This window comes from Chiloscyllium plagiosum, unplaced genomic scaffold, assembly GCF_037043375.1.
Source record: "Chiloscyllium plagiosum isolate Xiang-an unplaced genomic scaffold, Cpla_swu_hap1 HiC_scaffold_10, whole genome shotgun sequence".
NCBI lineage: Eukaryota > Metazoa > Chordata > Chondrichthyes > Orectolobiformes > Hemiscylliidae > Chiloscyllium > Chiloscyllium plagiosum.
The window spans coordinates 6,304,241-6,427,703 of record NW_028270148.1 but is presented as its reverse complement, the minus strand read 5'-3'; the positions used below and the strand labels follow the sequence as shown (position 1 = coordinate 6,427,703).

General features: G+C 49.9%; 1 pseudogene across 1 annotated transcript; it reads right to left on the bottom strand.

Annotated features, from left to right (window-relative positions):
- Window positions 1-26,556: 26,556 nt before the first annotated feature.
- On the bottom strand, window positions 26,557-118,881 carry LOC122552555 (immunoglobulin superfamily member 3-like; annotated as a pseudogene). Its single transcript, XR_015758332.1, has 13 exons — window positions 118,763-118,881; window positions 113,462-113,815; window positions 107,449-107,802; window positions 93,671-94,018; window positions 91,287-91,630; window positions 65,968-65,973; window positions 53,487-53,831; window positions 40,323-40,667; window positions 34,760-34,879; window positions 33,814-33,878; window positions 30,909-30,950; window positions 30,764-30,806; window positions 26,557-30,186 (listed from the first exon to the last, which is right to left on the bottom strand). The product of XR_015758332.1 is annotated as an immunoglobulin superfamily member 3-like (transcript).
- Window positions 118,882-123,463: the final 4,582 nt, after the last annotated feature.

Below are 123,463 nucleotides of genomic sequence, written 5' to 3'. Positions count from 1 at the left end.
CCCAGACAGTGGGGCAGGCACAGGGAGGCGGGTCCCGGACTGTGGAGCAGGCACAGGGAGGCGGATCCCGGACTGTGGGGAAGGTGCGGGGAGGCGGATCCCGGACTGTGGTGCAGGCGCGGGGAGGCGGGTCCTGGACTGTGGGGCAGGCGCGGGGATGTGGATCCCGGACTGTGGGACGGGCGCGGGGAGGCGGGTCCCGGACTGTGGGGCAGGCCCGGGGATGTGGGTCCCGGACAGTGGGGCAGTTGCGGGGAGGCAGGTCCCGGACTGTGGGGCAGGCGCGGGGATGTGGGTCCCAACTGTGGGGCTGGCGCGTTGAGGCGGGTCCCAACTGTGGGGCTGGCGCGTTGAGGCGGGTCCCGGACTGTGGCATGGGCGTGGGGAGGCGGGTCCCAGACTGTGGGGCAGGCGCAGGGAGGCGGGTCCCGGACAGGGGTGCAGGCGCAGAGAGGCGGGTCCTGGACTAGGGGTCACGTACGGGGAGGCGGGTCTCGGACCGGGGGGCTGGCGCGGGGAGGCGTGTCTCGGACTGTGGTGCGGGTGCGGGGAGGCGGGTTTCCGACTATGGGGCAGGCGCGGGGATGTGGGTCCCGGACAGTGGGGCAGTTGCGGGGAGGCAGGTCCCGGACTGTAGCGCAGGCGCGGGAAGGCGGGTCCTGGACTGTGGGGCAGGCGCGGGGATGTGGGTCCCGGACTGTGGGGCTGGCGCGTTGAGGCGGGTCCCGGACTGTGGCATGGGCGTGGGGAGGCGGGTCCCTGACTGTGGGGCGTGCATTGGGAGGCGGGTCCCGGACTGTGGGGCGTGCATTGGGAGGCGGATCCCAGACTGTGGGGCAGGCATTGGGAGGTGGGTCCCGGACTGTGGGGCGTGTGAGGTGAGGCGGGTCCCAGACTGTGGGGAAGGCATGGGGAGGCGTGTCCCGGACTGTGGGGCAGGCGCGGAGAGGCGGGTCCCAGACTGTGGGGCAGGCATGGGGAGGCGGGTCCCGGACTGTGGGGCGTGCATTGGGAGGCGGATCCCAGACTGTGGGGCAGGCGCGTGGATGCGGGTCCCGGACTGTGGGGCAGACGCGTGGATGCGGGTCCCGGACTGTGGAGCAGGCGTGGGGAGGCGGGTCCCGGACTGTGGGGCAGGCGTGGGGAGGCGGGTCCCGGACTGTGGGGCAGGCGCGGGGAGGCGGGTCCCGGACTGTGGGGCAGGCGCGATGTGGCGGGTCCCAGACTGTGGGCCGGGCGAGGGAAGGCGGGTCCCGGACTGTGGTGCAGGTGCAGGGAGGCGGGTCCCAGAGTTTGTCCAGGGCAGGCGCGGGGATGCGGGTCCCGGACTGTTGGGCAGGCCCAGGGAGGCGGGTACCAGACTGTGGGGCAGGCGCAGGGAGGCGGGCCCCGGACTGTGGGGCAGGCGCGAGGGGAGGCGGTTCCCGGACTGTGGGGCAGGCGCCTGGAGTCGGGTCCCGGACTGTGGGTCTGGCGCTGTGAGTCGTGTCCCGGACTGTGGGTCTGGCGCTGTGAGTCGGGTCCAGGACTGTGGGGCAGGCGCGTGGATGCGGGTCCCAGACTGTGGGGCGGGCCCGGGGATGCAGGTCCCAGACTGTGGGACGGGCGCGGGTTGGCGGGTCCTGGACTGTGGGGCAGGCGTGGGGAGGCGCATCCTGGACTGGGAGGCAAGCGCAGGGAGGTGGGTCCCGGACTGTGGGGCTGGCGCGAGGATGCGGGTACCGGACCGTGGGGCTGGCGCGAGGATGCGGGTACCGGACCGTGGGGCTGGCGCCGGGATGCGGGTCCCGGACCGTGGGGCTGGCACTGGGAGGCAATCCTGGACTGTGGGGCAGGCACAGGGAGGCAATCCTGGACTGTGGGGCAGGCACAGGGAGGCGGATCCCAGACAGTGGGGCAGGCACAGTTAGGCGGGTCCCGGACTGTGGAGCAGGCCCGGGGATGTGGGTCCCGGACAGTGGGGCAGTTGCGGGGAGGCAGGTCCCGGACTGTAGTGCAGGCGCGGGAAGGCGGGTCCTGGACTGTAGTGCAGGCGCGGGGATGTGGGTCCCGGACTGTGGGGCTGGCGCGTTGAGGCAGATCCCGGACTGTGGGGCAGGCCCGGGGATGTGGGTCCCGGACTGTGGGACGGGCGCGGGGAGGCGGGTCCTGGACTGTGGTGCAGGCGCGGGGTGGCGGGTCCTGGACTGCGGGGCAGGCGCGGGGATGTGGGTCCCAACTGTGGGGCTGGCGCGTTGAGGCGGGTCCCGGACTGTGGCATGGGCGTGGGGAGGCGGGTCCCAGACTGTGGGGCAGGCGCAGGGAGGCGGGTCCCGGACTGGGGTGCAGGCGCAGAGAGGCGGGTCCTGGACTAGGGGTCACGTACGGGGAGGCGGGTCTCGGACCTGGGGGCTGGCGCGGGGAGGCGTGTCTCGGACTGTGGTGCGGGTGCGGGGAGGCGGGTCTCCAACTATGGGGCAGGCGCGGGGATGTGGGTCCCGGACAGTGGGGCAGTTGCGGGGAGGCAGGTCCCGGACTGTAGCGCAGGCGCGGGAAGGCGGGTCCTGGACTGTGGGGCAGGCGCGGGGATGTGGGTCCCGGACTGTGGGGCTGGCGCGTTGAGGCAGATCCCGGACTGTGTGGCTGGCGCGTTGAGGCGGGTCCCGGACTGTGGGACGGGCGCGGGGAGGCGGGTCCTGGTCTGTGGTGCAGGCGTGGGGAGGCGGGTCCTGGACTGTGGGGCAGGCGCGGGGATGTGGGTCCCAACTGTGGGGCTGGCGCGTTGAGGCGGGTCCCGGACTGTGGGGCAGGCGCGGGGATGTGGGTCCCAACTGTGGGGCTGGCGCGTTGAGGCGGGTCCCGGACTGTGGCATGGGCGTGGGGAGGCGGGTCCCAGACTGTGGGGCAGGCTCAGGGAGGCGGGTCCCGGACTGGGGTGCAGGCGCAGAGAGGCGGGTCCTGGACTAGGGGTCACGTACGGGGAGGCGGGTCTCGGACCGGGGGGCTGGCGCGGGGAGGCGTGTCTCGGACTGTGGTGCGGGTGCGGGGAGGCGGATCTCCGACTATGGGGCAGGCGCGGAGAGTCGGGACCCGGAATGTGTGACGGGCGCGAGGAGGCGTGTCCCAGACCGAGGTTGGGGAGTGGTGCAGGAAGGCGCGTCCCGGACCAGGGGCGGGCGCGGGGAGGTGTGTCCCGGACTGTCCAGCAGGTGCGGGGAGGCGGGTCCCAGACCATCGGACGGGCATGGGGAGGCGGGTCCCGGGCTGTGGGGCGTGCATTGGGAGGCGGATCCCAGACTATGTGGCAGGCATTGGGAGGTGGGTCCCGGACTGTGGGGCAGGCGCGGAGAGGCGAGTCCCGGACTGTGGGGCAGGCGTGGGGAGGCGGGTCCCGCACTGTGGGGCAGGCGTGGGGAGGCGGGTCCCGGACTGTGGGGCAGGCGCGGGGAGGCGGGTCCCGGACTGTGGGGCAGGCGCGATGTGGCGGGTCCCAGACTGTGGGCCGGGCGAGGGAAGGCGGGTCCCGGACTGTGGTGCAGGTGCAGGGAGGCGGGTCCCAGAGTTTGTCCAGGGCAGGCGCGGGGATGCGGGTCCCGGACTGTGGGGCAGGCGTGGGGAGGCGGGTCCCGGACTGTGGGGCAGGCGTGGGGAGGCGGGTCCCGGACTGTGGGGCAGGCGCGAGGGGAGGCGGTTCCCGGACTGTGGGGCAGGCGCGTGGGGAGGCGGGTCCCGGACTGTGGGGCAGGCGCGGGGATGCGGGTCCCGGACTGTGGGGCAGGCGCGGGGATGCGGGTCCCGGACTGTGGGGCAGGCGCAGGGAGGCGGTTACCAGACCGTGGGGCAGGCGTGGGGAGTCAGATCCCTTACTGTGGGGCAGGTTCGTGGAGGTGGGTCAGACCGTGGGGCTGGCGCAGGGAGGCGGGTCCCGGACTGTGGGTCTGGCGCTGAGAGTCGGGTTCTGGACTGTGGGGCAGGCGCGGGGAGGCAGGTCCCGGATTGTGGGGCAGGTGCGTGGAAGCGGGACCCGGACTGTGGGGCAGGCGCAGGGATGCTGGTCCAGGACTGTGGGGCAGGCGCAGGGATGCGGGTCCCGGACTGTGGGGCAGGCGCAGCGATGCGGGTCCCGGACTGTGGGGCAGGCGCGTGGATGCGGGTCCCAGACTGTTGGGCGGGCGCGGGGAGGCGGGTCCCGGACTGTGGGGAAGGCGCGTGGAGGCAGGTCCCGGACTGTGGGGAAGGCGCGGGGATGCGGGTCCCGGACTGTGGGGCAGGCGCGGGGATGTGGGTCCCGGACTGTGGGGCTGGCGCGTTGAGGCGAGTCCAGGACTGTGGGATGGGCGCGGGGAGGCGGGTCCCGGACTATGGGGAAGGCGCGGGGAGGCGGGTCCTGGACTGTGGTGCAGGCGCGGGGAGGCGGGTCCTGGACTGTGGTGCATGCGCGGGGTGGCTGGTCCTGGACTGTGGGGCAGGCACGGGGATGTGGGTCCTGGACTGTGGGGCTAGCGCGGGGTGGCTGGTCCTGGACTGTGGGGCAGGCACGGGGATGTAGGTCTCGGACTGTGGGGCTAGCGCGTTGAGGCGGGTCCCGGACTGTGGGATGGGCGTGGGGAGGCGGATCCCAGACTGTGGGGCGGGCACTGGGAGGCAGGTCCCGGACTGGGGTGCAGGCGCAGAAAGGCGGGTCCTGGACTAGGGGTCATGTACGGGGAGGCGGGTCTTGGACCGGGGGGCAGGTGCGGGGAGGCGTGTCTCGGACTGTCGGGCAGGCGCGGGGAGGCGGGTCCCAGACTATGGTGCGGGTGCGGGGAGGCGGGTCCCCGACTAGGGAGCAGGCGCGGAGAGTCGGGTCCCAGAATGTGTGACGGGCGCGGGGAGGCGTGTCCCAGACCGGGGTTGGGGAGTGGTGCAGGAAGGCGGGTCGCGGACCAGGGGCGGGCGCGGGGAGGTGCGTCACGGACTGTCCAGCAGGCGCGGGGAGGCGGGTCCCAGACCATGGGACGGGCATGGGGAGGCGGGTCCCGGACTGTGGGGCAGGCGTGGGGAGGCGGGTCCCGGACTGTGGGGCAGGCATGGGGAGGCGGGTCCCGGACTGTGGGTCAGGCGCGGGGAGGCGGGTCCCGGACTGTGGGGCTGGCGCGGGGAGGCGGGTTCCGGACTGTGGGACAGGCGCGGGGAGGCGGGTCCCGGACTGTGGAGCAGGCGCCTGGATGCGGGTCCCAGACTGTTGGGCGGGCGCGGGGACGCGGGTCCCGGACTGTGGGGAAGGCGCGTGGAGGCAGGTCCCGGACTGTGGGGAAGGCGCAGAAAGGCGGGTCCTGGACTAGGGGTCACGTACGGGGAGGCGGGTCTCGGACCGGGGGGGCAGGTGCGGGGAGGCGTGTCCCAGACTGTGGTGCGGGCGCGGGGAGGCGGGTCCCCGACTAGGGGGCAGGCGCGGAGAGTCGGGTCCCAGAATGTGTGACGGGCGCGGGGAGGCGTGTCCCAGACCGGGGTTGGGGAGTGGTGCAGGAAGGCGCGTCCCGACCCAGGGGCGGGCGCGGGGAGGTGCGTCACGGACTGTCCAGCAGGCGCGGGGAGGCGGGTCCCAGACCATGGGACGGGCACGGGGAGGCGGGTCCCGGACTGTGGGGCAGGCGCATGGATGCGGGTCCCGGACTGTGGGGGAGGCGGGTCCCGGACTGTGGGGCAGGCGTGGGGAGGCGGGTCCCGGACTGTGGGGCAGGCGCGGGGAGGCGGGTCCCGGACTGTGGGGCAGGCGCGATGTGGCGGGTCCCAGACTGTGGGCCGGGCGAGGGAAGGCGGGTCCCGGACTGTGGTGCAGGTGCAGGGAGGCGGGTCCCAGAGTTTGTCCAGGGCAGGCGCGGGGATGCGGGTCCCGGACTGTTGGGCAGGCCCAGGGAGGCGGGTACCAGACTGTGGGGCAGGAGCAGGGAGGCGGGCCCCGGACTGTGGGGCAGGCGCGAGGGGAGGCGGTTCCCGGACTGTGGGGCAGGCGCCTGGAGTCGGGTCCCGGACTGTGGGTCTGGCGCTGTGAGTCGTGTCCCGGACTGTGGGTCTGGCGCTGTGAGTCGGGTCCAGGACTGTGGGGCAGGCGCGTGGATGCGGGTCCCAGACTGTGGGGCGGGCCCGGGGATGCAGGTCCCAGACTGTGGGACTGGCGCGGGGAGGCGGGTCCTGGACTGTGGGGCAGGCGTGGGGAGGCGCATCCTGGACTGGGAGGCAAGCGCAGGGAGGTGGGTCCCGGACTGTGGGGCTGGCGCGAGGATGCGGGTACCGGACCGTGGGGCTGGCTCCGGGATGCGGGTCCCGGACCGTGGGGCTGGCACTGGGAGGCGATCCCGGACTGTGGGGCAGGCACAGGGAGGCGGATCCCAGACAGTGGGGCAGGCACAGGGAGGCGGGTCCCGGACTGTGGAGCAGGCACAGGGAGGCGGATCCCGGACTGTGGGGAAGGTGCGGGGAGGCGGATCCCGGACTGTGGTGCAGGCGCGGGGAGGCGGGTCCTGGACTGTGGGGCAGGCGCGGGGATGTGGATCCCGGACTGTGGGACGGGCGCGGGGAGGCGGGTCCCGGACTGTGGGGCAGGCCCGGGGATGTGGGTCCCGGACAGTGGGGCAGTTGCGGGGAGGCAGGTCCCGGACTGTAGCGCAGGCGCGGGAAGGCGGGTCCTGGACTGTGGGGCAGGCGCGGGGATGTGGGTCCCGGACTGTGGGGCTGGCGCGTTGAGGCAGATCCCGGACTGTGTGGCTGGCGCGTTGAGGCGGGTCCCGGACTGAGGGGGCAGGCCCGGGGATGTGGGTCCCGGACTGTGGGACGGGCGCGGGGAGGCGGGTCCTGGACTGTGGTGCAGGCGCGGGGAGGCGGGTCCTGGACTGTGGGGCAGGCGCGGGGATGTGGGTCCCAACTGTGGGGCTGGCGCGTTGAGGCGGGTCCCAACTGTGGGGCTGGCGCGTTGAGGCGGGTCCCGGACTGTGGCATGGGCGTGGGGAGGCGGGTCCCTGACTGTGGGGCAGGCGCAGGGAGGCGGGTCCCGGACTGGGGTGCAGGAGCAGAGAGGCGGGTCCTGGACTAGGGGTCACGTACGGGGAGGCGGGTCTCGGACCGGGGGGCTGGCGCGGGGAGGCGTGTCTCGGACTGTGGTGCGGGTGCGGGGAGGCGGATCTCCGACTATGGGGCAGGCGCGGAGAGGCGTGTCTCGGACTGTGGCGCGGGGAGGCGGGGAGGCGGGTCTCCGACTATGGGGCAGGCGCGGAGAGTCGGGACCCGGAATGTGTGGCGGGCGCGAGGAGGCGTGTCCCAGACCGAGGTTGGGGAGTGGTGCAGGAAGGCGCGTCCCGGACCAGGTGCGGGCGCGGGGAGGTGTGTCCCGGACTGTCCAGCAGGCGCGGGGAGGCGGGTCCCAGACCATCGGACGGGCATGGGGAGGCGGGTTCCGGATTGTGGGGCAGGCGCGGTGTGCCGTGTCCCCGACGGTGGGGCAGGCGCGGAGAGGCGAGTCCCGGACTGTGAGGCAGGCATGGGGAGGCGGATCCCAGACTGTGGGGCAGGCATTGGGAGGTGGGTCCCGGACTGTGGGGCAGGCGCGGAGAGGCGAGTCCCGGACTGTGGGGCAGGCATGGGGAGGCGGGTCCCGGACTGTGGGGCGTGCATTGGGAGGCGGATCCCAGACTGTGGGGCAGGCATTGGGAGGTGGGTCCCGGACTGTGGGGCGTGTGAGGTGAGGCGGGTCCCAGACTGTGGGGAAGGCATGGGGAGGCGTGTCCCGGACTGTGGGGCAGGCGCGGAGAGGCGGGTCCCAGACTGTGGGGCAGGCATGGGGAGGCGGGTCCCGGACTGTGGGGCGTGCATTGGGAGGCGGATCCCAGACTGTGGGGCAGGCGCGTGGATGCGGGTCCCGGACTGTGGGGCAGACGCGTGGATGCGGGTCCCGGACTGTGGAGCAGGCGTGGGGAGGCGGGTCCCGGACTGTGGGGCAGGCGTGGGGAGGCGGGTCCCGGACTGTGGGGCAGGCGCGGGGAGGCGGGTCCCGGACTGTGGGGCAGGCGCGATGTGGCGGGTCCCAGACTGTGGGCCGGGCGAGGGAAGGCGGGTCCCGGACTGTGGTGCAGGTGCAGGGAGGCGGGTCCCAGAGTTTGTCCAGGGCAGGCGCGGGGATGCGGGTCCCGGACTGTTGGGCAGGCCCAGGGAGGCGGGTACCAGACTGTGGGGCAGGCGCAGGGAGGCGGGCCCCGGACTGTGGGGCAGGCGCGAGGGGAGGCGGTTCCCGGACTGTGGGGCAGGCGCCTGGAGTCGGGTCCCGGACTGTGGGTCTGGCGCTGTGAGTCGTGTCCCGGACTGTGGGTCTGGCGCTGTGAGTCGGGTCCAGGACTGTGGGGCAGGCGCGTGGATGCGGGTCCCAGACTGTGGGGCGGGCCCGGGGATGCAGGTCCCAGACTGTGGGACGGGCGCGGGGAGGCGGGTCCTGGACTGTGGTGCAGGCGCGGGGTGGCGGGTCCTGGACTGCGGGGCAGGCGCGGGGATGTGGGTCCCAACTGTGGGGCTGGCGCGTTGAGGCGGGTCCCGGACTGTGGCATGGGCGTGGGGAGGCGGGTCCCAGACTGTGGGGCAGGCGCAGGGAGGCGGGTCCCGGACTGGGGTGCAGGCGCAGAGAGGCGGGTCCTGGACTAGGGGTCACGTACGGGGAGGCGGGTCTCGGACCTGGGGGCTGGCGCGGGGAGGCGTGTCTCGGACTGTGGTGCGGGTGCGGGGAGGCGGGTCTCCAACTATGGGGCAGGCGCGGGGATGTGGGTCCCGGACAGTGGGGCAGTTGCGGGGAGGCAGGTCCCGGACTGTAGCGCAGGCGCGGGAAGGCGGGTCCTGGACTGTGGGGCAGGCGCGGGGATGTGGGTCCCGGACTGTGGGGCTGGCGCGTTGAGGCAGATCCCGGACTGTGTGGCTGGCGCGTTGAGGCGGGTCCCGGACTGTGGGACGGGCGCGGGGAGGCGGGTCCTGGTCTGTGGTGCAGGCGTGGGGAGGCGGGTCCTGGACTGTGGGGCAGGCGCGGGGATGTGGGTCCCAACTGTGGGGCTGGCGCGTTGAGGCGGGTCCCGGACTGTGGGGCAGGCGCGGGGATGTGGGTCCCAACTGTGGGGCTGGCGCGTTGAGGCGGGTCCCGGACTGTGGCATGGGCGTGGGGAGGCGGGTCCCAGACTGTGGGGCAGGCTCAGGGAGGCGGGTCCCGGACTGGGGTGCAGGCGCAGAGAGGCGGGTCCTGGACTAGGGGTCACGTACGGGGAGGCGGGTCTCGGACCGGGGGGCTGGCGCGGGGAGGCGTGTCTCGGACTGTGGTGCGGGTGCGGGGAGGCGGATCTCCGACTATGGGGCAGGCGCGGAGAGTCGGGACCCGGAATGTGTGACGGGCGCGAGGAGGCGTGTCCCAGACCGAGGTTGGGGAGTGGTGCAGGAAGGCGCGTCCCGGACCAGGGGCGGGCGCGGGGAGGTGTGTCCCGGACTGTCCAGCAGGTGCGGGGAGGCGGGTCCCAGACCATCGGACGGGCATGGGGAGGCGGGTCCCGGGCTGTGGGGCGTGCATTGGGAGGCGGATCCCAGACTATGTGGCAGGCATTGGGAGGTGGGTCCCGGACTGTGGGGCAGGCGCAGAGAGGCGAGTCCCGGACTGTGGGGCAGGCGTGGGGAGGCGGGTCCCGCACTGTGGGGCAGGCGTGGGGAGGCGGGTCCCGGACTGTGGGGCAGGCGCGGGGAGGCGGGTCCCGGACTGTGGGGCAGGCGCGATGTGGCGGGTCCCAGACTGTGGTGCAGGTGCAGGGAGGCGGGTCCCAGAGTTTGTCCAGGGCAGGCGCGGGGATGCGGGTCCCGGACTGTGGGGCAGGCGTGGGGAGGCGGGTCCCGGACTGTGGGGCAGGCGTGGGGAGGCGGGTCCCGGACTGTGGGGCAGGCGCGAGGGGAGGCGGTTCCCGGACTGTGGGGCAGGCGCGTGGGGAGGCGGGTCCCGGACTGTGGGGCAGGCGCGGGGATGCGGGTCCCGGACTGTGGGGCAGGCGCGGGGATGCGGGTCCCGGACTGTGGGGCAGGCGCAGGGAGGCGGTTACCAGACCGTGGGGCAGGCGTGGGGAGTCAGATCCCTTACTGTGGGGCAGGTTCGTGGAGGTGGGTCAGACCGTGGGGCTGGCGCAGGGAGGCGGGTCCCGGACTGTGGGTCTGGCGCTGAGGGTCGGGTTCTGGACTGTGGGGCAGGCGCGGGGAGGCAGGTCCCGGATTGTGGGGCAGGTGCGTGGAAGCGGGACCCGGACTGTGGGGCAGGCGCAGGGATGCTGGTCCAGGACTGTGGGGCAGGCGCAGGGATGCGGGTCCCGGACTGTGGGGCAGGCGCAGCGATGCGGGTCCCGGACTGTGGGGCAGGCGCGTGGATGCGGGTCCCAGACTGTTGGGCGGGCGCGGGGAGGCGGGTCCCGGACTGTGGGGAAGGCGCGTGGAGGCAGGTCCCGGACTGTGGGGAAGGCGCGGGGATGCGGGTCCCGGACTGTGGGGCAGGCGCGGGGATGTGGGTCCCGGACTGTGGGGCTGGCGCGTTGAGGCGAGTCCAGGACTGTGGGATGGGCGCGGGGAGGCGGGTCCCGGACTATGGGGAAGGCGCGGGGAGGCGGGTCCTGGACTGTGGTGCAGGCACGGGGAGGCGGGTCCTGGACTGTGGTGCATGCGCGGGGTGGCTGGTCCTGGACTGTGGGGCAGGCACGGGGATGTGGGTCCTGGACTGTGGGGCTAGCGCGGGGTGGCTGGTCCTGGACTGTGGGGCAGGCACGGGGATGTAGGTCTCGGACTGTGGGGCTAGCGCGTTGAGGCGGGTCCCGGACTGTGGGATGGGCGTGGGGAGGCGGATCCCAGACTGTGGGGCGGGCACTGGGAGGCAGGTCCCGGACTGGGGTGCAGGCGCAGAAAGGCGGGTCCTGGACTAGGGGTCATGTACGGGGAGGCGGGTCTTGGACCGGGGGGCAGGTGCGGGGAGGCGTGTCTCGGACTGTCGGGCAGGCGCGGGGAGGCGGGTCCCAGACTATGGTGCGGGTGCGGGGAGGCGGGTCCCCGACTAGGGAGCAGGCGCGGAGAGTCGGGTCCCAGAATGTGTGACGGGCGCGGGGAGGCGTGTCCCAGACCGGGGTTGGGGAGTGGTGCAGGAAGGCGGGTCGCGGACCAGGGGCGGGCGCGGGGAGGTGCGTCACGGACTGTCCAGCAGGCGCGGGGAGGCGGGTCCCAGACCATGGGACGGGCATGGGGAGGTGGGTCCCGGACTGTGGGGCAGGCGTGGGGAGGCGGGTCCCGGACTGTGGGGCAGGCATGGGGAGGCGGGTCCCGGACTGTGGGTCAGGCGCGGGGAGGCGGGTCCCGGACTGTGGGGCTGGCGCGGGGAGGCGGGTTCCGGACTGTGGGACAGGCGCGGGGAGGCGGGTCCCGGACTGTGGAGCAGGCGCCTGGATGCGGGTCCCAGACTGTTGGGCGGGCGCGGGGACGCGGGTCCCGGACTGTGGGGAAGGCGCGTGGAGGCAGGTCCCGGACTGTGGGGAAGGCGCAGAAAGGCGGGTCCTGGACTAGGGGTCACGTACGGGGAGGCGGGTCTCGGACCGGGGGGGCAGGTGCGGGGAGGCGTGTCCCAGACTGTGGTGCGGGCGCGGGGAGGCGGGTCCCCGACTAGGGGGCAGGCGCGGAGAGTCGGGTCCCAGAATGTGTGACGGGCGCGGGGAGGCGTGTCCCAGACCGGGGTTGGGGAGTGGTGCAGGAAGGCGCGTCCCGACCCAGGGGCGGGCGCGGGGAGGTGCGTCACGGACTGTCCAGCAGGCGCGGGGAGGCGGGTCCCAGACCATGGGACGGGCACGGGGAGGCGGGTCCCGGACTGTGGGGCAGGCGCATGGATGCGGGTCCCGGACTGTGGGGGAGGCGGGTCCCGGACTGTGGGGCAGGCGTGGGGAGGCGGGTCCCGGACTGTGGGGCAGGCGCGGGGAGGCGGGTCCCGGACTGTGGGGCAGGCGCGATGTGGCGGGTCCCAGACTGTGGGCCGGGCGAGGGAAGGCGGGTCCCGGACTGTGGTGCAGGTGCAGGGAGGCGGGTCCCAGAGTTTGTCCAGGGCAGGCGCGGGGATGCGGGTCCCGGACTGTTGGGCAGGCCCAGGGAGGCGGGTACCAGACTGTGGGGCAGGAGCAGGGAGGCGGGCCCCGGACTGTGGGGCAGGCGCGAGGGGAGGCGGTTCCCGGACTGTGGGGCAGGCGCCTGGAGTCGGGTCCCGGACTGTGGGTCTGGCGCTGTGAGTCGTGTCCCGGACTGTGGGTCTGGCGCTGTGAGTCGGGTCCAGGACTGTGGGGCAGGCGCGTGGATGCGGGTCCCAGACTGTGGGGCGGGCCCGGGGATGCAGGTCCCAGACTGTGGGACTGGCGCGGGGAGGCGGGTCCTGGACTGTGGGGCAGGCGTGGGGAGGCGCATCCTGGACTGGGAGGCAAGCGCAGGGAGGTGGGTCCCGGACTGTGGGGCTGGCGCGAGGATGCGGGTACCGGACCGTGGGGCTGGCTCCGGGATGCGGGTCCCGGACCGTGGGGCTGGCACTGGGAGGCGATCCCGGACTGTGGGGCAGGCACAGGGAGGCGGATCCCAGACAGTGGGGCAGGCACAGGGAGGCGGGTCCCGGACTGTGGAGCAGGCACAGGGAGGCGGATCCCGGACTGTGGGGAAGGTGCGGGGAGGCGGATCCCGGACTGTGGTGCAGGCGCGGGGAGGCGGGTCCTGGACTGTGGGGCAGGCGCGGGGATGTGGATCCCGGACTGTGGGACGGGCGCGGGGAGGCAGGTCCCGGACTGGGGTGCAGGCGCAGAAAGGCGGGTCCTGGACTAGGGGTCATGTACGGGGAGGCGGGTCTCGGACCGGGGGGCAGGTGCGGGGAGGCGTGTCTCGGACTGTCGGGCAGGCGCGGGGAGGCGGGTCCCAGACTATGGTGCGGGTGCGGGGAGGCGGGTCCCCGACTAGGGAGCAGGCGCGGAGAGTCGGGTCCCAGAATGTGTGACGGGCGCGGGGAGGCGTGTCCCAGACCGGGGTTGGGGAGTGGTGCAGGAAGGCGGGTCGCGGACCAGGGGTGGGCGCGGGGAGGTGCGTCACGGACTGTCCAGCAGGCGCGGGGAGGCGGGTCCCAGACCATGGGACGGGCATGGGGAGGCGGGTCCCGGACTGTGGGGCAGGCGTGGGGAGGCGGGTCCCGGACTGTGGGGCAGGCATGGGGAGGCGGGTCCCGGACTGTGGGTCAGGCGCGGGGAGGCGGGTCCCGGACTGTGGGGCTGGCGCGGGGAGGCGGGTTCCGGACTGTGGGACAGGCGCGGGGAGGCGGGTCCCGGACTGTGGAGCAGGCGCCTGGATGCGGGTCCCAGACTGTGGGGCGGGCCCGGGGATGCAGGTCCCAGACTGTGGGACGGGCGCGGGGTGGCGGGTCCTGGACTGTGGGGCAGGCGTGGGGAGGCGCATCCTGGACTGGGAGGCAAGCGCAGGGAGGTGGGTCCCGGACTGTGGGGCTGGCGCGAGGATGCGGGTACCGGACCGTGGGGCTGGCGCGAGGATGCGGGTACCGGACCGTGGGGCTGGCGCCGGGATGCGGGTCCCGGACCGTGGGGCTGGCACTGGGAGGCAATCCTGGACTGTGGGGCAGGCACAGGGAGGCGGATCCCAGACAGTGGGGCAGGCACAGTGAGGCGGGTCCCGGACTGTGGAGCAGGCCCGGGGATGTGGGTCCCGGACAGTGGGGCAGTTGCGGGGAGGCAGGTCCCGGACTGTAGTGCAGGCGCGGGAAGGCGGGTCCTGGACTGTAGTGCAGGCGCGGGGATGTGGGTCCCGGACTGTGGGGCTGGCGCGTTGAGGCAGATCCCGGACTGTGGGGCAGGCCCGGGGATGTGGGTCCCGGACTGTGGGACGGGCGCGGGGAGGCGGGTCCTGGACTGTGGTGCAGGCGCGGGGTGGCGGGTCCTGGACTGCGGGGCAGGCGCGGGGATGTGGGTCCCAACTGTGGGGCTGGCGCGTTGAGGCGGGTCCCGGACTGTGGCATGGGCGTGGGGAGGCGGGTCCCAGACTGTGGGGCAGGCGCAGGGAGGCGGGTCCCGGACTGGGGTGCAGGCGCAGAGAGGCGGGTCCTGGACTAGGGGTCACGTACGGGGAGGCGGGTCTCGGACCTGGGGGCTGGCGCGGGGAGGCGTGTCTCGGACTGTGGTGCGGGTGCGGGGAGGCGGGTCTCCAACTATGGGGCAGGCGCGGGGATGTGGGTCCCGGACAGTGGGGCAGTTGCGGGGAGGCAGGTCCCGGACTGTAGCGCAGGCGCGGGAAGGCGGGTCCTGGACTGTGGGGCAGGCGCGGGGATGTGGGTCCCGGACTGTGGGGCTGGCGCGTTGAGGCAGATCCCGGACTGTGTGGCTGGCGCGTTGAGGCGGGTCCCGGACTGTGGGACGGGCGCGGGGAGGCGGGTCCTGGTCTGTGGTGCAGGCGTGGGGAGGCGGGTCCTGGACTGTGGGGCAGGCGCGGGGATGTGGGTCCCAACTGTGGGGCTGGCGCGTTGAGGCGGGTCCCGGACTGTGGGGCAGGCGCGGGGATGTGGGTCCCAACTGTGGGGCTGGCGCGTTGAGGCGGGTCCCGGACTGTGGCATGGGCGTGGGGAGGCGGGTCCCAGACTGTGGGGCAGGCTCAGGGAGGCGGGTCCCGGACTGGGGTGCAGGCGCAGAGAGGCGGGTCCTGGACTAGGGGTCACGTACGGGAAGGCGGGTCTCGGACCGGGGGGCTGGCGCGGGGAGGCGTGTCTCGGACTGTGGTGCGGGTGCGGGGAGGCGGATCTCCGACTATGGGGCAGGCGCGGAGAGTCGGGACCCGGAATGTGTGACGGGCGCGAGGAGGCGTGTCCCAGACCGAGGTTGGGGAGTGGTGCAGGAAGGCGCGTCCCGGACCAGGGGCGGGCGCGGGGAGGTGTGTCCCGGACTGTCCAGCAGGTGCGGGGAGGCGGGTCCCAGACCATCGGACGGGCATGGGGAGGCGGGTCCCGGGCTGTGGGGCGTGCATTGGGAGGCGGATCCCAGACTATGTGGCAGGCATTGGGAGGTGGGTCCCGGACTGTGGGGCAGGCGCGGAGAGGCGAGTCCCGGACTGTGGGGCAGGCGTGGGGAGGCGGGTCCCGCACTGTGGGGCAGGCGTGGGGAGGCGGGTCCCGGACTGTGGGGCAGGCGCGGGGAGGCGGGTCCCGGACTGTGGGGCAGGCGCGATGTGGCGGGTCCCAGACTGTGGTGCAGGTGCAGGGAGGCGGGTCCCAGAGTTTGTCCAGGGCAGGCGCGGGGATGCGGGTCCCGGACTGTGGGGCAGGCGTGGGGAGGCGGGTCCCGGACTGTGGGGCAGGCGTGGGGAGGCGGGTCCCGGACTGTGGGGCAGGCGCGAGGGGAGGCGGTTCCCGGACTGTGGGGCAGGCGCGTGGGGAGGCGGGTCCCGGACTGTGGGGCAGGCGCGGGGATGCGGGTCCCGGACTGTGGGGCAGGCGCGGGGATGCGGGTCTCGGACTGTGGGGTAGGCGCAGGGAGGCGGTTACCAGACCGTGGGGCAGGCGTGGGGAGTCAGATCCCTTACTGTGGGGCAGGTTCGTGGAGGTGGGTCAGACCGTGGGGCTGGCGCAGGGAGGCGGGTCCCGGACTGTGGGTCTGGCGCTGAGAGTCGGGTTCTGGACTGTGGGGCAGGCGCGGGGAGGCAGGTCCCGGATTGTGGGGCAGGTGCGTGGAAGCGGGACCCGGACTGTGGGGCAGGCGCAGGGATGCTGGTCCAGGACTGTGGGGCAGGCGCAGGGATGCGGGTCCCGGACTGTGGGGCAGGCGCAGCGATGCGGGTCCCGGACTGTGGGGCAGGCGCGTGGATGCGGGTCCCAGACTGTTGGGCGGGCGCGGGGAGGCGGGTCCCGGACTGTGGGGAAGGCGCGTGGAGGCAGGTCCCGGACTGTGGGGAAGGCGCGGGGATGCGGGTCCCGGACTGTGGGGCAGGCGCGGGGATGTGGGTCCCGGACTGTGGGGCTGGCGCGTTGAGGCGAGTCCAGGACTGTGGGATGGGCGCGGGGAGGCGGGTCCCGGACTATGGGGCAGGCGCGGGGATGTGGGTCCCGGACTGTGGGGCTGGCGCGTTGAGGCAGATCCCGGACTGTGTGGCTGGCGCGTTGAGGCGGGTCCCGGACTGTGGGACGGGCGCGGGGAGGCGGGTCCTGGTCTGTGGTGCAGGCGTGGGGAGGCGGGTCCTGGACTGTGGGGCAGGCGCGGGGATGTGGGTCCCAACTGTGGGGCTGGCGCGTTGAGGCGGGTCCCGGACTGTGGGGCAGGCGCGGGGATGTGGGTCCCAACTGTGGGGCTGGCGCGTTGAGGCGGGTCCCGGACTGTGGCATGGGCGTGGGGAGGCGGGTCCCAGACTGTGGGGCAGGCTCAGGGAGGCGGGTCCCGGACTGGGGTGCAGGCGCAGAGAGGCGGGTCCTGGACTAGGGGTCACGTACGGGGAGGCGGGTCTCGGACCGGGGGGCTGGCGCGGGGAGGCGTGTCTCGGACTGTGGTGCGGGTGCGGGGAGGCGGATCTCCGACTATGGGGCAGGCGCGGAGAGTCGGGACCCGGAATGTGTGACGGGCGCGAGGAGGCGTGTCCCAGACCGAGGTTGGGGAGTGGTGCAGGAAGGCGCGTCCCGGACCAGGGGCGGGCGCGGGGAGGTGTGTCCCGGACTGTCCAGCAGGTGCGGGGAGGCGGGTCCCAGACCATCGGACGGGCATGGGGAGGCGGGTCCCGGGCTGTGGGGCGTGCATTGGGAGGCGGATCCCAGACTATGTGGCAGGCATTGGGAGGTGGGTCCCGGACTGTGGGGCAGGCGCGGAGAGGCGAGTCCCGGACTGTGGGGCAGGCGTGGGGAGGCGGGTCCCGCACTGTGGGGCAGGCGTGGGGAGGCGGGTCCCGGACTGTGGGGCAGGCGCGGGGAGGCGGGTCCCGGACTGTGGGGCAGGCGCGATGTGGCGGGTCCCAGACTGTGGTGCAGGTGCAGGGAGGCGGGTCCCAGAGTTTGTCCAGGGCAGGCGCGGGGATGCGGGTCCCGGACTGTGGGGCAGGCGTGGGGAGGCGGGTCCCGGACTGTGGGGCAGGCGTGGGGAGGCGGGTCCCGGACTGTGGGGCAGGCGCGAGGGGAGGCGGTTCCCGGACTGTGGGGCAGGCGCGTGGGGAGGCGGGTCCCGGACTGTGGGGCAGGCGCGGGGATGCGGGTCCCGGACTGTGGGGCAGGCGCGGGGATGCGGGTCTCGGACTGTGGGGTAGGCGCAGGGAGGCGGTTACCAGACCGTGGGGCAGGCGTGGGGAGTCAGATCCCTTACTGTGGGGCAGGTTCGTGGAGGTGGGTCAGACCGTGGGGCTGGCGCAGGGAGGCGGGTCCCGGACTGTGGGTCTGGCGCTGAGAGTCGGGTTCTGGACTGTGGGGCAGGCGCGGGGAGGCAGGTCCCGGATTGTGGGGCAGGTGCGTGGAAGCGGGACCCGGACTGTGGGGCAGGCGCAGGGATGCTGGTCCAGGACTGTGGGGCAGGCGCAGGGATGCGGGTCCCGGACTGTGGGGCAGGCGCAGCGATGCGGGTCCCGGACTGTAGGGCAGGCGCGTGGATGCGGGTCCCAGACTGTTGGGCGGGCGCGGGGAGGCGGGTCCCGGACTGTGGGGAAGGCGCGTGGAGGCAGGTCCCGGACTGTGGGGAAGGCGCGGGGATGCGGGTCCCGGACTGTGGGGCAGGCGCGGGGATGTGGGTCCCGGACTGTGGGGCTGGCGCGTTGAGGCGAGTCCAGGACTGTGGGATGGGCGTGGGGAGGCGGGTCCCGGACTATGGGGAAGGCGCGGGGAGGCGGGTCCTGGACTGTGGGGCAGGCACGGGGATGTGGGTCCTGGACTGTGGGGCTAGCGCGGGGTGGCTGGTCCTGGACTGTGGGGCAGGCACGGGGATGTAGGTCTCGGACTGTGGGGCTAGCGCGTTGAGGCGGGTCCTGGACTGTGGGATGGGCGTGGGGAGGCGGATCCCAGACTGTGGGGCGGGCACTGGGAGGCAGGTCCCGGACTGGGGTGCAGGCGCAGAAAGGCGGGTCCTGGACTAGGGGTCATGTACGGGGAGGCGGGTCTCGGACCGGGGGGCAGGTGCGGGGAGGCGTGTCTCGGACTGTCGGGCAGGCGCGGGGAGGCGGGTCCCAGACTATGGTGCGGGTGCGGGGAGGCGGGTCCCCGACTAGGGAGCAGGCGCGGAGAGTCGGGTCCCAGAATGTGTGACGGGCGCGGGGAGGCGTGTCCCAGACCGGGGTTGGGGAGTGGTGCAGGAAGGCGGGTCGCGGACCAGGGGCGGGCGCGGGGAGGTGCGTCACGGACTGTCCAGCAGGCGCGGGGAGGCGGGTCCCAGACCATGGGACGGGCATGGGGAGGCGGGTCCCGGACTGTGGGGCAGGCGTGGGGAGGCGGGTCCCGGACTGTGGGGCAAGCATGGGGAGGCGGGTCCCGGACTGTGGGTCAGGCGCGGGGAGGCGGGTCCCGGACTGTGGGGCTGGCGCGGGGAGGCGGGTTCCGGACTGTGGGACAGGCGCGGGGAGGCGGGTCCCGGACTGTGGAGCAGGCGCCTGGATGCGGGACCAGGACTGTGGGGCAGGCGCGATGTGGCGGGTCCCAGACTGTGGGCCGGGTGAGGGAAGGCGGGTCCCGGACTGTGGTGCAGGTGCAGGGAGGCGAGTCCCAGAGTTTGTCCAGGGCAGGCGCGGGGATGCGGGTCCCGGACTGTTGGGCAGGCCCAGGGAGGCGGGTACCCGACTGTGGGGCAGGCGCAGGGAGGCGGGTCCCAGACTGTGGGGCAGGTGCGAGGGGAGGCGGTTCCCGGACTGTGGGGCAGGCGCCTGGAGTCGGGTCCCGGACTGTGGGTCTGGCGCTGTGAGTCGGGTCCCGGACTGTGGGTCTGGCGCTGTGAGTCGGGTCCCGGACTGTGGGTCTGGCGCTGTGAGTCGGGTCCCGGACTGTGGGGCAGGCGCGTGGATGCGGGTCCCAGACTGTGGGGTGGGCCCGGGGATGCAGGTCCTGGACTGTGGGATGGGCGCGGGGAGGCGGGTCCCGGACTGTGGGGCAGGCGTGGGGAGGCGCATCCTGGACTGGGAGGCAAGCGCAGGGAGGCGATCCCGGACTGTGGGGCTGGCGTGAGGATGCGGATACCGGACTGTGGGGCTGGCGCCGGGAGGCGGGTCCCGGACTGTGGAGCAGGCACAGGGAGGCGGATCCCGGACTGTGGGGCGGGCGCGGGGAGACATGTCCCGATCTGTGGGACGGGCGCGGGGAGACGGGTCCCGAACTGTGGGACGGGCGCGGGGAGACGGGTCCCGGACTGTGGGACGTGCGCGGGGAGGCGGGTCCCGGGCTGGGTTGCAGGCGCGGGGAGGCGGGTCCCGGACTGTGGGGCAGGCGCCTGGATCCGGGACCAGCACTGTGGGGCAGGCGCAATGTGGCGGGTCCCAGACTGTGGGCCGGGCGCGGGAAGGCGGGTCCCGGACTGTGGGGCAGGTGCAGGGAGGCGGGTCCCAGAGTTTGTCCAGGGCAGGCGCGGGGATGCGGGTCCCAGACTGTGGGGCAGGCCCAGGGAGGCGGTTACCAGACTGTGGGGCAGGCGCGGGCAGGCGGGTCCCGGACTGTGGGGCAGGCGCGGGGGGAGGCGGTTCCCGGACTGTGGGGCAGGCGACTGGAGTCGGGTCCCGGGCTGTTGGTCTGACGCTGGGAGTCGGGTCCCGGACTGTGGGGCAGGCGCAGGGATGCGGGTCCCGGACTGTGGGGCAGGCACAGGCAGGCGGATCCCGGACTGTGGGACGGGCGCGGGGAGGCGGGTCCTGGACTGTGGGGCAGGCGTGGGGAGGCGCATCCTGGACTGGGAGGCAAGCGCAGGGAGGTGGGTCCCGGACTGTGGGGCTGGCGTGAGGATGCGGATACCGGACTGTGGGGCTGGCGCCGGGATGCGGGTCCCAGACTGTGGGGCTGGCACTGGGAGGCGATCCCGGACTGTGGGGCAGGCACAGGGAGGCGGGTCCCGGACTGTGGAGCAGGCACAGGGAGTCGGATCCCGGACTGTGGGGCGGGCGCGGGGAGGCATGTCCTGGACTGTGGGGCGGGGGCAGGGAGTCGGGTCCCGAACTGTGGGACGGGCGCGGGGAGGCGGATCCCGGACTGTGGTGCAGGCGCGGGGAGGCGGGTCCTGGACTGTGGGGCAGGCGCGGGGATGTGGATCCCGGACTGTGGGACGGGCGCGGGGAGGCGGGTCCCGGACTGTGGGGCAGGTCCGGGGATGTGGGTCCCGGACAGTGGGGCAGTTGCGGGGAGGCAGGTCCCGGACTGTAGCGCAGGCGCGGGAAGGCGGGTCCTGGACTGTGGGGCAGGCCCGGGGATGTGGGTCCCGGACTGTGGGACGGGCGCGGGGAGGCGGGTCCTGGACTGTGGTGCAGGCGCGGGGAGGCGGGTCCTGGACTGTGGGGCAGGCGCGGGGATGTGGGTCCCAACTGTGAGGCTGGCGCGTTGAGGCGGTTCCAGGACTGTGGCATGGGCGCGGGGAGGCGGGTCCCAGACTGTGGGGCAGGCGCAGGGAGGCGGGTCCCGGACTGGGGTGCAGGCGCAGAGAGGCGGGTCCTGGACTCGGGTCACGTACGGGGAGGCGGGTCTCGGACTGGGGGGCAGGCGCGGGGAGGCGTGTCTCGGACTGTGGTGCGGGCGCGGGGAGGCGGGTCTCCGACTATGGGGCAGGCGCGGAGAGGCGAGTCCCGGACTGTGGGGCAGGCATGGGGAGGCGGATCCCGGACTGTGGGGCGTGCATTGGGAGGCGGATCCCAGACTGTGTGGCAGGCATTGGGAGGTGGGTCCCGGACTGTGGGGCAGGTGCGGTGTGCCGTGTCCCGGACTGTGGGGCAGGCGCGGAGAGGCGAGTCCCGGACTGTGGGGCAGGCATGGGGAGGCGGGTCCAGGACTGTGGGGTGTGCATTGGGAGGCGGATCCCAGACTGTGTGGCAGGCATTGGGAGGTGGGTTCCGGACTGTGGGGCAGGGGCGGTGTGCCGTGTCCCGGACTGTGGGGCGGGCGCGGAGAGGCCGGTCCCGTACTGTGGGGGGGTGCATGGGGAGGCGGGTCCCGGACTGGGTTGCAGGCGCGGGGAGGCTGGTCCCGGACTGTGGGGCGCGCGAGGTGAGTCGGGTCCCAGACTGTGGGGAAGGCATGGGGAGACGGGTCCCGGACTGTGGGGCGGGCATGGAGAGGCGGGTCCCGGACTGTGGTGCAGGCATTGGGTGGCGGGTCCCGGACTGGGGTGCAGGCGCGGGGAGGTGGGTCCCGGACTGTGGGGAAGGCACGGGGAGGCGGGTCCCGGACTGGGGTGCAAGCGCAGGGAGGCGGGTCCTGGACTGGGGTGCAGGCGCGGGGAGGCGGGTCCCGGACTGTGGGGAAGACCTGGGGAGGCGGGTCCCGTGCTGGGTTGCAGGCGCGGGGAGGCGGGTCCCGGGCTGGGTTGCAGGCGCGGGGAGGCGGGTCCCGGACTGTGGGGCAGGCGCCTGGATCCGGGACCAGCACTGTGGGGCAGGCGCAATGTGGCGGGTCCCAGACTGTGGGCCGGGCGCGGGAAGGCGGGTCCCGGACTGTGGGGCAGGTGCAGGGAGGCGGGTCCCAGAGTTTGTCCAGGGCAGGCGCGGGGATGCGGGTCCCAGACTGTGGGGCAGGCCCAGGGAGGCGGTTACCAGACTGTGGGGCAGGCGCGGGCAGGCGGGTCCCGGACTGTGGGGCAGGCGCGGGGGGAGGCGGTTCCCGGACTGTGGGGCAGGCGACTGGAGTCGGGTCCCGGGCTGTTGGTCTGACGCTGGGAGTCGGGTCCCGGACTGTGGGGCAGGCGCAGGGATGCGGGTCCCGGACTGTGGGGCAGGCACAGGCAGGCGGATCCCGGACTGTGGGACGGGCGCGGGGAGGCGGGTCCTGGACTGTGGGGCAGGCGTGGGGAGGCGCATCCTGGACTGGGAGGCAAGCGCAGGGAGGTGGGTCCCGGACTGTGGGGCTGGCGTGAGGATGCGGATACCGGACTGTGGGGCTGGCGCCGGGATGCGGGTCCCAGACTGTGGGGCTGGCACTGGGAGGCGATCCCGGACTGTGGGGCAGGCACAGGGAGGCGGGTCCCGGACTGTGGAGCAGGCACAGGGAGTCGGATCCCGGACTGTGGGGCGGGCGCGGGGAGGCATGTCCTGGACTGTGGGGCGGGGGCAGGGAGTCGGGTCCCGAACTGTGGGACGGGCGCGGGGAGGCGGGTCCCGGACTGTGGGACGGGCGTGGGGAGGCGGGTCCCGGACTATGGGGAAGGTGCGGGGAGGCGGATCCCGGACTGTGGGGCAGGCGCGGGGATGTGGATCCCGGACTGTGGGGGTGGCGCATTGAGGCGGGTCCCGGACAGTGGGGCAGGCCCGGGGAGGTGGGTCCCAGACTGTGGGGCGGGCGCAGGGAGGCGGGCCCGGACTGGGGTGCAGGCGCAGAGAGGCGGGTCCTGGACTAGGGGTCACGTACGGGGAGGCAGGTCTTGGACCGGCGGGCAGGCGCGGGGAGGCGTGTCTCGGACAGTGGTGAGGGCGCAGGGAGGCGGGACCCGGAATATGTGGCATGCGCGGGGAGGCGTGTCCCAGACCGGGGTTGGGGAGTGGTGCAGGAAGGCGTGTCCCGGACCAGGGGTGGGCGCGGTGAGGTGTGTCCCGGACTGTCCAGCAGGCACGGGGAGGCGGGTCCCAGACAATGGGACGGGCATGGGGAGGCGGGTCCCGGACTGTGGGGCAGGCGCGGTGTGCCATGTGCCGGGCTGTGGGGCAGGCGCGGAGAGGCGGGTCCCGGACTGTGGGGCAGGCATGGGGAGGCGGGTCCCGGACTGTGGGGCGTGCATTGGGAGGCGAATCCCAGACTGTGGGGCATGCATTGGGAGGTGGGTCCCGGACTGGGGTGCAGGCGTGGGGAGGCGGGTCCCGGACTGTGGGGCGTGCATTGGGAGGCGGATCCCAGACTGTCGGACAGGCATTGGGAGGTGGGTCCCGGACTGGGGTGCAGGCGTGGGTAGGCGGGTCCCGGACTGGGTTGCAGGCGCGGGGAGGCGGGTCCCGGACTGTGTGGCGCGTGAGGTGAGGCGGGTCCCAGACTGTGGGGAAGGCATGGGGAGGCGGGTCCCGGACTGTGGGGCGCGCGAGGTGAGGCGGGTCCCAGACTGCTGGGAAGGCATGGGGAGGCGGGTCCCGGACTGTGGGGCGGGCATGGAGAGGCGGGTCCCGGACTGTGGGGCGGGCATGGAGAGGCGGGGTCCCGGACTGTGGGGCGGGCATGGAGAGGCGGGTCCCGGACTGTGGTGCAGGCATTGGGTGGCGGGTCCCGGACTGGGGTGCAGGCGCGGGGAGGCGGGTCCCAGACTGTGGGGAAGGCACGGGGAGGCGGGTCCCGGACTGGGGTGCAAGCGCGGGGAGGCGGGTCCTGGACTGGGGTGCAGGCGCGGGGAGGTGGGTCCCGGACTGTGGGGAAGGCGCGGGGAGGCGGGTCCCGGGCTGGGTTGCAGGCGCGGAGAGGCGGGTCCCGGGCTGGGTTGCAAGCGCGGGGAGGCGGGTCCCGGACTGGGGCACAGGCGCGGGGAGGCGGGTCCCGGACTGTGGGGAAGGCGCGGAGAGGCGGGTCCTGGAATGGTTTGCAGGCGCTGGGATGTGAGTTCGGATTGGGGGTAGGAATGGGGAAGTGAGTCCTGGACCGGGGGCAGGCATGGGGTGGCGAGTTCTCGGGATTGGAAGTCCGGTGCGGTCTGGAAGCTCGGTGCTGGTGTTGACTGGTCTGAAAGGACTGAGTCTGGTGCCCTCTTCTAATTCCTTTTTATTCTTATGTCCGACCTTTATTTATCATTCTTTTAGTTTTGTATCTACCTCATTCTTAACGAAGGGCTCTTGCCCGAAACGTCGACTCTCCTTGTCCTTGGATGCTGCCTGACCTGCTGTGCTTTCCCAACACCACACTCTTGACTTTGCACGAGATAATAATCTAATTCAATTCAGTTCATTTTATAAGTTTTTTGAGAACCTCTGTGCAGATGCAATACGTTTGCTCTTGTGCTTAAAGCTTAGCCTCTACTAACGTCAATGATAATAAGTCAAATTACTGCAGATGCTGGAAACTTGAAATGCTGGAGAAATTCAGCAGGTCTGGCAGCAGTTGTGCAGAGAGAAACAGTTAAATGTCTCGAGTTCATTTTGATTCTTCTACAGAACAATTCTGAAGAAGACTCGAAGAGTGTGGTGTTGGGAAAGCACGGTCAGTCAGGCAGCATCTGAGGAGCAGGAGAGTCAATGTTTGGGGCATAAGCCCCTCATCAGGAATGTGGTGGGTGGAGGGAAAGGGTCTGAGAGATAAATAGGTGGCTGGGCGTGGGGGTGGGGTTGGGGCTGGGAACGTTACCTGGGAAAGCGATAGGTAAATGCAGGTGAGAGGTGGTTGTTATAGGTCGGAGAGGAGGATTGAATGGATAGGTAGGAAGGAAGGTAGACAAGTAGAACAGGTCAAGAGGGCGGAGGCAAGTTGGTGGGTTGAATCTGGGATGAGGTGGGGTGGTGGGGGGAGTTGGAAACAAGTGAAGTCCACATTGATGCCGTGCGGTTGAAGGGTCTCAAGGAGGAAGACGTTCTTCCTCCAATCGTTGGGTGGCTTGGATTTGGCGGTGAAGGAGGCCCAGGACTTGCATGTCCTTGGTGGATTGAGAGGTGGAATTGAAGTGATTGGCCAAAGGCCGGTGCGGTTTGGTGTGTGTTGTCACCCACATGACATTCAAGTCCTGGGCCGCCTCCACCGCCAAATCCAAGCCACCTGATGACTGGAGGAAGAACGCCTCATCTTTCGCCCTTGGGACCCTTTAACCACACGGCATCAACATTGACTTCAGTGCTTCAGTCAGCAACTTTGTACAGAGTTGGCATAGGATTCTCAAATGACAGCTGCAGGAAGTCCAGGAATGCGACTACTGGACATTATTGTTCAGTGTCATGTTTGACACGAGATGCTCCCATTGCACTGTGAGAAAGCCCAATTTCAACTCTAAATAGGAAACTCCGAAATACAAACTACTGACTCAAACACCAGCACACAATCTGAAAATCAATATCAAACACAGAATTCTATGACAGCAAAACATTTACTTATTCACTGCGACAGAGAGCATCAAAGTGAAGGTGGAGCATTTCAGGAAAAAACATTTCAAAGAGATGTAGTTTTTCATTTGCTGTAATTTCTCAGAGTGTTGTACTGTTGCTCTTTCAGGATCTCAGTAACATGGAACTTCGAGGCTTTTGCTGAATATGCAGCACAGAAAGAGGAAGGAGGAAGTAGGCTGGCCAACAATGAATAAATTTGCTGGAAATGTATTGACACATTGCAGATCAACAGTGAGGCTGTTCTTCCAGTTTCTGTTCATCTCTCTGGAAGGAAGTGATCTGCTGAGATGTGAGATTCAACTCCACAGTGAGTAGTTTCAGCATTACAGGCACAGTACCAGCAGCAAGCTGGTCTCCACACTCTGTCCATTCATTTTCCCCACGTGAATTGTATCTCTGATAGGAATCATCTTCCACCTTAAACCTGTTTCCTGTAGCAACCACATTCCCTATATTAACCCAAACTCCTACAGGGACCATGAAAATTGAGATTGGTTACATCAAGATGCTTCACAAAATCGTTACGACACGAGGTGAATCCTCCTGCTTAATTTAAACCAGAAAACAAAAGATTTATTCTGTGCAGTAAATTCGAGTGGCTACGAGCTATTTCAAGTAAAAATTAACAACTTTCTAACAGGGGACAATTAACTAACGATTATTTACAATTCCTTCCTCTAATCTATCTTTTACATTCTTTTCTATAATATTAGTCCGATAAAACTCCCAATTAAGATTTATAGAAAAATTCAAATTTTAAAACCAGCCAACACAGTCAAATCTTCTTTTTGTCTTCATTGGTAGATTTGCTCCCCAGATCAGTGTTGAGGTTTTTTCTCTAGACAGGTAACTCTCAGAGAGTTCTGACTAGCAGTTTATCTGTTGGTCTGGTGGCAGTTCTCCTGTCAACTGTTTAATTTTCCCAGGTCTTAAACTGCCAAAGCATCAGATTGTGTCATTGGCTTTTCAGTTTGTCAATATACTAAATTCAAACTGGATTGGAATATGGATTTTTTCAGGGTATAATTTAAACGGATCGGCCTAGTTCGAATCTGTTTTGTCGTTTCCAGGCAACCAGCTACCCCAATAGCTGGAGCAATGTTACATTGTGTCTTATTGAGAACAGTTGGTCCTGTCACTGCTAGCTTTTACTCTCTTAAAGGTGTTGTTCATCCACATCTTCATAACAAAAATACCAACCCAACATTAATACTGTATGAAAGAAGATCGCTGATTGGGTAGAAAGTGAAATCTCATTGGTAGAAGTGTTGCCATACTCATTCTGATTTAATTGTTGGGTGTCGGAGAAGCAAAAAGTGACACTAACCTTTCTAATAATTGCTTAAAAATCTTTATTTTGACAAAGAATTCAGCATTACAATCATTTAAAGCGATAGCGAGCAGGTTAATTGAGGATCACCTAATCATTTGTGATAATAACAAACCTACATTGCAGTAAAAAATCCATAAAATCTCCACCTAATCAGAAATGTTGGCCACAGCTCTACCTGAAAGTAGTTGTAAGATTATTCTCCATTAAACTTAGCAGAATCTTTGATAATTTCATAGTAATAGAATCAGAAGTAGGCCACTTGGCCTGTTGAGCCTGCTTCGCCATTTATTAAGATCGTGGCTGACCTATCCATCATCTTAGCTCCTCCCACCATATTATCCCCATAATCCTTAATTCCCCAACCATGCAAAAACCCATCCAACTGTGTTTTGAATATATTTAATGAAGCTGCCTCCACAGCTTCCTTGGGCAGATAATTCCATAGATTCATGACTGTATGGGAAAAGCAGTTTCTCTTCATCTCTGCCCTAAATCTACTCTCCCTAATCTTGAGACCATGTCCCCTAGGTAAAATCAAGGACTGCAGATGTTGGAAACCAGGGTCTAGATTAGAGTGGTGCCGGAAAAGCACAGCAGGTCAGGCAGCATCCGAGGAGCAGGAAAATTGACATTTCGGGCAAAAGCCCTTCATCATTCCTGATCTACTGAGCATTGGTGACTGAGGGAGTGGATGTTTATGGATGTAGTGATAATAGAGAGATTGAAGTGTGATCTTATAGATATTTATAAAACAATTAGGGTTATAGGTAAGTTGAATAGCAGATCTCCTTTCCATAGAGTGGGGGATTTCAAATATGAGAAGTGAAAGACATAAAAGCACATGAGGGGCAACTTATTTTTACAGAGAGAGTGGTCATATATGGAATGAACTTCCAGTGGAAGTGGTAGATGCAGGGACAATTATAATGTTTAAAAAAATTTGGATAATACATGAATAAGAAATGTTTGAAGGGATTTGGGCTAAGACCAGGTAGGTGGGACTGGTTTAGTTTGGAATAGTTGTCAGAGTGGACTGGTTGGACTGAAGTGTCTGTTTCCACACTGTATAACTCTATGACTCTAAGTGGGCTGCTTTCTCCTGAATGGTATAAAACATCTTGAGTATTGATGTACCCATCCAGGCAAGTAGGGAGTATTCAATCACATTCCTCTCTCGTGCCTTGTGGACAAGCTCTGGGGAGTCAGGTGGTGACTCACCATAGATTCTTAACCTCTGACCCACTCTTTTTGTCACTATGTGAGATGTCCAGTTGAGTTTCTGGTCAATGGTAACTCCAAGGATGTTGATAATGTGGGGTTCAGGGATACTAACACCATTGAATGTCAAGGGGCTTTGGAGATGGTACTTGCCTTGCATTTGTGTTGCTCGAATGTTACTTGTTACTTGTCAGCCCAAGCCTGGATATTGTCCAGATCTTGTGACATTTGAATGTGGACTGCTAAGGATTTGCAAAAGGTGCTGAACATTGATGTTTCACATTGATTATAGTTTTGCTAGGGCTCCTTGATGCCACACTCAGTCAAATGCGGCCTTGATGTCAAGGGCTGTCACTCTCACCTCCCCTCTGGAATTCAGTTCTTTTGTCCATGTTTGAATAAAGGCCAGGAGGTCAGGACCTGAGTGACCCTGGTGGAACCCAAACTAGGTGTCACTGAGCAGGTTATTGCTGAAGAGGTGCTGCTTGATAGCACTATTTATGATACCTTCCATCACTTTACTGATGATGGAGAGTAGACTTATGGGGCGGTCATGAGCTGGTTTGGATTTGTTCTGCTTTTTATGTACTGGACGTACCTGGGCAATTTGCCATACAGTTGGGTAGATACCAGTGTTGTAATTGTACTGGAACAGCTTGGCTGTGGGTGTGGAAAGTTCTGGAACACAAAGGCTCAATACTATAACTGGACACTACGTTTGCAGTATCCAGTGCTTCCAATTTTATCTTGATGTCATGTTACTGTGGCCAAATCATTTACAATAACTCAGTGAAAATAGTTTACCAGCAAATAACTCAATCCCAGTGAGTGTGATGCAGTACATCCAAACCTTGTGCTGACTCATCAAAAACACAGCTAGAAATTGGTTTCAGTATTACAGTTTGTGTCCTTCAGTCCAGCACAGCACAATCCAAAACTGTAATTTGGAGGTTACACTGGGGAAAGCTGTGCTTCATACAGTCAAGGTAAAAGGTAACATCATCAAAGTCCCAGAGGGCGGTTCTTTCATCACAGAGAGAGAGAGAGATGATTAGTGAGGGTCATCGCGCCTCAGTCGACAATGAGGTTGAGTAGGACAGTCCTTTATGATAACATCAGCCATGGTGGGAATCGAAGCCACACTGTTGGTGTCACTCTGCATCAGAAACCAAGCTTCCAGTCAAAGAGACATGGAGGTAATAGGTGGCCCTGATCTGTGAGAAAATAACAGAGGACATTGAAGCAACTTCATTGCCTGAGAGTGAGGTATCCCTCAGATCATCGATGGAAGGAGAGAAGAATTAATGAGGCAGGAGGAGGGACAGTGAGGGGCATCAGGGAGTGAGGGAGGGGTCAGGGAATGGGTGAATGTGCACTGAGTGGGGAGGGATGTGAGTGAGTAAGGAGGGAGGGGTAAGACAGTGAATGAGGGGCAGGGAGTGAGTGAGGGAGCAGGCAGTGAGTGAGGGAACTGTGGGGGTGAGTGACAGAGGGGACAGTTAGTGGAGATGTGTGGGCAAATGAGTAAGGGGGTGTGAATGAGGGAGGGGGCATTGAGTGGGAAGGAGCTGTGAGTGAGAGAGGGTAGGTGAGTGATGGAGGGACAGGGAATGAGGAGAGGGGTTGTGAGATTAGGGGCAGTGAGTGAGGGAAGGAGCAAGGAATGAGAGGAGGGGGATTGTGGAAGCAATGCAGAATAATTCACTTTGATCAAATTAAACTTCTTACGATGGTGAAGGTGGGTCTCAAAGGAAATTGATGAAAAACTAAGAGGAACAGAAGCCGGTGAAGTGGGAACGATTAAAGTCGGTCTGAATCCCACTAGGTAATGTTCATTCTGAGATTGTGGTCAGGCAGAATTGTCACTGGATGAATAATCAAGAAACACTGGCTAATCATCTGGGAACTTGGTTAAAAGTTAAGTATAAAGCAGGCCTCAGTGATGGTGACCATGAAACTATCACTGAGGATTGTAAAATCCCATGTAGGTCCCTATCCTTATCTGCTCTGGCCTACATGTGACTCCAGACCCACAGTAATATATCTGACTCTTAACTGTCCCCTGAAATGGCCCAAAGTAGCAATCAGCTCAAGGGCAGTTAGGGATTGGGAACAAATGCTAGCCTTGCCAATGAGACCCACATTTCAGGAAAGAATCAATGAAAGCTACTCAAAGATGGATCTAGTTGTGGAACGTGTAACGAATGAGAGGTGCTGATGTGAACAGACAAACTGGGGGCAGCAGCATATCAGATCAGCTTCTGGAACAGGAGAGGGGATTGGGAAAGAAGATGGAGAACAGACTTGTTTGGTCCAATGATCTTTCTTGATCAAAATATCCATTTGGTGTCTTCATCCCTCAGGAAAGATTTGTTCAGCGGTTCATCTGTCAGCTGTTTATTTCTTGTCTGTTTCTGTAAAATCAAACATCAAGGTTGTGAGATGTGACAATAATAGACGATTTCAGTGAATGTCTGAGGTCTCAGGATTGAGTGAGCTGCGCCGAGAGTTCAGCATCATTAGCTGCAGTGAGCTTTAATACAGGTCCCTATGGTCACTGGGGCTGGTCAGTGTTATCACTTCCGGTCACAGGGACTGGTCAGTGTGGTCACTCCCAATCACAGGGATTGGTCATTGTGGTCACACCTTGTCGCACGGTTCACTCCTAGTTGCAGGAACTGGTCAGCGCAATCACTCTCAGTCAGTGGGACCGGTTAGCACGGTCACTCCCGATTACAGTAACTGGTCACTGTGGGTGTCTGCATGTGTCTGTGTCTGTGTGTGTTAATGACATCTGAAAGGTGCATTTCCATACAATGACACACGGCTTGAATGATGTCCTGCCACCACATGGGACTGACTGCTCTCTGCTGCTTTATACAGTGCTGCTGTTCATTTCAGTGAAACTTTCCCACACTTTTCCTCATTGATACAGAATGTAACCGATCCACAAGCTTCTCCTGAGCTTTTGTTAGTGTTCCAACAACATACCTTTAAGGTTGCTGTAAACAGATTGATCCATTGGCTGTAGTGTCTAACAGAAAACAGAGAAATATTACAAACTGGGACCGAGTAGCGGATGCACAATGTAAGGATGTTTGTAATTTTCCCATATTTTAAAATTTTAAATTCTCACCGTGTACGTAGCATTGGAATCTTCTGGAAAATTTTGTGAGTTCTGGAATGAAATGTAAAGTAGTGTTTAACACATTGTTACTGTTGGTTCCTGAGTTGCCTGGGATGATGCACCATCTTTGGTTGTTTCTTCAGTCAGTTACACACCGTACTTAAACCAGGAACAGTAATAAAGTCAGAACCAAGCAGATTTGTAACTGTACATGCAGAGAAACCGAAAGTGAAGGATATTCCCCAAATTGATAATAATCTGACCCAATCACATGGACTCTGGTGGAAGGAATTAGGCAGCTATAAAAATAAAATTCAGGGATGTGCATCAAATCTCAATCAGCTGAGGGGACGAGGAATTGTCTCAGAGCAGGTTTCATGGTCCCAGCCAGAGGCTCAAAACATGAAGTTATAAGGTCATCTTTCATGAGCTGAGGATGTGAAAGATTAGATTGGAAAGGTGTACACAGTGCCCACTGTGGCCCTCGGCTTATCGAGTCCTGGATATCCATTTCAGCCATCCATGGGGATAAAAAGGATGACGTGGAGGGGCAGGAGGCCCTTGGTGAAATGGAAGTCTCCATTGCTCCTTGTTCCTCTTGGAGGGGGTGCCATTCCTCGGAAATGAGAGTATCCTCAAATAACACCTGCCCTTTCACCAAAGATTCAGTGATCTGCCATGATGCTATTGAATGGTAGAGCAGGCTAGAGGGGCTGCACGGCCTTCTCCTGTTCCTGTTCCTTATGTTCTTCATAAACCCTCCATCCTGTTCTCTTGCCGGTGTAGGCTAGTTTCTAAGCAGTGAATGTGTTCTGCAGCACGTTCAGGATTCTCTTCAGGTTAACATGCAGGTTCAGTTGGCGGTTAGGAAGCCAAATGCAATGTTAATATTTATTTCAAGCAGGCTGGAAATGAACAGCAGATAGAGATGTAATGCTGAGTCTGTATAAGGCTGTGACCTATATGGACTTCAGTAAGGAGTTTGACAAGGTTCCCCATAGGAGACTGATTAGCAAGGTTAGATCTCATGGAATACAGGGAGAACTAGCCACTTGGATACAGAACTGGCTCAAAGGTAGAAGACAGAGAGTGGTGGTGGAGGGCTGTTTTTCAGACTGGAGGCCTGTCACCAGTGGAGTGCCACAAGGATCGGCGCGAGTCCTCTACGTTTTGTCATTTACATAAATAATTTAGATGCGAGCATAAGAGGTACAATTAGTAAGTTTGCAGATGACACCAAAATTGGAGGTGTAGTGGACAGCGAAGAGGGTTACCTCAGATTACAACAGGATCTGGACCAGATTGGCCAATGGGCTGAGAAGTGGCAGATGGAGTTTAATTCAGATAAATGCGAGATGCTGCATTTTGGGAAAGCAAATCTTAGCAGGACTTATACACTTAATGGTAAGGTCTTAGGGAGTGTTGCTGAACAAAGAGACCTTGGAGTGCAGGTTCATGGATTCTTGAAAGTGGAGTTGCAGGTAGATAAGATAGTGAAGAAAGCTTTGGTATGCTTTCCTTTATTGGTCAGAGTATTGAGTACAAGAGTTGGGTGGTCATGTTGCTGCTGTACGGGACATTGGTTAGGCCACTGTTGCAATATTGCGTGCATTTCTGGTCTATTTCCTATTGGAAAGATGTTGTAATACTTGAAAGAGTTCAGAAAAGATTTACAAGGATGTTGCCAGGGTTGGCAATAGGGAGAGGCTGAACAGACTGGGGCTGTTTTCCCTGGAGCGTCAGAGGCTGAGGGGTGATCTTATAGAGGTTTACAAAATTATGAGGGGCATGGATTGGATAAATGGACAAAGTCTTTTCCATGGGGTGGGGGAGTCCAGAACTAGAGGGCATAGGTTTCGAGTGAGAGGGGAAAGATATAAAAGAGACCTAAGGGGCAATGTTTTCATGCAGAGGGTGGTACGTTTATGGAATGAGCTGCCAGAGGATATGGTGGAGGCTGGTACAATTGCAACATAAAAGAGGCATTTGGATGGGTATATGAATAGGAAGGGTTTGGAGGGATATGGGCTGGGTGCTGGCAGGTCAGACTAGATTGGGTTGGGATATCTGGTCGGCATGGACAGGTTGGACCGAAGGGTCTGTTTCCATGCTGTACATTTCTATGACTCTATGACTCTGGTCAGACTGCATTTGGGATATTGTGAGCAGGTTTGAGCCCCATCTCTAAGAAATGAGCCGGTATTGGATGGTGTATAGAAGAGGTTTACATGAGTGACCCAGAGATGACGAGCTTGGCATCTTAGGAGGGAATGAGGACTCTGGGTCTGTACTCGTTGGAGTTGGGAATAATAAGGGGGATCTGATTGACACTTACAGAATAGTAAGAGGCCTGGATGGAGTGGGTGTGGAGAAAATGTTTCCACTAATAGACTAGGACCCAAGGCCGTAGCCTCAGGGTGAAAGGACGACTCTTTTGAACTGAGATGGGGAGGAATTTACTCATCCAGAGCGTGGTGTATCTAGGGAACTTATTATCACAGAGCGATGAAGAGGCCAAGTCATTGGGTGTATTTAAGGTAAGCTGAGAGACATCTAAGAGATTTTCAATTACTAATGGGTTCAAGAGTTATGGAGAAAAAGGCAGGACTCTTTATCTTCTGGTGTATAATTATCCACAATCAGTTCAGGCCCCTTGGAGGTTTAGGTGGGTGTGACTCTTGATGCTGAGGTAGGATAACTGTATTGGTCTCTTGTATTGCTTCACCACATCCTGTAGGTTTGAGTACAAGTGAAGGGGGTTGGGCTTTTAAAGTTGGGAAGTGATCAGTGTCATACCTCCCACTCCATCACACCAATCCAGCCCTCAGTGACAAAAGACTGGTCAGAACGTATCCCATCAGACTGAGCCTTCCCATCACAGAATCCAACATCCTCAAAAACCACCTGATCTCACCTGTGGCGTTCTCACATTTTCGTAGCCTGCAGTTGTGTCCGGATCATCAGCTGTTCCGGATTGTGCTGTGAAAGCAATGATCAGACACCCCGCCATCAGTTCCAGTCATTTTCACTACATTGATCTGCTGCCAAACAATCTCTCCATTTCCAGCTTACTGAACACTTTATTCTGGTCTTCTCTATTCTAGTCGGGCAGATGGGGGCAGAGCGATAATGTTACTGTTCTACAGGGATCCAGAGACCCAGGCTCTGGGAATAGGTTTCAGTTTTGGATCTCTATTTGTATGTTTCTGAAGATAACTTGCAGCTTGGTTTCTTTCCTCTCAGAGTGACTGTCATTGGACCCTGGGAGGTTTCTATAAAGTTTCCTATCTTTACACAGTAACACTGAATGGACTGGGAGATAGGACATCTCTGGGATAGAGTACCACTTCATTCTTCAGCATCTGTCACCTGACTACTACTGTTAATGTTATCTAATCCTCTCCACCACTCACTCATTATTAGGTGTTGGCTTGCTCAGATGGCTAGACAGCTGATTTCTGGTGCGCATTGACACCAGCAGTTTAGGACACGATGTCAGACTCTCCTTCTCAAGCTGTCACCTCATCTGAGGCAAGTTGACCCTCAGTTTAGATCACCCTGAGTTATTTCTCTTTAATGAGAGAACAGCCCTACAGTCCAGTGGGATTATGATGTCTTTACCTGTATCTCATAACTCTAAGGTGCAATGGTTTCCAAACCCAGCAGAGCACATGGTGAAATTTCAGTTCAACTTATCGTTAAAACAAGTTGTGGAATTGAATCCTAGTCTCAGTGCGGTGACCGTGAAACTGCCTTTGATTGTTGTAAATGCCTGTTTGGGAAGGAAACTGCCAACATTCCATGAATGAATCAAACAGGATCATCTACGATAATGAAGACAAAGTGAATGATTGACTCACATGTAGAGGACTGCTTTTTTCTCAGACATGTGTATCCAATGAATAAAATTAATCCACTAATTCCAAACAGACCTCCCAGAATGAACCACACAAGTTTTGTCTTCCAAAGGTGAGTTATTTCTATGAAAAGAAATGACATGTTTAAGCTGTTAAATGGAACATCTGCTTGGTCAGAAGTGGTGGTCACCAGTGATTGGTGGTTGTGTGATCACTCTTTACACACATACACATGACAGCACTATTTATACTTCTCTGTAGAAGGCCCATGACGATGATGTACCTCACTGGGGAAGGGAGCTCAAATCAAGTCCCAGTATTCCCAGGGCCTTTGTAATTTGATGAAAAGAGAAAAACTCTGAGCAGCCAAGTTCTAGTCCCCATCAAAATCTCACACACATCGTTTGCTTTATGACATGCCGACGAGATGAGCATTCTCTGCTCGCTACTTCAGGCAATGTTTCATGTGTTGCAGTAACATTTATTAAAACTGCAAACACCTTCTCACACAGTTTCTTTGGTTTAAAGCAATATCTTCTCCCACAGTCCACAAAATACATGCCTGAACCCTGAAGGAAGATGAAGCACCCTTTAAAACGAGGTGTTTGACCTCAAGAATGTCCTGTTAGAACAGGTAATCTCGAAGAGTGTGGTGCTGGAAAAGCACAGCTGGTCAGGCAGCATCCGAGGAGCAGGAGAATCGATATTTGGGCACAAGCCCTTCATCAGGAATGAGGAACTGATGAATAGCTTATGTCTGAAACATTGACTCTCCTGCTCCTTGGATGCTGCCTGACAAGCTGTGCTTTTCCAGCACCACATTCTTTGTCTCTGCTCTCCAGCGTTTGCAGTCCTCATTTTCTCCTAGACATCAGGCTCCACAATCATCAGTTCCGTCAGGAAATTTTGAGAATTTTCTGATATGAGTAGAGGGCCAGGTTTCAATCTGGTATTGATACCCACCCAAAAGCTCACACTTCAGAAAGGTAGTAACGGACATCATTGGCTGAATTTAATTAGACATTGTATCGAGCCAAACACCATCAGAAGTGCAATGACAGTCCAGCAGGGGGTAATGGAGAGCTCTGTGTGTGTTCAGTTTGGCTGCTTGAGAAAATACTGTGTGCAAACAGTGCCTTCACTTGAAAACAGATTAGTTCCTGCAAAAGGCGCATGACCAGAGAAGTGGAAGTCATTCAACAAGGAGGAGTTCAAGAAGATAAAGAACAAAAGGTGAAGCCTGCATCTGTGAAACAAGTCAAAGAGAGTCTGAACCATTAACTTGAAGGTGCAAGGCTTTGAAACAGGATGGAAACGTGACACAGCTGTTTCAATGCGGGCTGACAGCTTGCCTCAGTTGAAGTCAGTGAGAGTCAGAAACATCTCCAAGGACCAGGAGGCAGAGATCCTCGGGAGTGAGGACTGATCACAGTGAAGATTACTCACAGTGAGTGACATTGCACTGAAGCATTATGTCTCCAGGACAAGCTGCCTGTCTCATTGCTGAGCAGAAATGTCAATATGTGCCCAGGTCTCTGAGAAAGAGTGGGTCGAATACATCAGAATGAAGGTAGGAGAATGTCAGCAAACATTTCAAAAGGTAGTTATAGATTTAGGTAAACTAAGGCAGGGGTATCACATTATTCAGTCAGAAGACACTAAACCAATCAGCTTATGCACTACCTGGAAGATTCCTCACCCTCTGAAGGGAAAAGTAATCCCTCAGTTGGACACCATGATTGATAGTGGGGTCATACCACGGTAAAATTGCAGAGAGAATGGTTCTCAGCATTAATAACTGTTGTAAAGACAAGTGGAGGACTGAGATTTTGTGTGGATCTCATTCAGGATAACAACGGAGTTATGAGGACATCCTCATGTGTGGCAACATGAAGGGGGAACATAATCAAAGGCTGAGGAACGTGTCAACACAAACGGAATGCAGGCCCTACTCACTGGGTCATAGCCTGATGGAACTGTACAGTACAGTAACAGATCTTTTGGTCCGACTTGTTGATGCCGACCAGGTAGTCTAGATAAATCTAGTCCCATTTACCAGGATTTGGCCCATATCCTTCTAAACACTTCCTCTTCTTACACCTATCCAGCTGCCTTTTAAGTGTTGTAATTATAGCAGCCTCTACCATTTCCTCTGGCAGCTCATTTCCATACACGCACCATGCTCTGCATGAAAGTGTTGCCCCTTAGGTCCTTTATAAATCTTTCCCTCTTACCTTAAACTTATGCCCTTGAGTTTTGGATGCCCCACCCCAAGGAAAAGACCTTGACTATTCATCCTATCCATGCCCCTCATGACCGCTATAAGGTCATCTCTCAGCCTCCGACACACCAGGGAAATTAGCCCCAGCCTATTCAGCCACCCTCTTTAGCTGAAACCCTGCAGACTTGGCAACATCTTTGTAAATCTTTTCTGACTCTTTTAAGTTTCATTACATCATTGCTATAGGACAGAGACCAGATTTGCATGAAGTATTCCAAAAGTGGCCTAACCAATGTCCTGTACAGCCGCAACGCATGCTCCCAAATCCTATACTCTATGCACTGACCAGTGAAGGCAAGCATACCTAACCACCTTCTTGACTGTCCTATCTACATGTGATTCCACTTTTAAGGAACTATGAAATTGTATTCCAAGGTCTCTTTGTTCACTTACACTCCCAGGATATTCCCATGAAGTGGAGAAATCCTGCCCTGATTTGTCTTTCCAAAATGCAACACCTTACATTTCTCTAAATTAAACTGCATCTGCCTCTCTTGGGCCTATTGGCCCATTTGATCGAGAACCTCTTGTACTCTGAGGTAAACTTCTTCACTGTCCATTAGACCTCCAATTTTGTTATATTCAAAATTACTAACCATACCTCCTCTTCAAATCATTTATACAAATGACGAAAAGCAGTGGGCCCAGCACTGATCCTTGTGGCACACCACTGGTCACAGTCCTTGAAATAAGGAAATGGCAGGTGATGACATTCTAAGCTAGCATTTTCCAAGAACTAGGATTCATGGTGTATCAAAGGAAGACAAGGTCTATCAGTGAATTTCCAGCACCGATGTCCGTAAGTAAGATAGAATGCTTTTGAGGCATGGTGAATCAGAGAAAATTAATCTATAACTCAGCTTGTCTTACTCAAACCATAATAGAGCTTGGGATGACATGTTGCGGCTCTACAAGACTTGTGAGGCAACGTTTAGAGTACTACATATGATTCTTTTCATGCTGCTATGGGAAGGATGTTGTGCAGAAACCATTTATAAGAATGTTGCCACACTGGAGAGTTTGAGTTTTAAGAACAAGCTGCATAATTTAGGAACTGAGGAGCAACCTTTTGTTGCAGAGGACGCTGCGTATATGCAATGAGAGCCAGAGGAAGTAGTAGAGGCTTTGAAATGTTACTTTGAAAAGGCATTTGGATAGCTACTTGGATAGGAAAGGTTTAAGGAGACATAGGTGAAACACAGGCATCTAACAGTAGTTCAATTTTGGATACCTGGTCAGCATGGACAAGTTAGAGTGAAGGGACTGTATCATTGCTGTCTGACTGTTCGACTCTTTAGTACTGAAGTAACAAACAGACTGCAGCTTTTGAAGTATTCATGTAAAGCTACTCTGTCCTGATGTTTTAGTGCATTCCAATCTGCGCTTTTTCATTTTTGTAGCTGTGGATACATCGTCCATAGGATTAAAAGTTATTCCTTCTCCATGTGCCAACATAAAAACCAGATTATCTTATGTCAAGAGCTTTGTTGGGCATTGAACACTGTTACACAATCATTGAGGCAGGAACATTGGCAGTTCCATAGGGGTGTGAACGTTTCGCAGATTACATTGTGAGAGTGAAATTTCAGGTCAAGATTGATCATGTATTATTAGGTTTGAAAAGCATGACAAAGATGCTACTGTGCAGACAGAGCTTCAGGATTACACTGATCAGATATGACAGTGGTATAGCCTGTGTTCCAGATGAGGTACAAACAACGGCAGGTACACTCCCAAAACAGTAGTGGATCAAGCAAAAGATTCCTTTCTTGTGAAAGAAATCAAGGTATTGTCTACAGCAAGAAATGTCAATACATGAGACAACATTGTCTGCAAGTGATCATAACATATAGTTGAGCAAGCCAAGTTATGGAAAGGTACCCCAAACAGAAACAGCATTTAACAAGAGTTGAAAAAGTGTTGATTTGAAATGATAAAATGGTTGTGCCAAAGGCACTGTAAAGGGAAGTCCTACAGAATATCCACTGGAGACACTGAAGAGCCATAAAGTGTAGAGCAAGATCAAGGTAATTAGTCTGGTGACTGGGCATTTTGAAATAAAAAGAGGATTACATTTCATCATGATAAGCATCTGCTGTTCAGAACGAAGAGGCAACAGAGCCAAGGATTTCATCAGGATTTCTAGAAATAAGGCTATCAATGATTCCATCTGAGGTTAGAGGACAGATGAATTTAGACCTGGTCAAGTTTGAGTTTGCAGCATTGTAAGTTCCCCAGTCAAATGATGAAATGGTTTCCCTGGAGCTGATTTTAAGTTTCATTGAGACAGTGTTTGAGGTCGTGGTCAGAGTGGGAGTGAGAATTAAAATGAGAGTGAGTGGAAGCACAGCACTGATTGAAGATGTGAGCCTCCACAGCAACAGGTTACTGGTCATCTGTCTGTTCCTCTGCATCATCTCCCACGTCTCGCTGACAGTGCATTGAAGGTAATAATGTGCTTCATTTGTGGAACCTTTTTGTCAACAGATCTCCTCCAGTTTCCTGTCCTCACAAACTTCTCTCCCCCTCCCTGACACCTCTGGTGCCTGATGAAAACCCACAAGCTGGATGAAGTGACCTGTGCTCCCTTTCCTTTCTGGACTCCACAATGATCCACTTGGTGCTGCCCCTTCATCAGGGTGCTCCGTATAGAGCAGCATTCTTGAGCAAGGTCCTCCAACAGGACATCCTTTAGATTAAGAAGATGGATACTATGAGATATCACTGACACAAATTTCCTCTTGTGTTAAAGGCCATCTGTCAAATGGCTGTCTTGGAGCTCCCACATTGAGAGTGGGCCTTGCTGAACAGGATGCTAACCAGTTAGAGTCCCTGAAGCAGCTCGTTCTCTCCCTCAGGGGGCTTCAGCCCAAAGCTCACTGTCCCTCATGAGTGGAGAAACATAGACTAGCCTGCCCCTTCCTGAGGAGTGTCCCCTCGACAGACAAACAGACTCACCACAACCACACCAAGCCAATCAGGAGTGGATAGCTGGGGTCCGGAGATTTTCATTTGCCAAGTGATAAGTTGCAAAGTTCCACCAACAATTAGCCAATAAGAAATATTTTCCCCATGAGTACTAAGTGAAATTTACAGTTGCTGATTTGATATATTATAAGCAATGTGAAATTCAAGTGAAAAAAAGGTTGTTGTTGTCATTTTGAAAATCAGTTTGAGGCAAAAGTTGAAATTGTGAAATGAATACTGTACAATGATCCCCCTTTCCCAGCCTGTCCATCACCCACACAATCAGAGATCATTTCGTATCATGTAAAGAGGACTTACCTGTTACACATAGCTGGATTCCTGTCCCACTGATATTTCCACATACTTCACAGTGATAAACCCCAGTATCATTGGGCTGCACGTTTGTGATGGTCAGAATGAAGCTGTTACTGGAAGAGTCTCTGGAAAACAGGAATCGCTCAGGGAATCCTGACGTCCGATGTGCTATGTTCATCACATCATGTGTTAAAACCCAGTCCATACTATTCCCTGCTTGCTCCCGCACCCAATAAACTTCTGTATGTGTTACTGCGGCGTTCCTCATGGTGCACTGTAACCGGGCAGTGTGACCCTCGGTGACACTTTCCAGGCTCTGAGACTGGAGAAGGACTGGGGGATTTGAATCTTGAAGAGAAAATGTGTGAATAAATTAAAATTAGTCTGAAGCCTGTTAGATATCTCAAACACTTCATAAAAACAAATCAGTTTATGTTATCTTTGGTAGTATCTTGACCTATTATCAAGCAGCCTAATCTGGAAGACTCAAGGATTATTTTAATTTGAAGATTAACATGCAATGTTCAGCTGCCTCTGCCATTTCCTCCTCAGGCACAAACTTGTTGCTTCTCCCTCCTTGATTACTGCAGAATCCTCCCAGTCTTCTCCCCATATTGCCTTCCTATTTTCCTAATGACTCAGTCCCTGTTTATTTCTTCTCCAACACTCTCCTTGAACTAGTGGTTTCTTCAGACCTACTGTCATCAAAACCCTCCGCAAACAACTCCTCCAGATCCATTTGTGCTCCTTGCTGCTGCTGATCCTTCATCTAATCTCCAGTCCTCATGCTATCAAAGCGATCTGTTCACATCTATCCAGTCTAGGTCCCAGCTCAAATATTTGGGCTTGGATCCTGCTCATCTATTTCTGGAGTCTCTTGCTGGCTCTCAATTCACTGAATTGATTTTCTGACCTCAGATTTCAATCTCTGCAGTGCTTTGACTCACCAATCTCTCCAGCCTCATCCAGATCTAAAATCCAGAGTTCTTTCCTGTACAACGCTCTATTCTCTCCCACTTCCGAACTCCTCAATGGTACTAAAGTCTCTAGCTGACTGATGCTCTTCTTTCCAACCAGTTCCCTTACTTAGATTTCTCTCCAACTTTCAAATATTTTTAAACCCAACATTTTGACCAACATGACTGTTATTTCTTTTCATGTTTGATTTATTGCCTCTGTTGGATTTTGCCCAATATCTATTTTGTAAAACACTTTAAGAACAATTTTGTTGTTAATGGTGTTATGAAGTTGAAGGTGTATACTGTATATTTAAGAGAGAATGACTGCTGTTCTGCCCTGAGAGTCTTACAAGCACCTGTGGTATGATGAGATAGCAGTCTGAGTGTACTTGAATGTTGAAACTATGTAACATTTAGCTGTGAAATGGATACCTGAGTTGGTTGCTGTTTTGACAACAACTCAAATTTAACCAATCAGTTTAAATTATGCCCAAGGATACTGAAACCCAACTGATATTGAATTTATTGTTTTGCAACCTCAAACCAATGAGATGTTCCGATATTGGGGATATAAAAAAGCCAGGCATTTTGAAAATCGGACAAAGCAACTGCCATCAACATAGATCCAAGAAATTAAGGAACACACTCTATCAAAGGTACCTTTTCATAGGAAGCATGTTTGCACTGAAAAGAAAGAAGTTGGCACAGGGAGATCTTCAGCTGAAAGAAGAAAGACACCGAAATCAACAGCTGCTGTGTGGTTTCGAAAGTAAGTTGATGTAATTTTAATAAGTGTTTTATTGGAACAATATATTGTTATAGAATTGGAGGCAGGTAATAAGCAGATAAGATAAAGAAGGTTGGAGTTGTGAATAGTTGTTGTTTAATGTTCACTTTTAGTATTAAAGAATAAATTGATATTATTTTCTTTAAATACTGGAATTTGGGAGTTCTCTGTCACTCATATTTTAACAGATTACATGACAAGTTAAGCTTTTCTGGCTGTTTGGTTTAATTAACAGACAAGCTTCACTGCTGTGTCATAGCAGTTTGGGGGCTTGGGTCCAAAGTTTGAACAGGTTTAGACAGATGCAGTCTAGATTTGGACAGATTTGAACAGATTTGGGTTACGAAAGATCCCAACAGATTTAAACACTTACTGATTAGTGTCCGAGATCTTTAAATAAATCTTAGGTGAGACAATTTGTTTATTTTCGGTTGCTTGTGGTTGGGTAAATTAAAAGTGAGAGAAATGGCTCTTAAGATGGCTAAAGATGTTCTGGGGTTTGGAGATGCTTCCCAAATTTGCCAAGAAAGTTTAGAAAGACAGGAGAAGGGCAACTTTTAGAATTAGCAAATAGGTTAGAATTAGGTTTAATCAGGAACAAAAGGAGAGCTGAAATTGTAATGGAGTTAGTCAAGCACTTAGCTGTATCAATTAAATAGACAAGTGCAGTAAAGTTAGAAAAAACTTAAATTGAAATTGAGAGAAATGGAGTCAGAAGATAAAGAAAGGGAAAGAAGAGCCATGAGAAGAGAAAGAGAGAGGAAAATTAAAGAGACAGATGTTCTTAGCTGAACGAAGAGAAAGAGTAGAAAAAGAAAGAAAGAGAGACAGGGAAGAAAAAGAGAGAGAAAGGGAGAGAGAATTTGAACTTCAGAAGTTGCAAATTAGTCAAGAAAGTCGTTAACAGGATGGAGATGAAGTAAAAATGTAGTGATATATACAAATATGTTGAAATATTAATAGACAATAGACAATAGGTGCAGGAGTAGGCCATTCAGCCCTGCGAGCCTGCACCGCCATTCAATATAATCATGGCTGATCATTTCTAATCAGTATCCTGTTCCTGCCTTATCTCCATAACCCTTGATTCCACTATCTTTGAGAGCTCTATCCAACTCCTTCTGAAATGAATCCAGAGAGTGGGCCTCCACTGCCCCCTGTGGCAGAGCATTCCACACAGCCACCACTCTCTGGGTGAAGAAGTTTCTCCTGAGCTCTGTCCTAAATGGTCTACCCCGTATTTTTAAGCTGTGTCCTCTGGTTCGACACTCACCCATCAGTGGAAATATGTTTCCTACTGCCAGAGTGTCAAATCCTTTCATAATCTTATACGTCTCAATCAGATCCCCTCTCAATCTTCGAAACTCAAGGATATACAAGCCCAGTCGCTTCAGTCTTTCAGTGTAAGGTAATCCTGCCATTCCAGGAATTGACCTCGTGAACCTACGCTGCACTCCCTCAATAGCCAGAATGTCTTTTCTCAAATTTGGAGACCAGAACTGCACACAGTACTCCAGGTGTGGTCTCACCAGGGCCCTGTACAGCTGCAGAAGCACCTCTTTGCTTCTATACTCAATTCCTCTTGTTATGAAGGCCAGCATGCTGTTAGCCTTCTTCACTACCTGCTGTACCTGCATGCTTGCCTTCATTGACTGGTGTACAAGAACACCCAGATCTCTCTGTACTGCCCCTTTACATAAATTGACTCCATTTAGGTAGTAATCTGCCTTCCTGTTCTTGCTACCAAAGTGGATAACCATACATTTATCCACATTAAACTGCATCTACCATGCATCTGCCCACTCACCTAACTTGTCCAGGTCACCCTGTAATCTCTTAACATCCTCATCACTTTTCACCCTGCCACCCAGCTTTCTATCATCAGCAAATTTGCTAATGTTATTGCTGATACCATCTTCTATATCATTAACATATATTGTAAAAAGCTGTGGTCCCAGCACGGATCCCTGCGGTACCCCACTGGTCACTGCCTGCCATTCCGAAATGGAGCCATTTATCACTACCCTTTGTTTCCTATTAGCCAACCAATTTTCAATCCAATCTAGTACTTTGCCCCCAATACCATGCACCCTAATTTTACTCACTAACCTCCTGTGTGTGGGACTTTATCAAAAGCTTTCTGAAAGTCCAGGTACACGACAACTACTGGATTTCCCTCGTCCAACTTCAGAGTTACATCCTCAAAAAATTCAAGAAGATTAGTCAAGCATGATTTCCCCTTCATAAATCCATGCTGACTCTGTCCTATCCTGTTACTACTATCCAGATGTGCAGTAATTTCATCCTTTATAATAGACTCCAGCATCTTTCCCACCACTGAGGTCAGACTAACTGGTCTATAATTTCCTGCTTTCTCTCTTCCACCTTTCTTAAAAAGTGGTACAACATTAGCCACCCTCCAATCCTCAGGAACCGACCCCGAATCTATTGAACTCTGGAAAATAATCACCAACGCATCCACGATTTCCCGAGCCAACTCCTTCAGTACCCTGGGATGCAGACCATCAGGCCCCGGAGACTTATCAACCTTCAGACCTAAGAGCTTCTCCAACACCAAATCCTGGCAAATATAAATTCCCTTAAGTTCAGGTCCTTCAGCCACTGTTACCTCAGGGAGATTGCTTGTGTCTTCCCCAGTGAACACAGATCCGAAGTACCCATTTAATTCCTCTGCCATTTCTTTGTTCCTAGTAATATATTCCCCTGTTTCTGTCTTCAAAGGCCCAATTTTTGTCCTAACCATTTTTTTGCCTTGCACATACCTAAAAAAGCTTTTACTATCCTCCTTAATATTCTTGGCCAGTTTACCTTCATACCTCATTTTTCCTCTGCGTATTTCCTTCTTAGTAATCCTCTGTTGCTCTTTAAAAGCTTCCCAGTCCTCAGTTTTCCCACTTATCTTAGCTATGTTATACTTTTTCTCTTTTAACTTTATATGTTTCTTTTCTTCCCTCATCAGTCACGGCCGCCCATGCCTCCTCCTGGGATCTTTCTTCCTTTTAGGAATGAACTGATCCTGCAACTTCTGCATTATACACAGAAATATCCGCCATTGTTCCTCCACGGTCATCCCTGCTAAGGTATTGCACCATTGAACTTTGGCCAGCTCCTCCCTCATATCTCCATAATTCCCTTTATTCAACAGAAGTACTGTCACTTCCGACTCTACCCTCTCCCTCTCAAATTGCAGATTGAAGCTTATTGTATTATGGTCACTACTTCCCAATGGCTCCTTCACTTCGAGGTCTCTGACCAATTCTGGTTCGTTACACAATACCAGATCCAGAATTGCCTTCTCCCTGGTTGGCTCCATCACCAGCTGCTCTAAGAATCCATTTCTGAGGCACTCCACAAAGTCTCTTTCTTGTGGCCCAATACCATCCTGATTCTCCCAGTCTACCTGCATGTTAAAATCCCCCATAACAACTGTAGTGACACCTGATTTCAGCTCCTGATTTAACTTACATCTGACATCCAGACTACTGTTTGGGGGCCTGTAGATGACTCCCAAGAGGGTCTTTTTACCCATGGTATTTTGAAGCTCTATCCACACTGAATATTGCCACATTTTGATGAGAAAGATACTGAAGCCTTCTTTATTTCATTTGAAAAATTGGCTGGGGAGATGGAGTGGTCAGAGAACCTTTGGGTAATGCTAGTTCAGACTAAGCTGGTCAGCAGAGCTAGTGAGATATATGCAGCGCTGTCAGATGAGGGGTCAAGAGATTATGCAGATGCCAAACAGGCTATTTTGAGTGCTTATGAATTGTTACCAGAGGTGTATAGATCGGGGTTCAGAAACATAAAGAAGGAACCAAGTCAGACTTTTGTTAAGTTCAAAAGAATTAAACATTTGGATGAACAGAAAGTTCAGGTAGTGAGAAGACGGCAGAGATGGCAGATGAATATGCATTGGTGTAAGGCAAACTTCCAGTAAGAATTTCATCCTGTGAGGGATAGAAGTTGGGAGGAGAGGAGATCCAACACTACTAAACAGAGTAGAGCACATTAGTAATAGTTTACCACAGGTGAGAATTGAAGCCCAAGAAGGCGAAAAGGAGATGAAGAGCTTCAGGTGTTTCAACTCGGTAAAGTGTCACAATCACATAAAGTCATAGTGCTTGTCGTTAAAGAAAGGCACTGTGGGAAAAGATGTGGTAAAAGAGGCTAAGCCAGTGGTTTTCATGGAAATAGTAAACAAATTCCAAGAAATTCGAGGAGCTGCTGGAGTGTGTACAGCCTATGCAGGGGTTGATTTTTGAGTTAGTACCCGATCTCTATGAAGACTTCATCCCTGTGGGTAAAGTTTACTCAGGAAGAACAGGGGGAGAAGTGAAAGAAGTTATAATGTTGAGAGATATGAGATCTAATCAGTCTCTAAACATTCTCTAATCAGAGGAGATGAATGTATTTGCACTCTTTTTGACATGTTAACTGAAAGAAGAATGGTAATTTGTCAGATAGATGGACAGAAATTTAGCGTTCCCCTGTGTAAGATCAGTTTGGAGAGCCCACTCAAGACTGGGGAAGTTACAATGGGAGTAATTGAAAGTGTCATTTCCAGGAATACCGTTTGTTTTGGGGAATGATTTAGCAGGATCCAAGATAGGAGTGACACCCTTTATTGTGGCGAAACCAAGGGAAGACCAGGGAACTGAGGAGCTAAGAGAAAAATACCCTGGAATTTTTCGAGACTGTGCAGTAACAAGGTCCCACTATCATAAGCCATAGTAAGAAGCAAAAACTAAAGAGAAAGATGAAGCAGTTGAGGTTCAGTCAGTGCACATCCTGTTTGATGTAATGGTGCTGGAAAAAGCTGAATAGGTAGAGGGTCAGGCAGAAGTGTTTAGTCCTGAAAGGTTAATGGAATAACAACAGAAAGACTAGACAATAGATGCATACTTAGTAAAGGAATCAGATTATATTCCTGACAGTATTATCCTGAGATGAAAATTGAGACCACGGCAGGTTAGTGCAGAGGAGAATTGGGTGGAAGTGCACCAGGTTGTATTGCAGGTAGCGTACAGTCAGGAAATGTTGCGAGTTGCGCATAAATTACCAGAAGGAGGTCACCTAGGTGTGAAGAAGACTCAGGCTAAGATACAAAAGCATTTCTATTGGCCTGGACTGCACAAGGATGTGGTTACGTTCTGCCGTATGTGTTATATGTGCCAAATAGTAGGTAAGCCAGAGGCAGTAATAAAACCACCACATTTGTCGACAATTCCTGTGTTATAATTGATTGTGTAGGTCCCCTCCGGAAAACTAAAAGTGGGAACCAGTGCTTGCTAACCGTAATGGATGTGTCGACCAGATTTCCGGAGGCAATTCAATTTGGAGTGCTTAGCTGACCATACAGCACTTTTAATCAAGTTGTACCATCCTGAATCCCAGGGAGCTTTGGAAAGGTGGCATCAGACCCTGAAGACCATGTTAAGAGCGTACTGTCAGGATTACCCAAATGATTGGGGTAAAGTATCCCAGTTTGCCAGTTGAGCTGCCCCAAATGAATTAAGTCAGTTTACTCTGTTTGAGTTAATTTTGGACATGAAGTGAGAGGGACTTTGAAATTAATTAAAGAAAAATTAACAGGACCATAGTTAGAGATCTCACGCTTGCATTATGTATCTGAGTTGAGGGAGAGATTAAATTGAGTAGGTGCATTAGCTAAACAGCAGCAGAAGAGGTCATAGCATAGAATGAAGCAGATGGCAAATAAGACATCTAAAATTTGGACATTTTCCCATGGGGACGACATATTAAGATTGTTACTAGTAGGAGAAAAAATCAAATTGAGAAAATATCAAATTGAGAAAACATATTAAGTCAGGTAAAGTATCTGGTAAAGATGCCAGACAGAAAGAAAACGTATCAAGTATGTGATGTGAATATATAGAAACCTTATTATGATAGACACGGAGCTGGAAAAACAGGTGTTAGTTACAACCCTGCAGAGTAAGGAATCAAATCCAGATATCATGAAGTTTGATGTGCCTTAAAGTACCTTAAATAATGAGCAAGTCTTTGAGGAGTGGGATAGATTAGTGAACTGTCTGTCTCATGAGCAAAGAGCCTGGTTGAAAGGTTTATTGCAGCAATATGATGACATATGCAAGAATTAGATAGGGAGGACTAATACTGATGTACATGAGGTGGAAGTTGGGAATGCTGGTCCAATAAAACAACACTCCTACAGAATTAATCCTTTCAAAAACACACAGGTCTAGAAGGAAGTGAATGTGATGCTCAACGAAGATATCATCGAACCTGGGTCAGAAAGGTAGAAGTTAGCCGATCATGTTAGTTCCGAAACCTGACAGGACTCAATGATTTTGTGTGTCCTAACGGAAAGTTAATGCCGTAACAAAATCAGACTCATATCCAATGCCATGATTGAAGGACTGTATAGAGAACATTGGACAAGCCAGTTACATCACAATGTTTGACTTATTACGTGGTTATTGGCAGGTACCTTTATCAGAGAGAGCAAAAGAAGTTTCCATGTTTGTCACCCCAAATGGGCTATTTCAATTCAAAGTGATGCCTTTTGGAATTAAGAGCACACCAGTCACATTCCAAAGACTCATGAACAGAGTTATGGCTGGATGAAAGAAAACTGTGCAGTTTATCTGGATGGTGTAGTGATCTTTCGTGAGTCATGGAAAGATGACGTGGTACAGTTGGCAGAGCTCTTTCAACAACTATGAGCAGGAAATCTGGTAGTAAAGTTAAAGCAAACAGACTTCTCAAATCAGAGGTGACGTTCTTGGGACATAACATGGGACATGGAAGGCTGACTCCAAGGAATGTGAAGGTGAAAGCCATCAAGGAATTTCCACGGTCATCCTCAAAGAAAGAGGTGCTTTGATTTTTGGGACAAAGCGGATTCTACTGGGTGTTTGTTCCAACCTTCAGCAGCATGGTGGCACAGCTAACAGATTTACGAATGAAGAACACAAAATTTCGGTGGCGGGAACAATGCCAGGAGACATTTGACAATTTAAAAGCAGTGTTAACACTGCACAAGTTGAAGCTACACCAAATTTTTTGAAACCCTTCAAAGTTACAATTGATGCCCTCGATATAGGAGTTGAATCTGTGCTGCTAAAGGAAGATGATGATTGATTTGAATGGCCAGTTGAATTGTTTTCAAAGAAACTCAACACTCACCTGAGAAAATACTCCACCACTGAAAGAGAATTATTGAGCTTGGTACTGGCCTGACAATATTTTAATGTTTCTTTGAAGAACAATGTGTCGGAGACAGTTATGTACATGGATCACAATCCTCTTACATGTTTGGAATGATTTAAAGAAAAAAGGGACTATTTCATCGGAATCTTATGTTACGTACTTTTTATTCACATATTGTATATGTTGGGGGGGGGGGGGTCATCAAAATGCAGATGCGCTATCACAGATTTAATGGAAAATATGGATAAAATTGGACAGATTCTGATGTTATTTGTCTGCACGCAGAAATTAACATAAGCTTAGATTAATGACACATGTTCTTCAGTGAACTGAAGAGAAATCATTGAGTTTTTATGGTGACTCTCAAGCGGAGATCATCACACTGATCCCACAGTGAGTGGATCCAGAGTGTGAGCCAGACTCCCTGAATCTGCTTCAAACCAGTGAAAGGCATTAGACAGGGAGCATCAAGGAAAAGCATGTGGCCACCAGCCACAAGGACTATCTCAGAGAACTCTGGGAAATGGGATCAGTCAACTGCTTTCCCAGTCTTCCCCTCTATCCATCACATCCATGTTTATTCTGTCTTTGCCTGTCTAGCGATATATGCAAGAGGAGTTTATAACAGAGTTAGAATTTTAAACAGTAGAGCGATATGTTGAAGATTTGTAAGTGTTCATGAGTTGGTGTAGTCCATTCATCTGCAATGAGTAGTGATTCTTGTGATGTTCTGGCCACTGGTCAGTGCTCTCTGTGATTTTGGTTCCAAAATAGAGATAAAAGTGGGATTTGCGTGCTTCTTAAAATCGTGACCGTTTGTGATGCCTCCTGGGTGGGTCATGATTTCTAGAGCAATACCAGGGAAGAGGAATAAGGTTAGGGGGCTTGGCCAGGAATGATTTAAAAGAGAAGCAATGAGGATTTGGGTGTGTTATTAGTGAACAAAGCAAGTGAAGGAAGGCGTAAGGTTTGCTTCTGCATTGAAGCCTTGGTTCTAGAACTGGCAAAAGATTTCCTACACATTACAGTGTTTTCATTGATAGCCTTCAAGGAGTTTTCCAAACGCAGGTTAATTGAATTGGTGAATGAACCAAAGGTACCTTTACCTGACAGAGCTGAGAAGGTGCAGACACTTGAGGAACTGGCATGGCACTTTGTTTTAGAGGAAATAAACTGGAAAGGAGGTGATCTGGGGAGAGAAACATTGGAATCCAGTGATACTGAGATCCTCTTATAGCAGCTTGGGTCTGAGGAGAGATGTGAAATGAAAGCACAAGGTGCTGGAGAAACTCTACAGGTCTGGCAGCATCTGTTTTTAGAGAAAGCGAGTTAACATTTCCCACTCTTCTTGCCTGCCATAGGGGTATCAGAGGAATTTACAGCTTAATGATCATCAACTCATCAACTTTCCCCTCTTACCCTAAACCTATCCCCTTTAGTTCTGGACTCCCCAACCCCAGGGAAAAGACTTTGTCTATTTATTCTATCCATGCCCCTCATAATTTTGTAAACCTCTATAAGGTCACCCCTCAGCCTCCGACCCTCAAGGGAAAACAACCCCAGCCTGTTCAGCCTTTCCCTGTAGCTCAGATCCTCCAACTCTGGCAACATCCTTGTAAATCTTTTCTGAACCCTTTCACGTTTCACATCTTTCCGATAGGAAGGAGACCAGAATTGCACGCAATATTGCAACAATGGCCTAACCAATGTCCCGTACAGCCGCAACATGACCTCCCAACTCCTGTACTCAATACTCTGACCAATAAAGGAAAGCATACCAAACGCCTCCTTCACTATCCTATCTACCTGCAATCCACTTTCAAGGAGCTATGAACCTGCACTCCAAGGTCTCTTTGTTCAGCAACACTCCCTAAGACCTTACCATTAAGTGTATAAGTCCTGCTAAGATTTGCTTTCCCAAAATGCAGCACCTCGCATTTATCTGAATTAAACTCCATCTGCCACTTCTCAGCCCATTGGCCAATCTGGTCCAGTTCCTGTTGTAATCTGAGGTAACCCCCTTCGCTGTCCACTACACCTCCAATTTTGGTGATATTGCAAACTCACTAACTGTACCTCTTATGCTCGCATCCAACTCATTTATGTAAATGACAAAAAGTAGAGGGCCCAGCACCGATCCTTGTGGCACTCCACTGATCACAGGCCTCCAGTCTGAAGAACAGCCCTCCACCACCACCCTCTATCTTCTACCTTTGAGCCAGTTCTGTATCCAAGTGGCTAGTTTTCCCTATATTCCATGAGATCTAACTTTGCTAATCAGTCTCCCATGGGGAACCTTGTTGACCGCCTTACTGAAGTCCATATAGATCACATCTACTGCTCTGCCCTCATCAATCTTCTTTGTTACTTCTTCAAAGAACTCAATCAAGTTTGTAAGATATGATTTCCTACGCACAAAGCCATGTTGACTATTGCGAGTCAGTCCTTGCCTTTCCAAATACATGTACATCCTGTCCCTCAGGATTCCCTCCAACAACTTGCCCACCACCGAGGTCAGGCTCACTGGTCTATGGTTCACTGACTTGTCTTTACCACCCTTCTTAAACAGTGGCACCACGTTTGCCAACCTCCAGTCTTCTGGCATCTCACCTGTGACTATCGATGATACAAATATCTCAGCAAGAGGCCCAGCAATCACTTCTCTAGCTTCCCACAGAGTTCTTGGGTACACCTGATCAGGTCCTGGGGATTTATCCACCTTTAACCCTTTCAAGACATCCAGCACTTCCTCCTATGTAAAATCTGGACATTTTGGAAGATGTCACCATCTATTTCCCTACGGTCTATATCTTCATATCCTTTTCCACAGTAAATACTGATGCAAAACAGAAACAGCATTTGACCAGTAGTGAAACATGTTGATTTGAAATGATAGAATGGTTGTGCTAATGTCACTGTAAAGCGAAGTCCTACAGAATATCCACTGAAGACACTGAAGGGCCATAAAGTACAGAGCAAGATCAAGGTAATCAGTCTGGTGACTGGACATTTTGAAATAAAAAGAGGGTGACATTTCATCATGATAAGCATCTGCTGTTCAGAATGAAGAGGCAACAGAGCCAAGGATTTCATCAGGATTTCCAGAGATAAGGCTATCAATGATTCCATCTGAGGTTAGAGGACAGATGGACTTAGTCCTGGTCAAGTTTGAGTTTGCAGCATTGTAAGATCCCGGGTCAAATGATGAAATGGTTTCCCTGGAGCTGATTTTGAGTTTCATTGAAACAGTGTTTGAGGTTGAGGTCAGAGTGGGAGTGAGAATTAAAATGAGAGTGAGTGGAAGCACAGCACTGATGGAGGATGTGAGCCTCCACACAACAGACTACTGGGTATCTGTCTGATCCTCTGTATCATCTCCCATGTCTTGCTGACAGTGCATTGAGGGTAACAATGTGCTTCGTTACTGGAACCTTTTTGTCAACAGATCTCCCCCAGCTTCTTGTCCTCACAAACTTCTCTCCCCCTCCCTGATACCTCTGGTGACTGATGAAAGCCCACAAGTTGGATGAATTGATGTGTGCTGCCTCTCCTTTCTGGACTCCACAATGATCCACTTGGTATTCCCTCTCCATCAGAGTGCTCCATACGGTGCAACATTCTTGAGCAAGGTCCACCAAGAAGACATGCTTCAGATTAAGGAGATGAGGACAATGAGATATCACTGACACATTCTCCCCTTGTGTCAAAGGCCATCTGTCAAATGGCTGCCTTGGAGTTCCCACACTGAGAGTGGGCCTTGCTGAACCAGTTAGAGTCCCTGAAGCAGCTAGCTCCCTCCCTCAGGGGGCTGCAGCCCAAAGCCCACTGTCCTTCATGAGTGGAGAAACGCAGAATATCGTGCACCTTACTGAGGAGTGTCCCCCAGACAAACAGACTCACCACAACCACCCCCAGCAAATCAGGAGGGATCATTGGGGTCTAGAGATTTTCATTTACCAAGTGATAAATTGAAACATTCCAACAACAATTAGCCGATAAGAACTGTCTTCACCGTGAAATTTACAATTGCTGATTTTATCTATTGTAAACAATGTGAAGTTTGAGTAAAAAAAATTCTCGGCATTGAAAAAAAATGGAGCCATTTGGTAAAATTGTAACATAAATAATGTACTGTGATCCCTAATCCCAGCCTGTCCATCAACCACACAATCAGAGATCAGTTAGTATCATGTAAACAGGAGTTACCTGTTACAGTCAGCTGGGTTTCATTCCCTCTGATATCTCTCCAAATTTCACAGAAATAGAGACCACTGTCACTGGGCTGCATGTTTGTGATGGTTAGAATGAAGCTGTTACTGTAGGTGTGTCTGGAAGACTGGAATCGCTTAGTGAATCCTGAGCTCTGTTGTGTGTTGTTCCTCGTGTCATGTTTTAAAACCAACTTCTTGTTATTCCCTGGTTGTTTCAGATACCAGTGAACTTCTGTGTCTTTCACTGTGGCATTCTTCATGGTGCACTGTAACCGGGCAGTGTGACCCTTGGTGACACATTTCACACTCGGAGACTGGAGAAGGATTGGGTCATTTGCACCTTTAAGAGAAAATGTGTGAATAAATTAAAATTAGTCTTAAGCCTGTTAAATATCTCAAACATTTAATGAAAACACGTCAGTTCAAGTTACCTTTGGTAATATCTCGACGTATTATCAAGCAGCCTGATCTGGAAGACTCAAGGATTACTTTAATTTGAAGATTAAGATGCAATGTTCAGCTTCCTCCTCATTCACAAACTTGTTGCTTCTCCCTCCCTGATCCCCAGTTACTGCAGAATCCTCCCAGTCTTCTCCCCACATTACCTTCCTATTTCCTAATGACTCAGTCCCTGTTTATTTCTTTTCCACAATCTCCCTGAGCTTCCTTCATCCTTTATAATGCAGCTCACAGAACTAGAGGTTTCTTCAAACCCACTATTATCAAAATCCTCCTCAAACAACTCCCCAGATTCATTTGCATCTCCACTGCTGCTGCAGATAACTCTTCATCTAATCTCCAATCCTACTGCTTCCAAAACAATCTTTTCAAATCCATCCAGTTCAGCTCCCAGCTCACAGCCTTGAGCTTGGATCCTGCTCATCCATTTCTGGAGTCTCTTGCTGGCTCCCAATTCACTGAATTGATCTTCCATCCTCAGATTGTGATTTCCCCAGAGCTTTGTCCTACCCAATCTCTCCAACCTCATCCAGATCTAAAACCTCACAGTTCTTTGCTGCTCCAAAGCTCTTTTCTTTCCCACTCCGAAGTCTCCACTGGTACTCAAGTCTTCAGCTGCCTGAGGCTCTTCTCCAGAACCTGTTCCCCTAATCAGATTTCCCTCCAATTTCCAAATCTTTCTAAACCCAACATTTTGACCAACATGTCTGTCATTTCTCCTCATGTTTGACTTGATGCCTCTGTTGGATTTTGCCCAATGTCTATTTTTGTGAAACACTTTGAGAGCAATTTTGTTAGTCTTGTTACGAAGTTGAAAGCGTGTACTGTACCTTTAAGAGAGAGTGAATGCTGTTCTGTACTGAGAGCTGACAAGGACCCGTCATATGACTAGATAGCAGTCTCTATGGATGTTGAAAATATGTAAAATTTGGCTGTGAAATGGATACCTGAGTTGATTGCTCTTTTGACAACAATCCGAATTGAACAAATCAGTTTAAATTATGCCCCGGGATACTAAAACTTAATTGCGATTGAATTTATTGTTTTGCCAACCTCAGACCAATGAGACAATACAACGTTGGGGATTTAAAAAAGGCAGGCATTATGAAAATTGGAATAGCAACTGCCATCAACACAGATCCAAGAAATTAGGAGACACTCTGTATTGAAGGTTTCTTTTCAGAGGAAACATATTCACAGGAAAAAGAAAGAAAACAACCCAGCTGGAAGAGAACAGATACTGAAAACAACAGGAGCTGTGTGGTTTTGAAATTAAGTTGATGTAATTTTAACGTATGTCTTATTGGAATAGTATGTTGTTATAGAGTTGGAGGCAGGTAATACGCTATTAAGAGAAGGGGGATAGAGTTGTTAATAGTTGTTGTTTAATGTCCACTTTTAGAGATAAAGAATAAATTGATATTATTTTCGTTAAATACTGGAATTTGGAATTCTCTAACTCATATTTAACAGATTAAGCGACAAGTTGAGCTTTTCTAGATGTTTGTTTTAATTAACAGAGGGGTTTGCTGCTGTGTCGTAACAGTTTGGGGCTTGGCTGTAAGATTTGAACAGGTTTAGACAGATCCAGTCTGAAGTTTGGACGATTTGAACTGATTTGGTTTACCAAAGATCTGAGCAGATTTAAACGCTTGCTGATTAGTGTCCAAGATCTTTAAACAAATCTTCGGTGAGATAATTTGTTTATTTTCAGTTACTTGTGGTTGGGTAAATTAAAAATGGGAGAAATGGCTCTTAATATTACTAAAGAAGTTCTGGGGTTTGAAGATGCTTGCTAAATTTGCCAAGAAAGTTTAGGAAATCAAGGGAAGGGCATACTTTTAGAAGTAGCAATTAGAATTGGGTTTAACCAGGGACAAAAGGAGAGCTGAAATTGTACTGGAGTTAGTCAAGCACTTAGCTGTATCAGTGGAACAGACAAGTGCAGTAAAGTTAGAAAAACTTAAATTGAAATTGAGGGAAACGGAGTTAGAAGATAAAGAAAGGGAAAGAAGAACCATAAGAGAAGAAAGAAAGAGAGAAAGAGACAGAGAAGAAAAAGAAAGGGAGAGAGGAAAAAGATAAAAAGTGAGGAAAAAGAAAGAGAAGAGAAAGATAAAAAGTGAGGAAAAAAGAGAGAGAAGGTTCTTAGCTGAGCAAAGAGAGAGAGAGAGAAGGAGAAAATGAAAAAGAGAGAGAATTTGAACTTCAGAAGTTGTGAATTTGCCAGGAAAGTCAAGTTAACAAGGTAAAAACAATGACTGCAGATGCTGGAAACCATTTTCTGGAGTAGAGTGGTGCTGGAAAAGCACAGCAGTTCAGGCAGCATCCGAGGAGCAGGAAAATTCGACGGTTCGGGCAAAAGCTCTTCATTCCTGATGAAGGGCTTTTGCCCGAAATGTTGGATTTTCCTGCTCTTTGGATGCTGCCTGAACTGCTGTGGTTTTTCAGCACCACTCTACTCCAAAGTCAAGTTAACAGGATGGAGATGAAGAGAGAAGGTAGTGATGTATACAAATATGTTGAAATATTGCCGCATTTTGATGAGAAAGTGATCAAAACCTTCTTTATTTCATTTGAAAAATTGGCTGGGGAGATGGAGTGGTCAGAGAAGATTTGTGTAATGCTCACCGTGGGCGGCACGGTGGCACAGTGGTTAGCACTGCTGCCTCACAGCGCCAGAGACCCGGGTTCATTTTCCGCCTCAGGCGACTGACTGTGTGGAGTTTGCACGTTCTCCCCGTGTCTGCGTGGGTTTCCTCCGGGTGCTCCGGTTTCCTCCCACAGTCCAAAGATGTGCAGGTCAGGTGAATTGGCCATACTAAATTGCCCGTAGTGTTAGGTAAGGGGTAAATGTAGGGGTATGGGTGGGTTGTGCTTCGGCGGGTCGGTGTGGACTTGTTGGGCCGAAGGGCCTGTTTCCACACTGTAATGTAATGTAATCTAATTCAGACTAAGCTGGCTGGCTTGCTAAGTGACGTATATGCAGTGCTGTCAGATGAGGGGTCAAGAGATTATGCAGATGCCAAACAGGGTATTTTGAGTGCTTATGATTTAATACCAGAGGTGTATAGATAGGGGTTCAGAAACATAAAGAAGGCACCAGGTCAGTCCTTTGTTAAGTTTGAAAGAATTAAACATAGTCATTTTGATAGATGGATGCAGGTCTTAAAAATAGATAAGACCTATGAGGCTCTAAGGAAGATTATTCTGCAGGGGAATTGAAAAACTCACTTCCAGAGATGATAAGAATTAATTTGGATGAACAGAAAGTTCAGGTAGTGAGAAGAGTGGCAGAGATGGCAGATGAATACGCATTGCTGCATAAGGCAAGCTTCTGGCAAGAATTTCATCCTGTGAGGGATAGAAGTTGGGAGAAGGGGAGATCCGGCACTACAAAACCAAGATTAGAGCACACTGGTAATAGTTTACCACAGGTGAGAAATGAAGCCCAAGAGGGTGATAAGGAGGTGAAAGGCTTCAGGTGTTTTGACTGTGCTACAGTGGGACACATACATTCACAGTGCTGGTGGTTAAAGAAAGGCACTGAGGGAAAAGATGTGGTAAAAGAGGCTAAGCCAGTGGCATTAGTGGAAATAGTAAAGGAAACCTGAAGAAGAGCAGAGGAGCTGCAGGAGCCTTGGCAGAGGCTGGATATTGAGTTATTACCCTATCTCTCGAAAGACTTCACCTCTGTGTAAAGTTTACTCAGGAAGAGTAGGGGAATAGGGCAAGAAGTTACAATTTTGAGAGATAGCGGATCTAATCAGTCTTTAATCTTAAGAGATGAACGTAGTTGCCCCCTTTCTGACATGTTATCTGAGAGTGTGGTAATTTGTGGAATAGATGGGCAGAAATTTAGCATTCCCCTGTGAAAGATCAGGCTGGAGAGCCAACTCAAGGCTGGGGTGGGGAAGTAACAGTGGAAGTGATTGACACAGTGTCAGTTCCAGGAATACAGTTGGTTCTTGGGAACAATTTAGCAGGATTCAAGGTGGGAGTGACATCCCTTGTTGTGGAGAAGCCAAAGGAAGACCAGGGAACTGAGGAATTTAAAGAAAAATACCCTAGGATTTTCCTAGACTGTGTAATAACGAGATCCCACTATCATAAGCCACAGTAAGAAGCAAAAACTAAAGAGAAAGATGAAGTAGTTGAGGTTCAGTTAGTGCATGCTCTGTTTGATGTAATGGTGCAGGAAAAACCTGGACAAGCAGAGTCAGGCAGAAGTATTAATTCTGAAAGGCTAATTTGCTTACAACAGAAAGACGAGATAATAAAAGATTTTATATATATATATATATATATATATATTAGATGCATACTCAGAAAAGGAATCAGAATGTATTCCTGAGGGTTATTATCTTAAAGATAAAACCCAAAGATGAAAATGGAGATCGTGGCAGGTTGGTACAGAGGAGAGATGGGTAGAAGTTCACCAGATTGTGTTGCTGGTAGCATACAGACAAGAAGTGATTTGGAAAGCGCACAAATTACCAGAAGGAGGTCACTGAGGTGTGAGGAAGACTCAGGCTAAGGTATGAAAGCATTTCTATTGGCCTGGAATGTACAAGAATATGGTTAAATTTTGCCGAACATGTCATACATGCCAAATGGTAGGCAACTCACAGGCAGTAATAAAACCAGCACCTTTGTTGCCAATTCCTGCATTTGAAGAACATAGAACATAGAAGAATACAGCGCAGTACAGGCCCTTCGGCCCTCGATGTTGCGCCGATCCAAGCCCACCTAACCTACACTAGCCCACTATCCTCCATATGCCTATCCAATGCCCGCTTAAATGCCCATAATGAGGGAGAGTCCACCACTGCTACTGGCAGGGCATTCCATGAACTCACGACTTGCTGAGTAAAGAACCTACCCCTAACATCTGTCCTATACCTACCCCCCCTTAATTTAAAGCTATGCCCCCTTGTAACTTTTCATGCGGGTTATGATTGAATGTGTAGGCCCCCTCTGGAAAACTAAAATTTGGAACCAGTACTTGCTAACCATAATGGATGTGTCTACCAGATTTCTGGAGGCAATTCCATTACAGAATATAAATGCGAAAAAGGTGGTAGAGGAGTTAGTATCTTTTTTCATGTGGTGTGGGCTACCCAGAGAGATTAGGCCAGACCAAGGGTCAAATCTTATGCTTGGCTGTTTAATGAAATCATGCTTAGCTTAGGCATGTCGCACTTTTAATCGCGTGCATACAATCCTGAATCCCAGGGAGCTTTGGAAAGATGGCATCAGACCCTGAGGATTACTCAAATGATTGGGATAAAGGTATCCCATTCGTATTGTTTGCCATTAGAGATGCCCCAAATGAATTGACTCAGTTTGCTCCCTTTGAGTTAATATTTGGACATGAAGTGCGAGGTCCTTTGAAATTATTTAAAGAAAACATTACAGGACCGAAATTGGAGATCTCACACTTGGATTATGTATCTGAGGTGAGGGAGACATTAAATCAGGTAAGAGAGTGAACTAAACTGCAGCAGAAGAGGGTGCAGCATAGAATGAAGCAGGTGGCAAATAAAATTTTGAAAACTCAGACATTTTCCCATGGAGATGATATGTTAGTTGTGTACCAGCAGTAGATAAAGATGCCGGAGAGGAAAAATCTATATTGGGTATGTCGTAAAAGACGTTGAAACTTTAGGGTAATAGACAGGAAACTGGAGAAGCAGGTTTTAGTTACTGCCACACAGAGAGGAATCAAATCCAGATGTCATGGAGTTTGATGTGTCTCAAAATATGTTAAATAATGAGCAAGTCTTTGAGGAGTGGCATTGATTAGTGAACTGTCTATCTCAGGAGCAAAGAGCCCAGTTTGTTGCAGCAGTATGAGGACGTATGCAGGAATGGGGAGGACTAATATTGTTGGGCATGAGGTGAAAGAAGGGAATGTTGTTCCAATAAAACAACACCAATTCAGACTTAATCCTTTCAAAGCCACACAGGTCTAGGAGCAAGTGAACAAAGATGTCATCAAACCCGAATCAGAGGGATTAAAGATAGCCGCTCGTCTTAGTTTGCAAACCTGACTGGACTCAATGATTTTGTGTGGACTATCAGAAAATCTATGCTGTAACAAAATTGGACTCATACCCAATACCACAATTGGAGGGCTGTAACGAGAACATTGAACAAGCCAGTTACATCACAACATTTGACTTACTGCATGGAAATTGGCAGGTACCTTTATTAGAAAGAGCAAAAGAAGTTTCCATGTTTGTCACCTCAAATGGGCTATATCAATTCAAAGCGATGCCTTTTGGAATGAAGAACACACCAGCCACATTCCAAAGTCTCATGAACAGAGTTGTGGCTGGATGAAAGTAAACTGTGCTGTTTAGCTGGATGATGTAGCGATCGTTAGTGAGTCATGGAAAGATCGCGTAGTACAACAAGCAGAGCTTTTTGAACGATTACGAGAAGCAAAACAGGTAATAAACTTAAAGAAAACAGAATTCGCGAAGGCAGAGGTGACATTCTTGGGACATAACATGGGTCATGGAAGGCTGACCCCAAGGAATATGAAGATGAAAGCCATTGAGGAATTTCCACAACCATCCTCAAAGAAAAAGGTGCTTCGATTTTTGGGGCAAAGCGGATTTTACCGGATGTGTGTTCCAATCTACAGCAGCATGGTGGCACCGCTAACAGATTTACTAATGAACACAAATTTTTGGTGGCGGGAACAATGCCAGGAGGCATTTGACAATTTAAAAGTAGTATTAACCACGGCACCAGTTTTAGCTACACCAAATTTTTTAAAACCCTTCAAAGTTGCATTTGATGCTAGCGATATAAGAGTTGGAGCTGTACTGCTACAGGAAGTCGATGATGGAATTGAATGGCCAGTTAGATACTTTTCAAAGAAATTTGACATTCACAGAGAAAATAATGTACCACTGAAAGAGGATTATTGAGTTTGGTACTGGCCTTACAACATTTTAATGTTTATGTGATGAACAATGTGTCGGAGCCAGATGTGTACATGGATCACAATCCTCTAACATTCTTGGAATGATTTAAAGTCAAAACTGTGAGACTGTTTCATTGGAGTCTTATATTACAGACTTTTAATTTACATATTGTAAATGTTGTAGATCATAACAATGTGATAGCAGATGCGTTATCGCAGATTTAAAGGAAAAAGTATAGGTCAAATTGGACAGATTGCAGCATGTATGTGTGCAGAAATTTTTATGAACTTAGAATAATGACCCATGTACTTCCGTGAATTGAGGAGAAATCATTGAGTCTTCACGATGACTCTCAAGGGGACATCCATCACACTGATCCAACAGTGAGTGGATCCAGAGTGTAAGGCAGACTCCCTGAATCTGCTTGAAACCAGTGAAAGTCATTAGAGAGCGAACATCAAGGAACAGCATGTCCCCCCCCCCCAGTCACAAGGACTATCTCAGAGAACTCTTGGAAATGGGACCAGCCAACTGCTTTCCCAGTCTTCCCCTCCATCCATCACATCCATGTTTATTCTGTCTTTGCCTATCTAGCGATGTATGCAAGAGGTGTTTAAAACAGAGTTAGAATATTAAACAGTAGAGCGATATGTTGAAGGTGGGCAGTACGGTGGCACAGTGGTTAGCACTGCGGCCTCGCAGCGCCAGAGACCTGGGTTCAATTCCCGCCTCAGGCGACTGACTGTGTGGAGTTTGCACGTTCTCCCCGTGTCTGCGTGGGTTTCCTCCGGGTGCTCCGGTTTCCTCCCACAATCCAAAAATGTGCAGGTCAGGTGAATTGGCCATGCTAAATTGCCCGTAGTGTTAGATAAGGGGCAAATGTAGGGATATGGGTGGGTTGCGCTTCGGCGGGTCGGTGTGGACTTGTTGGGCCGAAGGGCCTGTTTCCACACTGTAAAGTAATCTAATCTAATGTTTGTAAGTGTTTATGGGTAGCTGCCATCCATTCATCTGCAATGAGTAGTGATTCTCGTGATGTTCTGGCACCTGCCGAGTGCTCTCTGTGAATTTGGTTCCAAAAAAGAGGTAAAAGTGGGATTTGCGTGCTTCTTAAAATCGTGACCATTTGTGATGCCTCCTGGATTAGTGTGTCATGATTTCTAGAGCAATACCAGGGAAGAGGAATAAGGTTAGGGGGCTTGGCCAGGAATGATTTAAAAGAGAAGCAATGAGGATTTGGGTGTGTTATTAGTGAACAAAGCAAGTGAAGGAAGGCGTAAGGTTTGCTTCTGCATTGAAGTCTTGGCTCTGGAACTGGCAAAAGATTTCCTACACATTACAGTGTTTTTATTGATAGTCTTCAAGGAACTTTCCAAACCCACATTGATTGAATTGGTGAATGAACCAAAGGCACCTTTACCTGACAGAGCTGAGAAGGTGCAGGCATTTGAGGAACTGGCATGGCACTTTATTTTAGAGAAAATAAACTGGAAAGGAGGTGATCTGGTGAGAGAAACGTTGGAATCCAGTGATACTGAGATCCTCTTATAGCAGCTTGAATCTGACGAAAGATGTGAAATGAAAGCACAAGGTGCTGGAGAAACTCCACAGGTCTGGCAGCATCTGTTTTTAGAGAAAGCGAGTTAACATTTCCCACTCTTCCTGCCTGCCATAGGGGTATCAGAGGGATTTACAGCTTAATGATCATCAACACATTTGGCCTCATTATGAATTTATCTTCCTTGGCCATTGGTCCTGGAGTGGGACTTGATCCAAGGGTGTCTGATTCAGATGCAAGGACTCATTGTGTATTTAGGCTCAACTTGTATCAGCCCTTTGTTCCCGTCCAGTTGGAGTTCTGTGGCAGTTGCAATCATCATGTTATTAAAAAGGACAGAGAGCCATTGAGGACGATGCAAAATAGCTCTGCCAGCATGAAAACAGATCCATGAAGTTATTTGTAACACGGAAAGATAATAGACAATAGAATTATCAATAGACAATAGGTGCAGGAGTAGGCCATTCTGCCCTTTGAGCCTGCACCACCATTCAATATGATCATGGCTGATCATCCTTAATCAGTATCCTGTTCCTGCCTTATCTCCATAACCCTTGATTCCACAATCCTTGAGAGCTCTATCCAATTCTTTCTTAAATGAATCCAGAGACTGGGCGTCCACTGCCCTCTGGGGCAGAGCATTCCACACAGCCACCACTCTCTGGGTGAAGAAGTTTCTCCTCATCTCAGTCATAAAGAAGTTCAGGGAATGAAGAAGTTCAGGGAATTCTTACATCACCATGCCGTTATGATCCCAGCAGGTGACAACTCTGGATAAGACAGAACTCAAAATGAAATCGGGCCCAATAGATTGTGTTTCTTTTAGCTGAATTGTTGGTAATTCTCTGAATCAAGACACACAAGCCTGTTGATTGTCTTTTCAACAACAAATAGGAATTTATTTCACAATATAAAAGAAAAATGACAATAAATCAATTCAATTTTTTATCGAAATGTAGAAAACAGTTTAAAAGATCTAAAATCCAGAGTAAAGCAAATTCTGATTTGTTAATATCCTTAAGGGAAAGAAACAGCCACCCTTACCAGGCCTGGCATACATGTGACTCCAGGCCCACATCAATGTGGTTGACTCTAAACTGCCCTCTGCCCTCATTTGACTGGGTATTTAGTGCTGGCCAAGCCAGCCCAATGCTCTCATCCCATGATTTAAATAAAAATCCCCTCCCCACTCCCTGACTTGCTCCCCTCTTTGAGGAGAAAGTGAGAACTGCAGATACTGGAGATCAGATTTTGCCTGAAACATTGATTCTCCTGCTCCTCGGATGTTGCCTGACCTTTTGCTTTTCTAGCACTACAGTCTCAACTCTTGCTCTCCTCTTCCTGCACTCCACATTGGAACCCTTTCCCACCTGGCACACTTGCACCTGTCACCCTAACCCTGTCCTAGTTGGTATCCTGCTGAGCTGGCACTCATCCCTGGCACCCTATTTACTCCATCCCTATACCAGTCTGCCTCCCTACCCTCCCAACACTGAACCCTCACACTTACCTGACATCCTTAAATTTTAACAACAACTGCTAAAGTGACTGCCTGTGATTCTTTAAATTTCGACCTCACATTGCATTGAAGGTTTCCTTTTAATTGCAGAAGGTGGCAGTTGACAGCTGTTTGCCTTCCTGTGATATTCTGTGCTCCACAAAAACTGTCAGAATAGAAATACGGCTCTACATTTCTGAAGGAGTCCTGATTCCAGATATGTGACCAGTAACAGCTCCATCTGACAATCAGAAAGCCGCAGCTCAGTGACACCAATACCTTAATTTATGAGATTTGGGGAAAGTCTTTGTGAAACGGAGTGGTAATTGGAGAGAGATTGCCACTCAGTGGAAATTCCAACCCGTTGAGATTAGACTTTTTGCATTTATGGTGTCCCTGACTTCTCTTGTCAGCCATGGTTGCCTCATCCTTCCCTTAGTATGTTCCTTCTTCCTTGGGATGAATTTCTGCTGTGCCTCCCAAATTACACCCAGAAACACCTGCTATTGCAGTTCCGCTGTCTTCCCTGCTGGACTCCCTTCCAATCAACTCTGGCCAGCTCCTCCCTCATGTCTTTGTCTTAATCTTTGCTCAATTGTAAACCTGTTACATGTGATTCAATTATCTCCTTTTCAAACTGCCATGTGAATTCGATCATCTCACGGTCACCGGTTCCTTGGGATTCTTTGACCTTAAACTCCTGAATCAACTCTCATTACATCTGTACTACACCGTCTGAGAGACACAGGAATGAGGGCTTGAGGGCTGCAACAATTGGGAGGATCCACTTCGGGGCCAGGGTGGAGTTGAGGATGGGGAATAGTAAATGGTTTCATGTTGTGGATGGGCTGAATCTCCAAACGAAGAGCAGGGTGAGCTCAGCCGAGAGCACTGCAGCTCCCTCTAGCCCTAAGGTGCAACCATGAATGACCTTTCCTCCAACGATAGGTCAGAAATGATTGCATAATGTTCAGCACCATTTGCGACTCCTCAGACACTGAAGTCCATGTTGAAATGCAGCAAGGTCTTGTCAAAATCCAGGATTGGGCTGACGTGTAATAAGTAAAACCTGCATCACACATGTGCCAGGCAGTGACCCCCCTCCCCCCAACTCGACTAAGAGGCAATCTCATTGTTGTTCCTTAACATTCAGTGGTATTACCATGACACAATCCCCCACTATCAATATCCAGGAGTTATCGATGACCCGAAACTCACCTGCACTCATCATGTAAACACAGGGAGAGCAGGTCAGAGCCTAGGTATCCTGCAGTAAGTAACTGACCTTCTGACTCCTCAAAGACTGTCCACCACTTGCAACCCCCAATCAGGCGTGTGGTGGATGACTTGCCTGGATGGGTGCAGTTCCAACAACACCCAAGAAGCTTGACCCCATCCAGGATGAAGCAGCCCCTTGATTGGTATCACATTCACAAATGTCCATACCATTACCGACGCACAAACACAACAGTATGTACACTCTGATACAGAGCTCCCTGCCCTGAGAGAGACACTAGGCAGGAGAAGGTCAGCTCCAGGAACACAGTGACAGATACATTTTCTTCTGGAAGGAGGAATTTAGGAAGAACATAACTCCATGGAGATGGAGTAGGGGGGAGAGGATGCTGACTGAGAATGTGACAAGCAAAGGAAAGGGAAGGAATGGGTTCACAATCTGTAGGAGTTGAATTCAGTATTGAGCTCAAAGTTGTAAATGAGAATGTCTGGGGAAAGGTCACTGGAGCTGAAACATCAGCTTTGACTCATCTCTACAAATGCTGCCAAACCTATTGAGCTTTTCCAGCAAATTCTGTTTCTGATTTCCAGCATCCACAGTAACTTTGGTTTTTATCAGATTTCCTCTCATCTACCTTCTCTCCAGAGAGAATAGCCCCAACATCTTCAATCTGTCCTTGTCGCTGAATTTCCTCATCCTTCGAACCATTTTCATAAATCACCTTTACACTCATTCTCCAAAGCAGTCATATCCTAACTGCACACAATACTTCAGCTGGGAATGAACAAGGGTCTTGTATAAGTTCCACAGCAGCTCCCTGCCCTTGTACAGACGGACGGAGAGTGAGGTTAATAAAGCAGGCAGTGTCCTCGGAGTGTGCAGGAAGTGATTGACAAGAATGATTCGAGGAATGAGGAACTTCAGGGATGAGGAAAGATTGAAGATGTTAGGAACTTTCTCTGTGGAGAGAAGGCAGCTGAGAGGAAATCTGATTGAGATTTTCAAAATCATGAGCAGGCTGGACAGAGTAGATAGAGAGAAGATGTTTTTGCCTGTAAAAGGAACAAGAACAAGAGGGGCATAGATTTAAAGTGATCTGCAAACGAAGGAAATGTGATCCGGCCTGGAACTGTGGTGGAGGCAGGTTCACCTGAGCCTTTCAAGAGGAGATTTGTTGCTGATTTGGACTGAAACGGTCTGCAGGGATACAGGGAAAACAAAGGAGATTGGCACGAGGTAACGATGATCGTTTGAAGAGCTGGTACAGACACAATGGGCAGGATGGCCTCCTTCTGTGCTGTAACAATTCTCTGATTCTTCTCTTTCCCCTTGAGTCTACATTCGTTCCCATCCCCATATCATCCTGGCCCTGATCCACATAGCTCCCTCCACCCATTGTCCAAGCTCCTGTTTCTGGAACGTTCAATAACTCCCCGCCCCCTGAAACCATTTGCTACCACAGCCCTAAAATTCAATTCATCTACATTTCACTCCTCCTATCTCAAATATCCAGTATCCAGTGCCTCAGTCTAACCCAATGAGCCTACTGTAGAATGCACAGACCTACCAATGAGACCTATCCCTCTCCCACCATAGTTGACTGGAAATCACATACCTCCACATGATCTGCTTTAATTTCAACAAGGTCTTTGAGAAAGTGCAACACCAGAGGCTGCCAAATAATGTCATAGCCCATAGTGTTAGGAGCAAGGTACTGGCATGGATTGGGATTGACTGGCTGGCAGAAGGCAGAGAGTAAAGGTAAAGGATGTTAACCAGTGACTAATGGAGTCCCATTAGTGTCAGTCTGGGGTCTAGAGATGTTCATGTTATACATTATTGATATGGTCATTGCAACTGAGGGCACTGCTGCTAAGGTTGCAGATGACACAAAGCTATATGGTGGGACAGGTAGTGTTGAAGAAGTGAGGAGGCTGCAGATTGATGTGGACAGGCTAAAAGGGTGAGCGAAGACGTGGTGGATCGAATACAGTGTTGGAAAGAGTGAGGTTATGCACTTTGGTAGGTAGAATAGATGCGTAGACCACCTTTTAAGAAGGGAACGGCTTCAGAAATCTAAAGCTGAAAGGGATTTTATAATCCTAGTTCAGGATTCTCTCAAGGTTAACATTCAGGTTCAGTTTATGGTTAGGAAGGCAAATGCAGTGTTGGCGTTCATTTCAAGAGGGATGGAATACAAGAGCAGGGGTGTAGTGTTGAGGGTACACAAGGCACTGGTCAGACTGCATTTGGAATATTGCAAACAGTTTCAACAATGTACTTTAGGAAAGATATGTTGGCATTTGAGGGACTTGGTCAGAGCAATTCAGGTTTACATCTTGTTTGTTTGACGACTCAGAGTCACTCAGAAGGGCTGGGTAAACGTCCTAGTGCCTTCTGAATCATCTCTTTTGGGTTATTAAGACAATTCCCCAGTTTCTAACAATTGCTTCAAGGCATTGCCCCCCCCCCCCCCCCCCGCCCCCTGTATAAGTGAAAGAAGGAGACTCACAAGAGTATCGCAGAGTCACATTGTGTATTGAGGAGTCTATTTGATGGATAGATATTGAAGGTTCATTTACTTGACCATAATGTGGTTATTTTTAGAGGTTCAGTGCTTCAGTCAGAATCTTTGTGCAGAGTTGACAGACATGGGAGTCCGGTAGTGGGACAACTGGACAGCATTATTCAGTGTCACATCAGTCCGGTAGTGGGCGGCACGGTGGCACAGTGGTTAGCACTGCTGCCTCGCAGCGCCAGAGACCCGGGTTCAATTCCCGACTCAGGCGACTGACTGTGTGGAGTTTGCACGTTCTCCCCGTGTCTGCGTGGGTTTCCTCCGGGTGCTCTGGTTTCCTCCCACAGTCCAAAGATGTGCAGGTTAGGTGAATTGGCCATACTAAATTGCCCGTAGTGTTAGGTAAGGGGTAAATGTAGGGGTATGGGTGGGTTTCGCTTTGGCGGGTCAGTGTGGACTTGTTGGGCCGAAGGGCCTGTTTCCACACTGTAATCTAATCTAATCTAATCTCACACTGTATGTTGCCATTGCACTGTGAGAAAACCCAATTTCACCTTAAGTAGGAAATTATGAATTACAAAATACCGACTTCAATACCAGCACACAATCCAAAAATGAAACTCAAACAAGAACTCAATGGAAACAATTCCAAGCATTTACTTACCCACAGCGACAGAGAGCATTAGGGATAAGATGAAGAATTTCAGGAAAAACATTCCTAATAAAAGTGTTTTTTCAATTGCTGTCCTTTCTCAGACTTGCGTTGCAGTATCTCTGTAACTTGGAGTGGCGTGAGGTCTTTGCTTAAAGTACAGCACAGATAGAGGAAGGAGGAAGTGGGCTGGACAAAAATGAAGAAATTTGCTGGAAATATACTGACACATTTCAGATCAACACTGAGGCTATGCTTCCTGTTTCTCTCCATCTCTCCGGATGCAAGTGAGCTGCTGAGGTGTGAGGTTGAGCTCCACAGTGAATAATTTCAGCATTACAGGCACAGTACTAGCAGCAAAGTGGTGTCCACGTTGTGTCCATTCATATCCCTGACATGAACTGTGTCTCTGATAGGAACTATCCCGCAAGGTAACCTTGTCTCCTACAGGAACCATGAAGATTGAGATTTGTCACAGGTTTCTGCCTTTCTCCAATCAGGATCCTTCACAGAAATAGCAGCCCAAGGGGAAATTAACATGTATGAGAGGAGACTGCTAATTGGGTTGAATGTGGATTCTGATTGGTGGAAGTGTTGCCACACACATTCTGATTTCATTGTTGGGTGGCTGAAGAGTGAAGTATGAGGCCACAACTTTCTAATAATTGCTTCAAAATCTTTTTTTAAATAATGAATTCAGCATTACAATCATTTAAAGCAATAGGGAGCAGGGTATTTGGAGATAGCTGATTCCCTTTGATAACATCGAATCTACATTGCAATAATTAATCAATAAAATCTTCACTGAACAAGAAATGTTGGCCACAGCTCAACCTGAAGATAGTTGCAGATAATTCCCCTTTAAACTTCCCAGAATCTTCCATTTCATCTGTTGTTGGATTTGATATTCAAATAAATCTCCTGAAATCTGTTCATTCTTTTCTGGGACAGGGGTGTCACTGGCTGAGCCAGCATTTATTGTTTGTCCCTTGCCCCATTGAGAAATTAGGGGTGAGCTGCCTTCTTGAACCACTGCAGTCCATATGGTGAAGGTGGACCCACAATACCCTTAGGGAGGGAATTCCAGGATTTTGACTCAGTCACACTGAAAGAACGCAATTGAGTTCCAAGTCAGGATGGTGATTGGTGTTCCCATGTGACTGCTGTGCTTGACCTTCTAGGTGGAAGTGGCCGTGAGGTTTGAAGGTGATGTCTGAGGACCTTTGTTGATGTTCTGCAGTGCATCTTGCAGATAATACACACTGCGGCTACTGAGTGTCGGTGGCTGAGGGAGTGGATGCTTCTGGATGTGGTGATAATCGAGAGAGATCGATGGGTGACCTTGTAGAGGTTTATAAACAATGAGAGTTATAGGTAAGGTGAATGAGCGGTCTCTTTTCTGTAGAGTGGGGGATTTCGGGCATATCGTTAAGGTGTGGAGTGAAATATTTAAAAACAACATGAGGACCAACTTGTTTTTTACACAGAAAGTGCTTCATGTGTGGAATGAACTTCCAGTGGAAGTGATAGATGCAGGTACAGTTGCAATGTTTAAAAGACATTTGGCTAAGTACATGAATAAGAAATGTTATGAGGGACCTGGGTGAAGTGCAGAGGGGTGGGACTAGTTTAGATTGGAATTATTGTTGGCGTGGACTGGTTGGACTGCGTATGTGTTTCCATGCTGTATAACCCTATGACTGTACGTGGGCTGCTTTCTCCTGGATGGCATCAAACATCTTGAGTATTGTTGTACCCATCCAGGCAAGTGGGGAGCATTCTATCACTTTCCTGTTGTGTACCTTGTAGGTAGTGGACAAGCTTTGGGAGAAAGTGAGGACTGCAGATGCTGGAGATCAGATTCAAAAAGTGTGCGGGAAAAGCACAGCCGGTCAGGCAGCATCCGAAGAGCAGGCGAGTCAATGTTTCGAGCATAACCCCGACATCAGGAATGGGGGGCGGGAGGTTGGTGGGAACCAAAGGGGCTGAGAGATAAATGGCAAGGTAATGGAGCTCGGGCGAAGGGAGCTGGGATTGCGAAAGGTTGATGAGGGTGGTTGGGTGATGGTGATAGGTTGGAACGGAGGGTGGAGCAGATTGATGAGAAGGAAGATAGACAGGTAGGGCATTTCAAGAGGGTCATGCTGAGTTGGAGGGTTGTATCTGTGATAAGGTAGGGGAAGGTGAGTTGAGGAGTTGTTGAAATCGACATGGGATCAATGTCGATGCCAGGGTTGTAACTGTACTGGAACAGCTTGGCTATGGGTGCAGCAAGTTCTGGTGTGCAAGGGTTCACAAGTTGGACACTTTGGTGTCAGCGACCATAGCCTTTGCAGCATCCAGTGCCTCAAACTGTATCTTGATATCATTTAACTGTGGCCAAACCATTTACAATAACTCACAGTGAAAATAATTCATCAGCAAATAACTCAATCCCAGTGGATGTGTCATAAAGCTGGTCTGGTTTTGCTAAAAGCTGTTCCTTTTCTCAAGGATACTGTGTCCTTGGTTTTCTTTCAGAGGGGTCATAAAACTCTCCTGCCTCTGATTAGACTGGTTTGGTACAGAGAATAAAGTGTATTGAGAAGCCTTTTTTGTTTGTATGTAAATAGATGAGACTTCAGGCCAAAGTGGTCATGTTTTAGAAGTGATCTGTCTATTGAAAGGGGGGTGGTTAGCTCTCTAGCTGGGCAGTTCCGTTCGGAACTAATTTGGAGTTCAGTTGTGTGAAATCAGGCTGCAAAATTCTCTCTCCTTCTGCCCTTCTAACTTCAACCTGTAAGCATTTTTTCCATTTTAACTTTTTTAAAGGGAGTTTGCTTATTGGGACTGTTATAGATAAAAACAATGACTGCAGATGCTGGAAACCAGATTCTGGATTAGTGGTGCTGGAAGAGCACAGCAGTTCAGGCAGCATCCGAGGAGCAGTCGTGCTGCCTGAACTGCGGTGCTCTTCCAGCACCACTAATCCAGAATATTGGGACTGTTATGTTTATTTGGAATACCATAATTAAGTCTAGTTTGGATATACTGAGTTGTGTAGGCATTCTCTATTCTGTTCTTTTTGTTTCATTGTGTAATGTTATGAATATATTTCTGTCTGCTTCAAAACGTGGTAGTGAACCCAGCTAACTTGCTCCGGGTAATTTTTACTGTACACTTACCGAAACAAATTGCAGAGTTATGATCTGGGTTGTCTGCTTAAGAATGTTTTGAATGATCTGACCTAGTCCATAACAGACTAGGGGCTCTTGCGGGATTTTAAACAGTGAGTAGTAGGTGTTAATGTCTTTATTTCGGGTGTTGGTTTGGTTGGGTAGACAAAGTTTGGGATAGTAATGGCTCTTTGAGTTGCCAAAAGTTTTCTGGAAGTAGATGCGGTGATTTTGAAAAGTTTTGCAAAAGGTGAATAAGACCAATCTCCAGGAATTAGCTGACCAATTGCGATTGGACCTGCCTGCTTCTGTGAGGAAAGGAGAGATAATTACAGCAGTAGCTCAGCATTTAATCTTGCAGGAGAAACCATCAGAATCTATAGAGATGGTCAGAGTTCAATTGCAAATAAATCAGCTTGATTTAGAGGAAAAATGTAAGGATAGGACAGCAGAAATGAAACAGTTTGAGTTACGATTAAAAGCAGATGAGAGGGAAGAAGAGAGAGCAACAGAAGAGAAAGAAAAAGAGAAGGACTTTGAACTTCAAAACTGACACTTAAAGAGGAAAGTCAGCTTAAAAGATGAGATAAAAGCTGAGGGTAGGCTCAGTGAGGAAGTCGTGCAAACTCGTGGAAGAGCAGAGAGTTAAAACAGCAAGGTTAGCAGCTGAAGTGGCTGATGATTATGAGCTGGTCCATAAAACACGGTTTGGATTCCAGAATCAATTTCAGTCCATGAGGGATAGAAATTGGGGCAAAGAGAAATCCTCATGTGGAAAGGGAAAGTTAGATCTCAGTGAAGATCATAAGGATAACTTACCACAGGGTAAAAAAGAAGCCCTTCACGGGGACAAAAAAGTTTAAAAAGCTCCAGTGTTTTCATTGTAATAAAGTGGGCCTCAGGAATTTACAGTTTTGATGGGCTAGGAGAAAACCAGATGTTGGAAAACCGGGCAAGCCTGGGAGCTTGGTTGGACTAGTAACAAAGAGCTCAAGGACAGTTAGACAACTGCCTCAGAATGAACAAGATGGTCAGAGGTCGGTTCAGGAGGAAGTGTCAGATCTGCTGAAAAAATATACATGCAAGGGTAACGTTTTTGTTAACATCGGACAAGAGTAGCAGGTAAAGAGGTTACAATATTAAGGGTCACATGGTTCTCTCAGTCTTCATGCTTAAGGATGAGGAGTTATGTACTCCTGAGGGACTATTGCCAGAAAAAGAACTGGTAATAGGAATTCATGGTGAGTCAAAACACACTCGATTATGTAAAGTGAGGCTGGAGAGTCCAGAGAAGAATAGATAATTTGCAGTATGAGTACTGGACAAACTCTTCACTCCAGGAATACAATTTGTCCTTGCAAATGATATAGCTGATTCACTGGAAGGCATGCTGCCTACTCTAGTTGAAATGTTTGGGTGGCACAGTGGCTCAGTGGTTAGCACTGCTGCCTCACAGCTCCAGGGACACAGGTTCGATTCCCACCTCGGGACTGACTGTGTGGAGTTTGCACATTCTCCCTGTATCTGTATGGGTTTCTTCTGGGTGCTCCGGTTTCCTCCCACAATCCAAAGATGTACAGAACAGGTGAATTGACAATGCTAAATTGCCCATAGTGTTAGGTGTATTAGTCACGGGTAAATATTGGGAGGGGGGGGGGGCAATCTAGGTCTGGGTGAGTTGATGTGGACCTGTTGGGCTGAAGGGCCTGTTTCTATACTGTAGGGCATCTTTAAAAAAAGCCAGTGGAGACACAGGCAACTGAAGAAATGAAGGATGTTTATCCAGGAATTTTCCCAAATTGTGTGATCACAAGATCTTAGAGACACAAGATGAAGCAGGAGAGATCAAAAAGCATTGATAAGGAAGCTGACATAGCTGTATCCAAGGCTTTTTTTGTTCAGATAAGTGGGACAGCAACTATGTAAACATGAAAGTATCTTTAGCTGTGCTACACTTATTGAATTGCAGCAGAAAGATGAGATGTTAAAACAGTTGTATCAAAAGGCATATACAGAGGAGAGTGAATGGATTCCAGTGTGTTATTACTTAACAAATGATGTCTTAATGAGGAAATGGAGACCATCACACATTCAAACAGATGACAAATGGGTAGAGATTCATCAAATTGTTTTGCTAGTAGGGTATAGAAAGGAGGTGCTGCAAGTGGCGCATGTGCACTTGGAGGTCATTTAGGGGTGAGGAAAACACAGGCTAAGATGTAAAGACTTTTTACGAACAACAATGCAGCGAATGAATCAACCAAATTCAGTCCATTTGAATTAATGTTTGGGCATGAAGTAAGAGGACCGGTAATATTGATTAAAGAGAAATTAATAAGGCAGAGTTCAGAGACCACCCATTTGGACTATGTGTCAAATTTTAGACTACGATTAAATAGAGCTGGAGAGTTGGCTAGACAGCATTTAAAAGTATCACAGGATACAACAAAACAAGAAGCAGATAAGAAATCACAATTTCGCAATTTTGCAATTGGGGATATGGTATTAGTGTTACTTCCAGTAACAGGTGAGCCTCGAAAACCAAGGTTTAGTGGTCTATATCAAATTCAAAGGAAATTGTGTGAGGTGAACCACTTGATAATGACTCCAAACAGGAAAAAATCTCAGAGTGTGTCACGTGAACATGCTCAAAAGATATCTTGATAGGGAAGGAAAGCAAGAGGAGAAGGTGTTAATGATTACAGCACTGAAGGAAGAACCAAGTTCTGAGCATTCTGAATTGGACATTACTCAAATCAAATCGGACAATGAGAAAGCTGTCAAAAATTGGGATAAATTATGGAGTTACCTTCCACAAGAAAATCGAAATGACCTGAAAGAGTTATTACTATTACATGGGGAGATATGCAGAAATAGACTGGGAAGAACTAACCTAATTGTGCATGATGTAAATATAGGAGATGCTGTTCCGATTAAGAAACGTCCTTATAGGCATAACCTTATAAAGTTGGCACAGGTTCAGAAGGAAATATAGTGCATGCTTCAAGATGGCATAATCGAGGTGAGTTGCAGTGACTGGGGTCTCTCAAAGTCATGGTGCCAAAGCCAGATGGTACCCAACAGTTATGTGTGGACTATCACAAAGTCAACATCGTTACAGAGACTTATGCATATCCAATTCCACGATTGGAGGACTGTGTTGAAAAAGCGGGACAAGCACCTTACATTGCTAAGTTGTACTTGCTCAGAGGCCACTGGCAAAGTACCTCTGTCAGAGCGAGCAAAGGCAATTTCGACTTCCATAATAGCAAATGGACTGTATCAGTTCAAAGTCATGCCATTTGGTATGAAAAATGCTCCAGCCACATTCAGAGACTAACTAATAAGGTCATTGCCAGATTGTCCAACTGTGTGGTGTATATTGATGACGCGGTGATTTTTCGTCATTCATGGAAGGGACATTTACAGCTTTTATTGAACTTGGTCGATTGACTTCGGAAGGCAGGCTTGATGGTAAGCCTAGCTAAAAGTGAATTTGCCAAAGCCCAAGTCACCTTCCTGGGCCATGTTATTGGACATGGATAAATGACCCCATGGGATGCTAAAATGAAAGTAATTGGGGAATTTCCCACACTGTCAATGAGAAAAGCAGTACTACGGTTCCTGGGATTGAGTGGATTTTACCAAAGGTTTGTACCAAACTTCAGCAGTGTGGCTGCTCCACTTACCGAAGGGCAAGAAGTTTCAGTGGACAGCGGACTGTCAAAAGGCGATTGATAGCTGAAAACTGTTAACCAGTGTTAGCCATACCGGATTACACAAAGCCTTTCAAGGTAGCTATTGGATGCCGATGATGTGGGTGTCGGTGCGGTGCTCCTGCAGGATAATGATGAAGGGATAGAAAGACCAGGAAGTTGGATGTTCGTCAACAGGAATATTCAACAGTGGTGAAAGAGACTTTAAGCTTGGTGTTGGCATTACAAATTTCAGTGTTTATATTACCTACAGTGCATCTGGGACAATCGTATACACTGATCATAACTTATTGACATTTGTGGAAAAAGTCAAGGACAAAAATGCCAGTGTTCAGATGGAGCTTGTTGTTGCAGCTATTCAATTTGACAACTGTGCATGTGGCAGGTCGTGAAAACGTGATTGCCGATGCATTATTGAGACTCGATTGAGATTTAGGGGTGTTTGGTGGCAGGTGTGCCAGTGCCTGAATTTGCATGTGATTGCATGTTTGCATGTGCATAGTTAGTATAGTGTATATGTGTGTTTTAGATGACTAACCAGTTTGTTTTTGAAAGGTTTTAAAAATGAAGCCAACTTTTGTATTGATGGTTCGTTTTTTTAAGGGAGAGGAGTCAAAAACCGATCCCTTTTTTCTCAAAGCTGTTCCTTTTCTCAAAGATACTGTATTCTTGTTTTTTTTTCAGCAGGGTCACAAACAGCTCCTGGTTCCGATTAGGATGGTCTGGTATCGAGATTAAAGGGTAATATGAGGTCTTTATGTTCATGTGTAAACAGATGAGACTTCAGGCCAAAGTGGTCATGTTTTAGAAGTGACCTGTATAATGAAAGAGTAGTGGTCAGCTCTCTAGCTGGGCAGTTCCGTCCAGAACTAGTTTGGAGTTCAGCTATGTGGAATCTGGCTGTGAAACTCTCTCTCTTTTTTGGCCCTTCTAACTTCAACCTGTAAGCATTTGTTCTGTTTTAACCATTTGTTGTTGAATCTGTTGTGTATATTTGGAACAGCATAATTAAGTCTAGTTTGGATAGGCTGAGTTCCGTAGAGGTTCTTTTTTCTGTTTTTTGTGTATCATTGTGTAATTTTGTGAATAGATTTCTGTCCGTTTTAATACCTGGTAGTGAACCCAGCTAACTTATTCCGGGTAATTTTCATTGTACACTTACTGAAACAAATGGTAAAGTTATGATCTGGGTTGCTTGCTTAAGAATGTTTTGAGTGGTCTGGCCATACCAAGTGTAATACAGTCACTTTTTTTCTACCTCCAAAGTTCATGCTAACTCATCAAAAACACAACAGGGAACTGGTTTCAGTGTTACAATATTTCAAAGTCAAAGAGGAAGGAGGAAATGGGCTGGCCAACAATGAAGAAATTTGCTGTAAATGTATTGACACATTCCAGATCAACAGTGAGACTGAGCTTCCTGTTTCTCTCCATCTCTCTGGATGCAAGTGAGCTGCTGAGGTGTGAGGTTCAGCTCCACAGTGAGTAGTTTCAGCATTACAGGCACAGTATATGCAGCAAAGTGGTGTCCACATTGTGTCCATTCATATCTCTAACATGAGCTGTCTCTCTGATAGGAACCATCCTGTAAGTTAACCTTGCCTCCTACAGGAACCATGAAGACTGAGTTTTGTCACAGATTCTCCCACCAGGACCCTTCACAGAAATAGCAGCCCAAGGGGAAATCAACATTAATGCTGTATGAGAGGAGACTGCTAATTGGGTTGAACGTGGATTCTGATTGGTGGAAGAGTTGCCACACACATTCTGATTTCATTGTTGGGTGTCTGAGGAGCGAAATGTGAGACTACAACTTCCTAATAATTGCTTAAACATCTTTATTCAAACAATGAATTCAGCATTACAATCATTTAAAGCAGTGGGGAGCAAGGTAATTGGAGACAGCTAATTCCCTTTGGTAATATCGAATCTACATTGCAGTAATTAATCAATAAAATCCCCATTGAACAAGAAATGTTGGCCACAGCTCTACCTGAAGATAGTTGTAGATAATTCTCCTTTAAACTTAACAGAATCTTCAAATTCAACGGCATGTGAAATGGATATTCAAACAAATAAATCTGTTCATTCTTTTCTGGGACGTGGGTGTTACTGGCTGAGCCGACATTTATTGTCTGTCCCTCGCCCCATTGAGAAATTGGGGGTGAGCTGCCTTCTTGAACCACTGCAGTCCATGTGGTGAAGGTGGACCCACAATACCCTTGGGGAGGGGATTCCAGGATTTTGACTCAGTCACACTGAGGGTACACAATACACTTCCAAGTCAGGATGGTGACTGGCTTGGAGGGGAACTTGCATGGGTTGGTGTTCCCATGTATCTGCTGTCCTTGACTTTCTAGATGGAAGTGGCTGTGAGGTTGGAAGGTCCTATCTTAGGATCTTTGTTGATGTTCTGCAGTGTATCTTGTAGATAATACACATTGCTGCTACTGAGCATCAGTGCTGAGGGAGTGGATGCTTCTGGATGTGGTGATAATCAAGAGAGATTGATGGGTGACCTTGGAGAGGTTTATTTTCAATGAGAATTATAGGTAATGTGAATAACAAGTCTCTTTTCTGTAGAGTGGGGGGTTTCAAGACTATCAGGCATATTTTTAAGGTGACCAGTGAAAGATTTAAAAACATGAGGGGCAACTTGTTTTTTACACAGAGAGTGATTCATCGGTGGAATGAACTTCCAGTGGAAGTGGTAGATGTAGGTACAATTGCAATGTTTAAAAGACATTTAGATAAGTGCATGAATTACAAATGTTTTGAGGGGCATGGGTGAAGAGCAGACTGTAGAACTAGTTTGGATTGGAATTATTGTCGGGGTGGATTGGTTGGTGCCTGTCTCCATGCTTTATAACTCGTTGGCTCTAAGTGGGCTGTTTTCTCCTGGATAGAGTCATAGAACTGTGCAGCACAGAAACAGACACTTCGGTCCAACTTGTCCATGCCGACCAGATATCCCAACCTAATCTAGTCCCACCTGCCAGCACCCAACCCATATCCCTCCAAACTCTTCCTATTCATATACCTATCCAGGTGCCTTTTAAATGTTGCAGTTGTACGCCACCACTTGCTCTGGCAGCTCATTCCATACACGTACCACCCTCTGTGTGAAAATGTTGCCTCTTAGTCTCTTTTATATCTTTCCTCTCTCATCCTAAACCTATGCCCTCTCGTTCTGGATGACCCCATCCCCAGGGAACATACTTTGTCTATTTATCCTACCCATGTCCTCAGCCTCCAACGCTCCAGGGAAAACAGCCTTAGTCTATTCAACTTCTCCCCATAGCTCAAATCCTTGTAAATCTTTTCTGAACCCTTTCACATTTCACAACATCTTTCTGATAGGAAGGAGGACCAGAATTGCATGCAATATTCCAAAGTGGCCTTACCAATGTCCTGCAGTCGCAACATGACCTCCCAACTCCTGTACTCAATACAGGAGTATACCAAATGCCGCCTTCACTATCCTGTCTACCTGCGGCTCCACTTTCAAGGAGCTATGAACCTGCACTCCAAGGTGTCTTTGTTCAGCAACACTCTCCAGGATCTTACTATTAAGTGTATAAATCCTGCTAATATTTGCTATCCCAAAGTCCAGCACCTTGCATTTATCTAAATTAAACTCCATCTGCCACTTTTCAGTCCATTAGCCTAACTGATCAAGGTACCCATTGTAATCTGATGTAATTTTATTTGCTGTCCACTACACCCCCAAGTTTGATGTCATCTGCAAACGTACTAACTATACCTCTTATGCTCACATCCAAATGATGAAAAGTAGTGGACCCAGCACCAATCCTTGTGGCACTCCACTGATCACAGGCCTCCAGTCTGATAAACAACCCTCCACCACCACCTCTGTCATCTACCTTTGAACCAGTTCTGTATCCAAATGGCAAGTTCTTCCTGTATTCCATGATATCTAACCTTGCTAACCAGTCTCCCTTGGGGGACCTTGTTGAACGTCTTACTGAAGTGCATATAGATCATGTCTACTGCTCTGGCCTCATCAATCTTCTTTGTTACTTCAAAAAACTCAATCAAGTTTGTGAGACCTGATTTCCCATGCACAAAGCCATGTTGACTATCTGTAATCAGTCCTTGCCTTTCCAAATACATGTACATCTTATCCCTCAGGATCTCCTCCAACAACTTGCCCACCACTGAAGTCAGACTCACTGATTAATAGTTCCCTGGCTTTTCCTTACCACCTTTCTTAAATAGTGGTACCACGTTAACCATGTTCGGCGGGGTGAGGCTAAGGGATAAATGGGAGGTTCGTGGGATTGGGGGGGAAGGTAGCTGGGAAGGTGATAGGTAGATGCAGTGGTGGGGGCTGATGATAGGTTGTAGTGGAGGGTGGAGTTGAATGGTGGCAAGGAAGATGGACAGGTAACACAGTTCAGGAGGACGATGCTGAGTTTGAGGGTTGGATCTGGGATTATGTAGGGGAAGAGGAGTTGAGGAAACTGGTGAAATTGACATGGGATTAACGTCGATGCCAGGATTGTAACTGTACTGGAACAGCTTGGCTATGGGTGCAGCAAGTTCTGGTGAACAAGGGTTCAGTGCTATAGCTGGACACTATGGTGTCAGCGCTCATAGCCATTGCAGCATCCAGTATCTCCAATTTTTTCTTGATATCATGTTACTCTGGCCAAAGCATTTACAATAACTCAGAGTGAAAATAGTACATCAGCAAATAACTCAATCCCAGTGAGTGTGATGCAGTCACAGTGTTTTCCCTGCTATACATCCAACCTTGTGCTGACTCATCAAAAAACACAACAGGAAATTGGTTACAATATTTGTTAGTGTCCTTCAGCCCAATACAGCACAATCCAAAACTGCAATTTGAGGGTTTACACTGGGGAAAGCTGTGCTTTATACAGTCATGGTAAAAGGTAACATTGTCAAAGTACCAGAGGGCGGCTCTTTCATCGGAGAGAGAGAGAGACGACTGGTAGGGGTCACCACGCCTTAGGTGAGAGGAGAGATTGAGAAGGAGAGTCCTTTATGATACATCAGCTGGTGCGGGAATTGAAGCCACGCTGTTGGTGTCACTCTGCATCAGAACCAAGCTTCCAGTCAAAGAGACAAGGAGCTGACAGGTGGCCCGGGTCTGTGAGAAAATAACAGAGGGCATTGAAGCAACTTCATTGCCTGAGAGTGAGGTATCCCTCAGATTATCGAGGGAAGGAGAGAAGAGTTAATGAGGGAGAAGGAGGGGCAGTGAGGGGGCATCAGGGAGGGAGTGAGAGAGGGTCAAGGAATAAGTGAATGTGCACTGAGTTGGGAGGGATGTGAGTGAGGTAGGAGGGAGGGGTAAGACAGTGAATGAGGGGCAGGGAGCGAGTGAGCAGAGGGCAGTGAGTTAGGGAACTGTGAGAGTGAGTGACGGAAGGGGGCATTGAATGGAGAGGTGTGGGCAAGTGAGGGGGTGGGAAGTGACTGAGGGAGGGAGCAGTGAGCAGGAAGAGGCTGTGAGTGAGGGAGGATAGGTGACTGAGGGAGAGGGCAGTGAGTGGAGAGGTATGGGCAAGTGAAGGAGGGGGCATGAATGAGGAAGGGGGCAGTGAGCAGGAAAGGGTTGTGAGTGAGGGAGGGGGTAGTGAGTGGGAAGGGGCTGTGAATCAGGGAGGAGGCAGCGAGCGGGAACGGGTTGTGAGTGAGGGAGGGGGCAGTGAGCGGGAAGGGGCTGTGAGTGAGGGAGGGGGCAGTGAGAGGGAAGGGGCTGTGAGTGAGGGAGGGGGCAGTGAACAGGAAGGGGCTGTGAGTGAGGGAGGGGGCAGTGAGCAGGAAGGGGTTGTGAGTGAGGGAGTGGGCAGTGAGAGGGAAGGGGCTGTGAGTGAGGGAGGGGGCAGCGAGGGGGAAGGGGTTGTGAGTGAGGGAGGGGGCAGCGAGCGGGAAGGGGCTGTGAGTGAGGTAGGGGGCAGTGAGTGGGAAGGGGCTGTGAGTGAGGGAGGATGGATGAGTTAGGGAGGGGTCAGTAAGTGGGGTAGGGTCAGTGAATGAGGGAGCAGCCAGGGAATGAGAGGAGGTGCTGTGTGGAAGCAAGGCAGAAGAATTCAGTTTGATCAAATTAAACTTCTTACGATGGTGAAGGCGGGTTTCAAAGGAAGTTGATGAAAAACTATGAGGAACAGAAGACGGTGAAGGAGGTAATGATTAAAGTCAGCTTGAACCCCACTAGGTAATGTTCATTCTGAGATTGTGGTCAGGCAGAATTGTCACTGGATGAATAATCCATAACATTATGTGGAAACATGGTTAAAATCTGCTCTGGCAGCTGATGGAAATCAAATTCAGTTCGTAAAGTTAAGTAGAAAGCTGGTCTCAGTGATGGTGACCATGAAACCATCACTGAGGATTATAAAATCCCTAACGCCCTTTTGGGATGGAAATGTGCCATCCTTAATCTGGCCTACATGTGACTCCAGAGCCACAGTAATATATCTGACTCTCAGCTGCCCCCTGAAATGGCCCCAAGTATCAATCAGCTCAAGGGCAGTTAGGGATTGGGAACAAATGCTGGCCTACATTCCAGGAAAGAATTAATGAAAACTACTCAAAGATGGATCCAGTTGTGGAATGTGTAACCAATAAGTGTTGCTGATGTGAGCAGAGAAGCTGTGGGCAGCAGTGAATCAGAGCAGTTTCAGGAACAGGAGAGGGGATTGGGAAAGAAGATGGAGAACAGACTTGTTTGGTCCAATGATCTTTCTTGATCAAAATATCCATGTGGTGTCTTCATCCCTCAGGAAGGATTTGTTCAGCAGTTTATCTGTCAGCGGTTTATTTCTTGCCTGTTTCAGTAAAATCAAACATCGATGTTGTGAAATTTGACAATAAAAGACATTTTCAGTGAATGTCTGAGGTCTCAGGATTGAGTGAGCTACTCCAAGAGTTCAGCATCATTAGCAGCAGTGAGCTTTAATACAGGTCCATATGGTCACTGGACTGATCAGTGTGGTCACTCCTGGTCACAGGGACTGGTCAGTGCAGTTACTCCTGGTCACAGGGACTGATCAGTGCAGTCACTCCCAAACACAGGGACTGGTCAGTGCGGTCACTCCTGGTCCCATGGTCTGGTCAGTGTGTTCACTCACAGTCTCAGGGACTGGTCAGTATGGTCACTCCCAGTCATTGGGACCGGTTAGCATGGTCACTCTCGATTGCAGGGACTGGTCACTGTGGGTGTGTGCATGTGTCTGTGTGTGTAAATGACATCTGAAAGGTGCATTTCCATACAGTGACACACGACTCAAATGAAGTCCTGCCACAACATGGGACTGACTGCTCTCTGCTGCTTTATGCAGTTTTGCTGTTCATTTCAATGAAACTTTCCCACACTTTCCCTCTTTGATGCAGAATGTAACCGATCCACAAGCTTCTCCTGAGCCCTTGTTAGTGTTCCAGCAACATACCTTTAAGGTCGCTGTAAACAGACTGATCCACTGGCTGTAACGTCTATCAGAAAACAGAGAAATATTACAGACTGGGACCTAGTAACAGATGCACAATGTAAGGATGTTTGTAATTTTCCCATATTTTGAAATTTTAAATTCTCACCGTGTATGTAGCATTGGAATCTTCTGGAGAATATCCTGTGTTCTGGAATGAAATGTAAAGTAGTGTTTAACACATTGTTACTGTTGGTTCCTGAGTTCCCTGGGATGATGCACCATCTTTAGTTGTTTCTTCAGTTAGCTACACACTGTACTTAAACCAGGAACAGCAATAAAGTCAGAGCCAAGCAGATTTATAACTGTACATGGGTGGCACGGTGGCACAGTTGTTAGCACTGCTGCCTCACAGTGCCAGAGACCCGGGTTCAATTCCCGCCTCAGGCGACTGACTGTGTGGAGTTTGCACGTGCTCCCTGTGTCTGTGTGGGTTTCCTCCGGGTGCTCCGGTTTCCTCCCACAGTCCAAAGATGTGCAGGTTAGGTGAATTGGCCATGCTAAATTGCCCGTAATGTTAGGTAAGGGGTAAATGTAGGGGTGGGTTGCGCTTCGGCGGTGTGGACTTGTTGGGCCGAAGGACCTGTTTCCACGCTGTAATCTAATCTAATCTAATCTAATCTAATCTAATCTAATCTAATCAAACCGAAAGTGAAGGATATTCCCCAAATTGATGATAATCTGACCCAATCACATGGACTCTGGTGGAACGAATCAGGCAGCTATAAAAATAAAGTTCTGGGATGTGCATCAAATCTCAATCAGCTCAGGGGGTGAGGAATTGTCTCAGAGCAGATTCCATGGTCTGAGCCACAGGCTCAAACCATGAAGGTATAAGATCACCTTTCATGAGCTGAGGATGTGAAAGATTAGATTGGAAAGGTGTACACAGTGCCCACTGTGGCCCTCGGCTTACGGAGTCCTGGATATCCATTTCAGCCATCGTTGGGGATAAAAAGGATGATGTAGAGGGGCAGAAGGCCCTTGGTGAAATGGAAGTCTCCATTGCTCCTTTTCTCTCCCAGAGGGGGCACCTTTCCTCGGAAATATGAGTGTCCTCAAATAACACCTGCCCCTTCACCAAAGATGCAGTGATCAGCCATGATGCTATTGAATGGTAGAGCAGGCTCGAGGGGCCAAATGGCCTTCTCCTGTTCCTGTTCCATATTGTTTCTATAAACCCTCCATCCTGCCCTCTTGGGAGCGGAGACTATTTTCTAAATGGTGAAAGTGTTCGGAAATCTGAAGCACAAAAGGATTTTGGAGTCATCTTCAGGTTAACATGCAGGTTCAGTTGGCAGTTAGGAAGCCAAATACAATGTTAATATTTATTTCAATCGGGCTGGAAATGAACAGCAGTAGAGGTGTAATGCTGAGACTGTAAAATGCTCTAGTCAGACTGCATTTGGGATATTGTGAGCAATCTCCGAGAAATGAGCTGGTGTTGAATGGTGTACAGAAGAGGTTTACAAGAGTGTCCCAGGGAATGACGGGCTTGTCTTCTTAGGAGGGGATGAGGACTCTGGGTCTGTACTCGCTGGACTTGAGAGGGATGGGGGGGATCTGATTGAAATTACAGAATATTGAGGGGCCTGGATAGAATGGATGTGGAGAAAATGTTTCCCCTAATAGGAGAAACTAGGAGCCAAGGACACAGCCTCAGGGTGAAGGGACGACTCTTTTGAACTGAGATGAGGAGGAATTTTTTCATCTAGAGCATGGTGAATCTAGGGAACTCATTACCACAGAGCGATGAAGAGGCTGAGTCATTGAGTGTATTTAAGATAAACTGAGAGACATCTAAGAGATTACTAATGACTAATGGGTTCAAGAGTTATGGGGAAAAGGCAGGAGGAGAATGGAGAAAGGTATCAGCCATGACCGAATGGTGGAGCAGATTCTTTTATCTTCTGGTCTATAGTTACTCACAATCGGGTCAGGCACCTTGGAGGTTTTGGTGGGTGTGGATTGCCTCATCGCATCCTGTGGGTTTGGGCACAGGTGAGAGGCTCGGGTTTTTAAGTTGGGAAGTGATCTGTGTCATACCTCCCACTCTAACACTGAAATCCGACGCTCAGTGACAAAAGGCTCAAACACACGGTCAGACAAGTCCCATCAGATCGAGCCTTCCCATGACAGAATCCAACATCCTCAAAAACCACCTGAACTCACCTGCAGTGTTCTCACATTTTCATAATCTGCAGTTGTGTTCGGATCATCAGCTGGTCCGGATTGTGCTGTGAAAGCAATGATCAAACATCAGTTCCAGTCATTTTCACCACATTGATCTGCTGCCAAGAATCACTCCATTCCCGGCTTGCTGAACATTTAGTTCTGGTCGTTCCTGTTCTAGTCGGGCAGATGGGGACAGAGTGGTAATGTTACTGTTCTACAGGAATCCAGAGGCTCAGGCTAATGCTCTGGGAGTTTTCAGATTTAGTTCCAGTTGAGGATCTGAGTTGGATGTCTCTTCAAGTAATTTGTGGCCTGGTTTCCTTATTCTCAGAGTGACTGTCATTGGACTCTGGGAGGTTTCTATAAAGTTTTCTATATTTACACAGTAGCACTGAATGGACTGGGAGATAGGACATTTCTGTCTGGGATAGAATACTTCTTCATTCTCCAGAATCTGTCACCTGACTGCTACTGTTAACATTATCTAATCCTCTCCAACACGTGCTCATTTCTGGACATTGGTTAGCTCAGCTGGCTGGACGGCTGGTTTTTGAAGCACATTGACATCAGCAGCTGAGGACACGATGTTGGACTGTCCTTCTTAAACTGTCGTCTGAGGCAAGGTGACCCTAAGGTCAGAGCTCCCTGAGTTGTTTCTGTTTAATGAGTGAATAGTACGATAGTCCAGTGGGATTATGGCTACTTTACCTGGATCTTTTAAATCTAATGTACAATTACTTTCAAACCCAACAGAGCACTTGGTGAAATTTCAGTTCAACTTATTGTTAAAACAAGTTCTGGAATTGAATCCTGGTCCCAGTGACGGTGACCATGAAACTGTCTTTGATTGTTGTAAATGCCCATCTGGTACATAATGCCCATTTGGGAAGGAAACAGCCAACATTTCATGAATGGCTCAAACATGACCACCTACAATAATCAAGACAAAGTGAACGATTGACTCACATGTGGAAGACTGCTTTTTTATCAGACATGTATATCCAATGAATAAAATTACTCCTGTAATTCCAAACAGAGCTCCCAGAATAAACCAAACAAGTTTTGTCTTCCCGAGGTGAGTTATCTCTGTGAAAGGAAATGACATGTTTAAGCTGTTAAATGGAGCATCTACTTGGCCAGGGGTGGGAAGTGGTGGCCACCAATTATTGGTGGTTGTGTGATCACTCTTTACACACACATACACAAGACAGCACCATTTATACTTCCCCGTAGAAGGCCCATGATGGTGTTGTACCTCACTGGGGAAGGGAGCTCAAACTTGAGCCCCATTATTCCCAGAGTCTTTGTAATTTGATGAAAAAAGAAAAACTCTGAGCAGCCAAGTTCTCGCCCCCATCAGAATCACAAACATTGCTTGCTTTATGACATGCTGATGAGATGCTCATTCTCTGCCCGCTGCTTCAGGCAATGTTTCATGTGTTGCAGTAACATTTATTAAAACTGCAAACAACTTCTCACACTGTTTCTTTGGCTTAAAGCAATATCTCCTCCCATATTTGGTCCACAGTCCACAAAATACATGCCTGAACCCTGAGGAAAGATGAAGAAGCTCTTAGAAAGAGGTGTTTGATCTCAAGAACATCCTGTTGGAATAGATAATTTGCTCTGATGCACAGACAGACATCAGGCTCCACAATCAGTCGGTTCCGTGAGGAATTGTTGAGAATTTTCTGATATGATCAGACGGCCAGGCTCCAAGCTGGTGTTGACACCCCCCCAAACGCCCACACTTCAGAAGGGCAGTCATCAACATCATTGGTGAAATCGAATAGACGTTGTATCGAGCCAAACACAATGACAGTGCAATGACAGTCCAGCAGAGTGCGATGGAGTGCTCTCAGTGTGTGGTCAGTTTGGCTGCTTGAGAAAATACTGTGTGGAAAAATCACCTTCACTCGAAAACCAAGACTAGTTCCTGCAAGAGGAGAATGTCTAGAGCAATGGAAGTCATTAACTTGAAGGTGCAAGGCTTTGAAACAGGATGGGAACGTGACACAGCTGTTTCAATGCGGGCTGACAGCTTGCCTCAGTTGAAGTCAGTGAGAGTCAGAAACATCTCCAAGGACCAGGAGGCAGAGATCCTCAGGAGTGAGTACTGCTCACAGTGAAGATTACTCACAGTGAATGACATTGCACTGAAGCATTATGTCTCCTGGACAAGCAGCCTGCCTCATTGCTGAGCAGAAATGTAAATATGTGCCCAGGTCTCTGAGAGAGAGTAGGTCGGATACATCAGAATGAAGATAGGAGAATGTCAGCTAGCATTTCAAAAGGTAATTAAAGATTTAGGTAAACTAAGGCAGGGGTATCACATTATTTGGTCAGAAGACACGAAACCTATCGGCTTATGCACGACCTGGAAAATTCCTCACCCTCTGAAGGGAAAAGTAATCCCTCAGTTGGACACCATGATTGATAGTAGGGTCATACACCGGTCAAAATGCAGACACAATGGTTCTCACCATTAATAACTGTTGTAAAGACAAATGGAGGACTGAGATTTTGTGTGGATCTCTTTCAAGAGAACAGCAGAGTTATGAGGACATCCTCATGTGTGGCAATTGAAGGGGTACCATAACCAAAGGCTGAGGAACATGTCAAAGCACAACAGAATGCAGGCCCTACTCACTGGGTTATAGCCTTTTGGAACTGTATAGCATGGAAACAGACCCTTTAGTCCAACTCGTTAATGCTGACCAGGTAGTCTAGATAAATCTAGTCCCATTTACCAGCATTTGGCCCATATCCTTCTAAACACTTCCTCTTCGTACACCAATCCAGCTGCCTTTTAAATATTGTAATTGTACCAGCCTCCACCACTTCCTCTCGCAGCTCAATTCCATACACGCACTATGCTCTGCATGAAAATGTTGCCCCTGCATGCAGTATTCCAAAAGTGGCCCAACCAATGTCCTGTACAGCTGCAACGTGACCTCCCAACTCCAAAACGCAATGCACTGACCAATGAAAGCAAGCGTACCAAACACCTTCTTGACTGTCCTATCTACATGTGATTCCACTTTTAAGGGACTATGAAACTGTATTCCAAGGTCTCTTTGTTCAGCTACACTCCCAGGACATTCCCATGACGTGGAGAAGTCCTGCCCTGATTTGCAGCAGGACCTCACATGCAGCACCTCACATTTCCCTAAATTAAACTGCATCTGCCACTCCTGGGCCCATTGGCCCATCTGATCGAGGTCCTGTTGTACTCTGAGGTAACCTTCCTTGCTATCCACTACATCTCCAATTTTGGTGTCATCTTCAAACTTACGAACCATACCTCCTCTCTTCACATCCAAATCATATACACAAATGACGAAAAGCAGTGGGCCCAGCACCGATCTTCGTGGCACACCACTGTTCACTGTGCTTGAAATGAGGAAATGCCAGTTACCGTGACAGGTGATGAGATTCTAAACTTGCATTTTCCAAGAACTAGGATTCATGGTGTATCAAAGGAAGACGAGGTCTATCGGTGAATTTCCAGCACTGATGTCCGTAAGATAGAATGCTTTTGAGGCATGGTGAATCAGTGAGAAAATTAATCGATAACTTAGCTTGTCTTACTGAAACTGTAAAAGAGCTTGCAATGACATGTTGCTGCTCTACAAGACTTTAGTGAGGTATGGAATACTATTAGAATACTGCATTTGATTCTTGTCGGATGAAAAAGTGAGGACTGCAGGTGCTGGAGTTCAGAGTTGAGAGTGTGATGCTGGAAAAGCACAGCTGATCAGGCAGCATCTGAGGAGCAGGAAAATCGACCTTTCTCGCATAAGCTCTTCACCAGGAATGATGAAATCACCCCGATGAAGGGATTATGCCAGAAACGTTGATTCTCCTGCTCCTAGGATGCTGCCTGACTTGCTGTGCTTTTCTAGTACAACAATGTTCGAATATGATTCTTGTGACTCTGCTATGGGAAGGATGTTGTGCAGAAACCATTTACAAGGATGTTGCCAGACTGGAGGGTTTGAGTTATAAGGAGAGGCTGCATAGGTTGGGAACTGAGGAGCAATGTTTTGTTGCAGAGGGAGCTGCGTATACGCAATGAGAGCCAGAGGAAGTTGTAGAGGTGAGTACAGTTACTTTGAAAAGGCATTTGGACAGCTACTTGTATAGGAAAGGTTTAATGGAACATAGGTGAAACACAGGCATCTGACAGTAGTTCAGTTTTGGATACCTGGTCAGCATGGACAAGTTGGAGTGAAGGGACTGTATCATTGCTGTCTGACTGTTAGACTCTTTAGTACTGAAGTAAGGAGCAGACTGCAGCTTTTGAAGTATTCATGTAAAGCCACTCTGTCCTGATGTTTTAGTGCATTCCAATCTGCACTTTTTCATTTTGGTATCTGTGGATGCATCGTTCACAGGATTAAAAGTTATTCCTTCTCCAAGTGCTAACTGACAACATAAAAACCGGATTATCTTGTGTCAATAGCTTTGTTGAGCACTGAACACTGTTCCACAATCATTGAGGCAGGAACATTGGCAGGTCCATAGGGATGTGAACATTTCTCAGATTACATTGTGGGAGTGAAATTTCAGGTCAAGATTGATCATGAGTTATTGGGTTTGTAAAGCATGTCAAAGATGCTACTGTGCACACAGAGTTTCAGGATTACACTGATCAGATATGACAGTGGTATAGCCTGTGTTCCAGATGAGGTACAAACAATGGCAGATTAGATTTTAGATTAGATTAGATTACAGTGTGGAAACAGGCCCTTCGGCCCAACAAATCCACACCGACCCGCCAAAGCGAAACCCACCCATACCCCTACATTTACCCCTTACCTAACACTATGGGCAATTTAGTATGGCCAATTCACCTGACCCTGCACATCTTTGGACTGTGGGAGGAAACCGGAGCACCCGGAGGAAACCCACGCAGACACGGGGAGAACGTGCAAACTCCACACAGTCAGTCGCCTGAGGCGGGAATTGAACCCGGGTCTCTGGCGCTGTGAGGCAGCAGTGCTAACCACTGTGCCACCGTGCCGCCCAGCAGGTTCACTCCCAAAACAGTAGTGGTGGATCAAGCAAAAATCTTCCTTTCTTGTAAAAGAAATCAAGGTATTCTCTACAGCAAGAAATGTCAAGACATCAGACAATGCTGTCTGCAAGAGTGATCATAACATATAGTTGAGCAAGCCAAGTTATGGAAAGGAACACCAAACAGAAACAGCATTTGACCAGGAGCGGAACATGTGTTGATTTAAATTAATGGAATGGTTGTGCCAAAGTCACTATGACAAACATCTGCTGTTCACAGCCAAGGATTTCATCAGGATTTCCAGAAATAAGGCTATCAATGATTCCATCTGAGGTTAGAGGACAAATGTACTTAGTCCTGATCAAGTTTGAGTTTGCAGCGTTGTAAAATCCCAGGTCAAATGATGTAATGGCTTCCCTGGAGCTGATTTTGAAATTCATTGAAACAGTGTTTGAGGTCAAGGTCAGAGTGGGATTGAGAATTAAAATGAGAGTGAGTGGAAGCACAGCACTGATGGAGGATGTGAGCCTCCACAGCAACAGGCTACTGGGCACCTGTCTGACCCTCTGCATCATCTCTCACGTCTCACTGACAGTGCACTGAAGGTAATAATGTGTTTCGTTACTAGAACCTTTTTGTTAACAGATCTCCCCCAGCTTCCTGTCCTCACAAACTTCTCTCCCCCTCCCTGACACCTCTGGTGACTGATGAAAACCCATAAGCTAGATGAAGTGATCTGTGCTCCCTCTCCACAATGATCCACTTGGTGTTCCCTCTCCATCAGAGTGCTCCATACGGCGCAACATTTCTGAGCAAGTTCCACTAACAAGATGTCCTTCAGAATAAGGAGACAGTGGATATCACTGACCCATTCTTCCCTTGTGTCAAAGGCCATCTGTCCAAAGGCTGCTTTGGAGCTCCCATACTGAGAGAGGGCCTTGCTGAACAGGATGAGAACCAGCCAGAATCCCTGAAGCAGCTAACTCCCTCCCTCAGGGGGCTTCAGCCCAAAGCCCTCTGTCACACACGTATGGAGAGACACACAATTCCCTGCACCTTACTGAGGAGTGTCCCCTCGACAGAGAAAAGGACTCATCACCACAAATACCCCCATCAAATGAGGAAGGGTTCACTGGGCTCCAGAGACTTTCAATTGCAAAATTATAAGTTAAAATGTTCCACCAACAATTAGCCAATAGGAAATGTCTTCCTAATGAGTACCAAGTGAAGTTTACAATTGCTGATTTGATTTGTTGTAAACAATGTGAAGTTTGTCATTTAAAAAAACCCATCTTGAGCCAACAGTTAAAACTGTAAGATGAGGACTAAAATGAACCCCCATAACAGCCTGTCCATCAGAGATTGGTTAGTATCGTGTCAACAGGGCGTACCTGTTATAGTCACCTGGGTTCCCATCCCACTGATATCTCCCCACACTTCACAGTGATAGACCCCAGTGTCTCTGGACTACAGATGTGTGATGGTCAGAATGAAGCTGTTATTGGAGGGTCTCTAGAAGACTGGAATCGCTCAGTGAATCCTGGGCTCCATTGTGTGATGTTCCTCGTGGTGTGTGTTAAAACCCACTCTGTGTTATTCCCGGTCTGCCCTGGTACCAGTAAACATTGGTGTGTGTCACTGCAGTGTTCCTCATGGTGCACTGTAACCGGGCAGTGTGACCCTTGGTGACAATGTTACAGGGTTGGGGACTGGTAAAGGATTGGGGGATTTGCATCTTTTGGGAGAAATACACGCAATTTGGATCATAGATTCATTGAATCCCTACCGTGCAGGTAGAGGACAGTGGGTCATTAAGCCTGCACTGACCTTCTAAATGATATCCCAGTCAGATTCACCCACCTTTATCGCCAAAATCCATCATTATAGCATGGTCAATCCAGCTAACCTACACATCTTTGGACAGTGGGAGGAAACTGCAGCAACTGGAGGAAATTCGTGCAGACACAAGGACAACGTGGAAACTCCACACATAAAGTCACCTGAGGCTGAAGTTGAACCCAGGTGCTGTGAGGCAGTAGTGCTAACCACTGAACCACTGTGCTGCCAGAATCTTAGAAAATGCCTCCCCTCGGTCTCATGATGTCCTTTGCAGATTAACCCGCAATTGGAATCTCTCCGTACTGATTTGAAGAGCCATGAGAAGCCTTTTGAAAGTCAGTGAACATTCCGCAGGAAAAAGAGAAACTCATTGGCAGTATCTTCCCAAAAGGTGTGACTATCTCCTCCTGTATCATCAAAAACCTCAAAGAATGAGAGACATAAGCAGGGAATGTTGGAGAAACTCATCAGCTCTAGCAGTGCCTGAGGATGGAGAAACAGAGTTTGTGTTCACTGCCCACTCAGCTCAATGCCTGGTGCTGTCCTCACAACTGCCTTCTGGGCTGTCCATCCAACATGGCTGCTCCCAGCCAGATGTTAATAGATGCACCCAAATCATCAAACCATGTCAGCTGTTGTGTTCGTCCCCGTCTGGAGGATTGATTGTACATTGTCCTGGAGTTAAGGAATTGAACATTTTAACTTTCCCAGCCTTTAGAATGGGCTGTCATTCATCAGAGAGAAACAAAATACTGTTGATGCTGGAAATCGGAAATAAAACTGAAAGTTCTGGAGAAGCACAGCAGGTCTGACAGCATCTATGGAGAGAGAATCAGAGTTACGTTTTGAGTCTGAAGTTACTTCTCTTAATGGGGCTGAAGAAGAATCATGAGACATCAATACAATATCTGCAACATCAGGTCAGAAACTTGAATCCCTGCAGCAAGTAACTCACCTTCTGACTCCCCAAAGTCTGTCCACCATTTACAAGGCAAAAGCCACATTTGTGATGGAAATCTGTCAAGCAATTTGGATACTTAGGGCTCAAATATTATACAAGAAGTTTTCACTATTCTCAACAAAGCAGCTTGCTTCTTCATAGTCGCATCCACCAGAGAAATGTCCACTCATTCCACCACCACCACTCAGTAGCAGCAGTGTGTACTATCTACAAGATGCACTGCAGAAACTCACCAAAGATTCCTAGACAGCATCTTCCAAAGCCACCACTTCCGTTTAGATGGACAAGGGCAGCATATATATGGGTACACCAAATCCAGCTGGCATCCCTCCAAGCCACTCGCAATCCCAACTTGGATATATTACCACCTTTCTTTCATTGTGGCTCGGTCAAAATCCTGGACTTCCCTCCCTGTAGGTATTGAGGCTTCACCAATAGCAGATGGACTGCAGTGGTTCAAGAGGGGCACTCACCATGACCTTCTTAAGGGGCAACTAGGGACAGGCCCAGCGAGTGAATGAAAACAGCCATCCGGTTCACTGATAACCTTGAGGGGCAGCAATGTGTAACCTTTGGTCTGGCCTGTATCTGAATCCAGAAATGTGGCCAACTCCAATCTGCCCTCTGAAATAGCTGAGCAACATTCTCGATGGAATCAAAGCTGTAGATATTCAGAGAGGCAGCTCACTGCTATGTTCTGAAGGGCAATGAGTGAGGAGCAGTAAATGCTGGTCCAGCCCAGTCACACCCATATCCATGGCTTGATAGAAAAAGTATCAATCCATTCTCATATTTCCACAATTCAACCTTTGTATTTTGCCTCTGGAACTAACCTTCCCACTGCCCATTCCATGCCCCAATATGAAACATGTTGGATAAAATAATAAATTTCCACTTGTCTGCTCTACAGTGTGAAGGTAAAACAGTTCTCAGTTGGTTCTGTGCAGCTGCCTATGTTCCCTCCCATTGACTTACCAGTTACATTGAGCTGGCTCCCTGCTCCATAGATGTAGCCCCACACACTGCAGCTGTACACAGCAGTATCATTCCGAGTCACATTTACAAGGCTCAGAATGTAACTGTTCCTGCTGACATTCCTGGAAAGATGAACACGATTGTGGAAACCCTGGGCCTTGGTGAGGGTGCCATTCACAAAGTGGCTTATCACCCACTTCCTGTTGCTGCCAGGTCGCTGGTAGTGCCAGTGGACATCAGTGTCAGTCACACTGGCATTGTACATGGCACACTGGAACTCGGCAGTTTCACCCTCTGGTACCTTGCTGACCACTGGATCCTGAATGAGGACTGGATCAGCCAATGGGTCTGTGTGTGGGAAACAGATGGAGATTAGCAGAGAGAAATATATTACTTCATCTTTCAAATTTTAGGAATATATCAAAAATATTGACAATCACCTGGTGTTTAATGCACTACACATTTAAGGTATGGGGCTGGATACAGTACACTCAACAGGGTGCAGTCTGTCAGCTGTGGTGTATTGGGAGCTCTCTGTCTCTGAGGCAGAAGGCGATGGGATTGCCTCCCCCTCCAGAGGTTTGAGCAGACATTGGGGCCATCCAGAGCAGCACTAAGGCAGTGTGTTTCGAACAGGCAGCACTGACCTGAGGTGTTAAACCAAGTCTGACCTTACAGGAGGATGTGAAATATCCCAGGGTATCATTCAAGGATCAACACAGGAGTTCACCTAGTGTTCAGGAAATATACATCTCTGAAGCAGATGACGGGAGTATTTCTTTCAATACTGTTTGTTAGAAATAGGAATAGATGTAGGCCATTCAGCCCCTTAAGTCTCTTCCACCATCATTAGAATCACAGCTGATGAGACATTCCTCACATCTACTGTCCTATGTTGTCTAGGAGAAAGTGAGGACTGCAGACGCTGGAGATCAGTGCTGAAAAAAGTGTTGCTGGAAAAGCGCAGCAGGTCAGGCAGCATCCAAGGAGCAGGGGAATCGACATTTCGGGCATAAGCCCTTCTTCAGGAATCTCCTATGTTGTCTCCGTATTTCCCCGACTGAACAAGAATCTAACTCTCTCAGCCTGAACTTTATGCAAGGTCTCTGCCCCCACAGCCCCCTGTGACAAGATGATCTAGAGATTCAGAACCCTCTGAGAGAAGAAATTCCTCCTTGTCTCAGTCTTAGGTTGGTGCCTTCATTAAGAATAGGCAAGGTGGTAAAAGAGGGGGATGCGTGACTTTGTTAGTCAAGGACAGTATAATGGTGGCTGAAAGAAGTTTTGATGAGGACTTGTCTACTGAGGTATTGTGGGCTGAGGTTAGAAACAGGAGAGGAGAGGTCACATTGCTTGGAGTTTTTATAGGCCCCCGCAGCGTTCCAGGCAGGTGGAAGAGAGGATTAGCAAAATTATTCTGGTTGGGAGTGAAAGGAACAGGGTGGTCATTATGGAGGACTTTAACATCCCCAACATTGACTGGAAATGGTAGAACACTGGTATGTCGGATAGATCAGTTTTTGTCCAATGCGTACAGGAGGGTTTCCTGACACAGTATGCTGAAGGGCCAACAAGAGGAGAGGCCACACTGGATCTGGTGCTTGGTAATGAACCAGGCCGGGTGTTTGATTTAGTTGTAGGTGAGCACTTTGGAGAGAGTGACCATAATCCGGTTACGTTTAGTTTAGCGATGGAAAGGGATAGGTACATGCCACAGGTCAAGAGTTATCGATGGGGCAAGGGCAATTATAATGCGATTAGGCAAGAATTAGGATGCATAGAATGGGGTAGCAAAATGCAGGGGATGCAGACAATGGAAATGTGGAGCTGATTTAAGGAACAGATATTGTGTGTCCTTGATATGTATGCCCCTGTCAGGCAGAGAGGACGTGATAAGGTAAGAAAGCCTTGATTTACTACAGAAATTGCATCTCTTGTTAAGAAGAAGAAGAAGGAGGCTTATGTGTTGATGAAGCAAGATGGTTCAGATAAGGCGATGGAGAGTTACAGATCAGCTAGGAAGGATTTAAAGAGAGAGTTAAGAGCAAAGGGAGGACACAAGCAGTCTTTAGCAAATAGAGTAAAGGAGAACACTAAAGCTTTCTATAGGTATGTGAGGGATAAAAGGATGATTAGTGTAGGAATAGGGCCATTCAAAGACAGAAGTGGGATGTTCAGTGTAGACCCTGTGGAGATTATAGAGGTGCTTAACGAACATTTCTCATTGGATTTCACTCAGGAAAAGGAGTATATTGTGGAGGAGAAGAATGAGGTATGAGATATTAGACTAGAAAGGATTGAGGTTAGTTACAAACAGGTGTTATCAATTCTAGAAGGAGTGAAAGTAGACAAGTCCCCTGGCCGGATGGGATGTATCCGAGGATTCTCTGGGAAGCTAGGGGAGAGATAGCAGTGCCTTTGGCTTTGATATTTGAGTCGTCATTGTCTACAGGTTTAGTACCTGAGGACTGTAGGATTGCAAATGTGCCCTTGTTCAAGAAGGGCAGTAGAGATGACCCAGGTAATTATAGACCAGTGAGCCTTACTTCTGTTGTAGGAAATGTTTTGTAAAGGACGATAAGAGATAAGATTTATAATCATCGAGCAAGCAACAATTTGATTTCAGATAGTCAACATGGTTTTGTCAAGGGCAGGTCATGTCTCACAAACCTCATTGAGTTTTCTGAGAAGGTGACTAAGCATGTAGATGAGAATACGGCAGTTGACGTGGTATACATGGACTTCAGTAAAGCCTTTGATAAGGTTCCACATGGTAGGCTGATGGAGAAAATGCAGCGGCATGGAATTGAGGGTGATTTAGCAGTTTGGATTAGAAACTGGCTTTCTGACAGAAAACAGCGAGTGGTGTTGATGGAAAATATTCAGCCTGGAGTCTTGTTAGTAGTGGTGTGCCATAAGGATCTGTTTTGGGACTACTGCTGTTTGTTATTTTTATAAATGACTTAGACACAGGCATAGGTGGATGGATTAGTATATTTGCAGATGACACTAAAGTCGGTGGAGTAGTGGACAGTTTGGAAGAATGCTACAGGTTGCAGGGGGACTTGGATAAACTGCAGAATTGGGCTGAGGGGTGGCACATGTAGTTCAATGCAGCTAAATGTGAGGTGACGCACTTTGGGAAGAATGACAGGAAGGCAGAGTACTGGGTCAATGGAAAGATTCTTGGTAGTATGGATGTGCAGAGGGATCTTGGTTTCCATGTACATAGGTCTCTGAAAGTTGCCACCCAGGTGGATAGTGCTGCTAAGAAGGCATACGATGTGTTAGGTTTCATTGGTAGAGGGATTGAGTTCCGGAACTGCAATATCATGCTGCAACTATACAAAACGCTGGTGCGGCCACACTTAGAATATTGTGTACATTTCTGGTCCCATATTTCGGGAAGGATGTGGAAGCATTGGAAAAGGTGCAGAGGAGATTTACCAGGACGTTGCCTGGTCTGCGTGGAAGGTCTTATAAGGATAGACTGAGAAACTTGGGTCTGTTCTCATTGGAAAGAATAAGGCTAAGAGGGGATTTGACAGAGGCATACAAGATGATCAGAGGATTAGATAGGGTAGACAGTGAAAGTCTTTTTCCTAGGATGATGACATCAGCTTGTATGAGGGGGCATAACTACAAATTGAGGGGTGATAGATTTAAGACAGACATCAGAGGCAGGTTCTTTACGCAGAGAACGGTAAGGGTGTGGAATGCCCTACCTGCTAAGGCAGTCAACTCAGCCACATTAGGGAGATCTAAACAATCCCTAGATAAGCACATGGATGATTTTGGGATAGTGTAGGGGGGTGAGCTGAGAATAGTTCATAGGTCAGTGCAACATGTTCTATGTCGCTTTATTCTGAGATGATGCCCTCTGGTCCTAGACTCTCCCTTGAGGGGAAACATCCTCTCAGCATTGACCCTATCAGGAACCTCATGAATCCTGTATGTTTCAATGAGATCACCTCTCATTCTTCTAAACTCCAGTGAGGGGAAGCCCAACCTGTTTAGCCTTTGCTCAAACGACAATCCCTCCAAACAAATGATCATCTTAGTGTAATTGCACTGAACTGTCTCTAATGAAATGATATCTTTTCAGGAATAAATGAACCAAAACTGTTGATACTACTGTTCATGTGGTCTCCACAGCATCTAAAAATTGCAGTAAGACTTCCTGACTCTCATACTCCAACCCCGTTGAATTGAGGGCCAACATTGCATTAGCTTTCCTGATTACCTGCTGCCCCTGTGTATAAGCTTTCTGTATTTCACACACTTGACCCCTCCATTCCCTTTGTGTTGCAGCTTTCTGCAATTTCTCTATAAGTAAAAATCTGTTCTTTTGTTGTCCCTTCCAAAATGAACAGCTTCCCATTTCCCTGCATGTTACTCCATTTGTCAACTTTTCCCCACTTATTTAACCAAACAATATCTCTTTATAAACTGTTTATATCCCTCTGTCAAACTGCCTTTCCACATATTTTTTCTGTCATTTGGAAATTTTGCTAAAGTACATGCACTTCCATCTGCCCAGTCATTCATATATATTGTAAACAGTTGTGTTCCCTGCACTGATGTCTGTGAAACCCCCACTGGTCATGGGTCATCAATTTGACAAAAAAGCCCTTCTCCCCACTCACTGTTTTCTGCTCATGTTCCAATTCTCTATCCTCGCCAATGTCCACCACCATCGGCTGTTCTCTGATGACTTAACCTTTTGGGAGATACTTTGTCCAATGCTTTCTGGAAGTCCAAATACAACACATCTACTGGTTACCTTCTATCCATCCTCATCATGACTTGCTCAAAAATCTCTGATAAATTAGGAAGACATGATTTCCCTTTCCACAAAGCCCTTGTTGACTCTGCTTTATTAGACAATGTTTGTGGGATCTTCCTGTGTGTTTTTCCGTGAAACTAATGCATGTCATTGATTGTAAGTTCTGTTGGACCTCTTGAGGTTCTGAAAGGTGCTGTTTAAAAATATTTTAGTTTATCCGTGCTCTTCTTCTTAAATTACTATTGAAAGACCAGGACAATGCTGAGAAGAATTTGCAATGGAGTCTCGCTGCTATGATGCAAGGTGTGTGTGTGTGTGTGGACAGCTGTGACTCTGTGGTGTCCCAGATACTGAGGTAGAGAAAATAGTGAATTGTAAGGATGGTGCTGAGCAAATTCATAGGGACATTGATAAATTGGTCCAATGGGCAGACACCCGGCAAGATGAAGCTAAGTGGAGAGAAATGGGAGGTAATGTATGCCTGTCTGGGAAGCACAGAGAGATAATACAGGCTCAATGGTACAATGTTGAGGGGAATACAGGAGCAAGGGGACCTTGGCATTCAATGCATGGTCCTCTGAAGGTGGCCAAGCAAGTTCAAGCAGTTGTTCAGAAGGCTGACAGGATCTCTGGGTTTATAGAGAGACGCACAGCGTATAAAAGCAAGGAAGTGATACCACTACTCTACAAATCATTGGTCAGGCCACATTTAGAGTGCTTTGTTCAGTTCTGGGCAATTTGTTTAAGGAAGGATGTTAATGCCGTGGAGAGAATTCTATGATTCTATTTATCATGGATTTGGAAATACGAGCGATAATTTCTAAATTTGCAGATTACTCAGAAATTTCATAAATGATAGATTAGTAACTGACCATCCAAGGCAAAGCAGCTGCTTTTTTAACTCCACTTCCACAAGCATCCAGTCCCTCCATCACCAATGCTCAGCAGCAGTATTGAGTACCATTTACAAGATGTACTGCAAAAATTCACAAATATGCTAACACAGGACCTTCCGAACCCATGACCACTTCTATCTCGTAAGACAAGGGCAACAGATACATCGGAACACCACCAGCTCCAAGGTCTCCTCCATGCTACACACAATCCTGATGTGGAAATATATTGCAGTTCCTTCAGTGTCACTGGGTCAAAATCCTGCAATTACCTCCCGAAGGTCATTGTGGGTCTCCCCACAGCACAGGGACTGCAGCAGTTCAAGATGGCAGCTCAGCACCACATTTTCATGGGCAACTAGGAACAGGCAATAAATGCTGAACCAGCCAGTGAGACCCATATCCTACAAGTTAATTAAAATTTTAAAAAAGTATTTCCATTGAGTTTGAGAAGCTGGTTGATTCTGATCGAAGGAGAAATTGTGAAAGAAGATGAATTCCTCAATGTCATGCCCAGGGAGGATTCATAGCTCCATGGAATATGGGTCAGAGATATGTTGAGAACATCACAACCCCAAGTCTTCAATCCTGTCTCCTCTATAGTGGGAATACTGTTACTGAGTTCACTGTTTTGATGCCATTTTGCTTAAAACAAATTTTTATATACTTACTTGTTACAGTCAGCTGGGTTCCATTCCCACTGATATCTCCCCACACGTTACAGTAATCGACCCCAGTGTCACTGGGCTGCACGTTTGTGATGGTCAGAATGAAGCTGCTATTGGAGGGGTCTCTAGAAGACTGGAATCACTCAGTGAATCCTGGGCTCCATTGTGTGATGTTTCTCGTGTCATGTGTTAAAACCCTCTCCGTGTTTTTCCCTGGTTGTTCCCGGTCCCAGTGAACATCAGTGTGTGTAACTGCGGTGTTCCTCATGGTGCACTATAACTGGGCAGTGTGACCCTCGGTGAAACGTTCCAGGCTCGGAGACTGGAGAAGGACTGGGATATTTGCACATTTAAGAGAAAAAGTATGAATAAATTAAAATTAGCCTAAAGTCTGGTAAATATCTCAAATATCTAATAAAAACGTGAGTCCATGTTCATTTGGGTAATTTCTCAATTTATTATCAAGCTGCCCGATCTGGAAAACTTTGCCACTTCCTCCTCATTCATAAACTTGTTGCTTCTTCGTCCCGATCCCCAGTCACTGCAGAATCCTCCCAATCTTCTCCCCACACTGCCTTCTTATTTCCTAATGACTCAGTCCCTGTTTATTTCTTCTCCATGAGCTTTCTTCATCCTTTACAATGCAGCTCACAGAACTAGAGGTCTCTTCAAACTCACTGTCATCAAAACCCTCCTCAAAAAACTCCCCCAGATCTATTTGTATTCCCTGCTACTGCTGCTGATTCTCCATCTAATATCCAATCTTAATGCTCTCAAAATGATCTTTTCAAATCCATTCAGTCCAGCTCCCAGCTCACAGCATTGAGCTTGAATCCTGCTGATCCATTGCTGGAGTCAGACACTGTCTCACTGGCTCCTAAATCACTGAATCGATCTTCCATTCTCAGCTTCCAATTTCAGCAGAGCTTTGTCCCACCCAATCTCTAAAACCTTGTCCAGATCTAAAACCCCACAGTTCTTTGCTGCTCCAATGCTTGATTCTCATCCACTTCCTAACTCCCAACCGTCTTCAGGTGCCTGAGGCTCTTCTTTTAAACCTGTTCCCTTAATCGGATTGCTTTCCAACTTCCAAATCTTTCGAAACCCAGCATTTTGACCAATATGTGTGTCATTCTCCTGACATTTCACTTGTTGCCTCTGTTGGATTTTGCCCAAGATATATTTTTGTGAAATACTTTGATAGCAATTTTGTTTTTAGTGGTGTTATGAGGTTGAAGGTGTGTACTGTACCTTTAAGAGAGAACGAATGCTGTTCTGCCCTGAGAGTCTTACAAGCACTAGAAGATAGTCCTAAAATGTACTGGAAAATTGAAACTATGTAACATTTGGCTGTGAAATGGATACCTGAGTTGGTTGCTGTTTTGACAACAATTTGAATTTAAAGAATCAGTTAAAATTATGCACCAGGATACTAAAACACATCTGAGTTTGAATTTATTGTTTTGACAACCTCGAACCAATGAATGATGTGAGATTGGCGATATAAAAAAGGCAGGTATTTTGAAAATCAGACAGAGCACCTACCATCAACACAGATCCAAGAAATTTTGAAAACCTTTCTATTGAAAGTTCCTTTTTAGATGAAACATATTTGCAGTAAAAAGAAAGAAGATGGCCCAGGGCCACATTCAGCCAGAAGGTGATAGACTCCGAAGACAACAGCTGCTGTGTGGTATTGAAATTAAGTTGATGTAATTTTAATAAGTGTTTTATTGGAACAGCATATTGTTATAGAATTGGAAGCAGATAATAAGCAGTTAAGAGAAAGGGAGCTTAGAGCTGTGAATAATTATTGTTTAATGCTCACTTTTTGAGTTAAAGAATAAAACGATATTATTTTCATTAAATAGCAGAATTTGGGATTTCTCTGTCACTCATATTTTAACAGATTACGTGACAAGTTGAGCTTTTCTGAGTGTTTGTTTAATTAACAGACAGGCTCAATGCCGTGTGGTAACAGTTTCTGGGCACAGCTCTGAGATTTGAACAGGTTTAGTCAGATCCAGTCTGAGATTTGGACAGATTTGATCAGATTTGTGTTATGAAAGATCCCAGCAGATTTAAACACTTGCCGATTAGTGTCCTAGATCTTTAAATAAAACTTAGGTGAGACAATTCATTTAATTTAAGTTACTTGAAGTTGGTTAAATTAAAAGTGAGAAAATGGCTCTTAAGATTGTTAAAGAAGTTTTGGGGTTTAAGATGCTTGCCAAATTTGCCAAATTCTCCCCGGGTCTGCGTGGGTTTTCTCCGGGTGCTCCGGTTTCCTCACACAGTCCAAAAATGTGCAGGTTAGGTGAATTGGCCATGCTAAATTGCCCGTAGTGTTAGGTGAAGGGGTAAATGTAGGGGAGTGGGTCTGGGTAGGTTGCGCTTCGGCGGTTTGGTGTGGACTTGTTGGGCCGAAGGGCCTGTTTCCACACTGTAAGTAATCTAAAAAAAAATTCAAATTTAACTAATCGGTTTAAATTATGCCCCAGGATACTAAAAACCAATTGCGCTTGAATTTCTTGGTTTGCCAACATCAAACCAATGATTCAATCCACTATTGGGAATATAAAAAGACAGGCATTTTGAAAATTGGACAGAGAAACTGTCATCAACACAGATCCAAGAAATTAGGAAAACCTCTCTATTGAAGATGCCTTTTTATATGAAACATATTCGGAGAAAAAGGAAGAAGATGGCCCAGGGAGACCTTCAGTCAGAAGAAGATAGACACTGAAGACAACAGCCAGTGTGGTGTTCTGAAATAAAGTTGATGTAATTTTAATGCATGTCTTATTGGAACAGTGTATTGTTTTAGAGGTGGGGGCAAATAATAAGCACTTAAGAGAAAGGGGGGGGGGCTTAGCATTGTGAATAATTGTTGTTTAATATGGATCTTTAGAGTTAAAGAATAAATTGATATTATTTTCTTTAAATTGTGGAATTTGGGAGTTCTCTGTTGTAACAGTGGAGCTATTTCAATGCAGGTTGTTGTTGCCTCCACCTGTGATGTGTTTCAGGTGATTGAATTGAAGAGAAATCATTGAGTCTTTACAGTGACTCTCAAGTGGAGATCCATCACACTGATCCCACAGTGAGTGGATCCAGAGTGTGAGCCAGACTCCCTGAATCTGTTTCACACCAGTGAAAGGCATTAGACAGGGAGCATCAGGGAACAGCATGTCCCCCCCAGCCATAAGGACTATTTCAGAGAACTCTGGGGAATGGGACCAGTCAACCGCTTTCCCAGTCTTTCCCTCCCATGTTTTTTCTGTCTTTATCTGCCTGTAGATGTATGCAAGAGGAGTTTATAACAGAGTTAGAATATTAAACAGTAGAGGGATATGGTGAAGGTTTGTAAGTGTTCATGAGTAGGTGCAGTCCATTCATCTGCAATGAGTAATGATTCTTGTGATGTTCTGGCACCTGGTTAGTGCTCTCTGTGAACCTGGTACCAAAAAAAATTAAAAGTGGGATTTGCGTGCTTCTTAAAATCATGACCATTTGTGATGCCTCCTGAATAGTGGGCCATGATTTCGAGAGCTCTACCAAGGAAGAGGAATAAGGTTAGGAGGCTTGGCTAGGATTGATTTGAAAGAGAAGCATTGAGGATTTGGATGTGTTATTAGTGAACAAAGTAAGTGAAGGGAGGCATAAGGTTTGCTTCTGCATTGAAGTCTTGGCTCTGGAACTGGCAAAAGCTTTCTACGGCCGACAGTGTTTTTATTGATAGTCTTCAAGGAACTTTCCAAACCCAGGTTGATTGAGTTGGTGAATAAACCAAAGGTAGCTTTACCGGACAGAGCTGAGAAGGTGCAGGCATTTGAGGAAAATGTCATGGCACTTGGTTTTAGAGGAAATGAACTGGAAAGGAAGTGATCTGGGGAGAGAAACATTGGAATCCAGTGATATTGAGTTCATTTTATACCAGCTTGAGTCTAAGAAGAGATGTGGAATGAAAGCGTATGGTGCTGGAGAAACTCTACAGGTCTGGCAGCATCTGTTTTTAGAGAAAGCGAGTTAACATTTCCCACTCTTCCTGCCTGCCATAGGGGTATCAGAGGGATTTACAGCTTAATGATCATCAACTCCCGCAGAGAGAGGGAGCGAGTGACAGCGAGGGAGTGAGAGAGAGGGAGTGAGAGAGAGGGAGCAAGTGACAAAAATGTATCCGAAAATGTGCAGGTTAGGTGAATTGGCCATGCTAAATTGCCGTAGTGTTAGGTGAAGGGGTAAATATAGGCGAATGGGTCTCGGTGGGTTGCTCTTCGGAGGGTCGGTGTGGACTTGTTGGGCCGAAGGACCTGTTTCCACACTGTAGGGAATCTAAAATCTAAACTCATTTGGCCTCATTATGAATTTATCTTCCTTGGCCATTGGTCCTGGAGTGGGACTTGATCCTAGGGTCTCTGATTCAGAGGGAAGGACTCTGTATGTATTTAGGCTGAATTTGTATCAGCCCCTTGTTCCCGTCCAATTGGCGTTCTGTGGCAGTTGCAACCATCATGTTATAAAAATGACAGAGAGCCATTGAAGATGATGCAAAATAGCTCTGCAAGCATGAAAGCAGATCCATGAAATTACTTGTAACAGAGAAAGATGAAGAAGTTCAGGGAATTCTCACATCACCATGCCATTATGATCCCAGCAGGTGAGAACTCTGGATAAGACAGAACTCAAAATGAAATCTGGTCCAATAGGTTGTGTGTCTTTTAGCAGAATTGTTTGTGATTCACTGAATCAAGACACACAAGCCTATTAATTTTCTTTTCAACAACAAAAACAGGAATTTATTTCGCAATACAAAAGAAAAATTTAAATAAATCAATCCAATTTTTATCTAAAGTTACAAGACTTTACAAAAGATCTAAAACCCAGAGCAAAGCCAATTTTGATTCTTTAATGTCCTTTTGGGAAAGAAACTGCCGTCTTTACCTGCTCTGGCATACATGTGACTCTAGACACACATCAATGTGATTGACTCCCATCTACCATCTGTCCTCATTTGGCGGGGTTTTAATGCTCGCTAAGCCAGCCCAGTGCTCTCATCCCATGAATGAATTAAATAAAAGTCCCCTCCCCACTCCCTGACTTGCTCCCCTCTTCCCCCACTTCACATCTGAACCCTTTCCCACTTGGCACTCTAACCCCGTCCTAATTGGTATCCTACTGAGCTGGCACTCTCAACCCGGCATTCAATTTACTCCATCCCTTTACCAGTCTGGCTCCCTACCCTCCCAGCACTGAACCCTCACACTTAGCTGACGTCCTTACATTTTAACAGCATCTGCTAAAGTGGCTGCCTGTGATTCTTTACATTTCAACCTCAAATTACATTGAAGGTTTCCTTTTGAATTGCAGAAGGTGGCAGCGGACAGCTGTAACATTGGGGACTGCTGTTAGACTTCCTGTGACATACTCTGCTCCACAAGAGAAATACGGTTCTGCATTTCTGAAGGAGTCCTGATTGAAATCTCCTCTCAGTTTTGTGGTGTTCCCTTCTATTTTGGAAAAAGGAAGTGTTGGAATGGTAATTGGAGAGAGATTGCCCCTCACTGGAAAATCCAACCCCGTGAGATTAGACTTTCTCAGTCTTTTAATAAACTGCAGATTCTGAAGCAGACCCTCCTGTGGAAGTGTCACTAACTAAGCTTTTACATGGGGATAACAAAGTTTTCTCTGAACTGCCCCATTCTTCCATCGAGGAGAGAAATCGTATTGACTTCAGACCCCAGTCAGTTCTCCTCCAAAACTGGTTTAAAATCCTACAATTAATGTTTTTTCTCATTGAAATCAATCTATGAGTATTCTAATCTCTTACCCTCACTCACCATCACACTCTCAGTGGCCCTCACTCATTACTCTGACATTCCTCACTGAATCCTCAGTCACCCTGACTCATACATCACTTGTGCCTCACTCAAGCTCAGTCACCCATTTCCCAGAATCACTTACTCTCCCTCATTCACTCTCATTGATCCTTACTGACCCTCATTCACCATCACTTGCTCATCACCCGCCCTCACTCACTCATACTCACTCTCACTCCACACTCACCATCGCTCCTCAGTCATGATTACTCACCCTTACACACTCATCCTCACTCACACACACACACTCACTGTACACCCATCCTTACTCTTTCACTGTCACTCAGCCTCACTCGCTCTGTCCCTGTCACTCCCTTTCTGTCATTCACGACCTCCCTGGCACTCCTTCTCTATCACTCCCTCTATCACTCACTCTGTCTCTGTTACTCCCTCTCTGCCACTCGCTCCCTCTCTGTCAGTCCATCTCTATCACTCCCTCTCTGTCACTCCCTCTCTATCAATCCGTCTGTCAGTCCCTCTCTGTCACTCCCTCTCACTCACTCCCTCTCTCTGACTCCCTCCCTCTCACTCACTCCCTCTCTGTCACTTGCTCCTTCTCTGACACTCACTCTCTCCTTGTCACTCCCTCTTTGTCACTCGTTCCCTCTCTGTCACTCACTCTCTATCACTCCGTCTCTGTCACTCACTCTCTATCACTCCGTCTCTGTCACTCCCTCCCTCTCAATCATTCCCTCTCTGTCACTTGCTCCTTCTCTGATACTCGCGCTCTCCTTGTCACTCCCTCTTCATCACTCGTTCCCTCTCTGTCACTCACTCTCTATCACTTGCTCCCTCCCTGCCTCTCCCTCTCTGTCTCCCCTCTCTGTCACTCCCTCTCTCTCACTCCCACTCTCTCACTTCCTCTCCCTCACTCACTCCCTGCCTGTCACTCCCTCTCTGTCATTCGCTCCATCTCTCAGTCGCTCCCTCTCTGTCACTCCCTCTATATCACTTGCTCCCTCTCTGTCACTCACTCTCTATCACTCACACCCTCTCTCTCACTTGCTCCTTCTCTGTCACTTGCACCCTAATTGTCACTCCCTCTCTGTCATTCGTTTTCTGTCACTCCCTCTCTATCACTTGCACCCTCCCTGTTTCTCCCTCTTTCTCACTCCCTCCCTGTCACTCACTCCCTCCCTGTCACTCCCTCCCTCTCTGTCACTCCCTCCCTGTCACCTGCTCCCTCTGTGTCACTCCCTCTCTATCTCTCCGTCTATGTAACTCCCTCCCTGTCACTCACTCCCTCTCTGTCGCTCCCTCTTTGTCACTCACTCTGTCACTCGCTCCCTCGCTATCACTCCCTCTCTGTCACTCCCTGACCGATTGGAAGGAGTCAGGGGAATGATCTGTGATCCAGGGCAGTGAGCTGACTGTGCTGCTTCTGCTGGGGACAGGGTTTGGGAACCCGTGGGAGGGGCCAAGAGCTTGTGGAGGGGGTTTGAGAGTTCGGGGCCTGGGTCTGTTATAAAGTTTATAAAATGTTAATTAAACAGGATGCTTCCATGGTGAAATCACTGGCAATCAAATCAATATTGTATTAGAGAATACTTACTGGTCACATTCAGCCGGGCCCCGTTCCCAAAGATATCCCCCCAAATCTGACAGATGTAGGTATTGGTGTCACTGAGCTGCGGCTCTCTGATGGTCAGAATGAAGCTGTTACTGGTCACATTTCTGGAAAGCTGAAACCGCTCAGAGTACCGCCGCTTCGATCGGTAAACACTGCCGTTTTGATAATGACTCAGTATGACCGGCCCGCCTCGGGAATGGTGCCAGTGTACATCATATTTGTCCACGGTGTTATCGACATTACTGCTCCACAAATCACAGTGAAATGTCACTGTCCCACCCTCAGTCACCGTCACTGCTTCAGGGGATTGGAAAAGAACTGGCCATGTATCCTGATCTGTGAATAGAAAATAACTGAGATCAGAATAGATGAGAAACCTCAAAATAATCACCTGGAAACGAAGCCATGACAAAATCTCCTCGATATAATCAATAGTTGTTGTGGATTCCAGCCACTAATTAGAAACCAAATTGTTTTGGACAACATCTGAGCTTTGCTCTTTCGTGTTACATTGTGCTGACCAACAGCTTCAGAGAGTATTTTGTTGTCAAGGATGTGCAGTGGGACTCGGACAATGAGACCATAAAATAGAGGAGCAGAATTAGGCCATTCAGTCCATCATATCTGCTCTACCATTTGATCACAACTGACATTTTTCTCAATCCCATTCTTCTGCCTTTTCCCTCTAACCCTTGCTCCCTTTACTATCAGGACCCTATCCATCTTTATTGCAAGGTGTTCCATTAGCCATTTTCCAGTCCTCTGGGACCCTCCCTGACTCGGGTGATTCCTGAAAGATCACCACCATCTCCTCTACAATCTCCTCAGCTATCTCATGGAGTAAAACAGGCTGGAAACACACCCTTTGGTCCAACCAGTCCATGAAGTCCAACCAATTCCTGAAGAAGGGCTCATGCCCGAAACGATGATTCTCCTGCTCCTTGGATGCTGCCTGACCTGCTGAGCTTTTCCAGCAACACATTTTCAGCTCCAACCAGTCCATCCCAATCAAAATCCCAAAATGAACCAGTCCCACCTGCCTGTGCCTGACTCAGATTCCTCCAAACCTTTCTCATTCATGCACCTGTATAAATATCTTGTAAATGTTGTAACGGTCCCCACATGCACCACTTCCTCTGGAAGTGCATTCCAGGCCCGAACCACTCTCTGTGTTAAAGACTTGCCCCCTGTCTTTCTAAAATCTTTTTGAAATCTCTTTCAGAACTTTGCACTGTACTCCATCTGGTCTGGGTGATTTATTCACTTTCAGACCATTCAGCTTCCCCAGCCCTATTTCCTACACTCACCTCTGCCCCTGGATCCTCTTGAAGTTCTGGCTGGAGTCAGGGATGAACAAAAGCAAAGTTAAAACCAGACAACATGGTGAAGATGAGTGGGAAACAAGAGAACTGGGAAATCTTTAAGGACCAGCAGAGCATGACTGAAAAAGTAACGAGGTGGAGAAGATGAAAGATGTGAGCACGCTATCTAGTAGTGAAAAGAGGATTGCAATAGGTTTTTTAGAGATTTGAAAGGTAAGAGCGAGACAACAAAGGTCATTTGACCACGGCATAATGAGGCTACTGTCAGTTATGGTTGCCTCATCCTCTGCTGAGTATGTTTCTTCTTCCTTGGGATGAATTCCTGTTGTGCCTCCCAAATTACCCCAAGAACCCCTGCCATTGCTGCTCCACCATCTTCCCTTCTGAACTCCCTTCCAATCAACTCTGGCCAGCTCCTCCCTCACCTCTTTGTAATAACCTTTGCTCAGTTGTAATCCTGTTACACATGATTCAATCATCTCCTTCTCGAACTGCCATGTGAATTCTGTCGTATCATGGTCACTGGTTCCTTGGGATTCCTTGACCTTGAACTCCTGAATCAAGTTTGCCTCATTACATTTGTACTGCACCGTCTGAGAGACACAGGGATGAGGGCTTAAGGGCTGCAACATTTCCCACTCTTCCTGCCTGCCATAGGGGTATCAGAGGGATTTACAGCTTAATGATCATCAACTCCCACAGAGAGAGGGAGCGAGTGACAGCGAGGGAGTGACAGAGAGGGAGTGAGAGAGAGGGAGCGAGTGACAAAAATGTCTCCGAAAATGTGCAGGTTAGGTGAATTGGCCATGCTAAATTGCCTGTAGTGTTAGGTGAAGGGGTAAATATAGGGGAATGGGTCTGGGTGGGTTGCTTTTCGGAGGGTCGGTGTGGACTTGTTGGGCCGAAGGACCTGTTTCCACACTGTAGGGAATCTAAAATCTAAACTCATTTGGCCTCATTATGAATTTATCTTCCTTGGCCATTGGTCCTGGAGTGGGACTTGATCCTAGGGTCTCTGATTCAGAGGCAAGAACCCTGTATGTATTTAGGCTGAACTTGTATCAGCCCTTTGTTCCCATCCAATTGGCGTTCTGTGGCAGTTGCAACCATCATATTATAAAAATGACAGAGAGCCATTGAAGATGATGTAAAATAGCTCTGCAAGCATGAAAGCAGATCCATGAAATTACTTGTAACAGAGAAAGATGAAGAAGTTCAGGGAATTCTCACATCACCATGCGGTTATGATCCCAGCAGGTGAGAACTCTCGATAAGACAGAACTCAAAATGAAATCTGGCCCAATAGGTTATGTGCCTTTTAGCTGAATTGTTTGTGATTCACTGAATCAAGACACACAAGCCTATTAATTTTATTTTCAACAATAAAACAGGAATTTATTTCGCAATACAAAAGAAAAATTAAAATAAATCAATCCAATTTTTATCTAAAGTTACAAGACTTTACAAAAGATCTAAAACCCAGAGCAAAGCCAATTTTGATTCTTTAATGTCCTTTTGGGAAAGAAACTGCCGTCTTTACCTGCTCTGGCACACATGTGACTCCAGACACACATCAATGTGATTGACTCCCATCTACCATCTGTCCTCATTTGGCGGGGTTTTAATGCTCGCTGAGCCAGCCCAGTGCTCTCATCCCATGAATGAATTAAATAAAAGTCCCCTCCCCACTCCCTGACTTGCTCCCCTCTTCCCCCACTCCACATCTGAACCCTTTCCCACCTGGCACACTTGCACCTGTCACTCTAACCCCGTCCTAGTTGGTATCCTACTGAGCTGGCACTCTCAACCCGGCATCCAATTTACTCAATCCCTTTACCAGTCTGGCTCCCTACCCTCCCAGCACTGAACCCTCACACTTAACTGACGTCCTTACATTTTAACAGCATCTACTAAAGTGGCTGCCTGTGATTCTTTACATTTCAACCTCAAATTACATTGAAAGTTTCCTTTTGAATTGCAGAAGGTGGCAGCGGACAGCTGTAACATTGGAGACTGCTGTTTGCCTTCTGGTGACATTTTCTGCTCCACAAGACAAATACGGTTCTGCATTTCTGAAGGAGTCCTGATTGAAATCTCCTCTCAGTTTTGTGGTGTTCCCTTCTATTATAGAAAAAGGAAGCGTTGGAATGGTAATTGGAGAGAGATTGCCCCTCACTGGAAAATCCAACCCCGTGAGATTAGACTTTCTCAGTCTTTTAATAAACTGCAGATTCTGAAGCAGACCCTCCTGTGGAAGTGTCACTAACTAAGCTTTTACATGGGGATAACAAAGCTTTCTCTGAACTGCCCCATTCTTCCATCAAGGAGAGAAATTGTATTGACTTCAGACCCCAGTCAGTTTTCCTCCAAAACTAGTTTAAAATCCTATAATTAATGATTTTTTTCTCATTGAAATCAATCTATGAGTATTCTAATCTCTAACCCTCACTCACCATCACACTCTCAGTGGCCCTCACTCATTACTCTGACATTCCTCACTGAATCCTCAGTCACCCTGACTCATACATCACTCGTGCCTCACTCAAGCTCAGTCACCCATTTCCCAGAATCACTTACTCTCCCTCATTCACTCTCATTAATCCTTACTGACCCTCATTCACCATCACTTGCTCATCACCCGCCCTCACTCATTCATACTTATTCACTCTCACTCCACACTCACCATCGCTCCTCAGTCATGATTACTCACCCTTACACACTCATCCTCACTCACTCGCACACACTCACTGTACACCCATCCTTCCTCTTTCACTGTCACTCAGCCTCACTCGCTCACTCCCTTTCTGTCATTCACGACCTCCCTGGCACTCCCTCTCTATCACTCCCTCTCTATCACTCACTCCATCTCTGTCACTCCCTCTCTGCCACTCGCTCCCTCTCTGTCAGTCCATCTCTATCACTCCCTCTCTGTCACTCCCTCTCTATCACTCCGTTTCTGTCAGTCCCTCTCTGTCACTCCCTCTCACTCCCTCCCACTCACTCACTCCCTCTCTGTCACTTGCTCCTTCTCTGACACTCGCTCTCTCCATGTCACTCCCTCTTTGTCACTCGTTCCCTCTCTGCCACTCACTCTCTATCACTCCGTCTCTGTCAGTCCCTCTCTATCACTCCATCTCTGTCAGTCCCTCTCTGTCACTCCCTCCCTCTCACTCACTCCCTCTCTGTCACTCCCTCCCTCTCACTCATTCCCTCTCTGTCACTTGCACCTTCTCTGACACTCGCTCTCTCCTTGTCACTCCCTCTATGTCACTCGTTCCCTCTCTGTCACTCACTCTCTATTACTTGCTCCCTACCTGTCTCTCCCTCTCTGTCACTCCCTCTCTCTCACTCCCACTCTCTCACTTCCTCTCTCTCACTCACTCCCTGCCAGTCACTCCCTTTCTGTCACTCGCTCCATCACTGTCAGTCGCTCCCTCTCTGTCGCTCCCTCTATATCACTCGCTCCCACTCTGTCACTCACTCTCTCTCACTCACTCTCTCTCACTTGCTCCTGTCTGTCACTTGCACCCTACTTGTCACTCCCTCTCTGTCATTCGTTTTCTGTCACTCCCTCTCTGTCATTCGTTTTCTGTCACTCCCTCTCTATCACTTGCACCCTCCCTGTTTCTCCCTCTTTCTCACTCCCTCTCTGTCACTCGCTCCCTGTCACTCACTCCCTCTCTGTCACTCGCTCCCTGTCACTCCCTCCCTGTCACTCCCCCCCTCTCTGTCACTCCCTCTCTCTCACTCCCATTCTCTCACTTCCTCTCTCTCACTCACTCCCTGCCTGTCACTCCCTCTCTGTCACTCGCTCCCTGTCACTCCCTGCCTGTCACTCCCCCCTCTCACTCCCATTCTCTCACTTCCTCTCTCTCACTCACTCCCTGCCTGTCACTCCCTCTCTGTCACTCGCTCCATCTCTGTCAGTCGCTCCCTCTCTGTCGCTCCCGCTATATCACTCGCTCCCTCTCTGTCACTCACTCTCTGTCACTCACTCCGTCTCTTTCACTCCTTCTCTCTCACTTGCTCCTTCTCTGTCACTTGCACCCTAATTGTCACTCCCTCTCTGTCATTCGTTTTCTGTCACTCCCTCTCTATCACTTGCACCCTCCCTGTTTTTCCCTCTTTCTCACTCCCTCTCTGTCACTCGCTTCCTGTCACTCACTCCCTCTCTGTCACTCGCTCCCTGTCACTCCCTCCCTGTCACTCCCTCCCTCTGTGCCTCTCCCTCTCTGTCACTCCCTCCCTGTCACTCCCTCCCTGTCACCTGCTTCCTCTGTGTCACTCCCTCTCTATCTCTCTGTCTATGTAACTCCCTCTCTGTCACGCCCTCCCTGTCACTCCCTCCCTCTCTGTCACTCCCTCCCTCTCTGTCGCTCCCTCTTTGTCACTCACTCTGTCACTCGCTCCCTCTCTGTCATTCTCTCTCTGTCACTCCCTCACCGACTGGCAGGAGCCAGGGGAATGGTCTGTGATCCAGGGCAGTGAGCTGACTGCTGCTTCTGCTGGGGACAGAGTTTGGGAACCCGTGGGAGGGGCCAAGAGCTTGTGGAGGGGGTTTGAGATTTCGGGGCCTGGGTCTGTTATAAAGTTTATAAAATGTTAATTAAACAGGATGCTTCCATGGTGAAATCACTGGCAATCAAATCAATATTGTATTAGAGAATACTTACTGGTCACATTCAGCCGGGCCCCGTTCCCAAAGATATCCCCCCAAATCTGACAGATGTAGGTATTGGTGTCACTGAGCTGCAGCTCTCTGATGGTCAGAATGAAGCTGTTACTGGTCACATTTCTGGAAAGCTGAAACCGCTCAGAGTACCGCCGCTTCGATCGGTAAACACCGCCGTTTTGATAATGACTCAGTATGACCGGCCCGCCTCGGGAATGGTGCCAGTGTACACCATATCTGTCCACGGTGTAATCGACATTAGCGCTCCGCAAATCACAGTGAAATGTCACTGTCCCACCCTCAGTCACCGTCACTGCTTCAGGAGATTGGATAAGAACTGTCCATTTATCCTGACCTGTGAATAGAAAATAACTGAGATCAGAACAGATGAGAAACTTCAAAATAATCACCTGGAAACGAAGCCATGACAAAATCTCCTGGATATAATCAACAGTTGCTGTGGATTCCAGCCACTAATCAGAAACCAAATTGTTTTGGACAACATCTGAGCTTTGCTCTTTCGTGTTACATTGTGCCGACCAACAGCTTCAGAGAGTATTTTGTTATCTAGGATGTGCAGTGGGACTCGGACAATGAGACCATAAAATAGAGGAGCAGAATTCGGCCATTCAGTCCATCATATCTGCTCTACCATTTGATCACAACTGACATTATCGCAGGGTGTTCCATTAGCCATTTTCCAGTCCTCTGGGACCCTCCCTGACTCGGGTGATTCCTGAAAGATCACCACCATCTCCTCTACAATCTCCTCAGCTATCTCATGGAGTGAAACAGGCTGGAAACACACCCTTTGGTCCAACCAGTCCATGAAGTCCAACCAATTCCTGAAGAAGGGCTCATGCCCGAAACTTTGATTCTCCTGCTCCTTGGATGCTGCCTGATCCGCTGCGTTTTTCCAGCAACACTTTTCAGCTCCAACCAGTCCATCCCAATCAAAATCCCAAAATGAACCAGTCCCACCTGCCTGTGCCTGACTCAGATTCCTCCAAACCTTTCTCATTCATGCACCTGTATAAATATCTTGTAAATGTTGTAACAGTCCCCACATGCACCACTTCCTCTGGAAGTGCATTCCAGGCCCGAACCACTCTCTGTGTTAAAGCCTTGCCCCCATGTCTTTCTAAAATCTTTTTGAAATCTCCTTCAGAACTTTGCACTGTACTCCATCTGGTCTGGGTGATTTATTCACTTTCAGACCATTCAGCTTCTCCAGCCCTATTTCCTACACTCACCTCTGCCCCTGGATCCTCTTGAAGTTCTGACTGGAGTCAGGGATGAACAAAAGCAAAGTTAAAACCAGACAACATGGTGAAGATGAGTGGGAAACAAGAGAACTGGGAAATCTTTAAGGACCAGCAGAGCATAACTGAAAAAGTAACGAGGTGGAGAAGGTGAAAGATGTGAGCAAGCTATCTAGCAGTGAAAAGAGGATTGCAATAGGTTTTTTAGAGATTTGAAAGGTAAGAGCTAGACAACAAAGGTCATTTGACCACGGCATAATGAGGCTACTGTCAGTTATGGTTGCCTCATCCTCTGCTGAGTATGTTTCTTCTTCCTTGGGATGAATTCCTGTTGTGCCTCCCAAATTACCCCAGAAACCCCTGCTATTGCTGCTCCACCATCTTCCCTTCTGAACTCCCTTCCAATCAACTCTGGCCAGCCCTTCACTCACATCTTTGTATTAACCTTTGCTCAATTGTAATCCTGTTACACATGATTCAATCATCTCCTTCTCGAACTGCCATGTGAATTCTGTCGTATCATGGTCACTGGTTCCTTGGGATTCCTTGACCTTGAACTCCTGAATCAAGTCCACCTCATTACATGTGTATTGCACCGTCTGAGAGACACAGGGATGAGGGCTTAAGGGCTTCAACAATTGGGAGGATCCACTTCGGGGCCAGGGTGGAGTTGAGGATGGGGAATAGTAAATGGTTTCCTGTCGTGGATGGGCTGAATCTCCAAACGAAGAGCAGTGTGAGCTCAGCCAGGATCACTGCAGCTCCCGCTAGCCCTAAGGTGCAAACATCAATGACCTTTCCTCCATCAATAGGTCAGAAATGGGAATGTTCACCAATGATTGTACAATGTTCAGCACCATTTGCGACTCCTCTGACACTGAAGCAGTCCATGTTGAAATGCAGCAAGGTTTGGACAATATCCAGGTTTGGGCTGACGTGTGATAAGTAAAACTGACAGGCAGTGAGCCCCATCTCGAATAAGAGGCAATCTCATTGTTGTTCCTTAACATTCAAAGGTATCACCATGACACAATCCCGCACTATCAATATCGAGGAGTTATCAATGACACAGAAATGTATCTGCACTCATCATATAAACACAGGGGCTACGAGAGCAGGTCAGAGCCTAGGTATCCTGCAGTAAGTAACTGATCTGACTCCTCAAAGATTGTCCACCACCTGCAACCCACAATCAGGAGTGTGGTGGATGACTTGCCTGGATGGGTGCAGTGACAACAACTCCCAAGAAGCTTGACACCATCCAGGCTGAAGCAACCCTTTGATTGGTATCATATTCACAAATGTCCATACCATTACCGACGCGCAAACACAACAGTGTGCACACTCTGACACAGAGCTCCCTGCCCTGAGAGAGACACTGGGCAGGAGAAGGTCAGCTCCAGGAACACAGTGACAGATACACTTTCTTCTGGAAGGGGACACTTAGGAAGAACATAACTCCATGGAGATGGAGTAGGGGGGAGAGGATGCTGACTGAGAATGTGACAAGCAAAGGAAAGGGAGGGAATGGGTTCACAATCTGTAGGAGTTGAACTCAGTATTGAGCTCAAAGTTGTAAATGAGAATTTCTGGGGAAAGGTCACTGGAGCTGAAACATCAGCTTTAACTCATCTCTACAGATGCTGCCAGATCTGTGGAGCTTTTCCAGCAAATTCTGTTTCTGATTTCCAGCATCCACAGTAACTTTGGTTTTTATCAGATTTCCTCTTATCCACCTTCTCTCCAGAGAGAACAGCCCCAACGTCTTCAATCTGTCCTCATCGCTGAATTTCCTCATCCCTCAAACCATTTTCATAAATCACTTTTACACTCACTCTCCAAAGCAGTCACAACCTTCCTGTGGTGTGGGACCTATAACTGCACACAATACTTCAGCTGGGAATGAACAAGGGTCTTCTATAAGTTCCACATCAGCTCCCTGCTCTTGTACAGATGGACGGAGAGTGAGGTCAATAAAGCAGACAGTGTCCTCGGAGTGTGCAGGAAGTGATTTACAAGAATGGTTCAAGGGATGAGGAACTTCAGCGATGAGGAGAGATTGAAGATGTTGGGAACTTTCTGTCTGGAGAGGAGGCGGCTGAGAGGAAATCTGATTGAGATTTTTAAAATCATGAGCAGGCTGGGCAGAGTAGATAGGGAGAAGGGGTTTCTGCCTGTAAAAGGAACAAGAACAAGAGGGGCATAGGTTTAAAGTGATCTGCAAACGAAGGAAATGTGATCTGGCCTGGAAATGTGATGGAGGCAGGTTCACCTGAGCCTTTGAAGAGGAGGTTTGTTGCTGATTTGTACTGAAACGGTCTGCAGGGATACAGGGAAAACAGAGGAGATTGGCACGAGGTAACGATGATCGTTTGACAGGCTGGTACAGACACAATGGGCAGGATGGCCTCCTTCTGTGCTGTAATAATTCTCTGATTCTGCTCTTTCCCTTTGAGCCTACACTCGTTCCCATTCCCATACCATCCTGGTCCTGATCCACATAGCTCTCTCCACCCATTGTCCAAGCTCCTGTTTCTGGAACATTCAATAACTCCCCACCCCCTGAAACCATTTGCTCCCACAGCCCTAAAATTCAATTCATCCACATTTCACTGTCTCCTATCACAAATATCCAGTATCCAGTACCCTCAGTCGAACCCAATAACCTCACAGTGGAATGTACAGACCCACCAATGAGACCTATCCCTCTCCCACCATACTCAACCAAAGACCCACATACCTCCGCATGATCTGCTTTAATTTCGACAAGCTCTTTGAGAAGGTGCAACACCAGAGGCTGCCAAATAATGTCATAGCCCATAGTGTTAGGAGCAAGGTACTGGCATGGAGAGGGATTGACTGGCTGGCAGAAGGCAGAGAGTAAAGGTAAAGGATGTTAACCAGTGACTAATGGAGTCCCATTAGTGTCAGTCTGGGGTCTAGAGATGTTCATGTTATACATTATTGATATGGTCATTGCAACTGAGGGCACTGCTGCTAAGGTTGCAGATGACACAAAGCTATATGGTGGGACAGGTAGTGTTGAAGAAGTGAGGAGGCTGCAGATTGATGTGGACAGGCTAAAAGGGTGAGCGAAGACGTGGTGGATCGAATACAGTGTTGGAAAGAGTGAGGTTATGCACTTTGGTAGGAAGAATAGATGCATAGACTACGTTTTAAGAAGGGAAAGGCTTCAGAAATCTGTAGCTTAAAGTGATTTTGGAATCGTAGTTCAGGATTCCCTTAAGATTAATGTGCAAGTTCAGTTTATAGTTAGGAAGGCAAATGCAGTGTTGGCATTCATTTCAAGAGGGCTGGAATACAAGAGCAGGGGTGTAGTGTTGAGGCTGTATAAGGCACTGGTCAGACTGCATTTGGAATATTATGAACAGTTTCAGCCTCTATCTCAGGAAAGATATGTTGTTATATGAGGGACTTGCAGTAAACACACTGGATCATGAGCCAGGCAGGATGATGTCAGACTTCTGAGGCACTGCTGGTGTGAGCAATTCAAGTTTGCATCCTATTGGTTTGTCGACTCGCGGAGGAGCACACTGACTGGTTGAACATCCTAGTTCCATCTCAATCATCTCTTTTGGATTATTAAGGCAATTCCCCAGTTCCTATCCATTCCCCCAAGGCATTACCCCCACTGTATCAGTGAAAGTAGAAACACATAAAAGTATCACAGAGTCACATCGCGTATTGAGGAGTCTATTTGATGGATAGATACTGAAGGTTCATTTACTTTGCCATAATTTGGTGATTTTTAAAAGTTCAGTGCTCCAATCAGAAACTTTGTGCAGAACTGGCATGGGATTCTCAAATGTCAGACACTGGAGCCCAGGAGTGGGACAACTGGACAGCATTGTTCAGTGTCACATCTCACACTATATGTTCCCATTGCACTGTGAGAAAGCCCAATTTCACCTTAAATAGGAAATTGTGAATTACAAAATACCAGCTCAAACACCAGCACACAATCCAAAATTGAAACTCAACATAGAACTCTATGGAAACAATTTCAAGCATTTACTTACCCACTGCGACAGAGAGCATTAGAAATAAGACAAACAATTTCTGTAAAAACATTTCAAATAAATGTATTTTTTCAATTGCTGACCTATCTCAGACTGTGTTGTAATGTTGCTGTTTCAGGGTCTCCGTAATGTGGAATGTCTTGAGGTTTGTGCATAAAGTACAGCACAGAAAGAGGAAGGAGGAAGTGGGCTGGCCAACAATGAAAGAATTTACTGTAAATGTATTGACACATTCCAGATCAGCAGTGAGGCCATGCTTCCTGTTTCTCTCCATCTCTCCGAATGCAAGTGAGCTGCTGAGGTGTGATGTTGAGCTCCACAGTGAATAGTTTCTGCATTACAAGCACAGTACTAGCAGCAAAGTGGTGTCCACACTGTGTCCATTCATATCCCTAACATGAACTGTGTCTCTGATAGGAACTATCCCGCAAGGTAACCTTGTCTCCTACAGGAACCATGAAGACTGAGATTTGTCACAGATTTCTGACTTTCTCCCACCAGGACCCTTCACAGAAATAGCAGCCCAAGGGGAAAGCAACATTAATGCTGTATGAAAGGAGACTGCTAATTGGGTTGAACGTGGATTCTGATTGGTGGAAGTGTTGCCTCCCACATTCTGATTTTATTGTTGGGTGTATGAGGAGCAAAATGTGAGAATACACCTTTCTAATAATTGCTTAAATATCTTTATTCAAACAATGAATTCAGCATTACAATCATTTAAAGCAATAGTGTATTTGGGGACAGTTAAATCCCTTTTATAATATCGAATCTACTTTGCAGTAATTAATCAATAAAATCTCCACTGAGCAAGAAATCTCCACGCCACAGCTCTACCTGAAGATAGTTGTAGATAATTCTCCTTTAAGCTTCCCAGAATCTTCAAAACCAACCACAGATGAAATTAATATTCAAATAATTATCCTGAAATCTGTTCATTCATTTCTGGGACGTGGGTGTTACTGGCTGACCCAACATTTATTGTTTGTCCTTTGCCCCATTGAGAAATTGGGAGTGAGCTGCCTTCTTGAATCACTGCAGTCCATGTGGTGAAGGTGGACCCACAATACCCTTAGGGAGGGAATTTCCAGGATTTTGACTCAGTCACACTGAGCGTACATAATGTACTTCCAAGTCAGGATGGTGATTGGCAGATGGGTTGGTGCTCCCATGTATCTGCTGTCCTTGACCTTCTAGGTGGAAGTGGCCGTGAGGTTGGAAGGTGATGTCTGAGGACTTTTGTTGATGTTCTGCAGTGCATCTTGTAGATAATACACACTGCGGCTACTGAGTGTGGGTGGCTGAGGGAGTGAATGCTTCTAGATGTGGTGATAATTGAGAGAGATCGATGGGTGACCTTGTAGAGGTTTATAAACAATGAGAGTTATAGGTAAGGTGAATGAGAGGTCTCTTTTCTGTAGAGTGGGGTGTTTCAAGACTATCAGGCTTATCGTTAAGGTGAGGAGTGAAAGATTTAAAAACATGAGGGACAACTTGGTTTTTACACAGAGAGTGCTTCATGTGTGGAATAAACCTCCAGTGGCAGTGATAGATGCAGGTACAATTGCAATGTTTAAAAGACATTTGGATAAGTACATGAATAAGAAATGTTTTGAGGTATATGGCTGAAGTGCCGAGGGATGAGACTAATTTAGATTGGAATTATTGTCGGGATGGACTGGTTGGACTGAAGTGTCTGTTTCCATTCTGTATAACTCTATGACTGTAAGTGGGCTGCTTTCTCATGGATGGTATCAAACATCTAGAGTATTGTTGTACCCATCCAGGCAAGTGGGAAGTATTCTATCGCTTTCCTGTTGTATGGCTTGGAGATAGTGGACAAGTTTCAGGAGAAAGTGAGGACTGCAGATGCTGGAGATCTGGGTCAAAAAGTGTGGTGCTGGAAAAGCACAGCTGGTCAGGCAGCATCTGAGGAGCAGGAGAGTCAACATTTTGAGTATAAGGTCTTCATCAGGAATGGGGGTGGTGGGGGGGATGGTGATGGGGAGCCCAAGGGGGGTTGAGAGATAAATGGGAGGAGTATGGAGTTGGGGGAAGGTAGCTGGGAAGGTGAAGGTTAGATGCGTGTAGGGGGGTGATGATGGTAGGTTGGAGCGGAAAGGTGGGAAGGAAGATGAACAGGTAGGACAGTTCAAGAGGGCGGTGCCGAGTTGGGGAGTTGGATCTGGGATAAGGTTTGGGGAGGGGATTTGAGGAAATTGGTGAAATCGAGACGTGATCACTGTCAACGCCAGGGTTACTGTACTGGAACAGCTTGGCTATAGGTGCGGCAAGTTCTGGTGCACAAGGGTTCAGTACTACAGCTGGACACTATGGTGTCAGGGCCCATAGCTATTGCAGCATCCAGTGCCTCCAACTGTATCTTGATTAGATTAGAATAGATTAGATTAGATTACTTACAGTGTGGAAACAGGCCCTTCGGTCCAACAGGTCCACACCGACCTGCCGAAGCGCACCCACCCAGACCCATTCCCCTACATTTACCCCTGCACCTAACACTACAGGCAATTTAGCATGGCCAATTGACCTAAGATATCATGTATCTGTGGCCAAACTACTTACAATAAGTCACAGTGAAAATAGTTCATTAGCAAATAACTCAATCCCAGTGAGTGTGATGTAGTCACAGTGCTTTCCCTGCTATACATCCAAACCTTGTGCTGACTCATCAAAAACTGGTTTCAATATTACAGTTAGTGTCCTTCAGCCAAATACAGCGCAATCCAAAACTGCAATTTGTGAGTTTACACTGGGGAAAGCTGTGCTTCTACAGTCAGGGTAAAAGGTAACATCATTAAAGTCCCAGAGGGCAGCTCTTTCTTCACTAGTGAGGGTCATTGCGCCTCAGGTGACAGTGAGGTTGAGAAGGAGAGTCCTATATGATCACATCAGCCAGGGTGGGAATTGAGCCCATGCTGTTGGAGTCACTCTGCATCAGAAACCAAGCTTCCAGTCAAAGAGACAAAGACATGACAGGTGGCCCTGCTCTGTGAGAAAATAACAGAGGGCATTGAAGCAACTTCATTGCCCGAGAGTGAGGTATCCCTCAGATCATTGAAGGAAGGGGAGAAGAGTTAATGAGGGAGGAGGAGGGGCAGTGAGGGGGCATCAGGGAGTAGGTGAGGGAGTGAGAGAGGGGTCAGGGAATGGGTGAAAGTGCACTGAGTAGGGAGGGATATGAGTGAGTAAGGAAGGAGGGGTAAGACAGTGAATGAGGGGCAGGGACAGAGTGAGCGAGACGGCAGTGAATGAGGGAACTGTGGGAGTGAGTGACGAAGGGGGCAGTGAGTGGAGAGGTGTGTGCAAGTGAGGGGCACATGAATGAAGGAGGAGTCACTGAGCAGGTAGGGACTGTGAGTGAGGGAGGGTAGGTAAGCGAGGGAGGGGGCAGTGAGCGGGAATCGGCTGTGAGTGAGGGAGGGTAGGTGAGTGAGGGAGGGGGCAGTGAGCGGGAAGGGGATGTGAGTGAGAGAGGGTAAGTGAGTGAGGGAGGGGGCACTGAGTGGAGAGGTGTGGGCAAGTGAGGGAGGGGGCGTGAATGAGAGAGAGGGCAGTGAGCGGGAAGGGGCTGTGAGTGAGAGAGGGGGCAGTGAGCAGGAAGGGGCTGTGAGTGAGGGAGGGTAGGTGAGTGAGGGAGGGAGCACTGAGTGGAGAGGTGTGGGCAAATGAGGGAGGGGGTGTGAATGAGAGAGAGAGTAGTGAGCGTGAAGGGGCTGTGAGTGAGAGAGTGGTCAGTGAGCGGGAAGGGGCTGTGAGTGAGGGAGGGGGCAGTGAGTGAGGGAAGGGGCTGTGAGTGAGAGGGGGGTAGTGAGCGGGAAGGGGATGTGAGGGAGGGAGGGAGCAGTGAGCGGGAAGGAGCTGTGAGTGAGGGAGGGGGCATGAATGAGAGAGAGGGCAGTGAGCGGGAAGGGGCTGTGGTGAGGGAGGGGGCAGTGAGCGGGAAGAGGCTGTGAGTGAGAGAGGGGGCAGTGAGCGGGAAGGGGCTGTGAGTGAGGGAGTGGAGGTGAGTGAGGGAGGGGTCAGTAGTGGAGAGGTATGGGCAAGTGAGAGAGGGTGCAGTGAGTGAGGGAGGGGGCAGTGAGCGGGAAGGGGCTATGAGAGAGAGAGAGGGTAGGTGAGTGAGGGAGGGGGCAGTGAGTTGAGAGGTGTGGGCAAGTGAGAGAGGGGGCAGTGAGAGGGAAGGGGCTGTGAGTGAGGGAGGGTAGGTGAGTGAGGGAGGGGGCAGTGAGCAGGAAGGAACTGTGAGTGAGGGAAGGTAGGTGAGTGAGGGAGGGGTCAGTAAGTGGGGTAGGGTCAGTGAATGAGGGAGCAGGCAGGGAATGAGAGGAGGGGCTGTGTGGAAGCAAGGCAGAAGAATTCAGTTTGATCAAATTAAACTTCTTACAATGGTGAAGGCGGGTCTCAAAGGAAATTGATGAAAAATGAAGAGGATCAGAAGACGGTGAAGTGGGAACGATTAAAGTCGGTCTGAACCCCACTGGGTAATGTTCATTCTGAGATAGTGGTCAGGCAGACTTGTCACTGGATGCATAATCGAGGAACACCGGTTAATGATCTGGGAACTTGGTTCAAATCTGCTCTGGCAGCTGATAGAAATCAAATTCAGTTCGTAAAGTTAAGTAGAAAGCTGGTCTCAGAGATGGTGACCATGAAACTATCACTGAGGATTGTAAAATCCCA